This window comes from Microchirus variegatus (genome assembly GCF_963457635.1).
Source record: "Microchirus variegatus genome assembly, chromosome: 3".
Taxonomy (NCBI): domain Eukaryota; kingdom Metazoa; phylum Chordata; class Actinopteri; order Pleuronectiformes; family Soleidae; genus Microchirus; species Microchirus variegatus.
Window position 1 is genome coordinate 1,145,233 of NC_139804.1, and position 144,179 is coordinate 1,289,411.

The following is a 144,179-nucleotide window of genomic DNA, read 5'->3' on the forward strand; positions in this document are numbered from 1 at the left end:
CATTCCATACATCCACCAAGAGACTGACTGCCGTATATTAAGCTTTTCTATTTACCCACCAGTGGACTGATTGCAAAATAATGAGCTTATTTATATATATCCATCAACAGATTGAGTGCCAAATTATGAGCTGTCCTCTATATCCACCAAGAAAGTAACTGCCAAATAATGAGCTGTTATCTATATGATCTCAATGTTGTTATATCTGGCGTCTTCTTCTTCTTCTTCGTCCGTGTCCTTGCTTCTTCTACGATGTTTGGGTCAAAGGTCAGGGACAGGAAGTGTGTGGACCATGTGCAGAGAAGCTAAGCTACAGTTTCAGTGTAAAACAAGCAACAGTAATAAAGCTCCAAAACACACGATGTGAGTGTGTGAAAGAGAAGGTTTTTAGTGCAGATTCAGTGATTAAAGTGTTGACTCGTGTTCTAAATGTGCAGTTTTAGTCGTGCTAACATCACGGCTGTTTCAGGGGAGCTCTTTTGTGATCGCCGGCCTTATCTCGACGAGACGCCCCACAATTAAGCCTCCAGTTGTTTTAGAGTGCTTCTGCATTTACAGCATCACAGTTCACAGCGTGCGTCGGGATTAATCCCAAACAGGTCGCCGCAATTACACCGGAGCCACCGGCTGCTTCTGAAAAGGCGGACGCGGCGGCGACAGACGTGTGGGTGCAGATAACACTGGTGTGAGAACACAGGCGAGGCTGATGTGACTGTGACACTGGTCCGTCTCATTAAAGTGTGAGGCTGACGGAGGCGACGAGAGGCAGAACCACTCAGACGAGAGCTCTGCACAAAGGGACGGACGCTCGTCATCGCTGTGAGATTAACACTGAAGAATTAATGAACGGTCGACCTGCTCTGTTAGCCTGCTGGGAAAAAAGGAAGGTGGTGATTAACGCCTTTCAATGACCTGGTGTTTGCTCTGACCTGTTTTTGTTTTTACAGTTTTTGACTGACTGCCAAATAGAGAGCTATTCCATAAGAGACTGACTGCCTGCCAAATAATGAGCTATTCCATACATCCACCAAGACACCGACTGCCACATGGTGGGCTATCCCATACATCCAACAAGAGACTGACTGCCGCATAGTGAGCTATTCCATACATCCACCAAGAGACCGACTGACTGCCAAATATTGAGCTATTCCATACATCCACCAAGAGACTGACTGCCAAATAGTGAGCTATTCAATACATACACCAAGAGACTGACATACTGCCACATAGTGAGCTATTCCATACATCCACCAAAAGACTGACTGACTGCCAAATAATGAGCTATTCCATACATCCACCAAGAGACTGACTGCCAAATAGTGAGCTATTCAATACATACACCAAGAGACTAACTGCCTTCCAAATAATGAGCTATTCCATACATCCACCAAGAGACTGACTGCCAAATAGTGAGCTATTCAATACATACACCAAGAGACTGACTGCCTGCCAAATAATGAGCTATTCCATACATCTACCAAGAGACTGACTGCCGCATAGTGAGCTATTCCATACATCCACCAAGAGACCGACTGACTGCCAAATATTGAGCTATTCCATACATCCACCAAGAGACTGACTGCCAAATAGTGAGCTATTCAATACATACACCAAGAGACTGACATACTGCCACATAGTGAGCTATTCCATACATCCACCAAAAGACTGACTGACTGCCAAATAATGAGCTATTCCATACATCCACCAAGAGACTGACTGCCAAATAGTGAGCTATTCAATACATACACCAAGAGACTAACTGCCTTCCAAATAATGAGCTATTCCATACATCCACCAAGAGACTGACTGCCAAATAGTGAGCTATTCAATACATACACCAAGAGACTGACTGCCTGCCAAATAATGAGCTATTCCATACATCCACCAAGAGACTGACTGCCGCATAGTGAGCTATTCCATACATTCACCGAGAGACTGACTAACTGCCAAATAATGAGCTATTCCATACATCCAACAAGAGACTGACTGCCAAATAGTGAGCTTTTCAATACATACACCAAGAGACTGACAGACTGCCACATAGTGGGCTATTCAATACATACACAAAGAGAACGACTGCCTGACAAATAATGAGCTATTCCATTCATCCACCAAGAGACTGACTGACTGCCAAATAATGAGCTATTCCATACATCCACCTATGGACTGATTGGCAAATAGTGAGCTTGTCTGTATATCCATCGACAGATTGACTTCCAAGATGCTAGCTAGTAGCTTACAAGAAGCAAGAAAGCTAGCCGTGACACAAGAACACCCTGCCCCCACCCCTCCCGCCTTGACCTTGTAAATTCCAAGTTCTGGCTAAAAATGGAGCGCACCCTGCGTGGCAGACGTTTCTTCACCTCTGTGCAGAAAATGCCAGTCAACGGTGAGAAGTTGCTAACTCTCAATGGCAAACAGGGCAGGCGTCCAGGTGCAGGCGAGGCTGAACTGCTGTCCTCAGCACACCCAAGGCCACGTCGCCCGGGGGGAGGGGGGGGGTGAGGACATTTTTCAGGTAAAGGGAGGACGGAGCTGTCAGATTAAACACAGAGCACCTGGGATTAGTGTCAACAGTCTCCTGGACCGTGTGCCCCACCTCCTCCCTCCTGACTCCTCAGATCCACGGCCTTCCCGTTGACACTGACCTTTAAACTCCAATTAGCCACTTAATCAGAAATTCATTATTTATTTCGGGGGGGGGGGGTAGAGGGAAAAAAAAAAGCCAACAGGGCTGAGGTTGTTTGTCTCTTTCACCTCATTATCATCTGCTAACGACCTGCTCCTGCATCTCATTTCCACAACAAAGTCACAAGAGATGACATTTGCACAAGAATCAGGGGATTATTTTTTTCCCCCTCGTCTTTATTTTAAGGGCAAACGCGGCACAGATGAGGATTTCTTCTTCCACCCGTCGCACGTCGTCTTTACATTCTCGCTTTTAACGCCGGGCGTCTCTTCGTGGGCAGAGATTCCCGCGGATTTAATTGCAGAGACGCGTCTGAGGCGGCGAATTAATAAGCGCGTCGTCGACCGCGTCGAGAGGTGACGCATTCCAACTCCTGAACTCGGAGCCTTCGTTGGCCTAATTCGGTGTGAAATGGTTGACAGGGAAGAGTGAAAATCTCTGCAGAAAAGAACAAGTTTGTGCTCAGAAAGACGAGCACCAGAGTCAGGATTAAGTTCCCTCTGCACACACACATACACACACACACACACACACACACGCTTTGACTTAATCTTCCATTTCCTGTCATTGAATTCCTGTAGTGTTGAGTATTTGACAAAATAAAGCCATAAAAACTGTCAGCAATAAACAGTGAATGCGAGTAATTTAACCTTGGAAATATAATAATACACGATTAATGATTGAAGTTGATGTAGAAATATGTAAAAGCTGCAACCGAACATTTTTTTGTTACTATAAAAACATTTTAGTTAAAACAGAGAGCTGATAGCACACTTTTGCCATTTTTTTACACACAAATTAGAGCAAAAGTACAACGTGAGATCGGAAAGAGAAAGATTTGTGACTCGGCCACAAATTACAATAGAATATGAAATCTGCCAAATAGTGAACCGCTGTCTATATCCACCAAGAAAGTGACTGGCAAATAATGAGCTACTCCATTCATCCACCAACAAGTTGACTGCCAAGTAGTGAGCTATTCCATGCATCCACCAAGAGACTGACTGACTGCCAAATAGAGCGCTTTTCCATAAGAGACTGACTGCCTGCCAAATAGTGAGCTTTTCCATACATCCACCAAGAGACTGACTGACTGACTGCCACATAGTGAGCTATTCCATACATCCACTAAGAGACTGGCTGACTGCCAAATAGGGAGCTTTTCCATACATCCACCAAGAGACTGACAGACTGCCAAATAGTGAGCTATTAAATACATCCACCAAGAGACCGCATGCCACATAGTGAGCTATTCAATATATCCACCAAGAGACTAACTGACTGCCAAATAGTGAGCTATTCCATACATCCACCAAGAGACTGACTGACTGCCAAATAATGAGCTATTCTATGTGTCCACCAACGGATATTTCCTGAAACTGCCGGGTTTACGGGGGAACGTTTTTTTTTAAAACAGTTTTACATTGTTTACATTTCGTGCCATTTCCGTGTGGACGTATATAAAGTATAAAAACTAGAAACATAAATTTTCTCACATCTAAATGTCTTAAAGTGTCGGGATATCACTGCAGAAACTGCCCGAGTAGAATGGATTAAATTGATTCACATTTTTCTTGATTAAATTCAAATAATCTGCAAAGTTTGCTTTAAATCTGCAGACATTTTCACCCTGTAATGATAAATGTAAAATGAGGGAAAACGGGAATATAAGAAAGTTTGTACTCTGAACTCTGAATTTACTCAAACATCAATCTGTGAGAGTGCATTTTACTTCTGTATTTAACAAAAACTTATGACAAACCATTGTTTTAGCTTCGTACTTCTGGCAAAAATAAGAACAATTTCCCTAAATTGAGGCTTATTTCACTTTCTTGGAATATTTTTTTACAGTGTACATTAACCATCGTCAGTTTCCCCATCCTTTTAGTGAAGATTTATGTGTTTATATTTGAAATAACGTCCATAAAATGAAAATGTGTTGGTTTCCACGCCATCTGGACATTTTATGTCCATAAAGATCAGACATTTGGTTAATTTTCTTTTCATAATTGTAAATAAACCTTCATTGTACTCAGATTACGGCTGTAAATGTAGATGCTACGTTTTTGGTAAACACACAGAGAGACAGAGGCCTGAAGCAGGAGGTTTGATACGACCACATGAAATCGTCCGTCACAATAAAGCATCGCAAACTTCCTGCTGCCGTCAAAGGCCCAGATAAAGACACAGAGAGAGAGAAAAAAACAGATTCTCCGCTCAAATCCTCCTCCTCTTAATCCTCAGCCGCCGTCTGATATCGCTGCTCGTCGACGCGTCGGCATTGTTGTACTTTTCAGCCGCGGCTTGTGTTTCTCACACTGTGGACTAAAGAGTGAGTGAGAGGAGAAGATAAATGTGGAGAGAAGCCAGAATATAAACCTCAAACTGATCCACGGTAATCTGTAAAACAAGACAAAAAAAACAGCCTAATCTGGAAACTAGACGTTCCTGTCGGACGCTCGGTGAAGAATTCCTGATGCAGAGAAAGTTAAAACCTGTTTGTCCATACATCCACCAAGATACTGACTGCCAAATAGTGAGCTACTCCATACATCCACCAAGAGACTGACTGCCAAATAGTGAGCTACTCCATACACCCACTAAGAGACTGACTGACTGCCAAATAGTGAGCTACTCCATACATCCACTGAGAGACTGACTGACTGACTGCCAAATAGTGAGCTATTCCATACATCCACCAAGAGACTGACTGACTGACTGCCAAATAGTGAGCTATTCCTTACATCTACTAAGAGACTGACTGACTGCCAAATAGTGAGCTATTCCATACATCCACCGAGAGACTGACTGCCAAATAGTGAGCTATTCCATACATCCACCAAGAGACTGACTGACTGACTGACTGTCAAATAGTGAGCTATTCCATACATCCACCAAGAGACTGACTGACTGCCAGATACTGAGCTATTCCATACATCCACAGAGAGACTGACTGACTGCCAAATAGTGAGCTATTCCTTACTCCACCAAGAGACTGACTGACTGCCAAATAGTGAGCTATTCCATACATACACCGAGAGACTGGCTGACTGCCAAATAGTGAGCTATTCCATACATCCACAGAGAGACTGACTGACTGCCAAATAGTGAGCTATTCCATACATCCACCAAGAGACTGACTGCCAAATGGTGAGCTATTCCATACATCCACCGAGAGACTGACTGATTGCCAAATAGTGGTCTATTCCATACATCCACCAAGAGACTGACTGACTGATTGCCAAATAATGAGTTATTCTATACATCCAGTGAGAGACTGACTGACTGCCAAATATTGACCTATTCCATACTCCACCGAGAGACTAACTGACTGCCAAATAGTGAGCTACTCCATATATCCACCAGAGACTGACTGACTGCCAAATAGTGAGCTATTCCATACATCCACTAAGAGACTGACTGACTGCCAAATAGTGAGCTATTCCATACATCCACCAATAGATTGACTGATTGCCAAATAGTGAGCTATTATATGTGTCCACCAACGGATATTTCCTGAAACAATGCCGCCGTGTTAAAAAAAAAACCCTGTTTGTCCAATAAAACAAAGCGTCAGGGACAAATGACAGAGGACGGACACAGATTATTGAGCAGCTGAGTCACATTTATTCTGCTGCCACTCATGGCACCTCTGGCTCAACATGTTATTTACTCAAAGGGACGTCAGTGAAATCCAAAAACCATTTATTTTGTGGCCACAGCTCCGGACTCTGTTTCCAATAAAAACATCACTTTGTCATTTTGGTGACAAAAGAAAACACTTGGTTTTTTTTAATGATTTTTGGTGATTTTTCTTGTTGCGCTGACACTGGAATGGCAATGATTTTGTGTAAATGATGGTAATCAATAACAAGTCGATAACAATAAAGTAAAATAAAGGTTTAATATGGTAATTAACAATTGTAATTCACAAATACTAACATATTAACACCTTACCTTGGTTATTACAATGGAACTCAACTATGGTGTTACCGTTAAATTATCACCACTTTATTACACTGTTATTACAAAGCTGGAGATTACATATATATATCCAAAAGAGAAAGTATACACTATAATATTAATACTTTCATAAACACAGACTGTAAAACTCATTTAAAAAGCACCATTCTGATGATTTTTTTAGGAATTATCGTTAATAAAAACACATTTTGTGTTCCCACTAGCCACGCAGCAGGCTCCACCCCCCCAATGTAGACTCCGCCCTCACCTTCCTTTGATCTGTATGCGAGCTACCGTGTCAACCATGGTAGAAGTCTTTTTGACATGCATAAAAACGTTTTCACAGAGGTCAGGCGTATGGCGAAATTGCGTTATAGCGCCCCCTAAGGTGAAAACAGAGCTCCACCGAATTGCCTGAAACTTGCCGGGTGGATGTTCTCGACCAAGACGAGCGAAAAAGTCGACCGTAACCATGGCCTCAGCTCAACAGGAAGTCGGCCATTCAGTCCACGATGATAACGTCGAGTTACCGCGCCACCTACTGGCAACAGGAAGTGCAGCTAGTGACACACAGTGAGCGCCGCTCCTCGACACACACACGAGGGTGAGAGGAGGTGTTTACGTTACTGTGTTCTAACATATAGTTATTTGTGATTGACGGACGTCCTGTCAACGACAGAGGAGATGAACGTGTGAATCAGTGTGTGTGTGTGTGTGTGTGTGTGTGTGTGTGTATGTGTGTCCGCCCACACTCAGGTGTTGTGACACATTATGACCGGGGTGTTGATAATATGACGATGATTAGTATTCATGAATGCCAGAGAGCACAAACAGAGCGCGATGTTCCTCCGTCGTTACAAAACCTCCTTTGTTCTCGCCGAGCTCCGACTTCCATTAAGAAAATAACAAAGAAATAAATCAGAGACGCTCGTCGCGTTAAATGAAGTCAATTCAAATGTGCTTCCCAATTATGAGCAAACATTGCCATAATGTGTGTGTGTGTGTGTGTGTGTGTGTTATTCTTGCTGTAATTAGATTATTGCAGATGATGGATTAGCCTCATGTTCAGGTGTAAAGGTGCTGAAGCTCAGAGCTGCTTATCAGTAACTAATCCTCTGATATTGTTGTATTTTCTAACCCTCGACACGTAATAGTTTGGTGATAACAAGTGGAAACGCGCGGCACTTTAATCTCAACTTTATTACGTGGGATTAGGAATTAGGAAATTAGGGAAACAAGCTGCATAATCCGGCGAAAATCGCCATCTGACCAAGATTTAAGGGCCATTTAATTTTTTTTTTTTACAGGAATTATAGCTAAAAACACATTTTGTGTTCCCACTAGCCACGCAGCAGGCTCCGCCCCCCTAGACAAACTCCGCCCTATATCCGAAGAAGTAAAATACGAAACCCAAAAAGGTCCAAAAAACCCAAATACAGTAAAATATAACTACTTTCATGAGCACAAAAAGTACCCAACTACCTTTTAATAATCCAGAATAATAATAATCCAGCCGTTTTTAGGGATTAGACTATTGATTCTACATATCAATAATAGATAATAAGATAATTAAAAACAATTTTTTTACAGGAGAAGATAAATGTTTTTTTTTACAGGCGAAAATACTGCAGATTAATTTTTTTTTTCAATCTTTTTTTTCAAATTTTTGGTCAAATTTTTTTATTTTAAATTTTGGGTCAAATTTTTTTTTTAAATTTTGGATCAAATATTTTTTTTAAATTTTGGGTCAAATTTTTTTTTTTTAATTTTGGGTCCAATTTTAAAAAAAAAAAATTTGGTCAGTTTTTTTTTTAAAATTTTGGGTCAAATTTTTTTTTTTCACATTTTGGATGACAAAGTATAGTATGACGTTTTTGTCAAATTCAAATTTTGGAAAAAAAATTACAACAACAATAAAAAATCGGAAAAGTTTTCCAGCCCTTTTTGCTCTGGGGCTCCACCTGCAGACATTTTATGGTACTGCAACCAGTAGTTCTTTATAGATGTCATTCATGAAGTAGATATTTGTAATTGTGTTGATTTATAAAGTGGAAATACTGGTCCTCACTTTGTCAGCAACCCAGTCCTCAGTATGCAGCAAGTACAAGAATGTGTGTGTGTGTGTGTGTGTGTGTGTGTGTGTTTGCTTATCGCTGCGTTTGCACACGTTTAGCCCGTTTAAGCACAAATTATGTATAAGTTACATTTCGGCCGACGCCGTTTCCACGGCGACAAAAGGTGCTGAGTGATTTCTCGCCACCGCCGGCGACGACGACACTTCACGTCGACACGCCGACACAACATTTACTCGCCGAGGCTGAACTTCGGGGAGACGAGTGATCCATCATGAGGGACGTTATGCTGTCTCTGTTTGTGTTACACACACACACACACACACACACACACACACACACACTTTGACTGTGGGTTTAAACGACGCTCGCCTTGAGAACGTTTGTTTTTTTACCAAACTCTTTTTGTCAGGACGCGTCTTTTTAAAGATGACAAATGATCTCGTGAAGAACGTCGACGTGGATGTTTTCAGGACAACGGCAGCTGTTACTCTGTCAATCTGTCAATCTGTCAATCTGTTAATCCAGTTTCCTGTGAACGTGAAGATGATTTACAGACGTGACGTCAGAGCTCAAAGTCATCGACTCTTCAGGAAAATCTTTACTGACAAAGAAACATAGTTTATTACAGACGTCAGTTCAAACTGAGTAGATTAGACTAGATTAGATTAGACTGGATTAGATTAGATTAGACTGGATTAGATTAGACTGTATTAGATTAGATTAGACTAGATTAGATTAGACTGTATTAGATTAGATTAGACTAGATTAGATTAGACTAGATTAGATTAGATTAGAGTAGTTCAGAGTAGGACTGAGTAGAGTAGATTACAGTAAGTGTAGTATATTAGATTAGATTAGACTAGAGGAGATTAGAGTAGGACAGAATAGAGTAGATTAGAGTAGGTTGAGTATATTAGATTAGATTAGATTGTAGTAGAGTAGATAACATTATAGTAGAATGGATTAGAGTAGAGGAGATTAGAGTAGGACAGAGTAGAGTAGATTAGAGTAGGGTGGAGTATAGTATATCGTAATACTAGAGGAGATTGGATTAGGACGGAGTAGAGTAGATTAGATTACAATAGAGTAGAGTAGAATAGAGTAAATTATACGGGATTAGAGTACAGTATATTAGATTAGATTATCTTGGATTAGTGTAGATTAGACTAGAGGAGATTAGAGTAGGATGGAGTAGATTAGATTAGATTACAGTAGAGTAGAGTAAATTATACAGGATTAGATTACAGTGTATTGGATTAGATTAGCTTGGATTAGATTAGTGTAGATTAGACTAGAGGGGATTATAGTAGGACGGAGTAGATTAGATTATATTAGAGTAGAGTAGAATAGAGTAAATTATACAGGATGAGAGTACAGTATATTAGATAAAATTAGATTATCTTGGATTAGATTAGTGTATATCAGACTAGAGGAGATTAGATTAGGATGGAGTAGAGTAGATTAGATTACAGTCCAGTAGAGTAGAATAGAGTAAATTACAGGATTGGAGTAGATTATAATGGATTAGACTATATGTCACACAAAACAGATTAGAATCAATAGTAAAATAAGATAGAATTAAGAATATAATAATATATATTTATACTATATATATATATTATATATACTATATATTATATATATATATATATATATATATATATATAGCTCCCTGCCTTGTGTTCACTGGCTCCATTGAAAACAAAATATGTAAAAATATGTACTGTAAAATATGAGCTCTTTCGAGGAAAAAGGCTAAAAAAACGACCACATTGTCTTGTTTTTGTGTGTCAAATTCTGTGATAATTGGATCATTTCTATTGAGTTGGTCTTTTATATATACTGTATATATACGAACATATATGTGAATAAACATGGCGTCGTTGACCTTTTTTTAATTCGTCACGTGAATGATTATGTTTCCACTCCAGGTTTAAGAGAAACCAGCGTGGTGTTGAGTGTAGGTCACAGGTCACAGGTCAAAGGTCAAAGGTCACAGTTCACAGGTCACAGGTCACACTCACTCACTCTTTAACCTCGTAGAAGCTGGTTTGTTGTTGTGTAAATGTGTTGTTTTTAAAAGTGCACTGGGACTTTTACACAGCGCTGTGTGCGTCATGTGATCACATCTGGTTTCACTCACGCTTGTATTCAAATTCACACGGAAACACAATGATGTCTGACTGTAAGAATGTGTGTGTGTGTGTGTGTGTGTGTGTGTGTGTGTGTGTGTGTGTGTGTGTGTGTGTGAGGCAGCTCCACAGACCATAATAACCCTAACATGAGCTTTTGTGACGTAACGTGTAAAGTGAATTAAACACAGAGACTCAGGTGTGAAGCAAACACACGAACGTGTTGATGAGCGAACGCTGAAACGATGTGAGTCACTGTGTTTGTTCTGAGAAAACACACAACATGATATATAACATGTAAACATTAGCGGACGGTGGTTTGGATCAGCAACTGTAGGGGGCAGCAGTGAGCATCTTGGGTCACTTATTGGAACGAAGAAATTCAAGCACTTTCCAGGACCAATTCCCTTTAAATTCAAGGACATAAGACGGGAGGACAACTTAACGTAACCTGTGATTGTCCTGGAGATCTCGGTCAAAGTCGGTCTTTGTCGTCTGTCTTTGGTGAGACAGAGATGTTGGACGTCACGTCGTCATTTTCTCTTGTCTCTTGTCTGAACTTTACTCGCTCATTGTTCTGCACGGAATCTCACGTCAACGGCAGAGACAGAGAAAGACAGTGGACAGTGTCCACGACACATGCTAGTAATGATGTCTCCACGTCTGTCCTGCGTCGGCCTCTGCGTCTACGTACGTCAAGCAACGCAGAGCGTGAAACAGTAGGTGGCGCCGCGACAAACGAGCAAGATATTTAGCTAAATAGCAACTGTTTTCAAGCACTTTCCAGGACCAATTCAAGGACATAAGATGGGAGGACAACTTGTAGGAGTGTGGTTCTGCATCTGGACAAGTGATTGTCTTTGGGATCTTGGTCAAAGTCGGTCTTTGTCTTTTGTTTTTGGTGAGACGGAGATCTTGATTCGTCATTTTTCTTCTCCCTTGTCTTAACTTTACTCGCTCATTGCTCTGCACGGAATCTCACGTCAACGACAGAGACGGTGGACAGTGTCCACAACTCGTCTACGTACACGAAGTAACGTACACTCTTGGAAATGAGGCTTCCAAAAGGGTTCTTCTACAAGAGCTGAGGTTCTACCTGGAACCATTTGCTTCTGGTGGTTCTTGGTAACACTAATGGTTCCAGTAAGAACCATTTTGATCCAGAGAACCCTTTAAAAACCCTTTTCTGAATAAAAGGTTTTAAAAGGGTTCTTCTTCTACCAGGGCTGAGGTTCTACCTGGAACCATTTGCTTCTGATGGTTCTTGGTAACACTAATGGTTCCAGTAAGAACCATTTTGATCCAGAGAACCCTTTAAAACCCCTTTCCTGAATAAAGGTTTTTAAAAGGGTTCTTGGTGGAACCCTCCAAAAGGGTTCTCCTATGAGGACAAGCCCAAGAACCTTATATGGTTCTATTTAGCACTTTTATTTCTAAGAGTGCAGGGCATGAAACAGCAGGGAGACATTTACCTAAATATCAATTTCACTTCTTTACTGCACAAAATTCAAGCACTTTCAATGACCCATGTCTATCTAGGACGATTTTCAAAAACTTTCAAGGATTTCAAGGACCCGTGAGAACCAAATACGCTCTCTATGGGCGTGTTTGCTTCACTACGGTACATATTTCTTTTGTTTTCCCTTGAGGAACAGAACCAAAAATAGCCACCCATTCTTTGGCACCCAGAGTATAATAACACAGTCGGGGGCGGAGCTAGACCGGCTCCACCCACAACAGTCAGCTGATTGGGCGACAAAAAAAAAAGCAATGGTAGTAAATATCCCATGTACGTCCCACATTGTTGTCTGTTGTCTTCTTCTTCTTCTTCTTTTTTTGGAGTTGACAGACTGGACGCAGCTTCGGCGTTATTCTGCCCCCTACAGTCTGAAGACGTATCTGCATTTAAGGGGTGTTCCATTTCTAAGTGACAAAATAACCCTCAACACTTGGTTTTGAGGCCAGTTAAGATTAAGGGTTAAGATAGGAATTGGAATTGGCCCTTGATCTACCGGAAGCCACGGTCGCCCAGCGGAAGAGCCACTGTGCACGTAGCCTGTGGAAACGCAAGCCTGATCCAGGACTGAACCATTCCAAACCGAGCCGTACCACGATGGAAAAACACACGTGCTCACTCGGGACGGATGGCACAGCGCGGCGCGGCGCTCTGTAAAAGTGAAGGACCGAGGAATCATTCGCGCAAACGAGAGGATGAATTACTGCGTTTACTGTGTTTCTCATCAGTGCTCGTCCTCTCGCCGCCGCTGTTGTCAGACAGTCACGTCGAGGAAAGAAAGTTATTTTCTTGTGATAAAGACTCTGAGCGTCGACGGCGACGACGATCCTGATCCTGAAGCCCCGAGGAGAATCGACCTGTGAACTGTGGTTTGATCCGTCACCGAGAGACCGACTGACACACAGCAGATAATAATACAGAGAGCGATCGCCCTGTGACCCCCGAGCAACTCATAAACTGCACTGCGCCATCAGCTGTATTGTGTGTGTGTGTGTGTGTGTGTGTGTGTGTGTGTGTGTGTGTGTGTGTGTGTGTGTGTGTGTGTGTGTGTGTGTGTGTGTGTGTGTGTGTGTGTGCTCTTGTACTTGCGGCATACTGAGGACCAGTGAGGGTTTTTAACCAACAAAGTGAGGTCATTTTTACAGAGTGAGGACATTTTGGCCGTTCCTCACTTTGTTTTCATTGAAATCACTTCCTTAGGTTGCTGTAACATGCTATACTCAATTTGTCAAAAAAAAAAAATCAAAATTTGGACCAAAAAATTTGGGTAAAATTTTGGACCAAATTTTTTTTGTCAAATTTTGGACCAATTTTTTTTTTCAAATTTTGGACCGATTTTTTTTTTCAAATTTTGGGTCAAAATTTCCCTCTCTCTTTTTTTTTATTTCTCAAATTTTGGATGACATAGTATAGTAGGACGTTTCTGTCAAATTTTGGACCAAAAATATTTGGTCAATTTTTTTTTTCATTTTGGTCGACAAAATTTTGACCAAAATTTTAAAAAAAAAATCGAAACAGTTTTCCAGCCCTTTTTGCTCTGGGGCTCCACCTGCAGACATTTTATGGTACTGCAACCAGTAGTTCTATATAGATGTCATTCATGAAGTAGATATTTGTAATTGTGTTGATTTATAAAGTGGAAATGCTGGTCCTCAGTATGCAGCAAGTACAAGAATGTGTGTGTGTGTGTGTGTGTGTGTGTGTGTGTGTGTGTGTGTGTGTGTGTGTGTGTGTGTGTGTGTGTGTGTGTGTGCACTGACTCCCATTCATTTAACCACAGCCTCATCACTAACCCTCGACCATAACCAGTCGATGGCAAAGAACTCACATTTTTAGTCCTAAATGTAACTATATGTAACTGTTCTGCCTCATTAGGACCAGGTTTTGGTCCCCGCGAGGACTACTAACGAGGTCACACATACAAGAGCTTTTATGTGTGTGTGTGTGTGTGTGTGTTTCAGGTCTTCCACATGTTGTGGGGACCTAAACCTGTTTACACAGTCACAGAATGGGGACAAAATTAGCGTTTAAAAGTGGTTGGGATTAGGATTCGGATTAGGCCAGTATAGTAGTTATGGTTAGAATTAGTGTGTGTGTGTGTGTGTGTTCTGGTATGTGTTCTCTCATTAGGACACGTTTTCCTGTCATATAAACACTGACCTTGTCAGGACCAGTAGCTCTGATGGAGACCAAAACCTGGTCCTAATGAGGCAGGACCTCATTAGTGAGCAGTTTAGTGGTTATTGGTTAAAGTTTGGGTTGGTCATTAACTGGTTATGGTTAAGGGTTAGTCGCCAGTGTGTGTGTGTGTGTGTGTGTGTGTGTGTGTGTGTGTGTGTGTGTGTGTGTGTGTGTGTGTGTGTGTGTGTGTGTGTGTGTGTGTGTGTGTGTGTGGAGACTAAGGCTTCCGTGCAAACCAATCCCCCAAATTCTCTGTGTAACATCTGCGGTGCATTATTTATAAATGACCTGTGTCTTTGCGCAGAAATGGAACGCAGCCATGCACACTCTGCACGGAGAGGCTGCGCGCACGCACGCACACACACACACACACACACACACACACACACACGTGTCACATTACGCAGCATTAATTCAGCCATGGACAAACAAATAATCAGCAAACATGTTGTTGTTGTTGTTGTTGTTGTTGTTGTTGTTGTGGTGCACTCACCTCCTCTGAACATCCTCCTCCTCCTCTGTCCTCTGACAATCATCCAGATTATATTCCAGAAAAGTCCGAGTCGCGCGCGCGCTCCTCTCTCTCGTGAACTTGAATGTCACTTCCTGTCACTCCTCGTGGATTCTTCCACAATAATAATAATAATAATCTCCTCCTCGGACCGGACAGCAGTCACAACAACAATAATCAGAAGAAGAAGAAGAAGAAGAAGAAGAAGAATAAATCCGCGGTTACTCCACACGCGCACAGGTCCCGAGGCTCGCGCTCGTGCTCAGCTGTGTCTGCTGCAAACACACTCACACACACTCGCACACACACTCACACACACATACACACGGAGAGGCTGCAAAAACATCACATGTGAGGAGGAGGGGGGAGAAGAAGAAGAAGCGCAGAGATTTTAAATCCAAGTCTCCAAATCTCGCTCTCCTGCGTCCACGTCCACAATCTCACGCGCTCCCAATCTCTAATTAACACAAGTTATTCCGCCTCTGATGTGGGATTATGACCGAGTCCTCATCAAATCCTCCTCAGCGTTCACTTTGATGATGCTCCTCTCTCCTCTCTCCTCTCTCCTCTCTCCTCTCTCCTCTCTTTCTTTCCTCCTCTCCACTCGTGACTGTTGAATCCTCTGCTTCTCCTCACAGAGCGTGGACGTGGATCAGAGCTCCAGCAGAGAGAAAGTGTGTTTCAGAGGTTCTGATTCTTCACCGGGCAGAACCTGGTCCTGGTCCTGGTCCTGCTCCATCCTTCATCCTCATCCACATCCTCATCCACTGCCTCTACTGATACTGATGCTGCTGCTGCTGCTGCTGCTGCCTCTGTCTGCGCCTGCAGTCTCTCTCTCTCACTCTCGCTCTCTCTCTCTCTCTCTCTCTCACACACACACACACACACACACACACACACACACATTCTTGTACTCGCTGCATACTGAGGACTGGGTTGCTGACAAAGTGAGGACCAGCATTTCCACTTTATAAATCAACACAATTACAAATATCTACTTCATGAATGACAAAGAACTACTGGTTGCAGTACCATAACATGTTTTTTTGGTCCAAAATTTGACATAAACGTCATAATATACTATATGATAATGATAATGCACAGTGTCGTCCTAAATTTGAAAAAAAATTGGACCCAAAATTTGACAAAAAAAGTCATACTATACTGTCATCCAAAAATTGAAAAAAATAATAAAAAAAAACATTTTGAAAAAAAATGTTGGTCCAAAATTTGACCCAAAAAGAAACATTTTTTAGAAAATATTTTTTGAATAAAATTATTGAAAAAAAAAAGTGAATTTTTTTTTTGAAAAAAACATTTGAAAATTTTGTTTGAAAAAAAACATTTAAAAAAAAATTTTGGTCCAAAATTTGAGAAAAAGTCATACTATACTATGTCGTCCAAAATGTTTTGTTTTTTTTGGACAAATTGAGTATATCATGTTATAGCAACCTAAGGAAGTGATTTCAATGAAAACAAAGTGAGGACCGGCCAAAATGTCCTCACTCCGTAAATTGACCTCACTTTGTTGGTTTAAAACCCTCACTGGTCCTCAGTATGCAGCAAGTACAAGAACACACTCTCTCACACACACAGGTTTGCGCAGCTATTCCTCTCAGGTTTCTGCATTCATTTAAACAGACTTAATGTAGCCTAGCTTAACTCTCTATAACCTTAACCCTAGATCTATATAACCTTAACACCACTGCCGGGTGAAAACAAAGCAAATAAATGTATGTGATTTTAATGAAACCAAGTTTTTATCTTCATATTTTTTTATTTTTTTTTAGAAACTTTTTCTTCCCAAATTCCTAATTTTCCAGTAATTTTGGAGCTTTTTTATATTTGTCCCCTCATGATGCTTTTCTTTCATTTTGTTAGACACGACACAGTTTTAAGATAAAAGAACACTACTCACATTTGTCATGTATTGTCATGTTTTTATCGGGTATTATTTATTATCTCGGGTAAAAATCACCCGGCGTTAGTGATGGTGTTTTGAATTTGAGCGATTAGTGTTATAGGGTTAACCAGTTAATAACTAAGCCAAACTTTAACCAATAACCACAATTTATAGTCATAAACTGAACCAGTTTTTTTAGAAACTAGGACCAGGTTCCATTAGGACTATAGTGGTCCTGACAAGGTCAGAGTTTATGACAGGAAAACATGTCCTGATGGGGTAAGAAATACAAGAAGCTGTGTGTGTGTGTGTGTGTTTGTGCAGCTATTCTTCTCAGGACTCTGCGTTGACTTCCATTCATTTAAACAGACTAAATGAAGCCTTAACTCTTTATAACCTTAACCATAACTAGTTAATAACTAACCCAAACTTTAACCAGTTTCTTTGAGAGAAAAAATGTCATAAACAGGTAACAAATACAAGAACCTGCATGTGTGTGTGTTTGTGTGTGTGTGTGTGTGTTTGTGCCGCTGTTCTTCTCAGGACTTCCATGCATTTAAACAGACTGCACTAACCTTAACCATAACCAGTTAATAATGACTAACACTAGTCCTAATAACCTATCACCAAAATGTTAGTCCTAAACTTAACCAGTTCATCATAAATGAGGTTCTGCCTCATTAGGACCAGGTTTTGGTCTCCATGAGGACTCTACTGGTCCTGACAAGGTCAGTGTTTATGACAGAGAAAATGTCCTAAAGAGGTAACACGTACAAGAACAAACACACGCATTCTTGTCCAGAATGTTGTTTTATTGAATTGAATTGAATTGAATTTAATGTTATTTAATTTAATTTAATTTAATTTAATTTAATTTAATTGTTTTTTGTTTTTATTTTATTTTATTTTATTTTATTTTATTTTATTTTATTTTATTTTATTTTATTTTATTTTATTTTATTTTATTTTATTTTATTTTATTTTATTTTATTTTATTTTATTTTATTTTATTTTATTTTATTTTATTTTATTTTAACGATGATTTCCGTTCCCCGCTGCTCCACATCGTTGCCTCGGTGATTGACTTGTCTCCGCTGCGCTCGTCCCTCGATTGCTTCCTCCTTTCCGGTTCCTCACGTGTTCATGTTGTGAAGAAGAAAAGATGGCGGCTGCTGTCAGTGAAGTCCAGGCCGTGGTCGCTGTTAAAAAAGCTTCAGGTAAGAAAAACTGACGCAGAATGAAATGTTTGAATTAATCCGGAGGAAAAACGTGACGTTTGTGTTTAAAATGACGTCATTGACGAGGTAAAGTTGACCGTTGACGCGGTTTTATTCAAACACGAATCGCTCGCTGTGTGTGTTTGTTGTTCACTGTGTAGATTTACCGCAGTTATTATCGTTAAATTGACTTAAACGTGAGTTTATTTCAAACATTAATGTGTTTAAACGGTAGATTCTGGAGCCTCGTTGTTAATTTCATTCATTCACAGTGTTTTCGACACATTCATTTGAAAAACCGTCCGTTAAATGTCTGTTTAAAGGCTGATATTTTAATTTAATCAGTGTCTTTATTAGCAACAGAACATGTGTTTGTTTCAAATGTGATTGTTTTGTATTGTATTTGTATTAATCTGTTACTGAATTGATTGCCAACTTTGTTAAATCAGGTGGAGTGTTTTTATACTTTAAACAAGCCCTCTGATGTTATAATTTATATATATATATATATATATATACATATATATTATATGTTATATTTAGTTCATGTCCTATCATATTCATGTTTTCCCTAAATCTCACAGTCCTGCAGAATGTGTGTGTATGAGAGCTGCAATGATTCATCAATTATTCATTTATTTAAGTTGAGTTGAGAAAATATTCACATTTAAGAAGCTGAAAAATCACAAATAATAGTTTAAATTATGATTGTTTAGCCATCAGATGAATCCATTCCCTGTATCCACTCTGCTTTCTTTGTCTGTTTTATTGTTATTGAAAAACTGCACAGTTTCAAACAGTTATTATTATTGTAGTACCTTTCTATTTGCTATTTTGTTTGTGCGTTGAGGTACTTTTTAAAATTTAAGTACACACCTGACATCGAGGAAACTACATACTGTAGTTTAGTCTCAGCATGAACCACGACAACAGCTTTTTCCTCAGTATTTAACCACATTTTGTGGAAAAAAACAACTTATTTTGATTGTCCAAACACCGAAAACAGACATGTCAATAAATTGATGCGACATAAAGACGTGTGAGGAAATGCACATGAAGTCCTCGCTGTCAGGAAGCAGAGTGGAAGTTTTACAAATCCAATCCAACTTTATTTATAAAGCACTTTAAAGAACAACAACAGCTGAAACAGAGTGCTGTACATCACAGTTAAATAAATAAAACATACAAAAGTGTGACCGAATAGACCTAGCAAACAATAAAACAATAAAATACTGTAGAAAAAAAAAAATATATATATATATTTATAAAACACAAATGGGTTTTAAGATGTGGACAGTGAAGGGGCGTGTCTAACAGTGAGGGGGCGTGTCAAACATGCTGTGGAAGAGCATGTGGAAGAAAAAGCTCTGCCCCCTCTGAGCTTCCAAATGCTGCCTGAACCTGAGCCTGAACCTAAGTCTTGACTCTGAGCCTGAGCCTAAGCCTGAACCTGAACCTGAGATCAGGTGTTGCTGTGTTGAGCTCCATCTCCTCCAGCAGCAGAATGTCCCTCGTGGAGAATTAATTTTAGAAGATGCTACTAGGACACATTTGTCCAATTCCCATCCTCTCCTGCCTCATTACTCGTGGCCTATCACTGCAGAGCTGAGGGACACGTTTGGAGACTTTGGCTGAAGGAAAAAGAAAAACTTCTCTGACCAATGTTACCTTCTTCTTCTGCTCAGAGCTTTTCCAAACTTTAGAACATTTCTGAAGTTTCTTATTGAGCATCATTTGGTGCAGTGTTGCCTCTGAAGACGGGTCCTGATACAAAATTCAAATATTTCTTTCTCTCTTGTTCACAGATTGTTGTGCATGTTGAATGTCCGGCTGCAACTAAGGATTCTTCTTCTTCTATCTGTCGATTATACTCTACATTAATGGATGAAATGTCAGAAAATGTTGTAAAATATAGATCCCTGTTTCCCAAATCTCAAACATGACGATGCTCTCGAGTGTCTTGTGTTTAATTTGTTAAACGGAGCAAAAAAAAAAACAGGCAATATTAACATTTAAAATCTGAAAACGGTCACAATTAATTTAGTAATCAATTACTGATTGCAGCTCTAATTTAAACCTGCTTTAAGGTGCTGGAAAAGCATGAAAACTGACCTTGAAAGTGCTTGAATTTGACATTTGAACTTCATGAAAAGCGATTTAAACGATGAAAATTAGCTCGTCCAACTGATCTGGAGCTTTTATTGTGGAATAAAAATCAAGATTTTTGATGAAATGAACCGATCAGACGGCTGAGTTCCATTTAGCTTCCTTTGTTTTCACTCACAAATGTTGCTTTTGCTGCTGCATGAACCTTTAAATAAGGATGAAAACGCCTGTATCTGTAGGATGTAAATGTGTTGTAGATTTGACTTTGACTCTGACTCGTCACTGTCTTGTCTCCAGGACCGCGAGGACCTCGACGAGTGGCCAATCAGATTCCTGATGAAATCCTGCAGGACCCGGAGTTACAGGAGGCGATCAAAGCTCTGCCGGCCAATTACAACTTTGAGATTCACAAGACGGTTTGGAGAGTGAGACAAGCTAACGCTAAGAGAGGTGAGCGCTAAATTATGTTTTAATAAACGCAGAGTTTAACACATTATGTCAGGGTAATCTTGAGAAACGTCGACAAATGTTTCCCAAACTCAAATGTCTTGTTATGTCCACAAACCAAAATGATTCAGTTTGAATGATTTCTTTATTTCATGGCAAAGAAACAAGAAAATATTCACATTTAAGAAGCTGAAAAATCACACAAACTGGTTTTAACTATAAAAAAACAATGATTAAGTCATTGATTAATCGCAGCAGCCCAATATGTGTGTTTCTATCTATCTATCTATCTATCTATCTATCTATCTATCTATCTATCTATCTATCTATCTATCTATCTATCTATCTATCTATCTATCTATCTATCTATCTATCTATCTATCTATCTATCTATATACAGTCTTTTACGAAGTACCTTAAAGTGATACTTGAGTATGTGTCCAGTATGTGACCAGAAAAATGCCTTTGGTAGAAGTTGAAGTCACTTTTTTATAAGATTTCTTAAAGTTTATGATATTTACTGTACTGTACTTAAGAATCACTTAAGTCTTTTTCTGATATAAAATGGACTTAAGTTTAAGTTAAGTAAAAGCATAACTTCTTCTTCTTGGTTCTTCTTTGGTTATGTCAAGAACTGCTCATTATTTTGCAAGAGGTCCCTTGGTGGATGTTGAGCACAGCTCATTATTTAGCAGGTGGTGTCTTGGTGGATGTCTAGAACAGCTCATTATTTAGCAGGCAGCGTCTTGGTGGATGTCTAGAATAGCTCATTATTTGGCATGCAGTGTGTTCGATCTCAAGAACAGCCTATTATTTGGCAGTCAGCCTGTTGGTGGATACTATTCTATGTATAGCTAGAACAGAACAGGTCACTGTTTGGCAGTCAGTATATACATATATACATGTATACATATATATTTATATAGTTATTTATTTATGTATATATTTATTTATATTAACTTGTGTGTGTGTGTGTATTTGTATGTACATGTCTATGCAGAGAGAGAGAGAGAGAGAGAGACTTTGTTATATAGCAATACAGATATATTGATATACAGATATATTGATATACATATTGATATACAGATATATTGATATACAGATATATTGCGATACAGATATATTGATATACAGATATATTGATATACATATTGATATTGATATACAGATATATTGTTATATATATTGATATACAGATATATTGATATACAGATATATTGATATACAGATATATTGATATACATATTTATATACAGATATATTGCGATACAGATATATTGATATACAGATATATTGATATACAGATATATTATTATATATATTGATATACAGATATATTGATATACAGATATATTATTATATATATTGTTATACAGATATATTGATATACAGATATATTGATATACAGATATATTGTTATTGAATCATGGCCCGGTCGTTTCCTGCCTCAGGGGGGAAACATGCAGACGTCGTAGTGAGAGCGTTGACTCATTTTTTTGGGATGTTCCTGCAGTGACTGTGTGGTTTTACTGCAGCCTGCTGCCTCTCGCTGTTTGTTGTGACATTTATTTACTTATTTATTTTATTCCAGGGCTCATCCTCTCTCTCTCTGTGTGAGAGTATAACTCACCTTATTACCCATGTCTCCCTCTGTTTCCCTTTGTGTCCATCTGTGCCTTTGTCAGCCCTTGAACCCCCGTTGAGTGTCATCGACTGTGCTTTTTATTTATTTCTTTAAAGACACGCAGAGGAATTTCATTTCACACACACACACACACACATGCCACCCGCGGCCTGTTTCCGCTGAGTTTATAAATAGTAACAAAAGCCGTGTTGTATTTGCCTAATTTTCACATTTGAATCTAATTGTGTTGTTTTGATATTATCTGCGGCGTCGCGTGTCGGCTCTTTACAAGATCAGCTCGGCTCCTCAGACTCTCAAACTGCTATCGGCAAATCAGTCTGGATTAGTGTTGCACATTTGGTTTCGGGAAAAAGTCAAGTGAGCAAAAATGTAATTAGGTGATAATAACTCGCTGGCTTCAGTCTATTGTGCTGCTCATAGAGGAGCAATAACAGTGAGTGAGTGACGCGTCTGTGACTGGATCTCTGGTTTCAGGGCGAGCTGAAGGTTCTTCAGGTGAATCATACAAAGAAAGTATGATTTCATGTGTTAGATATGAATGACGACCTTTAAAGCTGTTCTCTTTAAAGAGAAACTATGGAAGGGTAGAACTGCCACAGGGGAGAAACAAATATGTGAGCTGTTCCTCGTTATAACGAGGTGGTTTTCTTGTTTCTTTTACCCCGGGTTTTTACCCGAAAGTCAGCTTTATGGATTGATCGTTATGGGATGTCCACCTGAGGGATGCAGGGATGAGTTGACGACCCTGCGCACACGGAAACAAAAATGTAAACAAACTTTTTCTTTGTAGATTTGAACAAAGTTGTCTGCGAACACCGCAATCGTTTCAGGAAATGACTTCATCCACATGTGGGAGTATGAAATGGCTCACTATTTGGCAGTCGGGCCGTTTGGGATGGATATATAGACTAGCTCATTATGTGGCAGTCGGTCTGATGCTGGATATATAGTATAATTCATAATTTGACAGTTGGTCTGAAGCTGGACTTAAAGAACAGCTCACTATTTTGCAGTCAGTGTGTTGGTGGATACATAGACTAGCTCATTATGTTGCAGTCGGTCTGATGTTGGATATATGGTATAATTCATTATTTGGCAGTTGGTCTGAAGCTGGACTTAAAGAACAGCTCACTGTTTTGCAGTCAGTCTGTTGGTGGATACATGGAGTTGCTCATTATGTGGCAGTCGGTCTGATGCTGGATTTAAAGAACAGCTCCCTATTTGGCAGTCAATATCTTGGTGGATGTGTGGAATTGTTTATTAGTTTGCAATCAGTTTCTTGGTGAATTTATAGAACAGCTCATTATTTGGAAGTGTGTTTGTTTGTAAATGTTTGGAACAGCACATTATTTGGCAGTCATGCTATTCACGGATATAGATGACAGCTCATTATTTGGTAGTCAGTTTGTTGGTGCAAATATAGAATAGCTCATTGTTTGGCAGTCAGTCTGTTGGTTGATATAAAGAATAGCTCATTATTTGGCAGTCTATTGGGGATATGTACAATAGCTCACTATTTGGCAGGCGGTCTGTTGGTGGATTTATAATACAGCTCAGTATTTGGCAGTCACTGTGTTGGCAGATATAGAGAACAACATGATTTGGCACTCAGTGTGTTGGTCGATACATAGAACGGCTCACTATTTGGTAGTCTGTCTGTTGATGGATGTTTAGAATGACAAAAAAATACAATAATAAAAAAGTGAGTATAATTATCTCCAATGTTCTGCCTCGCTATGAAACACTGGACCTTTAAGATTATTAAATCTCTGTTCTGCAAACACGTGTGCGTGTCCAGGCTGTAGATACCACTGACTGTGATCCACTTGAACTTTCCACTGGCATCCAGCTATTTTTCACTATTGTCATGTTTTCAGTTTCAAAGGAACACAGTGTTCAGACAGAGGAGAAAAGGCCATCGTAGACTGCTGCTTACCTGAGAGTTTTTTGGTAATCTGGACTGAAATAAACCTGTATTTCTGTCATTTTGGGGGCGACGCACACAAAAAAAAAAACATTGAGAGGAAAGGAATTTGAATTAATTGAAGAAAATACAAGTCCATGGTTGTTTTGTCAGTCTAGACATGAGCTCAAGGTGGTCGGGCCATCTGTGGTTTAGTTGGATGTGCAGTTCACGTCGGCACTGAGCAATCATCAATGCAGAGTTAACTCTCCAGGATTCTGTGATTGTAACTGCTCTATCATTACAGCTTTTCCTCTCAGGAAAGTCATGTAAGCATGAAGGGGAAAAAAAGAAACTGAAAGAATTGAGTGCTCATTGTGTTTCATATTGTTTTGAGTCTCAAGGAAACAAAGAAACTGTCAACTCTGTGAAGCCTCTGATTGTCTGTAGGACTTGGGAAAGAGAAAGACTCCCCGGGGGTCCTAGTTCATAGAATAGCTCATTTTTAGCAGTCAGTCTGTTGGTGGATATAGAGAACAGCTCATTATTTGGCAGTCAGTCTGTTTGTGGACATATCAAACAGCTTGCTATGTGGCAGGCAGTCTGTTTGGTTATGTTTAGAACTGCTCATTATTTTGCAAGAGGTCTTTCGGTGGACGTCGAGTAGCTCATTATTTTGCAGGCAGTGTGTTTGATGTCCACAACAGCTCATTATTTGGCAGTCAGTCTGTTGGTGGATGAGTGTAACGGCTCACTATTTGGCAGTCAGTTTGTTGGTGGATACATAGAATAGGTCACTGTTTGACAGTCAGTTCGTTTGGTTATGTTTACTACAGCTCATTATTTAGCAGGCAGTGTCTTGGTGGATGTCGAGAATAGCTCGTTATTTGTCAGTCAGTGCTCAGAGTCCTCAATTTAAAAAAAACATTCCAATTATTCCTTAAGATGTTTCAAATATTTTCAACGGATCCTTGTTCAGGGCGATGCTGACTATTATTGTAGAAATTTATAATTGTTAAGTCATTCCGAGATAGTTTTTGTTTTTGAAAAAAAAGTCAGCTCACTATCAAAGTACATCAGGCCAAATGGCTAATTTCCTGAATTTCATAAATTCATTAAAATTATTCCTTAAGAGATTTGCGAATATTTTCAACGGATCCTTGTTCAGGGCGATGTCGACTATTATGATGGTAAATTCCAAGTCATTCCGAGATAGTTTTTGTTTTTTTGAAGAAAGTCAGCTCACTGTCAAAGTGCATCAGGCCAGATGGCTCTATCAAAATGTAGTTCAAACACCGTTAAAAACCCTTCGAATGGAGGCCGTCCTGATAAATGGTGGCCGATTTTTATTTTCAAATGGATAATGTACTTTTTTAAGTAAGTTCTGAAGCACTTGTGTGCCAAATATGGTGCTTGTATCACCATGTGAAAGATCGTTTCAACAATCTGCCCCACTATAGATTGCAGGCCCAATAAAGACTACAACACAAATGCTACAACTTGTATTGTATAAAGTGTTTCTCAGGATTAGAGTGCAGTGTTTTCCAGAGCGAATATCGACTCTGTGATTGTAACTACTGTGTCATTGCAGCTTTTCCGCTCAGAAAAGTCACTACAGTGTGGAAAGGGGAACAAAAAGAGAAAGAAACTTAAATGAAATAATTTAATGCTCCATGCGTTTTGTATTGTTTTGAGGCTGAAGGAAACAAGGAAAAGTGTCAACTCTGCAAAGCTTGTGATTGTGTGTCGTTTAGTTGTGAGCAGACCTTGGCAAAGAGAACGACTCCCCGGGTGTTTCACAATCCCCCGAGCGAGACACTTTCATGGATTCAAGGTCCGCCAAGACTCGAGGCCACGCTGCGTTTTGTGTCTTTGACTTCATCTTTTATGCCTTTTCTAATTTTTCATGGTTTTTTTTCCTCCCTCAAGTGTGATTGTGTGATTCTTTCAATGCTGGAAATAATTGTTGTGTAACACTCTGAAGGCTACAGTAGATATTATTATGTAGGATTGACAGGGAAGGAAAATACACCTTTATTGTCTTTATGTTGTAGCAGAGCTGGCCAGTAAATGGATATTATGTCTATATATGGTGATATTTTGGATATCATCAACTGTTGGTGACCTTTCTTGGTTTAAAAGGCCGTTTGATTGATAATCATCATATTTATAATGTTGAACAAATGTGTGATATTGCTCGGGCTTGACAACATGGGAAAAATATCATAAAACAGGATATAAATCAAATCAGTACGTCTGTAAGGCTGAGTGATAGGTCTTTGGTCTATATTTTGAGTCTCTGTCCTGTTATAGGACACATGTGGATATATAGCTGCACACAGTGACAATACACTGTAAATACACTAAAATAAATAATGAAATACTTAATTTATGATCTCAACAAATATTATTATTATTATTACCTTTCATTTCAGATCATACCTGCATTATTTATTGTGTTACAGTCGACGACATTGACTATAAATATGGTAAAATTTAGCTGGAACACAAATAGACTTAAAATGAGAGATTATTGTTATTAAGTGACTTTTTTTAAAATACAATTTTCTCGATTTATTTATTAGTCGACTAATTTTTAATCAATATATTTAATACGATTGCCAGATAGTTAGTGTACATATGTATATGTGTATATGTATATATGTGTATATATGTATGTATATATATGTGTGTATGTATGTATGTATATATATGTGTGTATATATGTATGTATGTATGTATGTATATATATATATGTGTGTATATATGTATGTATGTATGTATATATGTATATATGTGTATATATATGTGTGTGTGTATATATGTGTATATATGTGTGTGTATATATGTATATATATGTGTGTATATATATATATATGTATATATATGTGTATATATATATATGTATGTATATATATGTGTATATATATATATATATATATTCACACGTTTAATCAGCTAAGGAAACACACATACACACGCACACACACACGCGCACACACACATACATGCGCACACACACATACACGCGCACACACACATACGCACACACACACACACACGCACATACGCACACACACACACACACACACACACACACACGCACACGCGCGCACACACACACACACACACACATCTACAGCCTGACTCTAACCTGGCTCTTGAATATTCCGTGTAATCCCTGGGCTTGAACAGTCAGTCTGCCGTTCACTGATAAATTGCCGGCGCCTGCAGTTCCTTGGTTTACATCCTGTTTTTCCGATCGTTAACATAATCCCACCTGTTGCTCTCTTGTTTACTCGTACAGCTGTTGTACGACAGCGTCATTAACGTGACGCGCTCCCCAAACGCTTTTTTGTTTTTGCAAATTGACATATGGTGTCGACGTGCCATCGGTGTTTTCACCCGAAGTGACACCACACCACAAAACGCTGCCAGGAAATGTGTGTTTTTTTTATTTGTTCCTTCAGATTTGATCCACGTGGGTTTGGGAAGTCGTGAAAACAAACCAAAAACATGGAATTAGAATGATTTCAAATCCGATTCAAGCAACATTTGCAGATGATTTGAAGTCAGATTTAAATCAGATTGGTGTCTGACAAATCTGATTAAATCACTTATTGAATTGGACAAATCCAGTTTATGAACTCTTTAGGTCTGAAATTATTAATTGATATATCATCGGTTGCTGAATGAATTGTCGACTATTTTGATAATTGATTCATTGGTGTTTTTATATATAATTATAACAAGTTTCTGTGATTTTTCAGCTTCTTAAATGTGAATGTTTCTGGTTTCTTTACTCCATAAACAAGTGAATCATTCAAACTGAATCATTTGAGAAACATCATTTAGAGTTTGTGACAAACACCGGATTTTCTGGATCAAACAATTGACCATTTAATTTAATGAATTATCTACTCATTTGATATTTGATTAATTGGTTTCAGTTGTTTTTTAACTAATTAGAACCAGTTTCTGTGATTTTACAGTGTCTTAAATGTGAATATTTTTTGGTTTTCTCCATAAAACAAAAGATATTATTCAAAGTGAATCGTTTGAGTTTGTCGACAAAATAATTGTTTGTTGTTTTGGTGAAAAACCAATTGACAATCAACATTTTTCAACATCTTCTGACATTTTATGCACCAAACTTGTATTTAATTGAAAAATCAGAAGATAAATTTGACAAAGCCTTTCAAAAAATGTGTTGTAAATAAAGTATTGTGGGAATTACTGGGAATGAACTGGACATTTCCACGGCTGGGAACTTAAATATAGTTGGTAAATAATATATTCTTGCATCATGTTCTTCAACTGTTCCAAAACCATGGAAACACAAAACACTTTCGGCATCTTCCTCAAAGTGGAGTCTCGCTGGACGACATTTTTTACCAGGAATTTGCCCAAATTTGAGAAATATTGCTTTTATTTTGCAAAAAACTTTGTGGAAACACAATTACTGTCTAAGAGGAAATCAAGTTGGGCTACGATTAGTTGACGATTAGTAATTCATTACGTCGACTAAAAAAATTTGCAGACGATATAATTTCACTGTCGACGCGTTGTGTTGTTGTTGTTGTAAATCACACAGATGCCACCTCATGCTCATCTGTAACTGCAATGTAAACAAACGCACACTCGAGCTATCCAGAACTAGCTACAGGAAGTGCTGGGGGGGCAGTGTTGCTCGCTGTTTACATCCAGCAAGGAAGCAGAGAAGAAGAACGCACGAATAATGGCGGAAACAGACGAAGAGTTTTTTAAAACTTCGACCCAAAGTTTCCAAAGTTTGGGAACATTTCACTGAAATTAAACCAGCGAAACACCTTAAATGCTCGTTACATGGTAGCACTACGCCAATGCATAAAACACCTTAAACGCCGACACCGCGGAGCCGCTCAATCATCACGTACCGCAGAGAAGTGAGTTCACAAATGACGTAGATATTTTGAAATCACATCCTCATTTTATTCATTAACCATCAGCCTATGATGCAAGTACATGATACGTTTGTGTCGTACTCCTATCAGTCGGAAAATCATGGAAGAAGCTAGCTTAGCTTTGCGTTAATGCGCACTTTACGGCAGTAATTGGTAAACCTTTCACTCATCAACTGTGTGATTTGGAGCATGTTAATTCGATATATGAGCTGTTGTTTCAGGTGTTTAACTGTGATAAATGTCGTGTTATTAAAGCACACGTGTGAGTCCGCTGTATGTAGGTTAAACACAAGTCCATAATAGGTGCTAACGAAGACAATCGCGATCAGTCGACAAATCGAAATGATCATTAGTTGCAGCCCTAGAATCGGGCAACGCCACGGGCGTTTTTTTCTCATTTTTCCGAGGTTACCGCGATCGCTGTCGTTCCTAAAGTCAAAGACGGATTCGTGTGCAAATGAGAGCTGGATTCAAACGTCCAGTCTCACCTGACAAAGCTCTTTGCTGCTGTCAGTCGTGGCCCAGGTTTACTCTGAAACCTTTCTCTGTTAATAAACCTGCCCTTTTCCAACATAATGACCTGTCTCTCAGTGTCCGCACGAGCGCCCGGTGATCCTGTAACCTTTCATCAGTAAGTAGACTTCTGACTCCTCCCACTCCTCCTCCTCCTCCTCCTCCTCTTCTTCTTCACACTGCTTCATTTATCTCTCTCCATTTCCTCTGAGGAAAAACCTCCCGGCCTTTTGTCTTTTCTCCGTTCCACCTGCGATTGTTGCCGTCAGTGACGCAGTTTGAGTCTTGAGATTATCTTCAAACTTAGAGCTCAAACTGAAATACTATACATTTACGCGTGAAAGTCGTTTGTTGAAAAAAAACGTGGGAAATTGGAAGTGGGAGGGGCTAAAAACAGACTAAAAAAAACTTCTATCGGCTCATCTGGTGTCGGGTTTAACGTACACGAACGAAACTTGGTAAACGTGTTTATTAGGTTGGGACGGTCAAAAAAGTCAACGATGACCTACGCTCTAAACCCAAAAGGAAGTCGGCCATCTTGGATTGAACGCCAATTCGGAGGCGATTTGGCACTAATGGTATTTGAATGAACTTGTCCTAGTTACTTTTCATGGGAATTAACAGGAATGAATAGGAATATAGTGGAATCTTTTCAAAATTGAAGGATGGGGAACTTAAATATAGTTGATAAATAATATATTGTCACATAATCTTGTAAGGAATAATTACCTTTTTTTGTATCATGTAAGCAATTTCCCAGAATGTTCATATATATGTTTATATGCTTAAATGTCCAGTTAAATCTAATTATTTTCCCATAAATTTCCATAATTCCATGGAAAGTTTCCTATTTGCGATGTATACAAAATTCCCCAACTGAAGTTCCCATGGAAAGTTTGTGAAAATGTTACATCGTACAGTAAAAACATACATATGAATATATACACACGTATATATTTATATATGGACATATTTACAAGTAGTTTTGTTGTATATTTTCGTTGGAAAAAACATATCAGTCGTCCATTTGAAAAGTGCGAAGATTGTTTCACATTAGTTTGTTCGAGGTGGGAACGTTCAAATCACACTCACTCATTCATTCATTCATTGTTTATTTTTAATTATTAAATTAAATCTAATTGCATCCGAAAAGCTAATTTGCATCTGTTGTCCCTGAGTTGGAAGACAAGACAACTAAATATATAAATACATGCTGTGTAAATATAACTCAACATCAACAAAAGCAGTAAAAAAACCAAAAAAAAAACCTGAATAAATTAACTCGGTTTAAAACAAAACAACAAACAAAAGTTAACGTTGACCTACTTTGACGCAGGGATTTACTGAAGGTTTAAATGTAGAAACAGAGGAATGGTTAGAAAAAAAAATGTGTTTATGGAGAGAATTGTGTTGTTTTTTTTATTGTATCAATCAAAAACAAATCTCTTTTTTGATGATTTGAAATGTTTTTTGTTTGTTTTTAAAATCCGTTCGTTTGATTGCATCATAAAAGACACACAATTCTCTCCATGTTTTTAAGTGAACACAAATCACACACCGTTTGTTAACAATCATGAGGTCCTCGAATGAGCGGAAATATGCAGACCCCCTAGAGGCACTTCAGAGGACTGCATTATTATCTTTGAGCGAGAAAGCCATTTATTTATGACGATTTTCTCTTTTCATGATGATCCTGATACAGAACATTCATGATTATCGACATATTTTCAGTCATTTTTTTGATCATAACGAATAATTCTCCATCCCTTAACGTGATTACAAATGTTTTAAATCAGGTTATTGATATCTGTCATTGTTGTTTTTCAATAATTTAGTAATTAGTAAAAGTATAATGTTCATGTCGTGTTAGCATTTGGATAATTGACTTTATATAGCACAGTAATTTAAGAGTGTCGGTCCAGAACAGAAGAAACAGCAGGTCCAGATATAACGAGTTTGTAATGGAATCAATTAGAATAATGTCAGTATAGATCCACAGCTAACAGCAGCATCATGGACATTTGTATATTGATGAAAATGTGTCATGGACTCATTTTACATCAATGTTCCCTGAGAGAAAAGGTTAAATATTAGTTTAAAGGTGCAGTGTGTAACATTTAGCTCTGTTTATGAACAGAAATTCCCTATAATATCCATAAATATGTTTGTTTCGGTGTCATATTTTTGTGTAGTCGACCTCCCGGAGACACCTGTTCTGTAGCAGCATGAGCTCGTTTTGAAGAGGAAGCTTATTACCTAAGAGCTAAGAACGGCTCCGCCCACATGAGCTTCAGACAAACGTAAAGAACAACAACACAACAACTTCATCTACAGACGACCACGGCAACTTGACAAACCTACGGCGATTACATTTTCTCTGGTCGATGAAGGCCACGGACGTTTCACAACGCTGTTTGGGAACATTCTGTTTGTCGGACTCTGCCGTCTCGCCACTAGATGTCGCTAATTCTTACACACTGGTCCTTGAAAGTTTGTGAATGAGACATGGGGTCGTTGAAAGTGCTTGAATTTTGTGCCGTAAAGAAGCGACGTTGATATTGAGGTCAATGTCGCCCTCGTTTGTTTACGCCTCGCCTACTGTTTCACGCCCTGCGTTGCTTGATGCACTTAGTATGTCATACTCTCTCCGATGTTGACGTGAGATTCAGTGCAGCACAATGAGCGAGTAAAGTTAAGACGAGAGCAAACGACGACATGATGTCTGGGAAATTCAAAGAGCTCCGTCTCACAAAAGACAAAGACTGACTTGGATCCCAAATACAATCACGTGTCCAGAGCGTTGCTGCAAACCAATAAAAGTGGACGCCGTCGTGGACGAAGACGAACTCTTAAAAGTTGTCCTTCCATCTTAAGCTGTGTCAGCACATTCTGTCCTTGATTTTGAGGGAATCGGTCCTGGAAAGTCCTTGAAAAGTCCTTGAATTTGATGTCAACCAAGTTGTGGGAAACCCTGCTTCCTATTTGAAGTCACAAATATCTTAAACGTGATTGTATACATTGTAATGTATACTTATTCAAATAACGCATTATTTAAAAAAAAGGTTTGGTGAAGCAGTGCTACAGCGCCACATACAGGCCTGGCATATGAACTTGCAGCATTTGGAGTCAATCATGTGGATGAAGATGTTTTGTGAAACAGTGTTTACGGAAAACTGTTTTTTCAAAGTGACAAATTCACTGAAAATTCTGAAAATAGAATGATAACATTCCATATATTTAATCAAACCCAGATATTGGAAGTAGAAAAACTCCAAATGAAACATGGACTCGCATAAATTGATGAGGGTTTTAAACCTAAAAAATTCCCTCACATTTTCATTTTTAGTTAATTTATTTCAACCCCCTGCATGTATTCATACTGAGCTCACACCTCTTTACGCCGACACCTCCACAGAAAATGTGATTTCAATTCTTTTTTCCTCATCACAGCCGGCATTTGAAAACACCTGCACCGCTATTTTCATCTTCTTTTTTTATTTTTTTAAACAGTTGTAGAATCTTTAATGCATTGCTGATCGCTGCCTTTATATCAGCGGCAAACCCGGCAGAATATCTGGCCGCGCTTTACATCTACACTCGTATTTTGCATGATTTTCTTGGGAAAAATGAGGGTGGCACAAAAAGGAAAGAGCGCTCGTTCACAGGGAGCAGAGCAGGTTTAGTTGAGGTGACGGGGAATCAGTGCTTCCAGCCTCTTCTGCCTGGATGATTAAAAAACGTGCCTCTCTCTACATGAAGAATGAGCCTGAAAACAGCCACAATCCACTTAGTCCTCCCCCACTCTCTACTTTAACTGTGTATGTACATATATGTGTATATGAGTCTGTATATATGTATATATCTATGTATATATGTAAATATCAATGTGTGTATATATATACATATACATATGTTTGTCTATATGTATATAGATATATACATATGTATGTATATATGTATATAGATATATACATATGTATGTATATAGATGTATGTATGTATATATCTATGTATATAGATGTATGTATATATGTATACATATGTATATATGTATATATATATATATAAACATGTATGTATGTATGTATGTGTATATATATATAAACATATACATATGTATGTATATATATAAACATATGTATGTATGTATGTATGTATATATGTATATATATATGTATGTATGTATATATGTATGTATGTATATATGTATGTATGTATGTATGTATGTATGTATGTATGTATATATGTATATATGTATGTATGTATGTATATATGTATATATATCTACATATGTATGTATGTATATATGTATATATATCTACATATGTATGTATGTATGTATATATGTATATATATATATATACATATGTATGTATGTATGTATGTATATATGTGTATATATATATACATATGTATGTATGTATGTATGTATATATGTGTATATATATATACATATGTATGTATGTATGTATGTATATATGTGTATATATATATACATATGTATGTATGTATGTATGTATGTATATATGTATATATATATATATACATATGTATGTATATATATATATATATACATATGTATGTATGTATATATGTATATATGTATATATACATACATACATACATACATACATACATACATACATATATATATATATATATACATATATACATACATACATATGTGATGCCCGCCCCCTAATGGTTAGCCCAAGATTTCAGCTAGCCATCGTAGGATAACGTCACTCCTAGTTACTTCCAATTTTTGATGTAAACGGAACGTACCATTTTGCCCAGTCCAGACGTTGGCACGTTTAGTAAAAAAAACAAAAAACATTTGCGGTTTGTAAGATAATTGTTAAATTGAAGTCCATGGAATTGTATTTTAAAAACATCAAAAATGGGGCAAAAATAAAAGAAAACATCTTCTCTGTCATGAAATAAAGTTTTTCTTTTTTTTTAGTTTTATTTTGAAATTCTCCACAGAGCATGCCTGTGTGATGTAGCAGAGCAGTGTGTTCCAGAGTTTCTCTGCCGGGTTTTGTGGTGGCTGCTGTTAAAGGAAAAGCCCGGCATCAGCAGACCTGAGTGTTCTCGCTGCCTGGCGAGATATTAAAAGATCTGAGCTGTAAGAAGGTGCTACATTATGAGGAGCCTTTTTTTATGTGAATAAAAGACGCTTGAAATCAATTCTAAAAGAAACGGGAAGCCAATGTGTGAGGGAAGCCATAACGGCTACATCAGTTTGTTCATTATTTAACTCGGGCTTTGAGAGATAACTCCTGCAGAAAGTGGTGTTTTTATGTCTTTGAGTGGCTGAGAGTTTTAAACTGTGACTCACAGAGCGAGCGGAGAGCATACTGAGGGAGAGTTTAATGGCTGTGTATATGCCTGAGCTGCAGAGATAGACCTGTGGTGATTGGTTTGGACTAAATTTCCAACAAACCTGTCACTGGCTAAAATAAACCAACAGTACTGCAGTGGCAGATGGGAAATTGCCCCTGAACTGTCACTATTCCCTGTCAGTGTGAACTACTGTGAACCAGTTGCAGTTGCTATGAATAGTTCTGCTGTCCAGAATGTATGAAATGACATGTTGCATCATGTTTTCATCTCTCTCTGTCTCTTTGTCTCCTCTCAACAGTGGCTCTGCAGCTTCCAGAGGGCCTGCAAATGTTCGCCTGTGTCATCGCTGACATCATTGAGAGGTAAGAGGTTCACACAGAGAGCGGCGAGCTGTGGACGCCGAGCTGTGGACGCCGAGCGTCACTCACTCAAAGCGTTCAAAGCTTCTGAAACGATAAGCAGTAGGGATGTGAATCTTTGGGTGACTCACGATTCAATTCCGATTCTTAGGCTCACGATTTGATTCAAAGGGTGAATTCCAATTCCTTGCTTAACCCTCAATCTCAAAAATGTTCTCCCTCTAGTCCAAGTTCTGTCCCGATTCTCAGAAAAATTAAGTTGAGGCCAAGTTTAAGGGCTGTATCGCCCTCAATATTGAGATTTTCCGAGACCACCCTTGGGAGCAAGGGCTACCCAGAATGCATTGCGTGTTTTCACATAACAAAGATGTAGCGTCGAAAGCAGCGAAGCGAGTACGCTACAAATGAAGTATTTTCTTTGTTAATAGTTTAATTTCTATGTTAACGCTTTAACTCATGTTGAACTTTGAGGAAGTTTTTGCTCCGAACGAGGACAGAAGAGTTGCGTAGTCGTAGTTACGTAGATCGTACGTCCTAACGATGCACGTGAAAGACGTCCTGTGCTTTGCCGTGTGTTTGTCGCGTTCGGCGACGCAGACGTTGTTGACGAAACTCAACGGGAAACGCAAAATCAGCAGTTGCCATGGTTTCTGTTGGTTGGCAGCAGCTTCGTGTTAGTGGGAGGAGCTAACGTGCTGTCGTGCTACAATAGCTAGCTTCGGCATGCCTGCAGGACTTCAAACTGGGGGGGTGTGGTTAAATCCTCGATTCCACCTTTTGATTTTGAAGATTTACCATCGAGATGGTGCCTCCCCGTGCTCCTCAGGATCTTTGGTGATCTGCTCAAACGTCCTCCCGTCCCCCGACTGTGTCAGAACGCTGACTCACAACCGTCTAACGCCACCATCTCGACTTGTTATGACAGCAGTCAAAGTGGCCGTTGGGTGACACAAACATTGCAGTTTGTGAGCTGAGAATGAGAATTTTAACTCTTATTTTACTTGTATCGTTGACGTCGGCGCGGCCTCTTTTCCAATCGAGCGCGTTGCCTTCATCTGGAAAGACGCATCGTGTTCACCCTGTGACTTGATAAAAGTACACTCATCAAATAATGTACCTTTATCTTCCACGGCCACTTGATATTCTTTAGGCGAGCAAAGGTTTTGTGTTAATTCCTCGTCGGGGGATTCGACAGAAAACGAGACTCAATTAGGCTGAATTTAAGAGAGAGGAGATATCGCAACTTCCACTGTTCACAGTTTGAGAGGGGGAGAGATATTATTCATGTTAATTACATCTTGTTTCAGTCGGCTTATGCCCTGCTGCACACCAGCACTCCATCACGCAGACACCAGCAGAAAAAAATCCTGCAGCAGGAGTTGCTGCAAGATTAAAGACTTAATAGTTTGTCTTTTATAGTTCTCTGTGCTTTAGCCTCCACTTTGCAAGGTAAAATCTGCGCCGGGTAAATAGAGACTGTTTTTCACGGCCGAGAACGAGAAAGAGACGCCGCATCTCCCCCCGCTCGTCGTCTCCGTGGCCTCATCTCACCTTCTCTTGATCCTGGTTTTCCCCGGAGAGAGTTTTTCCTCCCATTAAAGGTTGAGCAGTCGATGCTAAACGAGTCACAGGAACGACAGGAGATGAGATGAGATGTGAGCGCTGCCACAAACCCTTCAAACCCCACGCTTATTTGACATCGTGGACTGGATTCGCATCGCAGTCGGACGCCAACAGTCCACATCGGATTTATTTACAGGGCCTTGAAATCCTTAAAAGTTTGTCAAGGCCCTGGAAAGTTTTTGTGCTCAGCGCTTGAATTTTAATAGGTAAATGTCTTCCTCGTTTGTTTTACGACGCCACCTACCGATTCACGCTCTGCGTAGCTTGATCTACGTAGACGAGACCTAACGCAGGACAAACGCGGAGACAATAATAGCTAGCTGTCTCTTGCTGTTGTAGAACAATGGGCGAGTAAAGTTAAGCAAGAGAGCAAAAACTACGACGTGATGTCTGGGAAATGAAAGCTCCAAGATATGGCTTCTGTTAGCATCCTGTCGTCGGCGACGGAATTCGTCATGTGTACAAATACAAAAATTTTTTTTTTCTCCCATGTTTTCCTCCGTCTTTACTTCCACACTCTGTAACTCTATCACTCCATGACTCTGTCGCTCTGTTTCCTGTCACCTGGACTTTGATCGTTATCATCACAGAGATGACGGAGCGATGTTTGGATGATGGAGTCTGGACTCTTATCGTTTCTGCTGTTATCTGTGTGTGAGTTACTGCTGTGTGTGTGTGTGTGTGTGTGTGTGTGTGTGTGTGTGTCACATTTAAATGTTAGAATAGCTGCCGTCCGTCACAGACTCTGCAGAACTCATCTCCTCTAATAAGAGCAATTAGTGGAAGCAGCTTTTTTCTTCCTCCGTTCTTTATTTCTTTATCATCCGTCTGTGTTTCTTTATAAAACCTCTTTAAAATCATCCTCTCAGTTTCTGCAGCACAGACGAGGGTTTTTCTTTTTTCCTCTAAGAGAAGTAAATCGCTTTCTGGATGAGAGATGAAAACATCTTGAAGAAACTGATGAGGGAATTGATTTAATTTTTTTTAATTATGCACAGATTTGTTAAACCTTGGCTTCTGCTCTGATAACCACCATAAATTATGAATATCTGACTTCAGATGCTCTAAAATGATTGGAAATGTTGGTGAAGCTTGTAAATTACAGGTAGAAATCAAATAATGATGTTTTTATGGTGTTTTGTTTTGCACAATTAGGTTTTTTTTCCTTTTCCATTTGATGAAATATTCTCAAAATTGCTGATTTCAAACACAACATTGTTGTTGTTGCACTATACGTACAGTAGTGAGGCAAACACCTTTACAATATTAAATAGCGAGAAGAGAAACTGCTTTGAACCAGACTCAAACATGTGCAGCATCTGCCTGGACAGGTTGTGGTGAAACATTTTTTTTAATGTTTAGATTTTCCTGGTTATTCCTGCAATTTATCGACAAAAATAATATCTAAGACATGTAATCTTGTTGCTACGGATGCAGTGAAGGCAGATAAGGAAGGAACCAATGTTGGCAGATGTCCCATTTGTGAGAAACAAAATAATGGAAACTGAAAAATGCGAAATTTGAAGGTCCCATATTATGCAAACTCAACTTTTTAATCATTTAAATCCTTATATTTGGTACTCTGGAGGTCCTATCAGTTGGCAAAGTGTGTGTCCACGAAAAGTTCTATTGTTGTCTCCACAGTGCAGCACAGAGTTCTACACAAACTTCCAACTTCCAACACTCAACAGGCTCCTGTCCATCATAGACAATCCACACCATCCACTACACAGCACCATACACAAACAGAGGAGCAGCTTCAGTGACAGACTGCTGTCAATGTCCTGCTCCACAGATAGACTGAGGAGATCATTCCTCACCCCATGCAATCAGACTCTTCAATCTACATCATACATGACACATACAGGCACGCACACATGTACATGTTCATCTCATTCTTTTTAACGTCTTTATATTTTTTATATCTTTTTTCTTTTTAAACATATGTTTCAGTTTATATTTAGACTGTACATATAATTGCATGCCTCTTATGTTTCTATCTTGCAACATATTCTGGAGCTGCTGAACTGTGAATTTCTCTGTGAGATGAATAAAGTATCTATCTATCTATCTATCTATCTATCTATCTATCTATCTATCTATCTATCCATCTATCCATCTATCCATCTATCCATCTATCCATCTATCCATCTATCCATCTATCTATCTATCTATCCATCTATCCATCTATCCATCTATCCATCTATCCATCTATCCATCTATCTATCTATCTATCTATCTATCTATCTATCTATCTAGATCGCTATCTATCTATCTATCTATCTATCTATCTATCTATCTATCTATCTATCTATCTATCTATCTATCTATCTATCTATCTATCTATCTATCTATCTATCTATCTATCTATCTATCTATCTATCTATCTATCTAGATCGCTATCTATCTATCTATCTATCTATCTATCTATCTATCTATCTATCTATCTATCTATCTATCTATCTATCTATCTATCTATCTATCTATCTATCTAGATCGCTATCTATCTATCTATCTATCTATCTATCTATCTATCTATCTATCTATCTATCTATCTATCTATCTATCTATCTATCTATCTATCTATCTATCTATCTATCTATCTATCTATCTAGATCGCTATCTATCTATCTATCTATCTATCTATCTAGATCGCTATCTATCTATCTATCTATCTATCTATCTATCTATCTATCTATCTATCTATCTATCTATCTATCTATCTGTCTATCTGTCTATCTATCTATCTATCTATCTATCTAGATCGCTATCTATCTATCTATCTATCTATCTATCTATCTATCTATCTATCTATCTATCTATCTATCTATCTATCTATCTATCTATCTATCTATCTATCTATCTATCTATCTATCTATCTATCCAGTGGAAACATGTTGTATATGACGGCAATGTGCCTGTTAGAGCCTGCAAATGATCACTTTAACAAATGCTAACTGCTGTTAGCTTCCAGTAGCCTCTGTGGCTGATGTCATATCCTGTCCCTTGAGTTTTGTTTTACTTTTTTTTAAGGTGGATCTTTAAGGTGGACCTAAAGAGATACTACTAAAGCAAGCATTCTAAACAGGGCTGTTTTGTTAGGGTGATTGAACTGCTGACCAAAGCATGTCACAGACATGTTCATTAGGACACCAGGGTCCTTTAATGCTATTATTTTTTTTAAAAATGCAAATAATTTAATTGATTTACGATCGGTTGCACAGAAATATTTGCAAGTTCGAGGCTCAATGATGGAATATTTTCTCGGCAAAACATTCTGACCTCTGAATAAAAGAAAAAGAAAGAACTTTCAGTCAAATTAGGACTTAACATTCCGCCTTTAACAGTTCAATTCTGCGATTCCGTCCACGTTTCTTCTGTCATGTTTAATCCGGACAAGCCACCGTCTCAGCCACCGTCTCACCAGAAACAGCATGAAACTCTTTACTCTGAGACCTGAGACAGAAACAGATTTATCTCCCAAACAGGAAAAAGAAATGACTCATAAGTCAGGGATCACATGTAAAACTTACCTCGTGATAAAGGAGAGTCGCTGGGAAATATGTAAACCAGAATGTGCAGCACGTTATTATCGTCTGCAGCAGTCGCACCCAGAATACCTAATTAGTCCCCGAGGGAAACTGGTTGAGTTTTTATTTCACCATCAAGAATCAAAATATCACACAGGTTATAGAAAAACAAGGACAAAACACTTTAAAAACAATATATCAATTATTAATGTGCAATACAGCCCGGACAAGAAATATTACCCTAATAATAAATATCACCTTTTTCACTCCTTGTTTTGAATAATAGATAGAATGTGGGAGGTGCTGTGTGTTCAGAGAAGCAGCTTAAATGAATTAAAACATAATTTTTTATAATCAATTCATCTATTGATTATTGTTCTCGATGAAACGATTAATTGTTTGGTCCAGAAAATGTTGACTAGGGTTTGCCAAACCCTGGAAATTAGGATTATTTTTGTTATATGGAGCAAAGAAACCAGAAAATATTCACATTTAAGAAGCTGAAAAAACACTCAAACTGATTCATTGATCTTTAAAATAGTTAGCCCTAAAAATGTAGCTGCACAGTTGTGTGTAGTTACTAAAAAAACTGTTAAAATATGGATTATTAATTGATTTTAAACCTTAGTTAGATGATTAATTGTAAGTTTTAGTGGTTTTTACTTAATTAAACCGAGCTAATCGATCCTTCAGCTTCTTAAATGTGAATATTTTTTCTGTTTCTTTGCTCCGTATATATTTAAAGTTTTGGTTTGTGGACAAAACGAGACACTTGAATGCAGCTCTAATATAAAATAGGAACAGTGAAGGAATTATCGCGCATGAAATACCATCGTACCAAGTGTAATTATAGCTCAAGAGATGGTTTGGTGTCCGTTGACTCACAGAAATGAAAACAATGACTCAGCGCAGGAGTGAAGATCTATCAAATGGGCACAACCGTTCCATTGTGGCTCCAGCGTGGTACGACTGTAATGTTGTGACAGAGTGAACGACGGCGACCTTTGTGCAGCAGGCATCGCTCCATCCTTGCGTCACGGAGCGTATGTTGAGGTCCCCTCTGCTGCCGCCGCCGTCGTCATCGCGACCGCCGTCCGTCGTCACCGTGGAGACGAGGCTGAGGTCCGTGTCAAAAATGGGGATGAACGCGCTAAGCCGTCCTCAGAGTAAGAAGCTTCCGTGAGACGCGCGGCCAAAGTCTTAATGAGGGAAAGCTGCTCTGATTTAGAGTTAATTCACCGCGGTCACTCCCTCCCTTCGTATACGCGCACTTCACAGATCACGCTTAATGCAGCGCCTGTCGCTGCCTCCGTGTCCGCGTCCTTTTGTTTCCCGTCCCATTCTCACCATCGACCAGCGGAATAGACGGAATCCTGCAGCACTCTCCTTTTTACACATTTGCAATATTCAACATTGGTTTGTCCTGAAACTGACCTCCAAATCCTGCTCCACACTTTTCAGATCTGACCACAGACACAACCAACTTTGTTAGCGATGATTTTCAGTGTTTTAATCCTGAGAAAGCACAGACTGGACCAGTCCAGACCAGGACCACACGTTTGGCCTTTAACCACTTCTTCCCTGGCCCTCTTTTTGTCGAGTCCCTGCTCGAAAATGACATGCCCAAACTAAATAGAGTAAATCTCTGCAGTTACAAGCTCTATGTGGATTATCTTGGTATCAAAATAAAGATAACACTTGTGAGATTCCACCAGAGGTATAAGTTTCACTGTAGATGCCACTGTGTCAGAGTAAATGTACATGGAACACAGCATAACTGAAGGATTTTTTTCTCTCGCCTAAAAAAAATATTGCATTTTAAAGCAAATATCACCTTTAAAATATGCAGTAGGAGCTTAAAAACACATGGAGGTCATGTAACAACATGTGGACATGAGCTGTGCAAAGTCTGATGCTGCTGAAGTGAAGCAGAGTGAAATTACAGAGGTTTTAGTAAAGAGATGTCTGGGCGTTCTCTCTGTTGGCTCAGTTTGGCACCGTCTGTGCCATTTGAGATTTCTTAGGTACCAAATTATTAAAAACCCATTTAATTTTATTTACATGTCACTACAGATCTAAAAAGAACTTGTTTTGGAAAAAAAGAAAAAAAGTATGATAACTCGCTGTAAATGGATGCTTCCTGTGCGGTGCGTAATAACAACTCTGTGACTCTGCAGCGTCTTCAGTTAGCGCCATAGCTCTGGCTTACCTTGGTCAATTTGGGTGATTGACAGCTCGTTTTAAACCTCTAAACTGGTAGAATCTGACCCCGGTCTCCAAATGCGTGTGAATCACTTCATTATCCAGTCAAAAGGACATAAATGCATATGACGCATTCGTACGGACATTCGCCCTTCTCTAATCAGAACGATTTAATGTCGCTCTGTAATGATCAATCAGACCGGGGTTTGTTCCCAAAGCATGCTGGGAAGTGTAGTTCTTCATTAGAAGTGGTTTTGTTCCTGTGGTCTTTCACCGCCATGATTTTCATGTTGTTGAGGAAGTTTCAGGTGAAGGTCACTCACTGAGGATGGATTTTTGTTTGTTCAGGATCAGCAGCCAAACGTCTTCATCTGCTTCACCAGGTTTGAGGATCTGAGATGAGTTAAGATCCTCTTAAAGCAGAACTATAAAGCCATTTATACCCTAATTTAACAGTTTCAGGGTCAGTGTGAAGGTCAAATGGCTTCATTGTCATTTCATTCCTTCACCTACAAGTAAATGTTAAAAGACACGACACAATATGGTTTGAATGCATCTTCTTTTCTGGAGTATTGAAGTTTAAAGGAGTAACTTTAACTCTTGTCTAACGCATTTCATGAACTCACCAACTCACTTCTTCTCTTTCATTTAAGCATTTTTATTTATCTTTTGAATGGCGTCACCTTTGTTCCCCAAAACTTTACACTCTAGTTACAAATTCTGCAAAGTTTTGTTATTTTCTTAACTCCGTTCCAGTTCTAACTAAACTAAATATTTTATTTTACGCTTTTCCAAAATTGACATTGTCCCCGAAATGGTAAAAAAAAAAAAAAAAAAAGCTTCTCAACTCTTTTCACAAGTAAACAAAAGGCACAAAAAAAAGAGAAAGTTTCCACATTAAAGGAAGGAATGGTGACTTGTGTATTCAGGCAATGATGCGTGTGCTGTCACTGTACCATATGTTTTATTATCTTTGATGGCGTGCCAGCTGTCTCGCTCCCGCTTTGAAAGACACTTTTCTAAACTTCCGTCAGTGTTTACCGCTGCTGCTGCTGCTGCTGCTGATGTTTCTGCTGCTGTTTCTGCTGATGCTGAGCGTGTGTTTCAGGCTGTCGCCATATTTCTAATCCTGCAGCATTTAATCTGGCACCAGCACTGCTCACTGTGTGGAGATGTTGGCCCAGAACCTAATCCTAAAGTCTTGTTCTGTGCTGTTTGCGGAGGACGAACAGAACGTGAGGCCAAACGAGCTTCTGTTATTGAGGTGAAGAATAAGAAGAAGAAGAAGAAGAAGAAAAAAAAAAGAAAACAATAGTGATAAATGGAGCGTTTGTTTCCTGCGACTGAACCGCACTCATTCATCACCAGAGACCATGTACATAATTTACTGTGTTGTTGTATTGTTTGTCAGGCAGTATTGATACTGAATAGATGATCCTAAAGTGAATTAATGAAGTGGCGTTTAATCATGAAACGCAGCTCCATAACACTTGAAGAAGAACGGAACTCTGTGTGCGACTAATACATCAAATAAGGCCTGGAGAAATACTTTGGTTTTTTAGTGTCTTTGTATCAACAGGGTTACTTCAGGTCCTTGAGATCATTGAATAGACATCGGTCATTGTTGAAAGTCCTTGGGTTTTGTGCAAGTTGATATTTAGGTATTTAGGTGTTTGTTACAACGCCACCTACTGTTTCATGTTGCGTACGGCGCTTGACGTACGTAGACGAGGCCTACAGTGGACAAGACGAGATAAGATGGTCCTTTATTTGTCCCACAGTGGGGACATTTACAAACGTGGACTCGTGCAGAACAATGCGCGAGTAAAGTTCACGACGACGTGATCTTGGTAATTTTCATTTACCAAAGACAAAAGACGAAGACTGACTTTGACCACGATACCAAGGACAATAAAAGTGGACGCCATCATGGACAAAGACGAGCTCTTACGAGTTGTGTCGGCACATTCTGTCCTTGAATTTTAAGGGAATTGGTCCTGGAATGTCCTTGAAAAGTCCTTGAATTTGGTGTCAACCAAGGTGTGTGAGCCCTGTTTCTAGTTTCAGAAAATATGGTGCTCTGACGAAAGAATTGGAGGTCGACCGATTCGATATCGTTCAGTTTTACTGGACAAGAGATGAGGTACATACTGTATTCATACGACATCATTTCGGTATATTATTTAACTTAAATAACATCTAAAAATATGCAATTATCTTTAGACTTTAGCAGAATTTGAATAAACTATCCATTAAAATGACTTTGACCAAGATACCAAGGACGCCATCATGGACGAAGACGAGCTCTTACAAGTTGTGTCGGCACATTCTGTCCTTGAATTTAAAGGGAATTGGTCCTGGAAAGTCCTTGAAAGGTCCTTGAATTTGGTGTCAACCAAGGTGTGTGAGCCCTTTAAGTTTTACTGAGCCATGTGTGTGTTTTAAAATCTACTGGACAAGAGATGAGGTATATACTGTATTCATACGACATCGCCTCAAATATTTAGATAAAAAGATTAATAGGAATAATATTTAGAGAATAATCTCCAGTGGTCATTTATTGTTATAGCACATTTCTTCCCTTAAAAAGATTAATAAGTGCTAAGTAATAAGTCACTAAAACATGTTTTTTCCCCATCCAGAAGTCTATATTTGAGCTTTTATATGATGTTGTAGTAATAATAAGTATAGAAATGCACTGCAGTGAAGACACAAAAAGACCTTGACCTTTGACCTTGTTTTTTTTGTTCATAGAAAACTTTATGGAAATTAATCGAGCAGTAATTTTGAAAAACGTCGATCCATCTCAAGTGTCCTGTTTTATCTTCTTAGAACTGGTTTTAATTATTAATAAGAAAACACGTACTCGTTGCAGTCCTGACCAAACATTAGTGTTTCTGATTTCTGAAGACCAGCGACGAGTATAAAATACAATACCAGGCGTAAAAATAGTGAATTAAATAAAGAATTGAGGATAGCAGGACAGAGGAAAGTAGATCTTGGTAAATTAAAATGCATGAGTAAGCCTTTCTCAAAGCCTTGTAGTCACAGAAATATTAATAATAATGTTTGCTGGAGTTGGCAGTTTTCCCTAAACCCATTCACCATTTTACCGATTCCTTTAGTTCCACGTTGGGCTGCAGAATAAGCATCAGCTAAAATATCCCAGTTTTCCAGATGACAGAATAATGAGACCCACTTTCCTCATTATGATAGTAAGAGCAAGGAAAGGAGCGGAAGCTGAGCTTATCCAAAAATGGCCTTATAAATAAAGATAGACCAGTGACTAATCCTGCACGTCGACAGAGAGACGGACGAGCAGTAACCGAAAAGTGATGAGTCACCAATCACAAATGTACAATTAAAAAAATAAATAAATAAATGCCGTGTCTAACATGCAAAATCTCAAACTGAGTCACTGCGAGGAATCGTAAAATATGGCCCAAAAAAAACAAATTTAAATGAGCAGCGAACCAATTTGAGGCATAAGTCGTGATTTTGTTTATTAGTAAACATGTCGGTATATGATTTCACTTAAATAACATCTAATTCAAATTCTGCTAGAAACTAAAGATAATTATATAGTTAGTTTCTAGCAGAATTTGAATATACTATCCATTAAAATGTTTATAAAATAAACAGCCTTACAATGAGCCTTTTATGTCTATTTATGACCAATGTTTAACAAACTTTTTTTAATATGGGGACCCACTTTTTAAAAATGACACACTATCGTGACCTAAATCACAACATGAATCCAAACATCCATAAGACGTTGAGTAACTAATTAAATTTTATGGATGTAATTTAAAACCTAAACACCTAAATTGCTGTTTTTCCTACAGTCGCCCGAAAGGACAGACAAACAGCCAGAGTGAGTTTCACTTCAAAATTGCAAAAAAACAACAACAACGATGTGAACCTACAAAGTAGAAAGAAAGGACTGTTTTAAAAGAATGTTTCCATCCTTTCTGGCTTGTGAAGGCCACCGTAGTTCCCTGACCCTTTTAGGAAGTCTGATTTTAGTCAAAGACTAAGACAATAATTTAGTTTTCTCCATGTCATGGTGACACGTTAGTCCGACTAAAGTCAAGTTAGTCTTAGTCAGACTAAGGTAATAATTATGTTTTCTTAATGTCATGTTAACCCCGTCAGTCCGTTAGTCCGACTAAAGTCAAGCTACTAACGTACTTGGTACCGTGTATCGTGTATTTTAGTCAAAGACTAAGACAATAATTCCGTTTTCTTCATGTCATTTTAACACGTTAGTCTGACTAAAGTCGGGCTAGTCTTAGTCAGACTAAAATAATAATTCAGTTTTCTTAATGTCATTTGAACTCGTCAGTCCGTTAGTCTGACTAAAGTCGAGCTAGTCTTAGTCAGACTAACGTACCTGGTACCATGTGTCGCGTATCGTGAACCATGTGATCATGTATCTCATATTGCAGCCCATGTATTGCGGACCATGCATCACGTATCATGGACCATGTATCGCGTATCGTGGACCGTGTATCGTGGACCATGCATCACATATCGTGGACCATGTATTGCGTATCGTGGACCATGTATTGCATATCGTGGACCATGTATCGCGTATCGCGGACCATGTATCGTGGACCATGAGCCATGTATCGTGGACCATGTATCGCGACAACGTGTCCTATTGTCTGTCTTAGTCAGACTACCACCTTAGTCTGATTAAACTGTGCAGTTTGACCGTTACATGTCCCAGAATCTTTCAGCCTAAAAACTGAGCAAAGACAAAAGTAGAGGTCATTCTCAAATAGAGGTCAACGGATGAACGACCGCTTGGTCTCTGATCTTTTCGTAAAGACTTCCATCCAAGATGAAATATCCTTGTTAGATGTTACAGGAAGACGGATCTGAACGGCAAAACAATGAAAAGAGACATTAGATCTGTTCAAAGATGGATCCCAAAGGCAGCATGTGAAGGTAAAGAGGGTTGAGGACCTCGTCTCATATTTAACTGCTGCTTCATTGATGCAGGTTTTTCAACACTGTGGAAAGGCAGGGATAAAAATAATAAAAAAGTTAAAAGTCTGCAGGAAATGTGTGGACCAGCGCGAGCACGGCTTTCAGGAGAAGAGTGGACCTCAGTCAGATCACATCAGGTGCCTCTGAAAACCTTCTCCTGCTGGAGCTGCTGCGATCCAACAGAAAACCTGTGATGGATGACGCGCTCGCAGTGATCGCGCTGACAACGCGACCTGTTCGCCGTCTCTCTACATCATGTACTGTTGTAGGGAACTGTCAACACGGGGAGCAGCCATGTCAACTGCAGTGTGTTGGTAAATTAAGGTGCACACACACACACACACACACACACACACACACACACACACACAGCCCCCAGACAGCTCCAGGTCCTTGGCTGCGGTTCGTCTCCATCCATCAGGACAGATTTCTGTATATTCTGCATGGCAGCTCAAATCATTTCTTTGGGAGCTGCGGCCTCGTCCCGCAAGCCCTCGCGGTGGTAAATGTCAACTCCACCATTAGGAAGGATCCTGCGAGGAGGAGCCGCCGCCGCCGCCGACGCCTTCTCGTCACCGTCGGTCTTCGCGTCGCCCACAGCGCAGCTGAGCTGGAGCAACAGATACGGCCGTGAGAGGGTGAATGAATGAATGTCGGCTTCTTACAGTCGCTCGATCAGTCAGTGTGTGTTTACGCGCATGTTCAAAGAAGAGCTGCAACTAACCGTTATTTTCCTAATCGATTAATCTGTCGATTATTTTCTCGATTAACGTTGATCGGTGTTTGTCAAACCTGGAAATGACGATGTACTCAAACGCGTTTGTTTTTGTCTGCAAACCAAAATGATTCAGTTTTAATGATTTCTTTGTTTATGTGGAGCAAAGAAACAAAGAAAATATTCACATTTAAGAAGCTAAAACGATCGGAAATCTTGTTTTAATCATGAAAAAAAGCTCCAAACCGATTAATTTAGTCTCAATAAATAATCTATTGTTTCCGCTCTAGTTAAAAGTCAGATTTTTGTCTTACCAAAACAAAAATGTGGTTTTATTAGTCTGCGGTCACACCAGGCCTTCTTTATCCAACCATGGTACATTTGCGTGGAAAGTCCGGTTTGTTTGTGGAGGTGTGAATTCAGTTTTAATGATATATTCTTTTTATATGGAGCAAAGAAACCATATATATCTATAAAGAACATGCATATACCCATGATACCTGTCTCTGGTGAAGAGACAAGAGACTGGTGTTAAAGTATTAAAGAACAGAGCTCATGACAGTCATTACAGCAGGTAGAGACTGGTCACCTCTGACACTCACAGAGTGTGAAGTGAATCAGCCACACCTCTGTCCCTGAACGCGTCACAGACGCAGAGCTGGGAGAAAAACCACTGAGGTAGAGTTCATGTCGTCAGTCGGTCGTCTTTCCATCGTCTCATCTCAACGATTGAGTCTGAAGGAGACTCGCTGGAAAACGACCTGAATCCAATGTGCATGGATGTATGATGAGGGGAAATTTGATGAAGAGGTAGTTTACAGCGGGATAACGGTGGAGAAAATTCACATTCAAAACATAGACTTTATGACCTTTGACCTTTGTTCTCTATGTTGTGAGTCAATAGAGAAATCCTGCTCTTTTTACTTTTCACGTTAACGTTTTTGTTTTCTTCACTGAGACAGATGTATCGATCGAGTCATGTATCGATATACGATTGTCTTGCAATGTATTGATTATGACAGAATCGTTGTATCGTGATATTATTGGTATCGTGGACCACGTGTCGTGTATCGTGAACCACGTATTGTGTACCACATATCGCATATTGCAGACCACGTATTGCGTATTGCGGACCATGCATCACGGACCGCGTATCGCGTATCGTGGACCACGTATGACGTATCGTAGACCACGTATTGCGTATTGTGGACCATGTGTCCTGTATCGCGTATTGTGTATCACGGACCATGTATCGCGTACCGTGGACCACGTATCGCATACCATGGACCAAGTATCCCGTGTCGTGGACCGTGTATCGCGAACCATAGATTGCTTATCGAGGACCGTGTATTGGGTATCGACGACCGTGTATTGTGTATCGAGGACCTTGTATTGCGTATCGGGGACAGTGTTTTGCGTATAGAGGACCGTGTATTGCGTATCGAGGACCGTGTTTTGCGTATCGAGGACGGTGTTTTGCGTATCGAGGACGGTGTATTGTGTATCGAGGACCGTGAATTGCGTATCGAGGACCGTGAATTGCGTATCGAGGACCGTGTATTGCGTATCGAGGACAGTGTATTGCGTATCGAGGACGGTGTATTGCGTATCGAGGACGGTGTATTGCGTATCGAGGACCGTGCATTGCGTATCGAGGACCGTGCTTTGCGTATCGAGGACCGTGTATTGCGTATCGAGGACCGTGTTTTGCGTATCGAGGACCGTGTATTGCGTATCGAGGACCGTGTATTGCGTATCGAGGACGGTGTATTGCGTATCGAGGACGGTGTATTGCGTATCGAGGACGGTGTATTGCGTATCGAGGACCGTGCATTGCGTATCGAGGACCGTGCATTGCGTATCGAGGACCGTGTTTTGCGTATCGAGGACCGTGCATTGCGTATCGAGGACCGTGTTTTGCGTATCGAGGACCGTGCATTGCGTATCGAGGACCGTGTATTGCGTATCGAGGACGGTGTATTGCGTATCGAGGACGGTGCATTGCGTATCGAGGACCGTGCATTGCGTATCGAGGACCGTGTTTTGCGTATCGAGGACCGTGTATTGCGTATCGAGGACCGTGTTTTGCGTATCGAGGACGGTGTATTGCGTATCGAGGACTGTGCATTGTGTATCGCGGACCCTGTATCGCGCATCGCAGACCACGTATCCAGTATCGTGGACCACTTATCGCAAACCATACATCACGGACCGTGTATCGCGTACCGTGGACCACGAATCCAGTATCGTGGACCACTTATCGCAAACCACATATCACGGACCGTGTATCACATACCGTGGACCACATATTGCTGACCACGTATCACGCATTGTGGACCATGTATTGCGTCAAAATGTCAAAATAGATGTTTTCTTTTTTTTTAAGCCTGAAACATTTTAATATAAATTATATAAAATCACATCTCCAGCCCTGGCAACAGAAATATGATTAGCTACAGGGCAACAGAGCAGAAGGGGATTGGGCTTGTCATCGGAGGGGTGCCGGTTGGAATCCCTGCCAGCTTTTATTGGGCTGTACACTCTAAATTGACCGCAGCCGTGGGGAAGGAACCGCTTCCTGTGGTCCTGTTAGTGCAGCTCCCATCAGGACACGTGGAAGGGTTGTGTCGCTCACCGAGGGAATCTGGTGTAAAAATCTCTGCCAAATCAATCATTCAGGTTAACCACTGTGACAGCCACTTCTGGAGCGGGAGAAGCCGAAAGGAAAAGGAGAAAAAAACGTAGCAGGCACAAGTCAAGTGAAGGATAATAACAGTAACAGTAAATATCTACTGAAACTTTCGCTATATTTGCTCAAAAACGCCACACGGCAGTAAAATCAGATTCCGCCCCGTAACCATGTGAATTTACAGGTCTGTGTGATTTATTTCCCCGACGTCGCCTCCGTTCCTCAGACCCTGCGAGGGTTTAAGTGTGTCCTTTGACTTACAAATGAAATGTGAGCGTAGTAATGAGCACGAGGGTGAAGGCGGCCGTCGCCGTTTCCTCGGGTGGAAAAGACCAAACTGTGGTTTTATCTCAGACTGGATGCTTTATTTATGAATTAATGATACAAACACAATTCCCTCTCCGCAGCAGTGTGTAGAGGAGATAAGAAAAGGTTAGCGTCTTTCTTCCTCCCTGTTTCTCAGACTGCTCGTCTCTGGGTTTTATTTCTGCCGTTCCGTGTTCTTGTAATTGCGCTCACAAAGAAGAACATGTGTTATTATACATTCCGGAAATAATGTATGGGGAGAATAATACGTATGCTGCAGAAAAAATGTCGTCCTGCAGTCATTCCACCGGCGTTATTACGGCGCCGAGGCTGTTGAGAGACTCCAGTTGCACACGGTTGCACATTCGGTGAAATGAAAGAGGATGAAAAACGGTGGAAAAACTCAAGGAAGGTGTCGTTTAAAATTCAGCTTCATAGGCAGAGCGACAACTTTGTGAAATCTCGCGTCTAAGAAAGAAGGAAACGCTTCGAAAGACGTTCGGTCCTGATCGTGAAATCTAAGGAACGTTTTCTGATGATGGCGAATTATTTTGAATGTGAACAATTGTATTTTATATATTTGAGGCCAAGACCTCAGAATGACAGGATAATAACATGGAACTAATGATTTTTAATAAATACAGTTAGAGTTATATATCTAAAAAAAAAACTCATAATATGCATGTACGTTGTCCATATATGACATATATATGAAAAAGACATATCCCTCAGAGGTATAACAGCCTGGGAAAAATTGGCTTCTTGTAAATGTACATGGAAAACAGCATAACTGAAGGATTCTTTTCTCTCGCCTAAAAAAATATTGCATTTTAAAGCAAATATCACCTTTAAAATATGCAGTAGGAGCTTAAAAACACATGGAGGTCGTGTAACAACATGTGGACATGAGCTGTGCAAAGTCTGATGCTGCTGAAGTGAAGCAGAGTGAAATTGCAGAGGTTCTAGTAAAGAGATGTCTGGGCGTTCTCACTTTTGGAACAGCTTGGCACCATCTGTGCCATTTGAGATTTCTTAGGTACCAAATTATTAAAAACCCATTTAATTTTATTTATATGTAACTACAGATCTAAAAAGAACTTGTTTTTAAAAAAAAAAAAAAAAAGTATGATAACTGTCTGTAACTGTGTGGTGCGTAATAACAACTCTGTGACTCTGCAGCGTCTTCAGTTACTCAGCGCCATAGCTCTGGCTTACCTTGGTCAATTAGGGTGATTGACAGCTCGTTATAAACCTCTAAACCAATAGAATCAGACCCCGGTCTCCAAATGCGTGTGAATCACTTCATTAGCGAGTCAAAAGGACATAAATGCATATGACGCATTTGTGCGGACATTCGCCTTTCTCTAATCAGAACGATCTAATGTCTCTCTGTAATGATCAATCAGACCGGGATTTGTTCCCAAAGCATGCTGGGAATTGTAGTTCTTCATTAGAAGTGGGTTTGTTCCTGTGGAAATAACTTGTTTTGATAAACAGCAAAGGTAAGACAACATTTCTGCTTGTATTTCTTGAAAGTCAGTTGTTGTTTTGCTCTTATTTTGGGGCTGGATCTGTGAATCTTGGTCGTAGAGTGATAAAAATGGTACCGCTGGAATCTGTAGATTCTCCGCTGTCCAGCCGACATGTGTTTTTTTTGTTTACATAATCACGCTGACGCTCCGGTGCCGCTTCTCAATGAGTGCGCTGTGACGGGTTTTTTCCGCTCCTGCTGTTTAATCCATCAGTGTTTTAACTGAACTGTTTTTCGTGAACATAAGAATGGTTTATATGATCTTTTAGCTGAGTTTCTGACCTTTCTGTTGGTATGCAGCATGTCTGTGAAGAAGAGGTTAAGTAAACCGGTAGCCCAAAACCACGCTTGTAGCGTGAGGTAAAGAGTAAAAACAACTTCCTCAGAACTCTCTGGAACAACGGTGTTTAGCCACGCTTAGCATCAGATCATAGCAAAAATCGGTCATTGATAAGCAGTATCAGACTCGATATCATCCCTCATCGCTTATATAACAATGATGCTGTCAAGGGAAAAGAGAGGGAACATGAACAGAGTGTCTTTATTGTTAAGAGGACAAATCAAGGACAACTCCATCTCAAAGACTCACTTACGCTTAAGACGCTTGAATGAGACGGGATTCTGAGAAATTAAGATGTAGCGACAGAAAGCAGCTCACAGTCGAACGATGACAGAGGAGAATAAAAGGAGAGCGAAGGAGTCGCAGAGCTTTGAGAAAATGAAGAGAGTGGGTGAAATAACTTCAGGGAGTGGAGTGACGGATGATGGAGTGAAGCCTTCGGGCTGAAGGAAAGAGGGATTAGATGGATGTGACTTCATCAGCGGCAACAACAACACGGAAAAAAGAGGAGGTTTTTATGAGCGTTATTTTTCTGAGTTGACTTTTATGTCATGTGGATTGTGGCTTAAGGGACCACGTTGTGCTCTTTGATGAATCGTTCTCTCGTCTAAATGAGTGGATGCAGCAGTTAAATTACATCCAGCAGACTGTGTGTGTGAGAGGAAGTTTTTATAAAACACCAAAACACGACCTGGCCCTGAAAAGACTGGATTTAACCCGGCTTAAAAGATCAGATTCTTTCATACGGCGATTGATACGTTTCAGGTGGAAACGACTTTATTTAACCCAAGCTTCACTAAGACTCGAGGCCTTTGGAGATCTGATCTTACCAAACATGATTCAAAAACCACATATGGATGTGGTTTTGAATGTGATCCTGATCAGATTTTTACAGATCTGTTTCAGTCTGATCGTCGTCTGCGTCAAACAACAACACTGACGTAGATCCAAAGAGAGTAAACTGGAGAGGACAATTTATTTATGACCCTGATGTGAAGAGACGTTCATTGTTCTGACGACGGTTGGATTGAAGCCTTTTTTCAGTCCATTTGTCCTGGATTTGATGGTCCTGGACTGATCCTGCCTGACGATAGTCGCTCAAATGGTGAATAACCAGGGTGGAGTGAGTCCTTTTAGGATAGTGTTGGCTCTCCTGAGGCAGGAGGACAACCATGGAGGTTATATCCAGGGTTAGGGTTAGGATTAGAGATTAGGAGGTTAAAACTCTATTGCACAGGCCTACTGATTCGGCGTTTGGTGATGGTGGTTCAGTCCAGGTCAGGGCCCGATCCCCAGGCAGAGCTCTGGGCAAGAAGAGTGGACCCACTATACAGTTAAAGTTATAAATACATCCAATATATGTTTTTTGGAGATCTGGAGTTGAAGATGGGTTGCCGGCAGGTGGGTGGGAGGGTAAGTGTTGTGGGAAAAATGAAGGGTAAGTGAAATAATGCTAAATTAAAATCTGGGCGAAGGACTGTGGAATTGATGGGATGGATACTGGGATGGATGGATGGCTGGTGTTGGCTCTCCTGAGGCAGGAGGACAACCGTGGAGGTTCTATCCAGGGTTATGGTTGGAATTGGGGTTAGAGATTAGGAGGTTAAAACTCTGTTGCACAGACCTACTGATCCAGCGTTTGGTGATGGTGGTTTAGTCCAGGTCTGTCAGGTCAGGGTTCGATCCCCAGGCAGAGCTCTGGGCAGGAAGAGGGGACCCACTATACAGTTAAAGTTCTAAATTAATAAATCTCTCTAAGTCCGAAGCCGTGGTTTATCGACCGGAAAAAGGTGGCTTGCTCCCTCCGGGTCAGTGGAGAGATCCTGCCTCAGGTGGAGGAGTTTAAGTATCTCGGGGTCTTGTTCACGAGTGAGGGAAGGATGGAGCGTGAGATTGGCGGGCGGATCGGGGGCATTACCGGTAGATTGACCGGTCAATCTACGTTCCTACCCTCACCTATGGTCATGAACTTTCAGTTATGACCGAAAGAACGAGATCCCGGATACAAGCGGCTGAAATGAGTTTTCTCCACAGGGTGGCGGAGCGCTCCCTTAGAGATAGGGTGAGGAGCTCTGTCACCCGGGAGGAGCTCAGAGTAGAGCCGCTGCCCCTCCACATCGAGAGGAGCCAGCTGAGGTGGCTCGGGCATCTGTATCGGATGCCCCCTGGACGCCTCCTACCGGGAGCAGACCCAGAGGAAGACCCAGGACACGCTGGAGTGACCACGTCGCTCGGGTGGCCTGGGAACGCCTTGGGGTCCCCCCGGAAGAGCTGGAGGAAGTGTCCTGCGAGAGGGGAGGTCTGGGCGTCCCTTATCAGACTGCTGCCCCCGCGACCCGGATAAGTGGTGGAAGATGGATGGATGTATGGATGGATGGTGTTGGCTCTCCTGAGGCAGGAGGACAACTGTGGAAGTTCTATCCAGTCTTAGACTTATGACCTTCTCAGCCATTTTGGTGACCCTCTGGAGCTCAGAGGCAGTCGGTGAGGACGCTAGAAGGACACAAGCGGTCTCTGGTTGATGTTCTTTCTTCTGAAGGTTCTCAGGAAGTGGAGTCTTTTAGTTTCTCCTCAGGTTTTAAAGTAGGACTCTTGGATTACTCTGGCAACAGGTTTTGTGCCTTTGTTACTCCACGGAAATTCTTTTAACCTTAACTTTTTTATGCATTCTGCTGGTTTTAATGAACCGAGATCTTGTGAAGTCGACTTTGTGACGCAAATCTGAGAAAGCGCTCTTCAAAAATAACTTTATCGTCGTCATTATTGGTGATTATATAAATGTGCGTTGAGCAGGTTTTGGCTGACGTTTTGATCTTTTTTGTCCGACCTCTGTTCGTCATCTGTGGATCTCTGTCTTGTGATGAAGCTGCGGGCTTTTTCCCCCCCGTAATGACCCGTCGTGGTTTTAGGCTTTTGAAAAAGTGCCACGACAAACGGATGAGGGTGCAGTCACAGAAATAGCCGTAATGATCTTGTTTTTCTGGGATTTTAAAGGATTATCTAATGGCATTACTGCAAACATCTGTCTGGGGCGTCGTCCCTCACGTCTCCTCTCCGTTTACTGGTTCCTGGCAGATGTTCACTTCCTGACGGAGTCGTACTTCACCGCGGGGGGTTTTTTGTGTGTGTGTGTGTGTGCGATCGCGGCGGCGTCTTGTGTTTGTGTCACAATGACGATAAAAGAAAAGAAATGGGAGAGGAAGAAACACTGAGTGGAAGATATAGGAAGGATGATTGCGGCGTTGAGCCTCGCGCCAAATGTATTTTCGTAGGCGAGTGCTTTGTCGGGATGTTTTTCTACGAGCAGAAAGCAGATCACGGATATCAGATTTGTTGCCGTTACAAAACCAGCAGCTGATAATTCATCCGTCTTATTTGTATTCTACTCTCATCATCATCGTCGTCCTCCTCCCTCCTCTGTTGGGAGGCTCAGTTTTGCTCTTTTCTTCTTGGTTATAAATATTTTTCTTAATTCCTTATTTTGTGACAGCGAAAAAAACTCCCGCGAGGTCCAGATTGACAAAATGTCCTCGGGCTGAGATCCAGAACTTCATCGAGTCCAACTCGATGTAGTAAACGCATCGTTTCAGTCAGGAAAAACAGTGGCTGAGGACGCGTGATAAACACTGGAGTAAATAAAAAGCCTTCACTCGTGGAGTAAAGTGTTCACCGTTGTTCGGTTGCGTCTAAAAATAGGAGTCAGTGACTCACCGGAGTCACAGTTATCATCATAACTCCTCCTCAAAACCCTCGGTGAGTTCGATCAACAGTTTAAACGCTCACTGGTGACTAAACTGCACCTGCTCCTACACGGCTTTGTCCTGAAAATGTGAAGTAAACAAACACATTCTCATGATTTAAAGTGAATCCTAAAGATGAAGGACAGACGGACAGACTCCTGCTGACTGTAGCTCTGTGTTTGTGGACAGTTTCTCTTTAAACTCACAGCAACATGGTGCAAATGTCGCTTCTCTATGAGTTTGTTAAACCAGTGGTTTGACAGCAGAGAGTTTACGTTAATATTCTGTATAAACACTGGTGATGGAGTCGTGATCGCAGACTTTCGTCCAAACTCAGACCAATGTTGGTGCTTTTCTATGATGCAGTTCAGTCACGTTGTTTTCAATGACTTCATAGCTCCTCCTCAATGTGGGCGGAGTCATCATAGCACTGCTGCATTAAAAGGTTTTGGAATTATGAGTAGATTTTGGAAGTTTAAGTGGATTATGGAATTATAAGTAGTTTTTGGAAGTTTAAGTAGATTTTGGAAATATAAGTATATTCTGGAACTTTTAGAAATTTGAGTAGTTTTTGGAAGTTTAAGTAGATTTTGGAACTTTGAGTAGATTTTGGATTTATAAGTGGATTTAGAAACTTTAAGTTGATTTTGGCACTTTAAGTAGTTTTTGGATTTATAAGTGGATTTATGAACTAAGTAGATTTTGGATTTATAAGTAGAGTTTGGAAGTTTAAGTAGTTTTTGGAAGTTTATGTAGATGTTGGAACTTTAAGTTGATTTTGGAACTTTAAGTAGATTTTAGAACAATAAGTAGATTTTGAAACTATAGGTAGTTTTTGGCACTTTAAGTAGTTTTTGGATTTATAAGTGGATTTATGAACCGAGTAGAGTTTGGAAGTTTATGTAGAGTTTGGAAGTTTAAGTAGTTTTTGGAAGTTTATGTAGATGATGGAAGTTTAAGTTGATTTTGGAAGTTTAAGTAGATTTTGAAACTAGGAGTTGACTTGGGAACTTTAAGTAGATTTTAGAACAATAAGTAGATTTTGAAACTATAAGTAATTTTTGGCACTTTAAGTAGTTTTTGGAACTTTAAGTAGTTTTTGGATTTATAAGTCGATTTTGGAACAATAAGTAGATTTTGAAACTATAAGTAGTTTTTGGCACTTTAAATAGTTTTTGGATTTATAAGTAGTATTTTGAAGTATTTTTCCAGTTGGACATTGCTGTATTTGATGTCGTGCTCATGACTCTTCACTGAAGACACACTCAACCAATCAGTGACCTTCAATCTGATGATGTCACATTTTAGTATCTGCTCAGCAGGAAGTAAAACAAGGTTCTATCAGTGATGGAGAAGCAAAATAACGCGAACCTAACATTGGTGTCATAAAATAACTTATCTTTAAGCACACTGGTTTAGTTTTATATTTATTTTCTTCCTTTTTCCCAATTTGGGTTTAGATTAAAATTGACTAAACTTCTTAAAAAAAAAAAAAATCTTGTTCATTTACTTAAGAACAGCCCTCGCCCTGTGTTCCTCCTCGTTTATTTTATTATCTCTGATGTATCGCCGCGTTGCCTCACTTTTTCTTCCACTCATTAAAACGGCCTTGATTTACTGTAACCTATTTCCGTCCGGTTATCACGTTACCTCCGCTGCCCCCCGGTGAGCGCCGTCGTAACGGCGGTGAAAATAACGACGGTTCACTTCCGCCGAGCTCCGTCCTCCCCCGGGAGAGTCGTCTTTTTCCTGGACCGGTTCAGTTCTGCCCAGCTGCCAAACGCCGCTCGCTGCTTTGTGCCAAGAATGTGGGTGGAAATGAGCGAGCGTTCCACTGGGATGTCGTGTTTAAATGACCACTGTGGAGACGTTTGATCTGGAAACACATGCACCTGAGCCAGAGCCAGAGCCAGAGTCCATCAAACACAGCCCTATAATTAATAATAACAGGACGCAGAGATGTGGTGTTTCTGTTCACCTCATGTACGGCAGCAAGTAGTTGTTGTTTTTGTCGTTATTTTAAATGTTTCCAATCAATCAATTGTTTTCTGGATGAATGGATGAGTTGTTGTTGTTGTGAAAATTGTTGACGAGTGTTTTTCTCAAACCTCGACATGATGAAGTTTTCAAATGTCTTTTTGTGATTTTCCTTTTTTTATTTAGAACAAAGAATTCAGAAAAAAAAAATCATAATTAAGAAGCTGGAAAATAAGAAAACTTCAAACATTCAAACTCAAAAAGTTAATTACTTTCAGTGGATTTATTTATTTATTTAGGCAACATCAAACCTGACCGTTTAACTATATATATATATATATATATATATATATATATATATATATATATATATTTTTTTTTTTTTTTTTCACATTTTTACAAATGCATAATAATCAACAATATTTTACATGTTACATGATGATGTTGAACAGTAAACAAAATTATTATTCATGTCGTTATTTTGAAGTTTGGGAAAAACATTTTTATTTTCCAACATATTCTGACAGTTGATGAACCAAACAAGGAAATGATTCATCGAGAATATAATCGCGAGTTAACTTGAAGCTCAATATAGAGTGTTTTTTTGTTTGTTTTTATGAGAGGGTACGTTTTTGTCCTTAAGGTGAAGAACGTAACTATTATTTTAAACACAGTGTCATTGATGCGTCGTCGGAACACAAGTAGACATTTTAATATAGCATTAACACAGGCAACTTATCAAGTAGATTTTATTTATATACATATGTGTATACATATATATGTATATGCATATATGTACATGTGTATCTATCCATCTATATATATATATATATATATATATATATATATATATATATATATATATATGTATGTGTATATATATGTGTATGTGTATATATGTGTATGTGTAAGTGTGTGTATATATATGTGTATGTGTATATGTATATATGTATATATATATGTGTATGTATATATATGTGTGTGTGTGTATATTTATATATATATATGTATATATATATGTATATATGTATATGTATATATATATATATATATATGTATATATGTATATGTATATATGTATATGTATATATATATATATATATATATATATATATATATATGTATATATATATATATATACATACACATATATACATATATATATATATGTGTATGTATATATATATATATATATAAGGATAGTTATAGGAGACATTTTAAAACTGAATTAAAATGTTCCATTATTTTAGAAACTTGCACAGACTTTGTCTGAGTTTTAATCAGACGTGGTGGATGAATGTATTTTTATATACAAGGACGAGACTTGGCTCAACACACACACACACACACACACACACACACACACACACACACGCACACACTCTCTGATGTCTGCTTTGTGTTGCTGGTGTCTGTGCTCTGTCTCCATTGTTATGATTCCTCTGCCTCATTTTCTGATACAAAGTCATTGGCAGGTTCACATTAACTGTGGAGGCTGGTTTCAGATTCAGGTGAATCAGCCTTTTTCTTTTTCTTCTTAACTCTGCGGAGCAGTGGACGTCAGCGTCTGAACCGTGCGTCCGTTACGTCTTTGATTTCAGATAGTTTGAGTTTGTGCTGCAGTGAGAATAAGGACCTGTGAAACCTGTGTGGAAAACAAACAGGTGGCGTTAGCAGCAGACAGTCGTCGTGAGGCCTTTTCATTCGTTCCTTCAGCTGCGCTCAGACTGTGCTGCAGAGCTCCAGACGCTACGTGACTCCCTTTGTTTACTGCACTGTTGGTTGGAAAAGCTCCTGAAACACAAATGAATGGGAGCAGACAGAGCTGGTTCTGAAACTGTGAGAGTTCACTGTCGCTTATCAGAGAACCTGACACACTCAGCATGTCTGATGAAGGAGATTTTATTTATTTAAGTACATTCTGGAACTTAAAGTACATTTTGGAATTATAAGTGGATTTTGGAACCTTCAGTAATTTTTTTAAATGTGAGTAGTTTTTGGAAGTTTAAGTAGATTTTGGAACTTTGTGTAGTTTTTGGAACTTTAAGTAGTTTTTGGAATTATAAAAGGATTTTGGAAATTTAAGTAGATTTTGGAATCATAAGTGGATTTAGAAACTTTAAGTTGATTTTGGCACTTCAAGTAATTTTTGTATTTATAAGTGGATTTATGAACCAAGTAGATTTTGTATTTATAAGTAGATTTTGGAATTTAATTAGATTTTGGAATTATAAGTACATTCTGGAATTATAAGTAGATTTTGGAAATTTAAGTGGATTTTGGTATTGTACGTGTATTTTGGAATTAAAAGTAGATTTTGGAATTAATAGCTTTTAGAACTATAAATAGATTTTGGAACTATAAATAGATTTTGGAATTTAAGTTGTTTTTTGAACTATACATAGATTTTGGAATTATATGTTATTTTTGGAATTATAAGTCGATTTTGGTACTTGAAGTAGATTTTGGAACCTTTAGTAGTTGTTGGATTTATAAGTAGATTTCGGAACTAAGTGGATTTTGGAATTATACGTAGATTTTCGAATTATGAGTTGTTTTTGGAACTATTAGTTCCAAGGGTGCCAAATTAGGGTTAGGGTGCCAAATAATGGAACTATTCCTAATGAAAACGCAAAAAAAAATTTACCAAATACTTTAAAAAATACTTTACCAAACCAAATCTTTGCTGACCGTCGACTGACACATGGACGATGTCTGTAGATGTGAACAGCATCACTTCCTGCGTCACTTCCTGCCAAAATGGCGTCACCTTAGTTGGACGACGTCAGTTATAAGAACTGCTGTTATACTCTGCAAACACGATGTTTTAAAAATGAGGGTGGTAACTCTAAATCATGTCATGCAAGTTGAACCGTTTCTATTTAAGTAGTTTGTTCTCCCTTCTGCCTTGCCCTTGAGCCAGGCACTTAACCCCATTTCTAACCTACAGCGGAGATGGACTGTTAGACATTAATATAAAAGCATTAGAGGAAGTGAGGTCAAACAGAGTGGCCACTTAAGTGCTTTTTGTCCAAATAACAAACTGTATCTGCTCAGCCCTTCAGTATTTATATGTCTGACGTGACTCATTGTTTGTGTTGAATCACGCTGTCGAGAATCAGAGCTGGTGTTTCTGTGGAAATAAGTCTAAATTTACAGTTTAATCAAATTATCATGTTTTGTGGCAATTTTAGAGCTTTGAAAATAGATTTGTATGGTTTGAAGGTGTTTGGTGTTTTTTTATATCAGCACAATCTTGGGTTATTTACATCAATCAATGATTTAAGCTATCGTTAATATATTTAAATAGTGGATATCTTTTTAAACATGGCTTCTAAAGTTCATGTGCAAGTCCTAATTATGTGCTCAAAATGTCGACTGCCATCACTTAAGAGCTTATTAAGAATCCAGCAGAGGGTGAATGTGAGGTTTCCTACTATATCGTATGTAAGGCAAGGCTAGTAAATACATTTAAAAAAAAAACACAATCAATTAAAAAATCAAATATATAAATTAAACCAATTCAAAACAATTTAAAATCAAGCAGAAATGAATAAAACATTGCAATATTTAAAATCATTATTTTAAAATGATTAAAATCATTAAAAAGCATTTTTAAAATGAAAATTATTAAAATAAAATTATTTTAAAATAAATAAAACTATTAAAATCATTAAAAAGGAAAGATAAAGTTGTTCAAATGTAAGCGAGCTCATAAATATCTGTATATTCCAGTGTATGCTCTTTTTCTGCTGTTGGAGCTTCCTCCTGTTGTCAGTGATTTCCTCTTCAGGTTGGGTTAATTCCATCATATTTAACTCTAACAACAGCAGCTGTCAATAAAATAATAATGATGACAGTCGTTGATAAAGTAAACCGTCATACAGACGGTAAATAAAACCTGCTTTACGCTCTACGCTAACATAGCTGCGGCGTATGGAAGCGTCACCTGTTCTGCTCTCCATACAAACAAACATGTCCGACTCATGAATATTAACGACGCCCGCGTCAAAGTCAAACGTGGCTTTGTGCAGGATACGTGAAACGCAACTGTTGGAGCCGCGCGACTATATTTATCATCCTGAAATATATTAATGTGAGGCGCTGTTGCTTGAAGCGCGCTGAACACATACGGCAGCAAAACATCTGCTGTTAGCAGAAATCCCTCCTCCCCCTGACACACACACACACACACACACACACACACAAATTTGCATGGAAAACAAAACAGTATAAAGTAAACTGTAGCATCCTCTCTAACCTCGCTGCTGTCTGGAAATATTCACGTTAAAAAGCAGCATACGTTGTTTTTTTTTCACGCCGCTTTTGCAGGTTGAGCTCATTACCTTCAACGACCTGCATCGCAACGTTTATTTTTAGCAGATTGCACAGAAAAACCGAGGCACAAAGTTATTCTAAAACTTTATTTCTAAATAAAATAAAATAATAATATTGTGACGCTCTGCCGTAACTGTGTTTATAACTACGCGACAAACAAAGTAGCAACACAAAGTGCTGATAAATTAGCTTAGCTAAAAACTAAAATGTGTATCTGTTTTCATGAAAGGAGAATAAAAAGACACCTTTTATTTAATTGAACACTTAAGTGAACAGGTATAAGGAGATTAAAACTGTCTCGTCTTATTCTCTCTACGACGTCTCTTATCGAGCGTAAGATCGCAGACAAACGGTCAAACGGGTAAAAGAGCGAGTTTGTAATTATTGAAAAACAAGCGCAAACACAACCATGAATAATCATCTCTGCCTCAGACACAATACAATTACATTAGTCAATGTTTCCCTTTGGTGCAAGAAACACACGCGCACACACACACACACACGCACGCACGCACGCACGCACGCACGCACGCACACACACACACACACACACACACACACAGAGCAGAAAGTGTTTGATGAAGACAGTTGAATATTTAAATATTCCACAGTGATGAAGTCAGAGCTTCAGCCTCGTCTGATGAACTGCTGACACTTGTCACTCATCTGTGTTTTAAAGAATTCTGACTTTAGTCTCATAATTCTGACTTTATTCTTTATTCTGACTTAAAACTCAGAATTCTGACGTTATTCTTGCAATTCTGACTTAAAACTCAGAATTCTGATTTTATTCTCAAAATTCTGACTCTATTCTCACAATTCTCAGTTTGAACTCAGAATTCTGACTTAAATCTCAGAATCCTGAATTTATTTTCAGAATTCTGACTTTATTCGCACAATTCTCAGTTTAAATCAGAATTCTGAGTTTAATCTCAGAATCCTGTCTTAAAACCAGGATTCTGACTTTATTTTCAGAATTCTGACTTTAAACTCAGAATTCTGACGTTATTCTTGCAATTCTGACTTTAAACTCAGAATTCTGATTTTATTCTCAAAATTCTGACTCTATTCTCACAATTCTCAGTTTGAACTCAGAATTCTGACTTTAATCTCAGAATCCTGATTTTATTTTCAGAATTCTGACTTTATTCTCAGAATTCTCAGTTTAAATCAGAATTCTCACTTTAATCTCAGAATCCTGAATTTATTTTCATAATTCTGACTTTATTCGCACAATTCTCAGTTTAAATCAGAACTCTGAGTTTAATCTCAGAATCCTGTCTTAAAACCAGGATTCTGACTTTATTCTCAGAATTCTGACTTTAAACTCAGAATTATGACCTTTTCTCAGTCCTGTGTGGCTCTAATCCTCTTCCATACCTGTTCTGTTTTGGCATCAGAAGAAATTTCTCTCCGCAAAAAAATACGAGGGGCAGATTTTAGGTGTGAGTCAAAAATATTCTTCTTCTGTTGTGGCATTTTCTGTCAAATAAAAAGAGAGCGAGGAGGAGGAGGAGGAGGTTGTCCCAGAGGACGGAGGAGCTGAAAGATTAAACTGTTTTCATGCAAACACTGATGCTGATGCTGCTGCCACACAACCAGTGAAACCAAACACATTGGCCACTTAACCTGCTGAGAAACAGCAGTACACACACACACACACACACACACACACACACACACATACACACACACACACGTCGTGTTCATAACACAGATTCGGATCAGTCGTCTGTTTCTCACACATATCGAGCTGTATATGTTAAGCAGCTCATTAAGCAGAGCTGTTAGTGAGTTCAGGGGCTTCACTGACATCGTAATTAGATCTTAATGACATTTTTTTCGGCGGCCGACGCGAAAGACGCCGAGCGTCGTCCTGCAAATGAGGCTAAAAAAACCAGCTGCTGAAATAACGGCGACGAGAACTGAGGCCATAAATGGAAATGATGTGACACTGAGGACATTTCTGTCTCATTCTGCATGGACTCAGTCGTCGTCAGATACTGTGTGTGTGTGTGTGATATTATTCCAGTCTGGATTCTCCATGCCTTGGTTTCCCTCTCTCTCTCTCCCAGTGGTACACAGTGGGCACAGATATACGATGATGATGATGATGATGATGATGATGATGATGATGATGCTGAGCTCAGTAATTACTCGTGCGTTAGCATAGCACGTCTCCTCCTGTCTCTTAATCAGATTCTTAGCATTTATTACCATGAGATTCCCGTGTTCTCTTCTTTCTCACTCTGGAAATGACTGTGTGTGTGTGTGTGAAGAGTGTGTTAAAGTGTGTGTGTGTGTGTGTGTGCGCGTGTGTGTTGTGGGCTGACTGTGTATTTTTCTCTCTCCTCTCTCCTCTTCTCTCTCCCTCCTCTCGCTCTCCTCTCTCCTCTCTCTCCTCTTCTCTCACCTCTCTCTCTTCTCTCACCTCTCTCTCTTCTCTCTCTCCTCTCTCCTCTTCTCTCTCTCTCCTCTTCTCTCTCCTCTCTCCCCTCTCTTCTCTCTCTCCTCTTCTCTCTTCTCTCTCTCCTCTTCTCTCTCTCCTCTTCTCTCTCCTCTTCTCTCACCTCTCTCTCTTCTCTCACCTCTCTCTCTTCTCTCTCTCCTCTCTCCCTCCTCTCTCTCTCCTCTTCTCTCTCTCCTCTCTCTCCTCTCCCTCCTTCCTCTCTCTCCCTCCTCTCTCCTCCTCTCTCTCCTCTTCTCTCTCTCCTCTTCTCTCACCTCTCTCCTCTTCTCTCTCCTCTCCTCTCTCCCTCCTCTCTCTCTCCTCTCTCCTCTTCTCTCTCCTCTCTCCCTCCTCTCTCTCTCCTCTCCTCCTCTCGCCCTCCTCTCTCTCTCCTCTCTCTCATCTTCTCTCTCCCTCCTCGCTCTCTCCTCTCCTCTTCTCTCTCCTCTCTCTCTCCTCTCTCCCTCCTCTCTCTCCTCTCCTCCTCTCGCCCTCCTCTCTCTCTCCTCTCTCTCATCTTCTCTCTCCTCTTCTCTCTCTCCTCTCTCCTCTTCTCTCTCCTCTCTCTCCTCTCTCTCTTCTCTCTCTCCTCTCTCCCTCCTCTCTCTCTCCTCTTCTCTCTCTCCTCTCTCCCTCCTCTCTCTCCTCTCTCCTCTCTCTCCTCTCCCTCCTTCCTCTCTCTCCCTCCTCTCTCCTCCTCTCTCTCCTCTTCTCTCTCTCCTCTTCTCTCACCTCTCTCCTCTTCTCTCTCCTCTCCTCTCTCCCTCCTCTCTCTCTCCTCTTCTCTCTCCTCTCTCTCCTCTCTCCCTCCTCTCTCTCTCCTCTCCTCCTCTCGCCCTCCTCTCTCTTCCTCTCCTCTTCTCTCTCCTCTCTCTCTCCTCTCTCCCTCCTCTCTCTCTCCTCTCCCTCTCTCGCCCTCCTCTCTCTCTCCTCTCTCTCATCTTCTCTCTCCTCTTCTCTCTCTCTCCTCTCCTCCTCTCGCCCTCCTCTCTCTCTCCTCTCTCTCATCTTCTCTCTCCTCTCCTCTTCTCTCTCTCCTCTTCTCTCTCCTCTCTCTCTTCTTCTCTTCAATCCTCGTCGTACAGGTGGATTTCAGGAGTGAGGATTGAAGCGTTTTCCTCCTCGGTCGCTGCAGAAATCATCTGTTTTCAGATGATGGAAAGAAGAGCCATCGTGGTAGAAAATAAATGAAGAAAAACATAGTTTTTAAACACTTTAATGAACTTGTTTTAATTTACATTTTCATTTGTGGATATCTGATCCAGTGTTTTAGTGTCAGAGGTCGATACAGAGCGTCGTATCAGCTCATCCTCACTTCTCAAATGTCTTTGTTTTTGTCCACAAACACAAAAGGATTCAGTTTGAATGATTTCATTGTTTTTATGGAGCAAAGAAACAAAGCAAACTTCTTGTTTTTGTTTTCATGCGTGAGTAAACAGATGTAGAGTCACCACCGTGAACATCCATCCATCATCTACCTCTTTATCTTCACTGTTGTAAAAACTCATCACTCTATCGTTGTTGGAAGTCAAAATCAACACAAAGTGTCTTTTTTTTCTTCCAGAATAAAAGCCCCCTGGTGTTGAAACCCTATCGTATTTTTACTTAACGGCGTCGACGACGCTCTCGTTGATTGTGTTTACAGCACAGAGTCATTGTTTCCAGTGGAGACATTTAACCATCACAACGACTCTGAAGCTGTTAAATTAGGGTAAAAATCCTGCAGAGAGAGTTGTGCTTTAATACGACGACGACTGCTACGACACATGGAGCTTGAGCTTTAACCAGAGGACAATGATGAGTCCACAGAGAGAAAAGCAGAGATTAGATCAGAGAAAAACAGGGAGGAAAAGACTCAATGGAAATGTTCACAGAGTGAGGATTGAATGGATGTGGAGGAAAGACTGTTCAGCAGGAGAGAAGAGAGACTGTGGAGGATGGAGATTCTTCTCCTCTCTTCTCTATCTGTTTATCACACACCTCTTCTCCCTCTTTCCTCACTTCTCTCGCTCTTCTCTACTCTTCACTCTATCTTCTCTCTCTCTTTCCCCACTTCTCTCTCTCACACACCTCCTCTCTCTCTCCTCTCCTATTTCTTCTTTCTCCTTGCTCTCTGTTTATCACACACATCTCCTCTCTCTTTCCTCTCTCCTCTACTCACATCTCTCTCCTCCCTCTCTCTGTTCATCACACACCTCTTCTCTCTCTCTTTTCTCTCACTTTGTTCATCGCACACCTCTTCTCTCTCCCCCCTCTCTCTCTCTCACTCTGTTTACCACACACCAATTCGCTCTCCTCTATTTCCTCTCTTCACTCTGTTTATCACACACATCTCCTCTCTCTTTCCTCTCTTCTCTACTCACATCTCTCTCCTCCCTCTCTCTGTTCATCACACACCTCTTCTCTCTCTCTTTTCTCTCACTTTGTTCATCGCACACCTCTTCTCTCTCCCCCCTCTCTCTCTCTCACTCTGTTTACCACACACCAATTCGCTCTCCTCTATTTCCTCTCTTCACTCTGTTTATCACACACATCTTCTCTCTCTTTCCTCTCTTATCTCTCTCTTCTCTACTCACATCTCTCTCCTCTCTCTCACTCTGTTTATCACACACATCTTCTCTCTCTTTCCTCTCTTCTCTCTCTCTTCTCTACTCACATCTCTCTCCTCTCTCACTCTGTTCATCACACAAATCTTCTCTCTCTCTTCTCTCTCCTCTCTCTCAGGGTATCCACGGGGTCTTAAAAGGTCTTAAATCCAACAATTTGAATTTAAGGCCTTAAAATGTCTTAAATTCTCCTAAAATCTAATAAAAGGTCTTGTATACAATTTTGAAAGGTCTATTAACGTTACTTTGATTTAAAACGTGCATAAACTTCAGTCTCGCTTTGAAATGTTTCTATTTTTGATAATGCGATAACACAACTACGACGCGGAACTAAAGTAGGTCACCTGTGCTGCCCGGTGACAATTTATCCAGCACCACTAGCTAGTGGGCTGTGCGCGCGCCGCGGTGTGTTACAGCTTAGCATAGCAGCGGAGAAAACTTAACGAAATCCCACAGCTAAGTTGAATTGCTTGCATTAGATGGGTAAGTGCAAGTTCAGCCATTTGTGGCTCTAAATTTTCCTTCATGTCTTTTGTACTTTTTTGCCAAATGGGTCTTTAATTGTATTCAATAAGGTCTTAAAAAAGTCTTATAAAGTCTTAAATTTGACTTGTTGAAACCTGCAGAGACCCTGCTCTCTTCTCCCTCTCTCTGTCCATCACACACCTCTTCTCTCCCTCCTCTCTCTTCTTTCTCTCTGTTCATCACACACTCTTCTCTCTCTCTTCTCTCTCACTCTGTTCATCGCACACCTCTTCTCTCCCTCCTCTCTCTTCTTTCTCTCTGTTCATCACACACTCTTCTCTCTCTCTTCTTTCTCTCTGTTCATCACACACTCTTCTCTCTCTCTTCTCTCTCACTCTGTTCATCGCACACCTCTTCTCTCCCTCCTCTCTCTTCCCTCTCTCACTCTGTTCATCACACACCTCTTCTCTCTCCCCCCTCTCTCTTTCTCACTCTGTTCCTCACACACTCTTCTCTCTCTCTTCTCTCTTCACTCTGTTTATCACACACATCTTCTCTCTCTCCTCTCCTCTCTTCTTCTCTCTCTCTGTTTATCACACACCTCTTCTCCCCCTTCCTCTTCTTTCCTCTCTATCTATCACACCCCTCTTCTCTCTCTCTGTGTTTTTCACGCACCTCCTCTTTCCTCGTTATTTCCTCTCTTCTCTCACTCTGTTTACCACACACCAATTCTCTCTCCTCTATTTCCTCTCTTCACTCTGTTCATCACACACCTCTTCTCTCTCTCCCTCCATCTCATCTCATCTCCATGCTGCTCCTTCTGTGGAGGCTGCATCTGTCAGAGAACTCCCACACAAATACCTGGCAACCTCCACCTCCTTCTCCCCCCCCCACTCCTCACCATCAACCACCTGTCTCCCTCTCTCCTCTCCCTCTCTCCTCTTCCTCCCTCTCTCCTCTCCTACAACACCACCGCCTCACACTTATGTTCTTGTCTCTTGCCCTCAGCCTTGATTTGATTTTATTTAGCTTTTATAGCTTTACTTAGCATTTTATTTGCCCATAAAGAGTGATAAGAGAAAGAAGGAGCTGCTCCTCTCTCTGCGGTGCCATCAGCGATTCATTCTAACAGATTTGACTCTGCAGATGTCGCTGGAAATTGGAAGTTTTCCTCTTTTAAACAGGCCATGAATATATATACATAGTTTTTTTTCCCTTTCCTTCCTGTTGCTGCCACAAAGTGGAACATTAGGTCCACACGGTGTCTGCTTCACCCTCACAGATGTGACTTCAAAAACTACAACCAGTCTGAATAAATGTTCTCTGAATCCAGGTCAGCAGGCAAACACTGATTCATTTGTATAACGTCGGCAACTAACTCTTATTTTCACCATCGATTAATCTGTCAATTACTATTTAATCAGTCAGAATACAATATACAAAAATATACCAACTTAATAATAATCATCATCATCAACATCAGGCAAATGGATCATTTCCTGATTTTCAAAAATTCATGAAAATTATTCCTTTAAAGGTTTGCAAATATTTTCGACGCATCCTTGTTCAGGGCGATGCCGACTATTATGATGGTAAATTTCAAGTCATTCCGAGATACTTTTAGTTTTTTTGAAAAAATTCAGCTCACTGTCAAAGTGCATCAGGGCAAATGGATCATTTTCTGATTTTCAAAAATTCATTAAAATTTTTCCTAAAGAGATTTATGAATAGTTTCAATTGATCCTTGTTCAGGGCGATGCCGACTATTATGATGGTGAATTTCAAGTCATTCTGAGATACTTTTTGTTTTTTTGAAGAAAGTCAGCTCACTGTCAAAGTGCATCAGGGAAAATGGATCATTTCCTGAATTTCAAAAATTCTTTTAAATTATTCCTTTAAAGATTTGCGAATATTTTCAACGGATCCTTATTCAGGGTGATGCCGACTATTATGATGGTAAATTTCAAGTCATTCCAAGATACTTTTTGTTTTTTAAAAAGAAAGTCAGCTCACTGTCAAAGTGCATCAGGGCAAATGGATCATTTTCTGATTTTCAAAAATTCATTAAAATTTTTCCTAAAGAGATTTATGAATAGTTTCAATTGATCCTTGTTCAGGGCGATGCCGACTATTATGATGGTGAATTTCAAGTCAATGATCCTTTTTAATTGAAAATCCACAGTTTATGCCGACGATGAAAGAAACACTTAGATTAATCATGAAAAAGTCCTTCTTTACGTCCCGTCTTTCCTCTCTGTGGTCAAACCTCACCGATGACCCTGTGCTCCTCGTGTGGTCAGGGTTTTTACTGCCAGACTTCATTTGATGCACTCTGTGTCTGTCTGTCTGTCTGTGTGTCTGTGTGTGTGTGTGTTTGTGTGTGCGTTTGTGTGTGTGAGTCATTGACTGACGATGAATGCACTCAGGTTTTTCATGGCGTCCTCGCTCTCTGTCAGAGGGATTGATCGCGTTGCTCTCACTCATGATCACGGCGTACGTTATGTACATCGATAACCGTGGTAACAAACTGCAGCACATGTATATATGTGTATCTGTGTGTGTCTGTACTGATTAGCGTGTGCATTTGTTCCAGGTTCACGGAGGCAGATACGATCGTGTTGGGCGACGTGACGTACGGCGCCTGCTGCGTGGACGACTTCACAGCCAGAGCTCTGGGAGCTGACTTCATGGTTCACTATGGACACAGCTGTCTCAGTGAGTCCACTTTGGTCACTATTATCATCTAAATGTTTAAAAGAAAACAAACTGTTTATTTAAAGATCTCTCTGTTGGCTTTTATTACCGCGATATTTCACTGGAAACCAAGGACAGCAACGCAAAATGTAAACCACGTTTTCTGCTGGAGCTGTTTTTGTCCTCCACCACCAGGGGGTGCCAACATGACATGTTTTGTTTGGTTTGACACATCGTTGCATGTTGTACGGCTATTGTCCAGCCCACTTCTTCTTCTTCTTCTTCCACTTGTACTTTCAAGAAACCAAAATGTTTCCATCCGCTTTCTACCTCTTTATCGTCCACATGATGGTCACCAGGGGGCGCTGTGCTCATCTCAGCTGGGGTCACATCGTGAACGGGTCATGAGTCCATCACAGGGACGTATATAGAGACAAAAAACTATCCACTCTCACATAGGGATGGGGCCGATCCGATCCAGTATCGGTATCGGGTATCGTTTTTTGTTTTCTTCTGTGAAGACAGACGTCGTCGTATCGTGATATTATCGCGTATCGTGGACCGCGAGAAACCCTGGGATTCAGTCTGTCACGTACAACATTCAGTTTTCAACCTGAAGCGTTATTTTTCAGATTATGGCTATTCCATATTTGTGTTATAATCCAGAATCGAGATGCATGAGGAGATTATTTCCCCCACCTCTAGTTGAAGGGCGGCCGGATAGCGACCCAGGTGTCTGCCGTACTTATCAACTAAAGGCAAAGATGCATTTAAGATGTGCTTAAACGTTAAACATTAAGATAATCTGTCAGTGTTTGGTCCAAAGTGTTTCCTTAAACCTGGAAATGATGACGTTCCCTAAATAAACGACTGGATTAAGAATCAGGAAACTCACGATCCAAACCTCTAAATGGCACGTCTCTTAGCACAGACCATAATAAAACTGTGTTGTGTTCATCGAAGCAGAATAAGAGCGAAGCAATAATTCAGTAACAGCCCATAATATCTTATAATAAAAGAGCTGTGCACTGTTCAGACTCTCTCTGGGAAACGTCCCGTTATTACTATTAAATGTTTCGTCCCAGATTTTGTGGCAAAGTTTCTCTCTCTGTGTTTAATGAGTGTTTGTTGTTTTTGAGTTTTCAAAACCACGTCTTACTCTGGAGCCAAATTTACACTTTAATATCTGACATTTTATCACAGTTATTATCTTCATTTATCACAGTTTTCTGCTGTTTTGTTTAAAATCGCCTCAGTGGGTAATCCATGGTTAATCCAGAGTCCACTTCAGACCTGACACCAACATCTGATCAGGTCCAGATTTCAGGTCTGAACACAATCCCAGTCTGTCCTGAACGAGGACTCAGGTCCATCATCACAAAAACTACATTTGAAGGTGGATTAAGAAGAAATCTGTGACAGAACCAGACTCAAAGATCTGCCTAGACAGGTTGGGGTGAAAGGAAAAACGAGGGAGATAGACTGACACACAATCTGTAGACAGACGCACAATCTGAAGACAGACACACAGTCAGTAGACAGACACACAATCAGGAGATAGACGCACAATCTGAAGACAGACGCACAATCTGAAGACAGACGCACAATCTGAAGACGCACAATCAGAAGACAGACGCACAATCTGAAGACGCACAATCTGAAGACGCACAATCAGAAGACAGATGCACAATCGGAAGCCAGACACACAATCGGAAGACAGACGCACAATCTGAAGACAGATGCACAATCAGAATACAGACACACAATCTGAAAAACGCACAATCTTAAAAACCGTAATTTGAAGACGGACGCACAATCAGAAGACGGACGCACAATCTGAAGACAGACACACAGTCAGAAGACAGACACACAATCAGTAGACAGACACACAATCTATAGACAGACACGCAATCTATAGACAGACACACAATCTATAGACAGACACACAATCATACGTGGACAAACGGACCGTTGCAGTTATCGATCAACAGGAACATGTGTTTGTGTGTAGCTAGTTAGCTTTGGGCGGTTCAGCTCCAGCGTGGACGCTGTATCCGTGCAGACCTTTGGAGCCTGAACATCACATTTACCCCCGGAGATCAATGGGCAACATGCATTAGAGGCGTCCTTTGAAAAGCTCGAGTAGTTCCAGAGGACGCTCGCCCTCGCTGTCTGTCTGCAGCACAACATGAGAGGAAATGCTAAATCAATAGTTCTGATATTTCACTGCCACAACAAACTCACCTCTCCTAAATACCAGGAACCAGCCACTGCATTTTAATTCACCGCCCAAAAAAAGACCTGTGAGTTTGTTTTCTCTCAGTGTGTGTGTGTGTGTTCTTGTACTTGCGGCATACTGAGGACCAGTGAGGGTATTTAACCAACAAAGTGAGGACATTTTTACAAAGTGAGGACATTTTGGCCGGTCCTCACTTTGAAATCACTTCCTGAGGTTGTAAATGTGCTTTACTCTGTTATTAACAAACGTCCTCAATTTGGTACAAAAACCTGTTTTCCAGCCCTGGTGTTTCACACACGTTTTGCTCTGGGGCTCCACCTGCAGACATTTTATGGTACTGCACCCAGTGGTTCTTTATAGATGTCATTCATGAAGTAGATATTTGTAACTGTGTTGATTTATAAAGTGGAAATGCTGGTCCTCAGTGTGCAGCAAGTACAAGAGTGTCTGTCTGTGTGTGTGTGTGCGTGTTCTTGTACTTGCAGCATACTGAGGACCAGTGAGGGTTTTTAACCAACAGAGTGAGGTCATTTTTACAAAGTGAGGACATTTTGGCCGGTCCTCACTTTGTTTTCATCGAAAACCACTTCCTTAGGTTGTAAACATGCTATACTCTGTTTTTAACGTAGTGTTTCATACACTTTTCGCTCTGGGGCTCCACCTGCAGACATGTTATGGTACTGCAACCCAGTAGTTCTTTATAGATGTCATACATGAAGTAGATATTTGTAATTGTGTCGATTTATGAAGTGGAATAGCTGGTCCTCACTTTGTCAGCAAGTACAAGTGTGTGTGTGTGTGTGTGTGTGTGCGTGTTCACCACTTCATGTTACACACAGACGCGTGAACAGAGATAAAGATTTTAATTGACGGTGAAACAGATTCACTCAGATCTGTAGGAAAAGATCATCAGTGTTTTTGTGTGTTTTCCTGACCTTCCTCACTCCTTCATCACGAGGAGTGAGGACGTGATCTGAAGTGCGTCCCTCGGTGTCAGACACCTGCAGGAGATTAAAGGCGCTGCGCTCGCTCACTGGCCGACTCTGTCCCTGTGAAGTATCACCTTCTGAATATCAGTCGCGGTCCTTTGTTGTCGTGAAGGCAACAACGGTGTCGTCATTAAAACACTGCCTCTGTGTTTTTTTTTAAAAACATATTTACGTATGAACCGACTTCGTTATGCCGGAGTTTAAACGTTAACGCTGTCACAGAGAGTCTGATTTGTTGAGTTTGTTTACCCTTTAGTTTATTGTGGTTATTTGTGGGGAAAAAAGAATAATAAAGAATAAAATCTGGCGACGCCTCACACTCAGATAATGATGATGATAATCCAGAGCAGCTGGTGCAGTTTTAAATATGACTGGAGCGTCTTCTGCATCACAAGCACGTCCAGATCCAGACTATTTTGGTGACATGACTCATTTAAGAAGCAAAAACAAACACAAAAGTAGTCGACTTTATGGAGAATAAGGCGAGTTTGTAAAGACGAGGTTATTTCACTGCTGTTTTTTATAGTTTTTACTCGCGATAAACTGTGATTTTTCAGCTTAAATGTTGAATATTTTCTGGTTTCTTTGCTCCATAAAAACAAAGAAATAATAACATTTGACAACATCATAATTTCCAGCTTTTTAGAAACACTGATCCACATTTTTCAACACATTTACGAGGTTCCTTGAATGCTATGAACCCCTGAAATCAAGAAATCATTCAAACGGATAGAGTTTGTGTTTGTGGACAAAAAGAAGATGTTTGAGAACGTCATCATTTACAGTATTTGTTGAACTAAATGACTTATCAATCAATCAATGGAGAAAATGGTCTACAGAAACTTATAAAGACACATTTCTGTTCATGAAAGGATGAGGAAAGTTATTAAATAGAAAATAAAGGGTTTTTTGTACTATTTCGAAGAGAATTTTTGACATTTTGAAGCGTCGACACCAGTTAAATGAAAGAAAATCATCATGTTATTGATTGTTTCCTGATCAGTGAAGGACAGTTTCACATCTTTGCTCTAAAATTAATCACAGCCTCCGATTTTGATAATTAATCAATGAGTTTTTTAACAATTAAAACCAGTTTCCGTGATTTTTCAGCTTCCTAAATGTTGAATATTTTCTGGTTTCTTTGCGCCATAAAACAAAGAAATCAATCATCATTTCCACTGATTAGAAACACTGATCAACATTTTTCAACACATTTACGAGGTTCCTTGAATGCTATGAACCGCTGCATTATTTCCATCCTCTGAACTTAAGAATATTGTCATTTCCTCACAGTATTTTTGCTCTCTCTCTGCTTTAGTGTGTGATTGTGTTTAAATGGTCAGTAATGAGCAGCAGAGCTGAGTGACCGCTGCTGCTGTAACTCACAGGTGAATTAAACCTGTTGACAGTGAAAGTGAGTCCCGTCCATCTCGTCCACTCATTCTCTAATTGCGCCGCCTAAATGCTCTCAGGCTATAGCAGCGCTGACGCCGATCGATGTCACTCTTCTTTGGCTTCTTTTTCAACATCATCGCCGTCGTTGTTGTGGAGCGGCTGTAAACGAGCAATAAGACGGAAGCTGTCGTTCATGGTCTGGATCTTTACTCTGCTCCTGCAGACCTCTGTTTACCCTCATGATATATTTAACTCGTCGCTTTCTCCACTCAACTCATGTCTCCAGGCTAAAGCTCGCCTTTAACAACACGTCTCCATCTCCGTTCCCCCACTATCTCTGCTCTGTGATGGGAGGCCATTCATCATCTGTGTTAACGGCTAACTGACACACACACACACACACACATTCTTGTACTTGCTGCATACTGAGGACTGGGTTGCTGACAAAGTGAGGACCAGCATTTCCACTTTATAAATCAACACAAATACAAATATATACATCTATAAAGAACTACTGGTTGCAGTACCATAAAATGTCTGCAGGTGGAGCCCCAGAGCAAAAAGGGCTGGAAAACGTTTTCGATTTTTTTTTTTTGTATTTTTTTTGTTCCAAAATTTGACAAAAACGTCATACTATACTGTCGTCCAAAATTTGAAAAAATCTTTGACAAAAAAATGTTTCTTCCAAAATGTGACAACAACGTCATACTATACTGTCAACCAAAAGTAGAAAAAAAAAAAAAAAAAAAAAAAGTGGGTCCAAAATTTGACAAAAAAAGTCATACTATACTGTCGTCCCAAATTTTATTTTATTTTTTAGACAAATTGAGTATAGCATGTTATAGCAACCTAAGGAAGTGATTTCAATGAAAACAAAGTGAGGACCGGCCAAAATGTCCTCACTCTGTAAAAATGACCTCACTTTGTTGGTTAAAAACCCTCACTTGTCCTCAGTATGCTGCAAGTACAAGTACAAGCACACACACACGCAGTATCCTGTTACTTTTCCCAGTATTTACCCCGTACATTATTGAATCACCTTCCTCCATCCTGAGATTGGATTCCAGTGTTTTCCGGCCTACGTTTGATAGGAATCTCTTTGTTTCCTCACATTCCCGTGGCCCTGTTTCTATCCCATCTGACACCTTATATATGACACATACACACACGTGTGTGTTTCTCTGCTTCTCTTTGGCTGTTTATCTCCTGTTCTGTCTCTCTGCTCATGCTTTGTTTATTTATGGAGCTTTTCCACATTTTTTTTATCCTCTTCTCCATCACTGATAGAACCTGACAGTTCCTGCTCTGACGACGTTGAGCTGAGCTGATACTAAACTGTGACGTCATCAGACTGAAGGCCACCGATTGGTCAGAGAGCGTCGTCACTGAAGAGTCATGAGCGCGAGACGCAAGAATCAAAGCCAACAATGTCCAACTGTAGATTGAAGTTATAAAGGCTTAAAAATCACACTTATAATTGTGAAATCTACTTATAACTCCAAAATCTACTTATTATTCCAAAATCTATTTATAACTCCAAAATCTACTTATTATTCCAAAATCTATTTATAGTTCCAAAATCTGCTTATAATTTTAAAATCTACTTATAATTCCAAAATCTACTTATAGTTCCAAAATCACTTATAATTCCAAAATCTACTTACAATTCCAAAAACTACTTATAGTTACAAAATCTACTTATAGTTTCAAAATCACTTATAATTCCAACATTTTCTTAAAGTTACAAAATATACTTATAATTCCAAAATCACTTATAATTCCAAAATCACTTATAATTCCAAAATCTACTTACAATTCCAAAATCTACTTATAGTTACAAAATCTACTTATAGTTTCAAAATCACTTATAATTCCAACATTTTCTTAAAGTTACAAAATATACTTATAATTCCAAAATCACTTATAATTCCAAAATCACTTATAATTCCAAAATCTACTTATAATTCCAAAATCTACTTATAGTTACAAAATATACTTATAATTCCAAAATCACTTATAATTCCAAAATCACTTATAATTCCAAAATCTACTTAAAGTTCCAAAATCACTTATAATTCCAAAATCTGCTTAAAGTTCCAAGTTACCTCGAGTTGTTCAGATGTCCTCAACTATTTAGACACTTTAATAGATTGTTCAGCTTCTTAAATGTTAAATATTTTCCGGTTTCTTTGCTCCATAAAACTACGTTTTAATGCGTAGCTTAATGAGTAAAGCGTATAGTGGACTGAACCATGATGAAGTTCTGGACCTGGACAGGAAAAGTTCTTTTGGGATTTGAATTGACTGCCATCAAGTGAGCTGCACCTTCTCCTCCTCGTATAGATAACGTTTCCCCTTTGAAGAGCGTTTGCTTAATGATAACATTAACTGTCCCCTCGCTCCCGGGCTGCAAATTAAATGTAATAGAAGAGGAAGAATAATTATGATGATCGGCCCAGACCATAATTTGTCTTCCTTAATCCACAACCTTTCCCCTCGTCTACCTCGGAGCGTCTCTGAGCTCAGCCCAGGTTTCTGCTAAATGGCCTGTGAAATTAATGGTATTAATAGTAATCGCAGCAGTCTAAATAAGTCGGGCGTTAGCATCACTTTCTGTTTTTGCTGAACACTGGAGTGGAAAAGACTTCATCTCCACCACACACTCTGTGACGCACGCTCTCTACGTATCATCGCGTCCTGAATGAATCCATGAACATGGTCAACTTTATACAGAATAAGACAGGTTTATAAAGACATTTTACAGCTTAAATGTTGACTATTTTCTGGTTTCTTTACACCATAAAAACAAAGAAATCATAAAAACAAAAACTAGACATTTGAGAACATCATCATTTCCAGTTTTTAGAAACACTGATCAACACATTTACGAGGTTCCTTGAATGCTATGAATCCCTGAATTCAAGAAATCCTTCAAAACTGATAGATTTTGTGTTTGTGGACAAAAAGAAGACGTTTGAGAACCTCATCATTTCTAGCATTTTTTTTAACTAAATGACGAATCAATCAATGGAGAAAATGATGAACAGAAACTTAGAAAGATAAATGTCTTCTCCTGAAAGGATAAGGGAACGTTTTTAAGTTTTATTTTTTACTATTTGTAAGAGAATTTTAGACTTTAGAAGTGTCAACACCAGTTAAATGAAAGAAAAACAATATGTTATTGATCGGTGAAGGACAGTTTCACATTTTTGCTCTAAAATGAATCACAGCCTCCTATTTTGATAATTAATCAGTCTAAGTTTGAGTTTTTTAACGATCAAAACCAGTTTCTGTGATTTTTCAGCTTCTTGAATATTGTTCGTTGAATATTTTATGGTTTCTTTGCTCCATAAAAACAAAGAAATCAATCATCATTTCCACTGGTTAGAAACACTGGTCAAAGTTTTTCAACATATTTACGAGGTTCCTTGAATGCTATGAACTCCTGAAATCAAGAAATCATTCAAACTGATTTTGTGGACAAAACCAAGACGAGAACTTCATAATTTCCAGGTTTGATCAACATTTTATGAACTCAATGATTAATCCACCAATGCAGAATTTTCCAGCTTCTTAAATGTTGAATATTTTCTGTTTTCTTTGCTCCATAAATCAATAATTTCTAGTTTTTTAGAAACACTGGTCAACATTTTTCAACACATTTACGATGTTCCTTGAATGCTATGAACCCCTGAAATCAAGAAATCTTTCCATTTTTTTCGATTTTGTGGATAAAAACAAACAATTCGTCAAACAATGACGAATAAATCAATGGAGAAAACGGTGGACAGAACATTCTAAAGACGTCACCACACACTCCTGAGACTTATGTTCTCTACATATCACGTCCTGTATGAATCCATGAATAGTGCACCTGACACAACAGAGTGAATTATTCATGTGTCTTTGCCTTTTTTGTCCTCCCTCAGTCCCCATAGACTCCACGGCGGGGATTAAGATGCTCTACGTGTTTGTGGACATCCAGCTGGACAACGCTCACTTCCTGGACACGGTCAGGTTCAACTTTAAACCGGGACAGAGTCTGGCCCTGGTCAGCACCATTCAGTTTGTGGCAGCTCTGCAGGTGAGTCAATATTCTAATATTCTAATATTCTAATATTTTAATACTCAGACTGCAAGCAAGCTGCTTTTTTTATCATTATATATATATTTTCAGCAGTTTTTGCTCCAAAAAACATAAATAAATCAATAAAACTGATAATTTTTTTGAAATTGGATAAAAGACATTTAAGAAACATCATCATTCCTCGGTTTTGGGAAATATGAACCAGGTTTGATTTGAATTTCTTGTTTTAATTCACACAGATGCTGATACATGCATTCATTTTAGTTAAAGGCGCCATATGTAAGAATGTGGCCAAAAACGGTTACTACATTCAAATTCAAAATACAGAGGTCTTTTAGGTTTGGTTTTCTGACGTAACTGGCAACCCGTGGTTGCTCGGCAGCTGAGACTCTACTGACTGCAATGATTGGTTGACGGCGGTAGGTGGCGCCACATGACGGTAAAAACATGATTTCAAAGCATAAACATAATTTGCAGTCTGCAAAATATATTTTTTAATGCAAATATTTTGTCTGTACTGTTGTTGTTGGTGAGTTCAGTTTGTTATATGAACATCATTGCCGTCTACCAATCATTGCAGTCAGTAGAGTCTCAGCTGCCGAGCAACCACGGGTTGCCAGTTACGTCAGAAAACTAAACCTAAAAGACCTCGGTGTTTTGAATTTGAATGTAGTAACTGTTTTTGGCCACATTCTTACATATGGCACCTTGAAGTAAAAGTGCTGAAGTACTTGTTTTTAAAAGTACTTGAGTATCAAGAGTACAAGAGTACATGTTCTAAATATTGCATTACTACTGCCACAGTGCTTACTAAGTCTCTGTGACATATTAGGAGGATTTTATGGCCAGTTGTTTTAGATTTATTACATAATGCACCTTTAAAAACTCATTTTATTGGTCAGTTGAGAAAATGATTGTCAAATGATTTGATTATCAATATAATCATTAGTTGCCGTTAGCCGTATATTAAACTCCAGTGCAAGAGGTTGTTATCGCGTTGAGCTAACGAGTTGCATTCAAGGCACCTAGTAATTTTTTAATCACTTCTGAAAACACTCCTTCAGTCCGCTCCCTAAATACTTGCTGCTGCCACCTTGTGGGTAATAGGTGCGCCGCAAATTAGGTGGTTATTGGACTAGAAAGGTTTGTTTTTATAACTACAAGAATCCCCGGTTACCTCACATAATGTGACGTCTTTCTAAGTGAAGTGAACAAAGCTAAGCTAGGTATTTATTCACATACACAGAGATAGGTCAAATGTCATAAAGTCAATGAGATAAAGGACGCAGCAAACGACAACATTGACGACGGCAAAACACAACGTACTGCAGCTTTAGCTCCGTGTATTTTATTCATTTTTTTTAGTTTTTTTTTTATTACAATGACCTGTATTCAGTTTCCCGGCTTCATTGAACATGAGCTGACACTGACACGCTGCACTAAAGCTCAGTTCAAGAGTGTGTTTTTTAAAGAAGCCGGCGATCGCAAGCTATTTTGGATCTAAAAGGTGGAAACGACCTCGGGATTCATGTGGGTTCAGCGTCGTGCAGATCATACTCTGCTATGTTCTTTACATAACACACACACACACACACACACACACACACACATGTTGTGTAGCATGTTGTGCTACTTCCTGTCTCCTTGAACCAGCAGCACTCGAGTGTGGACTCCTGCTAATGTAACCACTGTTTATTTTTAAAACCACGCTCTGCTCTTGCGGGTCATGTTTAATGTTGTGGTGTTTGAGTGCAGCCGTGCGTGTGTGTGTGTGTGTGTGTGTGTGTGTGTGTGTGTGTGTGTGTGTGTGTGTGTGTGTGTGTGTGTGTGTGTGCGCGCGCGCGCGCGCGCGCGTGTGTGTGTGTGTGTGTGTGTGTGTGTGTGTGTGTGTGTGTGTGTGTGTGTGTGTGTGTGTGTGTGTGTGTGTGTGTGTGTGATGGGCGGATGCAGCAGAAAGTTCATCTGTATTCCCCTTCGCTGTCGTTCTTAAATTAGCTTTAAATGGTTCCATTTATCCTCCTCCACCTCCGAGCAGAGCGTCTCATTTTTATTTTTAAATTTATGCCGTAATTGTTCCGTCCTCACTTTGATGAAATGGATGTAGGTGTTGTTTTTCGAGGGCTTGGATTTTTTCCGACGATTTCGGAGGAGAAATGTATTTTCTCCTAAAGTTGGCCTGAGTTCGCTCTCATTTATCTCCTCCTCGTTTAGAGTTGGTGTGAAAAACAAACGCCTGCTGTGGGATTAAATCTGTGGATACTTCAGGATCAAACTCAAGTCTTTACACATTTAACGTCCTCCATTTTGTTTTGATTTTAGTTTTCAAACACAGAAAAAACAAGGGTAAACATGGTAACATTTAGTTGATTGATTTTGATAATTGATTAATCCGTTTGAGAGTGTTTTTAAAAGGTCAGAAACTCAGCTAAAAGCTCATATAAACTATTCTTATTTTCACGAAATACAGTTAAAGATGATAGCATTAGCTAGCTTACATCAAGTAGTTACCTATCTTAGATAGATAGCAACTTACATAATGTAGTTAGCGAGTTTAGATAGCTAGTTAGTTAGCTAGATTAAATAGTTATCTTACATATTGTAGTTAACTGGTTTAGATAGTTTACATAGTTAGCTTGAATAATGTAGTTAACTTTCTGAGATAGCTAACAGGAAAGATTATATGATTAGCTAGCTAACAAAGTAGTTAGCTATCTTAGATATATGGCAACTTACATAATGTAGTTAGTGAGTTTAGATAGCTAGTTAGTTAGCTAGATTACATAGTTATCTTACATAATGTAGTTAACTGGTTTAGATAGTTTACATAGTTAGCTTGAATAATGTAGTTAACTTTCTGAGATAGCTGACTAGAAAGATTATATAATTAGCTAGCTTACATCAAGTATTTAGCTATCATAGATAGATAGCAACTTACATAATGTAGTTAGTGAGTTTAGATAGCTAGTTAGTTAGTTAGCTAGATTACATAGTTATCTTACATAATGTAGTTAACTTTCCAAGATGGCTAAAAGATGATATCATTAGCTAGCTTTCATCAAGTAGTCAGCTAGCTTAGATAGATAGCAACTTACATAATGCAGTTAACAAGTTTAGATAGATAGCTAGTTAGTTAGCTAGATTACATGGTTATCTTACATAATTTAGTTAACTGGTTTAGATAGTTTACATAGTTAGCTTGAATAATGTAGTTAACTTTCCGAGATAGCTAACTAGAAAGATGATATCATTAGCTAGCTTACATCAAGTAGTCAGCTAGCTTAGATAGATAGCAACTTACATAATGTAGTTAGCAAGTTTAGATAGATAGTTAGATAGATTACATAGTTATCTTACATAATTTAGTTAACTGGTTTAGATAGTTTACATAGTTAGCTTGAATAATGTAGTTAACTTTCTGAGATAGCTATGTAATTAGCTAGCTTACATCAAGTATTTAGCTATCTTAGATAGATGGCAACTTACATAATCTAGTTAGTGAGTTTAGATAGCTAGTTAGTTAGCTAGATTACATAGTTTGCTTGAATAATGTAGTTAACTTTCTGAGATAGCTGACTAGAAAGATTATATAATTAGCTAGCTTACACACAAGTAGTTAGCTAGGTAGCTGGAACACAACAACATTTATTGCACAAAGTTTAACGTGTAATTAATTCAGTTCTTTATTTTTTAAGGTGAAAATAAATTCAGGATTATGTGATTTTTGCAAAGTGTTTTTTGATGGATCCTCACTAAAGTCTACATGAGAGTTGAGCTGAATAAAAGCAGTGAATCTCTAACAATCTTTCCTCCTCTTCCTCCTCTTCCTCCTCCTCCTCCTCCTCCTCTTCCTCCTCCTCCTCCTCGCTGCAGGCCGTGAGCTCAGTCCTGAAGTCAGAGTACGACATCCTGGTGCCACAGTGTCGACCTCTGTCACCTGGAGAAGTTCTGGGCTGCACCTCCCCTCGATTGGACGGCCATGTCAACGCCATAATGTAAGACACTCTCTTCTCCTGCTGAGTTTCATCCTCGTCTCCTTCTGTCATTTTCTTTTCCTTTTCCTTTTCCTTTTCTTTCTTCGTGTCTTTGTGACTTTAGCAGCAGAGAAATCCAGGTTTCCAAAGACAGAGCAGCCTTGACTCATGCAGGAGCTTCCCACTCCCACTGTTAGCTGCAATAATTAGCCCGGCTGTTAGCGAGGCCCACCCATGTGACACGAGGGAGAATCAGTGTGACATCACACCAGGCTAACCTGACACGTGTAGCTAGCTGTGACAACCGTGTGTGCGTGTGTGTGTGTGTGTGTAACAGCCAGATGCTGATCCAGAATGACGAGAGTAAAAATACCTTCACACTGAGCCAATGGTTGACGTATAAAGTCAGACAGACGCAGCCACAGTCGGTTTCCTCAGAGCGACGCGGAAACAACCAAACTCCCCACAGTTATTCATGTTTTCAAGAAAAAGTTTGTTGTTTTTGTTTTTGTCTGTGGCACGACATCGTGACATGTGATCGACTCTGCTCCGTGCAATTCTAATAATCTATATACAGTATTTAGATATAGATAATATATGGTGATTTTAGATATCGTCATATCATCATAAACACATAGATAGCATCATTAGCTAGCTTAGATATTTAAAAAGATAGATATAGAACTACCTTACATTATTAGCAGGTTTGCAGTATTAGCTAGCTACCGAGATAATTGGCTATCTTACATCAAGTAGTTAGCGATCTTAGCTAACTAATTATCTTAGATCGCTATTTAGGGATCTTACATAATGTACGTAAGTGCAGTTAATTGGCTTAGCTAGCTACATTACGTAGTAAGCTTGAATACTGCACTTTCTGAGATAGATAACATAATTAGCTATCTTTGGTGGGTGGAGGATAGATAGATAGATAGATAGATAGATAGATAGATAGATAGATAGATAGATAGATAGATAGATAGATAGATAGATAGATAGATTCCTAGCTAGCAATAGATAGATATAAAATAGATAGATGCTAACTAGCTGCCTAGCTAGCTAGATGGATAGAAAGATGCTAGTTTGCTAGCCTCCTAGCTAGCAATAGATAGATATAAAATAGATAGATGCTAACTAGCTACCTGGCTAGCGATAGATAGATAGATAGATAGATAGATAGATAGATAGATAGATAGATAGATAGATAGATAGATAGATAGATAGATAGATAGATTTTCCTGGTTTTAAAGGCTTTTATAATCAGTATATTTAATACATTAAAGAAATGTGTCGACGTACACTTATTTACTTACTTATTTATTTATATATATATATATATATATATATGTGTATATATATATTTCTATATGTATGTGTGTATATATATGTATGTATATACACATAGATGGATGTAGATATAGCTAGAGATATAAAAAAAGATATGTGGAATGGACAAAATTAGATTTTAATCCTTTTAATTATTTGTGTTAAAGCGGAATTTGACCATATTTAGTCAATGTCTTTGTTTGTAACACACGTACAGTACATATCCTTTATTTAAAGACCTATAGCAGGTTTTATCTGAAATGAAAGGTAATAATAAGTGTATCAATAACAGTGGACGCCGAGGACAAAGACAAGCTCTTACATCTTAAGCTGTTTCAGCACATTTTGTCCTTGAATTTAAGGAAATTTGGTCCTGGAAAGTCCTTGAAAAGGACAATTTTCTATTATTTTACAAAAACAACAAAAGAAAATCCATGTTTGGACTGTCGGCATTTGTTTTTAGTTCTAGGAACAAAAAGTTATTTTATTCTACTTCATTTACATTTCCGTTTAAAAAAAACCTAACAAGTGAAGCTGCAGCAGAGAAGCAGGACAAACAAACACCTGAGTCTCCACCTGTCACGTTCGTCTGCAGTCGAGCGACTCTTATACTTCACCAAAGTCGTTCCTCCTCCTCAATGTAATTATATCAGCTGCTTTAACCCCAGTGTGTCTGATGTGCACATCTTATTTAGTCTTATGTGATTAAAAACCTCGCGGTGCATGACATTAAAAAACCCGGCTACGCAACGACGACCTCCGGCGACGTCTTCTGCGCGAGACGCTGAAACCCTGAAACCCTGTGGGAGACGAGAGCGTCGCGTCTGCTCGTGTGAGGGAAGTAATGGAGTTAGTGTTCACAACAAGTCCTCATTTAATTCAACTCCATTTAAAGTGTTTGATGAAGGTGGAGTGAATCGATTAGTCTGACACACACACACACACACACATTTACACCGTAATGAATTGATCACCGCACACAACAACACAGTCATCGCAGACGTTCGGGATTTCTTGTATTTCAATTACAGCACCATAAATGCATAATTAAAGATATAATACGCAACATTTTCTGTGTTTAAAAAATGACGAGTGATGTTGTATTTGTTTTGAGTGCACTGTTGTCGGACACTCTTTAAATCCCCAGAAATCCATATTTCCGCTGAAGATAATGGAGCGTTTCCGTAGCCGTCGTCGTTTAATGAGCACTTTTTACAAAACCGCTGCTGTTTTATGTCGGAGGGTGTTTTTATGGGACGGAGTTGCCGCAAATAACCAAACTTTGAACAGTTTTTAATGTCAAATAAAAGGCCACGACTCTTTGAGTGTGACGATCCGCTGCTCCTGCTGGTATTTCACAATAAAAGACCTCCTCTTCTTGGAAAAGTGAATTTTGAAGGCGATGCAGGATGTGTTATTTGCGACACAAAGAACTTTAAGGAGCAATTTAAGAAGAATATATGATATATATGAATATGGGTCAATGACAAATAAAGCTTCTAAAAAGGTATTTTTTAAAAGTATTTTCAAAATGGATGTAATGCATATATTTGAGTCCAGAACATTTGTCATATATTGAATAACTATTTGAACTGTTTTAACTAATTTTTTAACAGTATCTTTAACTTCACAACAAAAAAAAATGTCAGGTGGCACAACCAACTATTTATAGAAAAATATATACATTCCTAATATTTATTTTAAAGTTAATTATTTGGCAACTATACCTTAAGGTGTCTACACTAGATAAACATTATTATTTTTTAAAGTGAAATTATTAAAGTATATGTTCATAATGTATTATATAATACATGACAATAATTTTTGTGGTGAAGTTTTCAATCGAAAAACTCTGAGGATAAGAATCACCATTTCCTGTTTCCACGTTTCATGTCCTTTTCCAAAACGAGGCTTTTATTGTGAAATATTTAGAGCGCCGTCTGATAACGTGTCGTCGAGAAGAATGCGTGCGTTGTTTTTCCTTGAAGTGAGAGGTGGAAATTGAAAAGAAAAAAGCTGGAGGAAAAGTTTGAATCCACCTCCTCTGTTCTTTCTCTCCGTGTAAAGATGTAACTGTGAAAGACGGGGGCTGTTACATAAGTCAAAGTCTTACAGCATCTATGGTTATTGTTGTTGTTATATAGAGGCAGCTTTACAGCACACTAGAATATGGACAGACTATAGATGGACAGACTCGACTTCTTAAAGCGACAGAGGACGACTAAAGTGAAGCAGACGCTCTCATCACGTTCATTTCACCCAGTGTTAATCTTTATGTTAAAGGATTATTAATACGTCCGCCTTCTGTGTTACATTTGTGGAACTCTGGCAAGTAAAGACAGGCTTTAAAATCATATTTTATCACTTATACGAGTAGTTTTCGTAGAGGAATAAACTGAAAGTTTATACGTTACAGAACGTTACATTTATTAATGTTCCTTCTGCTCTACATCTATGGTCGTATTGTTGTTAAACTGGTGTCACTGAACTACAGATAAAAGTGTAGAAAGGGGCATATATATATATATATGTGTATATGTACATATTTATGTATATATGTGTATATATATTTATACATATATATGAATATGTTTTTCCCTACACCCAACTGTAGAGGTATGTCCTCATGTTACATATAGTATATGTGTGTGTATGTATGTATGTGTATCTTTATATATGTGTGTGTATGTATGTATGTATATATATATGTATATATGCATGTGTATGTATATATATATATATATATATATATATATATATGCATTTGTATGTATATATATATGTATATATGCATGTGTATGTATATATATGTGTATATACGTAAGTATGTATTATGTATATATGTGTATCTATATATATATGCATGTATGTATATATGTTTGTATGTATATGTGTATATATGTATACATGTGTGTATATATTTATACATATATGTTATTCCCTACACCCAACTGTAGAGGTATGTCCTCATGTTGCATATAGTAGAGATTTCCTTTATTGTTGACGATAAACAGACATAAACAAAATATGACCTGTAGAGGGCGCCAGCTTCGGAGTCAAGGAGGTAGCAGCTGCAGTAGCCAACTGTTTTAGTCATTGGTCACATCAGGAGATCTATATTGAACTCTGTGGTGGACGAGACACAATCCTGAGACCTGGTCTAAGTCCAGACTGACGCTCTAGACACAAACGACGTGCGATGTTCATCTCAAACGGACGTCGGGCCGATCTCTTGAGTTTTAGAGGAGACCGTAAGTCAAACCACACACAGCCCGAGTCGCTCTAAACACTGACCAATTAGTGGCTTTTTAATTCCATGTTGTGTCTCAGTGGGCCAACGGAGATCGAGGCAGTAATGAGTCGGAGTTGTGACCCGAGGCCTCTCCTCTGACAGCATGATTCTCCTCAGCTCCTCGCTCTCCACCGGCTTCATTTCACAGCGTTTCTGCTTCGGCTTGTTTTTCTGCCTGTCTTGTGTACTCGTGCTCTGGTGGATCCACGGAACCAGACCCAGGGTTAATTGGAAGGGCTTAGATTCTCTGTTAACAGCGTGTTTAAATCATTGAGGTCATATTGTGTATATATATATATATATATATATATATATATATACAGTATATATATATATATACCTGTTTGGCAGAGATGAGCGAGTCCTCTACCTCAGCCTCAGGCATCTCTCTCTCTTTCCTTCTTTTATTTCTTTTGCCTTTAAACAAAGCTTTAAATGCAATTCATATTTTCCTCTCTACTCTTTTTCTTACTTCTTTTCATTTCTTTACCCTGAACTTTGAATTAATCTGTCTAGATGAAACCACCTGCAGGGGGCTGTTGAGCACTTTTGACGAGCGCAATCCTGTGAAAAAACTTCTCATGTATAAGTCGCCGCAACGAATCTACATTGTGTTTTGAATGATTTCACCCAATTAAATTGTTTTCCTGTTGCCACTAGAGGGCGCTCTGTTTAAAAATGGATATTTCCACATCAACGTCTTCAAGGCGGGACTGTTATCAAACATAGCAAGTTTGGTGCAGATTGGACCTTCCACAGCAGAGTTATACCAATTATTTCACCGATTTCAGCGCAAAATTTGTCGCCCCCTAGTGCCTACACGGTGTGACATTAAGTGAAGCTTTTCATAACTTTGAATCCTTATCCTGTCCACAGTGACATAACCAAATTTGAAGTTGATACGGCAAAAACATCAGTGGGAGGAGTTTATTCAAATACCACTTGTGCAAAATCAACCAAAATATGTTTGTTCCAAAATGGCCGCCTTCCTGTTGGGTTTGGGTCATTGGTCCCATTGACTTTTTTGTTGGTACTGACTTCATACATGTGTGTACCAATTTTGGTGCATGTATGTGAAACTTGCCCCGCCCATCCATTTGTTGCCCCGCCCATTCAGAGGTTTTTGTGCAAACCACTTTAATGAATGTTCTTTTTTCTGTGATTCAGTGAATATTTGTTGTCACTTATAATTCTTCTTACTTTATTTTCCCCCAGTTATCTTGGAGATGGAAGATTCCACCTGGAGTCGATCATGATCGCAAACCCAGAGATTCCTGCCTACAGGTATTATCAGCCACTATTTGTCCTCATGTTTTGAATTTACCCTGTAATTTATGTGCCGACATTATCAAATATCAACTTTAAAATGTGAGAATAACTGTTTCCACAGATATGATCCGTACAGTAAGATTTTCAGCAGAGAGTTCTACGACCACGAGGCCATGCGCGCTCTGAGGCTCCAGGCCGTCGACGAGGCTCGCTCTGCCCAGAGATGGGGTCTGATTCTGGGCACGCTGGGTCGACAGGGCAGCCCCAAAATCCTGGAGGTGAGAGTTGGTAAAACTATTGTGTTTGATAAATTAATTAAAACATATTTTTTATCCTTTAATATAATTTAAATCTTAACTCTATGATTGTTGCCTGTTCACAGTGTCATTTTGTCTTATTTTCACTTTCAAACTGAGTGTTTTTGGCTTTTCTGAGCGAACTGGAAGACTTCCTCCACCTTTTATAGCTGCTTTATAAGAACGGAGAGAACATAATGTCAGTAATTCCACACGTCTTTATCAACAAAGGATAGAGATTTTTTCACTGGAGTACAGAATGGAGGAGATTTCCCTGGACTGGGATTATATTTCTCATCCTGTTGTGTTTTTTACACCAATTCTTTCTTCTGATCTTTGCTAAATCAGAGCAAGACTGAGCAATATGGGAAATAATCATTATATATATCATATATTGTCTTATATCGTTATAAATCACAATATTAAATAAGGAACTCTTTAATTCATTAATTATCGTTTACTGTAAACAGCTTAAACAACGTCAACATGTTTTTTAGGTTTTTGTGATTTTTCAGCTTTTTAAAGGTGAATATTTTCTGGTTTCTTTGCTCCATAAAAACAAAGAAATCATTAAATCTGAATCATTTTATGAACCAAATGATTACTCGAATAATCAATGATGAAAAATTTTAATCAAATCAATATTTCTGTAAGGCTGTGATTTATGGTTTATAAATGTGTGTATGTGGATATTAAGCTGCACACAGCCCTCTTTTTTAAAGAGAACATTATGTAAAAAATCCCTTTAATCTCACAATCTCAGTCAAAATAATTGTGAATTAGATGTTGATTCAGAATCGTTCTGACCTGATTATTCAGTCATGGTCACAGAAGGTCAAAGGTCACAGAGGTGTTGGTCATAAAATAGCTTCATACATTTAGAAGTGGACCAAAAAAATTGATTTTAATTTGGATGACGCCTGAATTCAGATTATCCAATGTGTGAGTGTGTGTCCCCTCGTGTGATCTCTTGCGCCCCCTAGAGGCCAGGTTAGGAACTATAGGTATTACTTCATGTTGCTTACAAGTTTCAAGGTTTTTATTTGCCATTTGTGCTTAAACAGACAGTCGAGGCACATTGGAAATATTGTGCGGGTTCTACGAGTCAGTCACAAAATGGAACACACATCTATATATATAAATAAATATAGAGCTCAAATCTATAAATGTAAAAGGAGATGTAGGAAATGTAAAAAAACAAATAAAAATATACAAATATACAGCACCTTTATATATATGTGTATATACATATACATCTACACATACATACACATATACATATACATATATATATATACATGTACACATACACACACATATATATATATATATATACATACATATACATATACACATACACATACATATATATATACATATATATATATTTACATACATATACATATACATCCATACATATACATACACATATATATATATACATATACATATACATACATATACATATAATATACACACACATGTATAGGAGAGAGAGAATTGCAGTATTGCTCTGGCAGGTATTGGACACCGATATAATCTGATATAATCTGATATAATCTGGCTCGATGCAGAACAAACCGGTTTAAAATGTCATTTATTGCTGCAGTCATCACAGTCCTTCATGGATCTTTTCTGTTGTTGTATGTATTTATTTATTTATTTATTTATTTGTTTGTTGTCTTATGATTCAAGACGCCTTGAACCTTTAAAGTCGCCACATTTCTGCACAAATGTTTCTGTTGTGATTTAGTTCACGGTCGTTTCTTTAAAAAAGGTGAATCCTCTCTCACTGAACAGCTGAGACTGTTTGTCCTTCACTGAGTGAATGAGTGAATCTCCTTCAGTGACGGGGTGAAGTGAAGAGGATGAAGCAGACACATCCACTGCCCTTCTTTGGGCGTCTAATCCCCACACACTTCCCTGAGGAAGCCTCGGGTCAGAACAGGACTGGACAGAGATCCAGAAAAAGGCCCCGGAATATTCTGCAGGGATTACAGGTTTTTTCAGCTCAGCCTGAGAATGAAGTCAGAAAGAGCCGGAGGAGAGAGTGGATTTATCTGCTTCTTCCCTTAAGTTTGTCTTCTCACAGTGTGGACGTGGTTCAGGAGCAGGAAGTACATGAGGATCTGAGAGGGTTCACATAAAAACCTCCGTCTCTTTGCTCCAACAGAAACTTCACAGTGACCCCAGATTAGGAGATTATCTGTATATGCCCTGTTTGTTCTGCTGGAGGATGTGATCTGTAACTTTGAACGCAGGAGTTTGAGGAGAGAGTGCGTTTGATGGTTTGATTCCAGATCCGTTCATTGATCCTGTTTTTTTTTTCCTCCTCTCAGCACCTGGAGACAAAGCTTCAGTCTCTGGGAAAAGACTTCACCAGAGTTCTTCTGTCCGAGATCTTCCCAAACAAACTGGACCTGATGTCAGACGTGGACGCGTGAGTCTTTTTCACCACAATGTTATTATAATGTTATTATACACTCACACTTTATACTGTACACAGAGCTGACACAAGTCTGTGGGTCATACTGTATAATCATTTTATACAAAACTATATATATATATATATAGAGTATTCTTAGAGTATATATAACTCTAAGAACCTGCTCGTCACAGTTCACTCATCTGAGACGATAAAGACGCAGAGAAGACGTCTTTTTCAAATACATACTGTTCTTTGTGTACTTTAAGGATAAGGTCAGAATATAATAAAGAAGACGGAATCAAATAAACCGGCTCTTCTTTCAAAGAGCGTTCATAGCCTTCAGGCTCAATATTCTGGGCTTTTATTTTGATTTGAAATCATGAAATAATTTATGGTTTGAACCTGAAATCAAAGAAACAGACAGACTTATAAAAACGTAGATATTTGGCTAGTTAATAGCAAGCTAAGATAGATAGATGGCTAGTTTATAGCACGCTTAAATTGGTAGTTGCTAGTTAATTGCAGTCTTAGATTGGTAGTTTGCTAGTTAGCTTAGATTGGTAGTTTGCTACTTAATGCTAAACGTGGATAGATATGTGGCTAGTAAATAGCAATTTTAGATGTGTAGTTGGCTAGTAAATAGCAAGCTAAGATAGATATTTAGCTAATTAATAGCACGATTTGCTAGATATTTGGCTCATTAATAGCAAGCTTAGATAGATAGTTGGCTAGTTAATAGCAAGCTAAGATAGATAGTTGGTTAGCTAATAGCAAGCTTAGATTGGTAGTTGGTTAGCTAATAGCAAGCTAAGATAGATAGTTGGTTAGTTAATAGCAAGCTAAGATAGATAGTTGGTTAGCTAATAGCAAGCTTAGATTGGTAGTTGGTTAGCTAATAGCATGCTAAGATAGATAGTTGGTGAGCTAATTACAAGCTAAGATAAGTATTTGACTAGTTAATAATATCAGACAAATCAAAGACAGTAGCAGTTGAGGCAGTTATGTTGCTGCTGCTGCTGTTGTTGTCGTCGTTGTTGTTGTTGTTGTTGTGGTGCAGAAACTGAGTTTATTTTTAAATCCTAAACTCAGTACAAGGATCGTCAGAGAAATGTCAAGTTTTCAGACTTCACTGTTTCACGTTCTCTCTGATAATAACATGACCTCTGACCTGAGGAGCGCGCACACACACACACACACACACACACACACACACACACACACACACACACACACACACACACACACACACACACACACACACACACACACACACACACACACACACACACACACACACACACACAGCCTCTCACTGTGCAGAGGCAGGAGTGGGTGAGTGAGGGACCAAAGGTCTGTGAGAGAAGAAAAGTGAGGTAGAGGAGGAGGTTGTTTTGTGTTGTGTTGTGTTGTGTTGTGTTGTGTTGTGTTGTGTTGTGTTGTGTTGTGTTTGAACACAGTCATCGTGATATTCTTTCTTTTTTGGCTCAGCTCTTCAGAGCAGATGTACGGTGATGTAACTCAGACACGATTCACCAGGTCACAACAATCACAACAAACCCTCAGCAGAGAATAAATCATCTGTTTTATATTAATAACATCTAAATGATTGAAGTCAAATATTAAGTCTGACCTAATGTTAGAAACAACATCATCTACATTCTAATGTAACTTTCACTTTCCATATCTGGTTGTTATTTACCTCTTTAAGAATGACTGAGAAATGACGCTGGTGAATCTGGTCTGTGATTGGACTCCTGAGGTTCTACCGTAATGACCGGTATATGAGCGCATAGCTCTACTTCTCAGTTTATAGTTCCAAAATCTACTTATAATCCCTAATCCCGTTGATTGATCAATGAGCGCAACGTCCGACACAAGAAGTCAATAAAGTCAACAATGTCCATCTGTAGATTAAAGAGAAAGACTTACTTATAGTTCTAAATTCTATTTATAATTTCAAAATCTATTTCTATTTTCAAAATCTAGTTATAGCTCCAAAACCTACTTAATATTCCAAATTCTACGTATAATTTCAAAATGTATGTTTAATTCCAAATTTGATATAGTTTCAAATTCTACTTATAATTCCAAATTCTACGTATAGTTTCAAAATGTACTTATAATTCCAAATTCCACTTATAATTCCAAAATCTACTTATAATTCCAAATTCTACGTATAGTTTCAAAATGTATGTTTAATTCCTAATTTTACTTCTAATTCCAAAATCTATTTATAGTTTCAAAATCTAGTTATAATTCCAAATTTGATATAGTTTCAAATTCTACTTATAATTCCAAATTCTACGTATAGTTTCAAAATGTATGTATAATTCCAAATTCAACTTATAATTCCAAAATCTACTTATAATTCCAAAAAATACATTAATTTGCAAAATCTATTTATAGTTCCAAAATGTATTTATAATTCCAAATTCTACTTATAATTCCAAAATCTATTTATAATCTCTAATCCCACTGATTGGTCAGAGAGTGTCGTCACTGAGTCATGAACACGACGTCAAAGTCAACAACCTCCAACTGTAGATTAAAGCGAAAAAGACTCAAAAATGTTCATCTCCAACATTTAGCAAAGCAAATGTCTCTAATGTCTCACATTTATAACATGTCTTCAGATCTTAGTGACCTTTAGTGAACATGAGGCTGGAGCAGATCACAGAGATTAGATTATGAAGGCATTTAACAGCAAATATAAGAATTTAAGACCATTTTAAAATCGATCCAGTGTCGAAGAGGGAAAACACAATCTGTGTCACGATCTCGAGCCTCGAGCTCGACTTTAAAAACCAGCAGAGTTTAAATAAATAAGAGATAAAAGACAGAAGAGAGGACGAGGACGAGGACAGTGGTAAAGGACACATTAGTGTTCAGATAATGTACAGAGACGACTGCCATTAGACACACACACACACACACACACACACACACAGAGCCGCAGCATTAGCATATGCTCTTAAGTGTGTAATTAGAAAGTCCCCGAGCAAGTTTCACACTGTTGTACAGAACACACACACACACACACACACACACACACACACACACACACACACACACACACACACACACACACACACTTATCTGGAGTAGACCTCAAATGCCACCCGCTACATTTACAGCCTTTTATCTTTGTGTTTAAATTTTAATGTCCGACTCATTGAAATCACATCGTCCGTTTTAATTCAATTATTCCTGCCGTTAAAGGGGCACTCCCACCTTTTTCACTCCCACCTTTTTCACTCCCACCTTTTTCACTCCCACCTTTTTCACTCCCACCTTTTTCACTCCCACCTTTTTCACTCCCACCTTCTTCACTCCCACCTTTGTGTGCATTTTTAGATCCTAAAACATAAGTTAGTGGAGCCTCTCTTTGTTATTTGGTATTTTGCGTGGTGACATTGTGATATAAATATTGTGACAACAACGTATCGTGATTTAAATATTGTGGTAATATCGTATCCTGATTTAAATATCGTGATAATATCGTATCGTGATTTCAATATTGTAATATCATATCGTGATTTAAATATCCTGATATCGTATCGTGATTTAAATATCTTGATATCCTATCATGATTTGAATATTGTGATAATATCATATTGTGATTTAAATATCGTGATAATATCCTATCGTGATTTAAATATCTTGATATCCTATTGTGATTTGAATATTGTGATAATATCATATCGTGATTTAAATATCGTGATGATATCGTAACGTGATTTCAATATTGTAATATCATATCGTGATTTAAATATCCTGATATCGTATCGTGATTTCAATATTGTAATATCATATCGTGATTTAAGTATCCTGATATCGTATCATGGTATAAATATTGTGATTATGTCGTACCGTGATTTTAATATCGTGATAATATCATACCGTGATTTAAATATCGTGATATCATAATGTTATTCAAATATTGTGATAATATCGTATTGTTATTTAAATATTGTGATAATATTGTACTGTGGTTTTCATATTGTGATAATGTATTGTGATTTAAATATTGTGATTATATCGTAACGTCATTTGAATATTGTGATAATATCGTATTGTTATTTAAATATTGTGATAATATCGTATTGGGATTTAAATATTGTGATAATGTATCGTGATTTAAATATCCTGATATCGTATCGTGATTTAAATATCGTGATAATATTGTATCGTGATTTCAATATTGTAATATCATATCGTGATTTAAATACCCTGATATCGTATCGTGATTCAAATATTGTGATAATATCGTATTGTTATTTAAATATTGTGATAATATCGTACTGTGATTTTAATATTGCGGTAATATCGTACTGTTGTTATATCGTATTGTGATAATATCTTGTTGTGATTTAAATACTGTGATAATATCGTATCTTCATTTTAATATTCCGATAATATCTTATTGTGATTTAAATACGGACAGATTAATAATCTGCAGATTGAAGTTCAATGTGGATTTTAAAGACATTTAATTTAAAAAACATTTAAGACGAATATTGGAAACTAAATAACGAGGTAATGAACTGTAAATATAAGTGGAAGAAAAACAATCTGCCCGATGTTGGTTCTTGATGCTGATAATGGCTGACATTCAGTCGTGGCACACAAAGGTCAAAGGTCATACATGTCTCCTCACACACTGTACATGTACACACACACACACACATGTAATTAGTTTAGTGTTTGCGGCGTAATGAAACAAAGCTGATGGACTTAAAGGTCACGTCTCACTGTGACTGTGTCAGTGCTCATGAATCTGAGAATGAGAATATTCACTGTTCAGAAGCAAATTGAGGTTAAAGATACGAGACGCTCATTTATCAAGTGTTACTGAAAGAAAATTGTTTTCTTAATCAATTAATCTGTCGAATACGTTCTTGATTCAACGCTGTTCGGTCCAAAAAATGTTGAAAAATAATAATTTACTCATCGTTTAGTTCAAGCAGAAAGTTTATTTTTTTTTCTTTGTTTCTTACATTTTCATCTTCATCACAATCTGATAAACTCTTATTGACATTTACCTGTGTGTGTGTGTGTGTGTGTGTGTTTGTGTGTGTGTGTGTGTGTGTGTGTGTTTGTGTGTGTGTGTGTGTGTGTGTGTGTGTCGCCTCTGGGGCTTTTATTTTGGTTTCTTTTTGTGTGTTTTTTTTCTCGATGCACTGAACTTCAATTTGTTTTTTGTCAATATTTTTCTGATGGAGCTCCATCATTAACAATGTAGTGACGGAGGGAGGAGGAGGAGGAGGAAGGGAAGGGGAGGAAGAGCTGGGCCCAGCATTGATCTGTGAAAGATAACCTCATCGCCTCGACCACTGCTCTCCTCTGTCTACGCTTTTTTGTTTTTTTCTTCTTCTCATTGTTAATTTTTTCCCTCCAGCTGTTTACTCCCTCCTCCCTCTCTCCTCCTCTCTCCTCCCTCCTCCTCCCTCTCTCCTCCTCCCTCTCTCCTCTCTCCTCCTCCCTCTCTCCTCTCTCCTCCTCCCTCCTCCTCTCTGCTGAATCTTCCAGAGTAAACACTTTTCTCTCTGACAATCTTCCTCTGGCTCGTGCCTCGTTATCCCTCCTCCTCCTCCTCCTCCTCCTCTGTTTTCATCATCACTCCTCTATCTCTCTCTATCTGTGTCCTCTCCTCCTTCACCTCCTCCTCCTCCTCCTCCTCAGCAGCACCTCCCTGTCTTGACAGTTATGTAGGCCTCCTCCGTAGAGACCTGGCTGCTGCAGCTTCTTTATTCACACACTCACCTATTCCTCTGCCTCTTTTTCTACCACTGCATTCCTTCTCTATTCATTTCTTTTTTTTACCACCCTGTTTTTCTGTTAATGCCTCCTCCTCCTCGTCCTCCTCCTCCTCCAAGTGTCCTCCCTCCTTCCCTCCCTCCTTCCTTCCTTCCTTCCTTCCCTCCTTCCTTCTCCTCAGACTTCCTCTGCATTCACACAGCGTCGCTCGGTTTGCAAATCAGGACAAATCACAGATGGAGGAGATCAGGTTGAGAGGGAAACGCCCCGACTCTCTCCTCCTCTTTCCTCTCCTCTCTTACTCTCCTCTTTCCTCACCTCTCTTACTCTCCTCTTTCCTCCCTTCCTCTTCTCTCCTCTCTTCTCCTCTCTTCCTCTCCTCCTCTCCTCTTTTCTCTCCTCTTTCCTCTCCTCTCCTCTCCTCTTCTCCCCTCCTCTCTCATCCTCTCCTCCTCTCCTCTCTTACTTTCCTCTCCTCTCTTCCTCTCCTCCTCTCCTCCTCTCCTCTCTTCCTCTCCTCTTTCCTCACCTCTCATCCTCTCCTCCTCTCCTCTCTTACTTTCCTCTCCTCTCATCCTCTCCTCTCCTCTTTCCTCACCTCTCCTCCTCTCCTCTCCTCTCTTCCTCTCCTCTTTCCTCACCTCTCCTCTCTTCCTCTCCTCTCCTCTCTCATCCTCTCCTCTCTTACTTTCCTCTCCTCTCATCCTCTCCTCCTCTCCTCTCTTCCTCTCCTCTCTTCCTCACCTCTCCTCCTCTCCTCTCCTCACCTCTCTTCCTCTCCTCTCTCCTCTTTCCTCACCTCTCTTCCTCTCCTCTCTCCTCTTTCCTCACCTCTCTTCCTCTCCTCTCCTCTCATCTCCTCTCCTCTTTCCTCACCTCTCCTCTCTTCCTCTCCTCCTCTCCTCTCCTCTCCTCCTCTCCTCGTTTGTGTTGTATTTAAAGTCAACAATAGAGTCAACAGTTGTATGAACATCTACTGTATCTGTAGTTTGTCCATCATGAGCTTCTGTACAAACACTTTCTCCTGATGTTAACTCAACACACTTTTTAATCCCACATTTTCACTTTTTTCTGTTAAATCTGCTTAAATAAAGCTGTTAAAATCAAATCAAACACAAATCACTGCAGTAAACAGTTATTGAACAAACACTAACGGTGGTCGTTTTTCTGCTGAGTCATGGTTCTCTCAGACAGAAACACAGCAGATTATGTTCCATTTAACTCCATATAACAAGCAAACTTCAGAGCCTTAATCTGACCTTTGACCCTGAGATTTAATCTGGTTTTCTCAAACTCTTAACACAGATTAAAACCCAGATTAAAACCCAGATTTTCTGTATCTCGTCGTCACAGGTGGGTCCAGATCGCTTGTCCCCGCCTCTCCATCGACTGGGGCTCCGCCTTCTCCAAACCTCTGCTGTCTCCGTATGAGGTGAACACACACACACACACACACACACACACACACACACACACACACACACACACACACACACAACATTAATGATTTCTTTGTTTTTTTTTTATGGAGCAAAGAAAAGAGAAAATATTCTTTCATTATTTAAGAAGCTGACAAATCAAAGAGAGCTTATTTTAAAGGTACAGTACGTCAAGTTATGACATTTTAAGATAAACTAAGGTAAAATAATCCTTTATTAATCCCTCGGTAGGTTCATTTACATCATCACAGCAGCAAAGACACTAAAGATCATACATAATAAACACGAATATAAAACATTCAAATAGATAAATAATACATTTTAGACCAGTACTGCAGAATATATACACTTCATATTTACAACAACATACATACAACTGCACCAGTGGCCGAGCAGCTCCCCCTGCTGGTCACATGAGCGTATAGCTCTGCTCTGTCCAACATCAGCACATAATGATCCATTTCAAAAGTCTTTGTTTTTCTGCTGCTGCTGAAATAAATCAAGACAAATATAGCTTCTGTATTTAGCTTCTGTGATGGTTTTGGCAGTTTTTTATGTTGTTATATAATCTGGGTTTTCCCTCATAGATGTGAATCTTTTCTGTGAGAGGAAATGTAATCTGGAATGTTATTGTGCTGCTGCTGCTGCTTTCACAGCCAGATTATTTAGAAATCATGATTTCTTTTTTACCTCAGGAGAGAAAGTGATGATGATGATGATTGTGTTGATGTTGTTGTTGACTGAGGTCAAAACAAACGCTGCGTTTAAAAGACGCCGCTGTTCCAATGAGGAAACCGCTAATCTGTGTTTCTTTTAATCTGTGTGTGTGTGTGTTTTATTCATCTCAGTGATGCTGTGGCATTAAGAATGAAGATGAAGAGGAAGGGGAGGGGGGAGTGAGAGGAGAGGGGAGGGGCTGAGGTGGTGGTGGTGGGGGGGGGGCAGCAGCATCAGCAGCAGCAGCAGCAGCATTTATTTCAGTGCGTCTCATGTTATATTTATAGTCAATAAGACACACTCTGCTCTGCTGTCAGAGCAGGGATTAGCAGCTGAAGCTAGAGAGAGAGAGAGAGAGGGATGAGAGGAGGAGGAGCAAGGTCAGAGGAGACGAGGTCAGAGGAGACGAGGAGGACTGAAAAAAGGGAGGATATGGAAGAGCATTAGGGTCACATGTGGATGTTTGTGTGGAAACAGAAGAAAAAGGAGGAAAAAATATAATAAAAATAGTGAGATTAAAGAAAGAATTTTGAGATTAAAGAAAGAATTTTGAGATTAAGGTCAAATAGTGAGATTAAAGTAAGAATTTTGAGATTAAAGTAAGAATTTTGAGATTAAAGTAAAAATTTTGAGATTAAAGTCAAATAGTGAGATTAAAGTAAGAATTTTGAGATTAAAGTAAGAATTTTGAGATTAAAGAAAGAATTTTTGAGATTAAAGTAAGAATTGTGAGATTAAAGTCAAATAGTGAGATTAAAGTAAGAATTGTGAGATTAAAGTCAAATAGTGAGATTAAAGTAAGAATTTTGAGATTAAAGTAAGAATTTTGAGATTAAAGTCAAATAGTGAGATAAAAGTAAGAATTGTGAGATTAAAATAAGAATTGCGAGATTAAAGTCAAGAATTTTGAAATTAACCTCAGCATTTTTTAGATAAAAATCAATTAGATTAAAGTCAGCATTTATAATAATGTTGATATTAAAGTAAGAATTTTGAGATTAAATTCAAATAGTGAGATTAAGAATTTTTGAGATTAAAGAATTTTGAGATTAAAGTCAAATAGTGAGATTAAAGTCAAATAGTGAGATTAAAGTAAGAATTGTGAGATTAAAGTCAAGAATTTTGAAATTAACCTCAGCATTTTTTAGATAAAAATCAATTAGATTAAAGTCAGCATTTTTAAGAATGTTGAGATTACAGTAAGAATTTTGAGATTTAAGTCGGCTATTTTTAGATCAGTCATCTTTTTGAGATCAAAGTCATAATTTTGAGATTATAGTCAAGAATTTGGAGATTAAAGTCTGAAATTTGAGAGAGAAAAGCAGTTTGAGATTAAAGGTCATGATTCTGTGCAGCATAAATTCCAAAGCAGAACAGACTACACAAAATCTCAAACTCAATCTCCCGCTCATACCAGATTACAGCGGTGGAGTCGTGAGATTTGAGAAGTGGAAACGAGAGGAAATGAAGATTTGATGAATCGATATCAAACAAATAAAAATGGATCTGAATCAAATGAAAAGAGATTATTTTTTTAACCCAGCTGTGTTCACTCTCTCTCTCTCTCTCTCTCTCTCTCTCTCTCTCTCTCTCCCCCTCTCTCTCTCTCTCTCTCTCTCTCTCTCTCTCTCTCTCTCTCTCAGATTATTCAGATTACGCCGGCGCTCGCTCGTGTTTGTTTGTGTCGTTGCTAAATAAAATAAACACATCGTGGTCTCATCATCATCATCACTCTGTGGGTTTAAAACATAAATAAATACATGAGCAGTGATAATCCAGGAGATTAAAACATCAGGGATTAGAGTTTCAACCTTGATCATGAAATATAGACTTTTTTTATTTTCATTAATATTAAAGAGTTTTTCAGCAAGAATTTACACATTCATGTTTCCAGCAGCGTTTAAGTTCGACCTTTTCATGATTTGTGATCAAAACAAAAACACTGTGCTCACAGATTACTAATTTAATCTGCAGCTACTTTGATGATGGTTTTCTGTGATTCTTCAGCTTCTTAAATGTGAATATTTTCTCTTTTCTTTGCTCCATAAAACAAAAGAAATCATTCAAACTGAATTTGGTTTTTGAACAAAAACAAACAACAAACAGATTAAATGAACCGTTAAACTGATTCAGTCGAGTCGTAATCTAACGAGCTTAAAAAAGAAAAAGTGTCATGAAACTCTTCATTTACTCTGAGGAATAAAAATAATAATAATCATATAAATAAAGTTTATTGACCACAAAAGTGGAAACATTTGCCTTTGGCTTCAAATAAAGAAGTTAAAAGAAGAAATTTATTTAAATGAAATGAGATTAAAGTCGAGCAAAGTCAGAGTCAGAGCATTTTCATCTGAGATTAACATGCAGTGAGAGATTAAGTCACTCCAATTATTGTTATTATTTAGTTTTTTATAAACAGTACAACAGTTTTTTCCCGATTGTCCACCAGAGGGCGATCACGTACCACTGGTGTTACACGAACCACAGTTTGAGAACCATGGTCTGCATTTATATATTCATTTAGAAAAGAACCAACGTTATTTTTGATCAAATGTACAAACTTTAACCCACAATATTTCTGTAACTTTGCCTTATTTTTCCACATTAGAATTCTGAGATTAAAGTCAGAATTTTTGAGATTAAATTCAGAATTTATAGATTATTGTACTAATTTTAAGATTAAAGTTAGCATTTTTCAGATTAAAGTAAAAAATTTGAGATTCAAGTCCCAATAATGAGATTAGAGTCAGCATTTGTTAGATTAAAGTCAGAATAATGAGATTAAAGTCAGAATTTTGAGAGAAAAAAACGAGAGCTCTGAGATTAAAGTCAGATTAATGAAATTAAACTCAAATCTTAACTCAAGAGTTCAAGATTAAACATTTTGAGATTAAAGTTAGCATTTTTCAGATTAAAGTAAACAATGTGAGATTCAAGTTCGAATAATGAGATTAAAGTCAGCATGTGTTAGATTAAAGGCAGAACTTTGAGCTGTAAATCAGCATTTTTGAGATTAAATAAATTATTTTGAGATTAAAGTCAGAATTTTGAGAGGAAAAAAAACGAGAGCTCTGAGATTAAAGTCAGAATAATGAAATTAAACTCAAATCTTAACTCAAGCGTTCAAGATTAAACATTTTGAGATTAAAGTCAGAATAATGAGATTAAAGGCAGAATTTTGAGATGTAAATCAGCATTTTTTTAGATTAAATAAATTATTCTGAGATTAAAGTCAGAATATTTTATAGATTAAAGTCAGAATTTTTGAGTATATTAAAGTAATCATTTTTAGATTCATGTAATCGTTTTAAGATAAAGTAAAAAAATGTGAGATTCAAGTCCCAATAATGAGATTAAAGTTAGCATTTGTTAGATTAAAGTCAGAATAATGAGATTAAAGGCAGAATGTTGAGCTGTAAATCAGCATTTTGGAGATTAAATAAATTATTTTGAGATTAAAGTCAGAATAATGAAATTAAACTCAAATCTTAACTCAAGCGTTCAAGATTAAACATTTTGAGATTAAAGTCAGAATTTTCATATTAATCTCAGCATTTTTGAGATTAAAGTAATCATTTTGAGATTAAAGTCAGAATAATGAAATTAAACTCAAATCTTAATTTTAAGAGTTCAAGATTAAGCGGTTTGAGATTAAAGGTCGAAATCCTGTGCAGCATAAATTGTAAAGCAGAACGGAAAACACAAATTGTGTAATCTCAAACTCAGTCTCCCGCTCCTACGAGATTACAGCGGTGAGATTAGAGCAATGCAAACAGGAAATGACAAATATGAAAGAATAAGAAAAATCTGAATATAGTAATATTAATGTTTGTAGATTAAACAGCGGCCCTTGCTCCACTCACGTTACCACCGTTAATCCAGACTCCGACGCCTGGTTCTTTTGTGTTGTGACGTGATGACTCATGATTGTCTCTCTCTCTCTCTCTGTGTCTCAGGCTGCTGTTGCTCTACAGGAAGTCGACTGGAAGGAAAATTACCCGATGGACTTTTACTCTAACCAGAGTCTGGGAGCGTGGACGCCCAACCATCCTGACAACAGACCTGCAAGAGCTGCTGCTGCTCACAGACCTGCACAGGTGAGCAACACTGGATTATTCACAGAGGGAAAACAAGAGTAAAACATCTACTGCAGCTATAAAATATACTGTAAGTTTTATTATATACAGTAAAACAATAAAATAAAAATACTAGCAGTAATAAAATAGTTTAAAAGAAAACAAAACAACTCCATCCAGGGTTAGGAATTGATAATCCCTAGTTTGACGGTCGGTCTTTGTCTTTGTAAACAAACACTCGTGTGGTAATGATTTATTAAATATAGAGTGTGTGACTCCACTACACTAGGGGGCGCTATGCCTCTGTAGTTACAGCTGGTTGGTTTAGCGCTTTATGAAACCACTTTGATATTTGGTCCTTAAATACAGCAGGGTTCCCACAGGTCCTTGAAAGTTTGTGAATTAAAAAAAGAAGAAAATTCAAGGTCCTTGAAAGTTTGGGAATTAAAAAAAAATATAAAATTCAAGGTCCTTGAAAGTTTGGGAATTAAAAAAAAAAAAATTCAAGGTCCTTGAAAGTTTGTGAATAAAAAAAGAAGAAAATTCAAGGTCCTTGAACGTTTGGGAATTTAAAAAAAAGAAAATTCAATGTCCTTGAAAGTTTGTGAATTTAAAAAAATACAATTCAAGGTCTTTGAAAGTTTGGGAATTTAAAAAAAAGAAAAATTCAAGGTCCTTGAAAGTTTGTGAATTTAAAAAAAAGAAAAATTCAAGGTCCTTGAAAGTTTGGGAATTTAAAGAAAATACAATTCAAGGTCTTTGAAAGTTTTTGAAAATCACCCTACATAAACATGGGTCATTGAAAGTGCTTGAATTTTGTGCAAGAGACAAATGAAGTTGATATTTAGATGAATGTCTTGTTTGGTACGACGCCACCTACTGTTTCATGTCGGCCGACGCAGGACAAACCTGGAGAAACATCGTTACTAGCAGGTGTTGTGGACACTGTCCACTGTCTCTCTGTCTCTCTCACTGTTGACGTGAGATTCCGTGCAGAACAATGAGCAAGTAAAGTTAAGACAAGAGAGAGAAAATGACGATGTGACGTCTGGGAAATGAAAATTCCAACATGTCTGTCTCAACAAAGACAAAAGACAAAGACGGACCATCACTTGGATGATGAATAAATGGACGAAGACAAGCTCTTACAAGTTGTCCTCCCGTCTTAAGCTGTGTCAGCACTTTCAGTCCTTGAATTTTGAGGAAATTGTTCCTGGAAAGTCCTTGAATTTGTTGTCAACCAATGTGTGGGAACCCTGAATACAACAATTTCTGTTTATTTTCTGTGGCAGAATTTGGCAAAATGACCTATCGTTTTGGATTTTCAGCATAATTTTGTTTCCACCAACTGACTGACTGCCAAATAGTGAGCTGTTCTAAACATCCACCAACAGAATGACTGCCAAATAATGAGCTGCTATAAAGGTCCAGCCTACAGACTGACTGCCAAATAGTGAGCTGTTCTAAACGTCCACCAACAGAATGACTGCCAAATAATGAGCTGCTATAAACGTCCAGCCTACAGACTGACTGCCAAATAGTGAGCTGTTCTAAACATCCACCAACAGAATGACTGCCAAATAATGAGCTGCTATAAACGTCCAGCCTACAGACTGACTGCCAAATAGTGAGCTGTTCTAAACATCCACCAACAGAATGACTGCCAAATAATGAGCTGCTATAAACGTCCACCAATAGACTGACTGCCAAATATCGATGAAAACATGTTTAAACATCACGTGACTCATGAGGGATTTAAAAAGAAAAAAAAAAAAAAAAATAGTCTTAATTTCATCATTAAAAATGTGATTTTTATTCACAGGAAAAATAAAGACCATAATAACAAAGTAGTTATAATGTGTGTGATAATAACCACAGCTGAGAGGGAAACAGTCAAACTCCTCTGTGTGTGAAGTCGCTTTATCTTTGTATGAACCCACACTGACACCTAGTGGCAGAGTGACAGCAGGACGTGGCACCAGTTTAATTTTATTCTTCATTTAAACTCAATCAGTCATGATTTAAACTGCACTTTTTCTTACATTTAACTAAATGAACCATTCACTAGTTTCATAATCTTCTTAAATGTGAATATTTTCTGCTATTTTATGAACCAAACAGCAAAATAATGAAGAAGCACCAGAGTTTGATGGTAAATATTGATTATTTATAGACATAGTTTGATTAAAATAAAGAAATTAAATTAGAATTACAAGTAAACTCTTCCAAATAAATAGGTTAAAGTAAAAATCTGATGAACAAATCACTATAAATGAGTCATTTAATCTGACCTTCACTCTAAATGTGCATCATAATAAGAGAAAAAAGCATAAATCCAGACAGATCTTGTGTTAATTTCTTCTTTTTTTGTGACTTCCCTGTACAAAAGGCAGATTTGATGTGTGTGAGGCAGGTTACTGTCACTCATCCAAGTGTTAACGCTTGTCCTAACGCCTGCAGAAGCACGGCTCGCCGCCAGCTGCTCCCCCTGCTGCTGATAAGAGCCAGTGCGCCCCGTGTGGCTGCCAGGGGGAATGACACGCGCTCGTACCGCACACTCACACGACCATGTGCGAGTGACCGGTGCTTCACGACGGCCAAACCCAGCACAGGAGAGCGGGGGTGGACGTACGTTTTTTTTATTCCCGCTTTGTGGAAAATCTGCAAAAACGGAGAGACGTTGTTTTGTGTTAAGCTGTTTTAAGGCTTAAGAAGAAGGACGAGACGCACGAGAGCACAAACACGGACGTTTTTTTCGCTCGAAATCGCTTCCGTAAAGCGCTTTATTTCGTGTTCGGTCCCAGACTCTCTGTGACAAACATGTCACCGTCTCTGTTTCCCAAATAAAACCAGAAAAAACCCCTCTGATCTCTGCTTTTTCCTCACTGTGTGAATGTTTTTCTCTTCGTAAAACCACGAGCCTGGTTCTTTTATTTCTTTCCAGTCACGACTGCTCTCCATCCTCATCATTTATTGATGCAGGAGTCTGTCAATAAACAAACAGAGATTGACAGCGTTGACCTCTGCTGACCCTGAAAACCTCGGCAGGTTCCACACACACAGTCTCTTGTGGGCGTGACCTTCACTCCTGTTGTATTCTCTCGTTTCCAGGCTTCACTTTATAGTCGGATCCTTCTTCTTCTTCTTCTTCTTCTTCTTCTACTTCCCACCGATGCGTCTCCGTGGTAACAGAGAGCATCGTGTTGCTGTGGTGCGGCGTCGTCCCGTCGCCTCACGACCACCGGCTGCTGTTTGCTGCTGCGGTAAAAATCACACATATTCAGGTGATTCACGTCTTTATTGAACTCTCATTTGAGGCAGAGGTCAAACTCGAAATGCCAAATTATGAGTTGCTCTAAACATTCATGACTGAAAAACCGTCAAATAGTGAGCTGTTCTAGAAATCCAGCAACAAACCGACTGCCAAATAATGAGCTATTCTATACATCCACCAAGAGATGGACTGCCAGATAATGAGCTGTTCAAAACATTCACAAACAAACCAACCGCCAAATAATTAGCTATTCTATACATCCACCAAAGGATGGACTGCCAAATAATGAGCTGTTCAAAACATTCACCAACAAACCAACCGCCAAATAATTAGCTATTCTATACATCCACCAAACGATGCACTGCCAAATAATGAGCTGTTCAAAACATTCACCAACAAACCAACCGCCAAATAATTAGCTATTCTATACATCCACCAAAGGATGGACTGCCAAATAATGAGCTGTTCATGACATTCACAAACAAACCAACCGCCAAATAGTGAGCTGTTCTATAAATCCAGCAACAAACCGACTGCCAAATAATGAGCTATTCTATACATCCACCAAGAGATGGACCGTCAAATATACATATATGTACATGCACATACATGTGTGTATATATATATACACATATACACACATACATATAGCTAGCTAATGCTAGTTAGCTAGCTAGCATAAATGGATGCTTGTCAGCTAATTAGTATAGATGGTTGGATGCTGATGTTAGCGTGTTGGATGATGCTTGTGATTTTATTCAACATCTCCACCTTTGGATTGCCTGCCAAATAATGAGCTGTCCTATATATCCACCAAGTGATTGACTGCCAAATAGTGAGCTAAGCTGCAGTACATAACTTAATTGTTGATTATGTTGTTATTCTGCATGTTTGTTCTCCGTGTGCCGGCACAATGTAACTGTCTGACCTGACTGAGGGAGCGTTTGTGTGTATACAGCAGCAGAGCAGGGGCGGGTGGAGACAGGGAACATTTATTAATTCTATTAAACTGTTGAAAGAGCAGACAAATCTGGATCTTTACGTGGATGTTTCTTTGTGTTTTCAGTCTGACGAGTCGAACAATATAAACTGCGTCGCTGTGGTAATTCAACAATGATAATAATGTCCACATTCTACTGTGTGTGTGTGTGTGTGTGTGTGTGTGTGTGTGTGTGAGAGAAGGTTGTGAGAAGGTTGAATAAGAGTCTTTAGTGGGAAAAAGAAAAACTAAGTGGTGTAAAGAGATGACTAATTCTGCGTGGGAGGTTAGTCTGTCCCTGATGATAAGGACAGTGAGGACACAGTGAGTGAGGACACAGTTAGGACACAGAGAGTGAGGACACAGTGTGTGAGGTCTTAATATGTTATTATGAGGGTTGATTAACTGCCAAATAGTGAGCTATTCTATATATTCACCAGACTGACTGCCAAATAATGAGCTGTTCTCCTCATCCACCTATGGACTGACTGCCAAATAATGAGCTATTATATAACTCCACCTATAGACTCACTGCCAAATAATGAGCTATTCTATATAACCACCTATGGACTGACTGCCAAATAATGAGCTATTCTATATATCCACCATGAGACTGACTGCCAAATACTGAGCCGTTCTAAACATCAACAGACTGAGTGCCAAATAATGAGCAGTGTTCTATATCCACCAATGACCTGACTGCCAATTTATAATTTGTTTTAAGCATATAAATAAAGCAAATAAGCTGTCTGCCAAATAGTGAACTATTCTATAAAGCTATATATATATAGCTATATAAATCCAGCCAAGTAATAACATCCACCAAGAGACTGCCTGCAAAATAACGAGCCTTTCTAAACAAATCCAAAGACTAGTGACCAAATAGTGAGCCGATTCTGTGATTCTAAGCATTCGCAAACAAACCGATTGCCAAATAATGAGCTATTTCCCTCCATCCGCCAAGACACCGACTGCCAAATAATGAGCTGTTCTGTATAGCCACCAACAGACACCAAGTGAGAAGCTCATTTTCACAGACATCCATTCTGACTGAGCTCTTTTTTGCAATCAGCGGAGTCGCCCCCTGGTGGCGGACTGCTACTACTTTTCTCATTGCTTTACTTTTCAAATTCGGTAAATTTTGTCCTGATAAACAGTCTTAGTTTCTATCTAGTTTCTGTTCTAAATCCATCCGTCTTCCCTCAGGACAGAGTCTCCGTTTGTGCAAACAACACAATCACTTTGCACTAATGCACTGTTTCTGTGCACATGATTGACAGTTTCTCACAGACCATAATGTGAGGTTGTTTTTCAGTCTGCTCTGGTTGTTTTTGTCGTCCTTGTTTATCGCAGGTTTTTAATCATCATTTCTATCGATTTTTGTTCCGCAAAATGCAAAAGAAACTTCTTTCCCACGAGAAACAGAATCAGCTCTGAACACAGTTACGTCAGTGTTTTCAGTGTTTTCAGTGTTTGACGATCACTTTTTCTTCCTGCTCGTATCGATTATTTCTATATTTAATGAGATTTAAAAGCATTGATTTTGTCTCACGTCCACTCGGAGGTTTCCGTAAGTTTGCAGCTGTTAAAATGTTGAGTAAAATCAGTGAAGAAACACGAGCCTTTGAATCAGAAGCATCTGAATAAGCAGATAAATAACAGCTGTTTTCAGCCGCTGCTCCACTTCGTGACCTCGGGAACTCATTAAAGTTGTTCTTAAAGTTGTTGTTCTCAAACTCGTGACATATACACATATATATGTGTATAAATATATATGTGTATGTACATATATATACATATATATATATATATATATGTGTGTATCGTCAGTGCCGCTCGTGTCGTCGAGTTCATCAAACAGAGAAAAGCTTTTCTCGGCCTCTGAATGAATCATCCTTGATATTAATCTAATATTTGGCAAAATCCAAGACAACATTGAATATTCATGGATGTATTAATAGTTAATTCGCTGAGTCACTGACAGTGTTATACATTTACACAGTTATTTAGTGATTTTGTTACCTCAGGTTCAACAAATAATATATTATTTTGACATAAAACAAAATATTTCTGTGTTTTTCTGCTGAACTTTTTGTTGACACTGTGATAAACTGTATGTATATATATATATATATATATATATATATATATATATATTCATATATATGACAGTTAAGGAATCCTGTTGAAGTCCAGGGTCACTGCCTTCATGTTGATATAATTATAATTAGATATATATGTACATGTACTTCTACAGTTACATTCTAATACTTCTTATTTTCTGTGTAGTTGTGTATTTGTTTCAGTTTTTACACTTTGAGTAGTTTATATATTATTCTAATACTTTATTCCTTCTCGTAACAGCTGTTTGTATATTTCTTTGAATGTTTTAATTTTTATATTATTATGTATATTTGCATTTTATCTCTGTAACAAACACATCTGTCAGTCAAGCTGAGCTCGCTAGCTAGCATCTATCTATTTAAGCTAAGTAGCATCTGTTTGTCTCACTGTAACTCGCTAACTAGGATCAATCTATTTAAGCTAACTAGCATCTGTTTGTCTTACTGCAACTCACTAAGCTCGCTAACTAGCATCTATCTATTTAAGCTAACTAGCATCTGTTTGTCTTACTGTAACTGGCTAAGCTCACTTACTAACATGTATCTATTTAAGCTAACTTGCATCTCTCTATCTAAGCTAGCTCACAACATCTATATATTTAAGCTAACTAGCATCTGTTTGTCTTACTGAAACTAGCATGTATCTATTTAAGATAACTTGCATCTCTCGATCTAAGCTTGCTCACAAGATCTATCTATTTCAGCTAACTAGCATCTGTTTGTCTTACTGTAACTAGCTAAGCTCGCTATCTAGCATGTATCTATTTAAGCTAAATTGCATCTCTCTATCTAAGCTTGCTCACAAGATCTATCTATTTAAGCTAACTAGCATCTGTTTGTCTTACTGTAACTGGCTAAGCTCACTTACTAACATGTATCTATTTAAGCTAACTTGCATCTCTCTATCTAAGCTACCTCATAACATCTATCTATTTAAGCTAACTATCATCTGTTTGTCTCACTGTAACTAGCCAAGCCAGCTTACTAGCATGTATCTTTTTAAGCTAACTTGTATCTCTCTATCTAAGCTACCTCATAACATCTATCTATTTAAGCTAACTATCATCTGTTTGTCTCACTGTAACTAGCTAAGCCAGCTTACTAGCATGTATCTTTTTAAGCTAACTTGTATCTCTCTATCTAAGCTAGCTCACAAAATCTATCTATTTAAGCTAGCTAACATCTGTTTGTCTTTCTGTAACTAGCTAAGCTCGCTTACGAGCATGTATCTATTTAAGCTAACTTGCATCTCTATCTAAGCTCACTCACAAGATCTATCTATTTAAGCTAACTAGCATTTGTTTGTCTTATTGTAACTAGCTAAGCTAGCTAACTAGCATGTATCTATTTAAGATAACTTGCATCTATCTGTCTAAGCTTGCTCACAACATCTATATATTTAAGCTTATTAGCATCTGTTTATCTTATTGTGACTAGCTAAGCTCGCTAACTAGCATGTATCTATTTAAGCTAACTGGCATCTCTCTATCTAAGCTAGCTCACAACATCTATATATTTAAGCTAATTAGCATCTGTTTATCTTACTGTGACCAGCTAAGCTCCCTAACTAGCATGGATCTATGTAAGCTAACTTGCATCTCTCTATCTAAGCTCGCTCACAACATCTATATATTTACGCTAGCTAGCATCTATTTCACTATCTATCTTTAGTTCTATCTGTTTATCTTTCTAAACTAGCTAAGCTAGCTAAAAGCATCTCTCCGTCTGTCTCATATTTGTTTTTGTTTTTTTAATTTAAATAATAAGTTAAAGTTTAAAAATGTCTGTGTTTAAAACTAAACTTGAGCTGTTTTTAATCATTTTATCACTTTTACTCTTGTTTCTAAGAATGATCAAATCTCTCATGTGTTCATGTGATTAATCATGTTTACGTTCACGTTCATACAGATTATAATAATCTCTGCTTCAGAACTCAATAACATACGAATAAATAATGATTAAATTATAATAATAATAATCGTAATAATTAGTCTTTGTCCTCAGGTTCATTTAGAGAAACATAATCCCATAAATCACACACAGGAGATCATGATGTCACTCTTTAATTCATGTTTATTTAAACTTTACAACAAAATGTCTTTAAATAAACAAAACAACAAAATCACAGAGAAAAAATTACTAAACATCGTCTTTAATCTAACTCTTCAATCTGCTTTTCTTTGTTAAATGTTCATCAATGAAGTTTTTACTTTTAATTTTTGTGATGTGATAAAGTTGTATTACTAACCTTTTATATAATGACATGAATAAATAATATAAATATAATTTAGAAATTAAAAAAATGTAAATAAATACATTATTTCTTTGGTTAAAAGTTCACTTTTGCAATTGTTTCCTTTTAAAAATGTTCAAACTGAGAGAAAAACAGTAGATTTCACTTGAGTTTGGTGAAAATAAACAGCAAATATCTCAGCCTCAATAATGAAGTCAACACACTCCAGGGGGCGCTCTGGTGTCACAGGATGTGTTTGTTCATAAGAATCAAAGAAATAAAGAAGAAAAAGTACAGATTTGTCATTTGCCAATCCATAATCTTAATCTCATTTATTCCCCGTTAACATCATTTTAAAGTAAAACTAATGTTAAAGTTTAAAAACATCATATTTTTGTGTGTGTGTGTGTGTGTGTGTATTATGGGATGTTGTTATTTTGCCCCCTAGCGACCATGGCTGTAGACTGTTACCAGTCAGTGCAGTTGCTACAGTAACAATCTAATGCCACGGTCACCATGGAGACAACAGGGCAGCTGCTGATTGGCTGTGGTTTGAGGACGAGGATGATGATGATGAAGGTGCAGCAGCAGCTTCAGTGTGTGTGTGTGTCTGTGTCAGAGTGTGTGTGTGTCTCTGAGTGTGTGTGTGTCAGAGTGTGTGTGTGTGTCTCTGAGTGTGTGTGTGTCAGTCATCAGTAGCCATGACTGTAGACTGTTACTGGACGGACACAGACTTGTTAACAGTAAGCAGTCTAGAGCCAAGGTGTTGATGAACTGACTGTTGACGACCAGCAGGGGCAGCAGAGAGTCACGTCAGTCTGTAGAGAAACAAACAAACATCATTTATCGCTGAAATATTATATCATTATATCAGTATTTAATCTTCTGTTTCACTTCCTTTCCTCTCTTCCTTCTCTTCCTCACTTCCTTCTCTTCCTCGTTTCCTTTCCTAACTTTCTTCTCATCCTCACTTCTTTCCTCACTTCCTTTCCTCTCTTCCTCACTTCTTTCCTCCCTTCTTTCTCTTCCTCACTTCCTTTCCTCAGTTCATTCTCTTCCTCACTTCCTTCCCTTCCTCACTTCCTTTCCTCACTTCCTTCTCTTCCTCACTTCCTTTCCTCACTTCATTCTCTTCCTCGCTTCCTTTCCTCACTTCCTTCTCTTCTTCACTTCCTTTCCTCACGTCCTTCTCTTCCTACACTTCCTTTCCTCACTTCATTCTCTTCCTCCTCTTCCTCCCTTCTTTCCTCGCTTCCTTCTCTTCCTCACTTCCTTTCCTCTCTTCCTCACTTCTTTCCTCTCTTCCTCACTTCTTTCCTCCCTTCTTTCTCTTCCTCACTTCCTTTCCTCAGTTCATTCTCTTCCTCACTTCCTTCCCTTCCTCACTTCCTTTCCTCACTTCCTTCTCTTCCTCACTTCCTTTCCTCACTTCATTCTCTTCCTCGCTTCCTTTCCTCACTTCCTTCTCTTCTTCACTTCCTTTCCTCACGTCCTTCTCTTCCTACACTTCCTTTCCTCACTTCATTCTCTTCCTCCTCTTCGTCACTTTCTTTCCTAATTTCCTTCTCTTCTTCACTTCCTTTCCTCACTTCCTTCTCTTCCTCACCTCCTTTCCTCTGTCTCTGTCCATGGTGCTGAAAACCTCTGAAGACTGAGGTCTGATCCTCACCGAACCAGAACTCTTTCTGTGATGCGTTCAGGGTCAGAAATACTGTAGGAATTTATGTCAGAATCTCTGAGAAACACTGAAGTGTGTTTGGTTTTTGACGACTCACTCAAAAAACCCAACAAAAATCACTTTATAAGACAAAGAGCATTAAAAAAACACTGAGATTAAAAGAAATAAAGAGAAAATCTCATCAAACTTCGGTTCAAATCAGATTTGAGCTGAAGAATCATATCATATAAGAAAAAACCTGACATTTTTCTGTGAAATCCTGACAAACAGCAGATTTTCAGTCTGAAAACACAGACCTGAGGCTGCGACGCGTTCATGCTCCACTTGTTTTTGTCGGGATTATTGATTTTCATGCAGATTATCTATGAGTCACAGAGACGCTGACGTTTGTCTGGTGTTTTTATATCAGCCGCCTCCTGATGATCCTTCTGATTCTTTAGCACATTTTTATTTGACTACTGATAAAGAAGCAAAAACACACACTTATATCTGTTAAAACGGTCCAGGATTAAAGTCTTCAGGGATTATGATCAATCCCAGCCACTTTTCTTCAGATTAGACCTGAATGGAGTTCTATTATTATATTATTATAGGAGCCGATGAGGTGAATACACATAATAATAATATTATCATAATAGGATTTTATAAATATATGCACATCTTTAATATCCAAACCATGAATTGGGATTATACATATGTTGTTAAATTCAGGATTAAGATGAAGTAAAAGCAGCAGAGAACAGAGGAAATAGATTATTAGTATATTTTAGTAAGTAGACAAACGAACAAACAGAGAAAGTTTGAGCGACTTAAGAATCAAAGTTCACCGGTTTTTCTTCATCATATTTTCAGTTTCAATCATCGACAAAAATGATTTCACGATAATCACACGGCGTCAAAACTTCTGCAAGAATATAAACTTCTTCACTTTATAGACTTTGACCACAGGGGGCAGCAGTGATTTCAGTGTAAATAATAACTCACTCAAAAAATCACTGCTTTAGCTTCATGTCGCATTCACAAAAAACAACTTAAGACAAAAAAAATAGCTGTAAATGAGTCGTAAAAACATTCATTTTCTATATTTAACTTTAAAGTTAATTTATAATCTAATCAAGATTATATAAAGTTTAAATTAAATATTGTCGATAACAGACCACTGAGAGTCTGTCTCTGTCCATGGTGCTGAAAACCTCTGAAGCCTGAGGTCTGATCCTCACAGAACCAGAACTTTCTCTGGACCTTCTTTTTTTTATTTTTTTTTATTTCACTCTTAAAAAGTTCCCCATAAACTCTAAACACTGTAGTACACATGTCAGGCCTGTATGTGGCGCTGTGATGCTGCTGCAGAAGATAAACTCTGGGATTACGACGTCAGAGTTATTTTATTTGTAAAGTGTTGTAACTTTGTTTAAATCATTTAATTCAGGCTCCACTGATGACATTCAGCACCATGGACAGAGACAGACACACACACAAACAGCTTCAATGATCAAAGTGAAAACAAAAACAAATCAACTTTATGTACATTTACGGTTAATTATTATACTTTCACATAATTTTTACTGAATTATTTTATTGTAAATTACCGTAAAAAATTTTTTTCCATCGTCCTAAAGTTGTATTTAATATTTAGTTGATTTTATAACCCTTATTTAAATAAATATATTTTTTTGACTGCAGTTCAGAAAGTGAAAATACGATCAAATGAATTTCTTTAAGAAAAGTTTTCTAAATGAAAAGAGAAGACGGAGAAAAGGTCAAATAACAACAGGATCAAATGTTTACAAACTGTTGAAACAATCGACCTGAATTTAAACGAAAAAAACAAATAAAAAGTATTAATACAAATCATTATTAGTACAGGATGTTATTTTGTAACACACTGTGTGACTTTAGTTGTAAATTCTGAGAAAAATCTACAGCTTTTTTAGTTTAAACACTGAGTTTTTGTTGCTGACGTTCAGCACCACGGACAGCGACTCAGCTTCAGCACCACGGACAGAGACACTGAGTCAAACTGAAACTAAAAACACTAGTGAGTTTACATTCACAGCAATTCACTTTGTGTTTATTTACAGCTAATTATTTTACTATTATACTATAATATACTATTATTATATTTTAATAATAATTTTAATAATAACTGTTCACATGCCATTTATTACAATTTTATAATAAATACATATATATATATAAATATTACTGTAATGATTCCTCTGTATCTTCCACAGTGATTTACAGTAAATTACAGTAACGCTGTAGATACAGTTGTTAATAACCGTTCAGTTTTATGTCACATGACTGTGATTCTGCAGTAAATACAGTATTTTACTGTAAATATCACGGCCGTAGTCATTTCATATAATAAAATATAAAAACACACAAATAAAAAAATATAGTATTATAATAAAATTGATGACAGAATTAAAGCCTGTGAAGTGAAAATAAAATGATTTACTGCGAAATTCACAGTTAAATTCAGTGAAATCCTGACGATGAATGAATGAAATTAATTTTTTTAACGTAACACATTCTTCATCATCATCATCATCATCATCATTGTGCTCACACGCATTTCTTTTTCTCTCTTGTCACCAGACTGACTGACATAAAATTAAGTAAATAAAACATTAAAGCAAAATTAAATACTTTAAAAGTACTGTAAAAAACTGTACTATACTGCATATACTCTATCTATGATAGTTATTGTACTCTGTGTGTGTGTGTGTAAAAAAGACTCTATACATTTACTATATATACATATGAGATGTTATAGTCTGTGTGTGAGTGTGTACATATCTAATAAAATGATACTGTGCATACAAACAGTATCTATATCTACACAGTATATATGTATTTATATATTTATATATGCACATACATAATAGATGTTATACTGCACACACACACACACACACACACACACACACACACACACACACACACACACACACACACACACACAGTGCGTCCTGTGTCTTTAAACCCCACTGAGCTGTGATTGGACGAGAGTCTGCATGTGCGCAGGAGTGACGCAGGAGTGACGTCATCACTGACGACACGCACACACACACACACACACACACACACACACACACACACACACACACACACACACACACACACAGATGTGGATCAGTGACTGTGATCCACATTTAGACTCTGACCGTGTTATTGATTTAATGATTTATTTATTTAAAAATACACGGATTAAACCTTTAAATCAGAGAAAGAGGAGGATGATGATAGAGAGAGAGAATAAAAGAGAAGAAGAAGCTGAGGTCGTGATTGTGTTTGTCTGCAGTCTGGTTAACATTCACTCAGCGTCTCCCCCCCCCCCCACACACACCACACACACACTCTCAAAGTGACTCACACTGCAGTAACTTCAGCTCCATCTCTGCAAACACACACACACACACACACACACACACACACACACAGTCACGCAGCATCCATTTCAACTCCAGCTCCTCTCTTTTCACCACGTATGTGTGTGTATATATGTACATATACATCATATACTGTATATATATCATATATATGTGTATATATATGATCTATACACACACACACACACAGTTTCTGCTTTGACAAAGGAGAATTCTTTCAAAATAAAATACCTCCGCCGTGACCAAAAACACATTTTAAACAGTCAATAATGACCCGGAGTTCCTTCAAAATAAAACAAAGACGCGTCAGAATAAAATTGAAGGAAAACTTACCTGTGATTTTCCTGATTTAACGTCAAACTAAAACACTTTTATCCTCAAACGTCGACGACGTCGTCGCCTTTTCTCTTGTTTTTAATGAACGAAGAATCTTCTCCTTTTTTCCTTCTCCATAAAAAGACTTTATCTCTCCTCCTTCCTCCTCCTCTTTCTTCTTCCTCCTGCTGCTGAAACCCTGCTCCTCTTCTGCTGCTTCTTATACACACTCTGTTATAGTAGTAGTGATGAGGAGGAGGAGGAGGAGGAGGAGGAGGAGGAGGAGGAGACACTCATTCATTCACAACACCGTCACCGACATCACTGGAGCCATGTACGTGGACTCTGACGTCACCGAGGAAATTTAGTCAACAGGACGACGTTAAAGGTTCCCGCTCAGGGAGGGAGGAGGAGGAGGAGGAGGAGGAGGAGGAGGAAGAGGAGGAGGAGGAGGAGGAGGAGGAGGAGGAGGAGGAGGAGGAGGAAGTGAGGGGGAGGAAGTGTGAGCGGAACAATCACAACAACAGTGATTCAAACCTCTGGACACACATTGATTTATCGGTCAGCAGAGGTTTTAAAGGGTCCTCTGCTGCCCCGTGTGGTCACCGTGTGTCGCTGAGGTCAATCTGAACGGAGCCGAATTTTACAAAATAAGACATTTGACGTGAGTGATGGAGGCAGCAGTGGATCAACGGCTCCTGTGACCTGTGATCTGTGCTGTGATGTTAAAATCACCGGCTTTCTCAACGGGCTTTGGTGTGGGAGAGTGAGTGGTTTACAAAGTGACGCAAAGTTCAAACTATGATAATCTACGATGTCTTGTTCACGTCTTTATCTTTAACTGTTAGACAGACTTTAACATCAGGAAAATGAAGTTTGTAAAACCACTCACTCTCCCACACCAAAGCCCATACAGAAAACCAGTGATTTTAGCTCACAGGGACGCAGGAGCTGCTGGTCCTCTGCTGCCTTCGGTGGTCACTTTGTGTCATTAAAGTAATAGTGAGCGACTTTGGTGTGTGAGAGTGGGTGACTTTGGTGTGGGAGAGTGAGTGACTTTGGTGTGGGAGAGTGAGTGACTTTGGTGTGAGAGAGTGAGTGACTTTGGTGTGAGAGAGTGAGTGACTTTGGTGTGGGAGAGTGAGTGACTTTGGTGTGGGAGAGTGAGTGACTGGTGTGAGAGAGTGAGTGACGTTGGTGTGGGAGAGTGAGTGACTTTGGTGTGGGAGAGTGAGTGACTTTGGTGTGGGAGAGTGAGTGACTTTGGTGTGAGAGAGTGAGTGACTTTGGTGTGAGAGAGTGAGTGACTTTGGTGCGGGAGAGTGAGTGACTTTGGTGCGGGAGAGTGACTTTGGTGTGAGAGAGTGAGTGACTTTGGTGTGGGAGAGTGAGTGTGACTTTGGTGTGGGAGAGTGAGTGACTTTGGTGTGAGAGAGTGAGTGAGTTTGGTGTGGGAGAGTGAGTGACTTTGGTGTGGGAGAGTGAGTGACTTTGGTGTGAGAGAGTGAGTGACTTTGGTGTGAGAGAGTGAGTGACTTTGGTACGGGAGAGTGAGTGACTTTGGTGTGAGAGAGTGACTTTGGTGTGAGAGAGTGAGTGACTTTGGTGTGGGAGAGTGAGTGTGACTTTGGTGTGGGAGAGTGAGTGACTTTGGTGTGAGAGAGTGAGTGAGTTTGGTGTGGGAGAGTGAGTGACTTTGGTGTGGGAGAGTGAGTGACTTTGGTGTGAGGGAGTGAGTGGTTTATAAACGTCAGTGTCGTTTTTATATATTGTTATATACATATAAAAGTTTATCGTTCGTTCTATAGTTTGTTCGTTATATCGTTCGTTCGGTCCATATAATATAAATCCAGTGGAGTTTCTGCCTCTTCACTGCACTCATTCTCTTCTTCTTCTTCTTGTCTTTTCTTGTGTTAAATAAATCAGCGACAGTGTCCTTTAAAGCTCGATCATCTTCACAGATGTTTAAACGTCATTCAAACGTGGTCGTGATGATTAAATGACGGCTGATGATGCAGAGTGTGTTCGTCTTCTCCTCCTCAGGTTCAGCCTTCTTCTTTTCTCTGATTCTCTGATTCTCTGAATCCACATTAGATTCTTTTTTATTCCGTGACAGAATCAAACCTCTGCAGCAGCAGCAGAGATGATGATGATTCACTTGTTTAAGCGTAAGCAGTGGAATCACAGAGAGGAAGCAGGTAAATAAATGATCGACGACGACGCTGACACATGACGAGCAGATGCTCATGTTCAACTGTTTCCACGTCGTCAACGTTTCTTTGTGTTTGACCAAATAATACGAATAATAAGCAAAAATACAGTGAATCCTGAGGTCGTTGGTGACTTTAAACAGAGCATTTTTATGCTTAAAAAGAAGCTGGAAGCTAGAAAGACCTTTTTCCCTCAGGACATTGAAGTTTTTAAACCTCTTTTTGTCCCCGCACCAAAGTCACTCACTCTCTCACACCAAAGTCACTCACTCTCTCACACCAAAGTCACTCACTCTCCCACACCAAAGTCACTCACTCTCCCACACCAAAGTCGCTCACTCTCACACACCAAAATCGCTCACTCTCACACACCAAAGTCACTCACTCTCTCACACCAAAGTCACTCACTCTCTCACACCAAAGTCACTCACTCTCCCACACCAAAGTCACTCACTCTCCCACACCAAAGTCACTCACTCTCTCACACCAAAGTCACTCACTCTCCCACACCAAAGTCGCTCACTCTCACACACCAAAGTCACTCACTCTCTCACACCAAAGTCACTCACTCTCCCACACCAAAGTCACTCACTCTCCGACACCAAAGTCCATAGAGTAAACCAGTGATTTTAACATCACAGCACACAGGAGTTCACAGGAGTTGTTGATCCACTGCTGCCTCGTGTGGTCACTCTGTGTCACTGCTGCCTCCATCACTAACTTACAATGACTGATTTTAGTGAATTCAGCTTTTAAAATATTTACTTTAGACTTAACTCAGTGACACAAAGTGACCACACGAGGCAGCAGAGGACCAGCAGCTCCTGTGTCCCTGTGAGCTAAAATCACTATTTTTTTCTATGGACTTTGGTGTGGATGAGTGAGTGACTTTGGTGTGAGAGAGTGACTTTGGTGTGGGAGAGTGAGTGACTTTGGTGTGAGGAGAGTGAGTGACTCTGGTGTGGGAGAGTGAGTGACTTTGGTGTGAGAGAGTGAGTGACTCTGGTGTGGGAGAGTGAGTGACTTTGGTGTGAGAGAGTGACTCTGGTGTGGGAGAGTGAGTGACTTTGGTGTGAGAGTGAGTGACTCTGGTGTGGGAGAGTGAGTGACTCTGGTGTGAGAGAGTGAGTGACATTGGTGTGGGAGAGTGAGTGACTTTGGTGTGGGAGAGTGAGTGACTTTGGTGTGGGAGAGTGAGTGACTTTGGTGTGGGAGAGTGAGTGACTTTGGTGTGAGAGAGTGACTTTGGTGTGGGAGAGTGAGTGACTTTGGTGTGAGAGAGTGACTTTGGTGTGGGAGAGTGAGTGACTTTGGTGTGAGGAGAGTGAGGGACTTTGGTGTGAGGAGAGTGAGGGACTTTGGTGTGAGAGAGTGAGTGACTCTGGTGTGGGAGAGTGAGTGACTTTGGTGTGAGAGAGTGACTCTGGTGTGGGAGAGTGAGTGACTTTGGTGTGAGAGTGAGTGACTGGTGTGGGAGAGTGAGTGACTTTGGTGTGGGAGAGTGAGTGACTTTGGTGTGAGGAGAGTGAGTGACTTTGGTGCGAGAGAGTGAGTGACTTTGGTGCGGGAGAGTGAGTGACTTTGGTGCGGGAGAGTGAGTGACTTTGGTGCGGGAGAGTGAGTGACTTTGGTGCGGGAGAGTGAGTGACTTTGGTGCGAGAGAGTGAGTGACTTTGGTGTGGGGAGAGTGAGTGGTTTACAAACTTCAGTAAAAGATAAAGACGTGAACGTGTTCTTAAGACATTGTATATTTAAACTGATGTAGATATCATTTGATATATTTCTGTTAAGGGGCTGAAAACTGAAGTTTGTAAACCACTCACTCTCCCACACCAAAGTCACTCACTCTCACACACCAAAGTCACTCACTCTCCCACACCAAAGTCCATAGAGTAAACCAGTGATTTTAACATCACAGGAGTTGTTGAACCTTATTTTGTCAAATTCAGCTTTCAAAATATGATGTGATTTCAACATTCCTCAGTGACACAAAGTGACCACACGAGGCAGCAGAGGACCAGCAGCTCCTGTGTCCCTGTGAGCTAAAATCACTGGTTTTCTCTATGGACTTCGGTGTGGGAGAGTGAGTGGTTTCCAACAAGTTTGTCAGTCTTAATCTGACCATTTTATTGGGTGAGTCCATTCACTAACTGATAAAATCACAATTCAAAACCACTAAAGTGTGATTTTAAAGCCTCCAAATAACAGGAAATGATGAATAATTTTAGTTTTATAACAAAACAAAAAAACCCTCTCTCTTTAACACAGAGAGTTTTGAATCTGTTGACGTGGTGAGATGAACGTTGAGGCAGCGTTCCAACTCTTTCTTCATCCTGTTCCAAATCCTCAGCTCTGCCAAAAAACAACAACAACAACAACAAAGAAATGATCCAACGTTTTAACATCGTCATATCACACGTAATCTGAGAGGAAACCTGAGGGATTATTCACAGGGTTCTGTGTTTCTGAAGAAGAGACAGAATAAACTGTTGAAACAGTTCAAAGTGGGCGGAGTCATCGTAGCACGGCTGACGTAACTGTGATGTCGTTGTTTAACACAAACTACAGTGACTTATAAAACTGTTGTTTTGGTTGAATGTGAATCATTAAACAGATTTGTTGACAGAACGGTTCAGTTCTTCAGATTCTGAACTGAAATACAACTGAACGATCGATGTCTATCTGTCGATCATTCGTTTGTTTATTCATTCGTTTTGTAGCTCGTTCTGTCATTCGTTCGTTCGTTCTATCTATCGTTTGGTCAATCTATCGATCATTGATTCGTTCAATCGTTCATTCTATCCTTCGCTCTGTCGTTCATTCTATCGTTCGTTCTATCATTTGTTCGGTTTCGTTCATTCGTTCGTTCTATCTTTGTACTGCCTATCGTTCATGTCTTCTATCGTTCGTTCAAACTATCGTTCATTCGTTCTATCGTTTGTTTGTTCAATTGTTCGTTCTATCGTTTGTTCAATCGTTTGTTCTATCATTCATTCCATAGTTTGTTCTATCATTTGTTCGCTTTATCGTTCGTTCTATCGTTCGTTCGTTCTATAATTTGTTCTGTTTCGTTCATTCATTCGTTCTATCGTTTGTACTGTCTATCGTTCATGTCTTCTATCGTTTGTTCAATCTATCGTTCATTCGTTTGTTTGTTCAATCGTTCGTTCTATCGTTCGTTCAATCGTTCATTCTATTGTTCGTTCGTTCAATCGTTCGTTCTATTGTTCGTTCCATCGTGCGTTCTATCGTTCGCTCAATCGTTCATTCTATCGTTCGTTCAATCGTTCGTTCTATCGTTTGTTCTAGTATTTGTTCTATAGTTGGTTCATTCTATCTATCTATCGTTCGTTTGTTCGTTCGTTCGTATATTCTATCGTGTGTTCATTATACTTATCGTTCTATCATTTGTTTATTCAATCGTTTGTTTGTTCAATCTTTCGTTCCTTTGTTGTATCGTAAGTTCTATAGTTTGTTCTGTCTATCATTTGTTCGCTTTATCGCTTGTATTATCATTCGTTCATTCGTTCTATCATTTGTTCTATCGTTCGTTCATTCGTTCTATCATTTGTTCTATCGTTCGTTATATCATCAATTGTTCGTTCTATAGTTTGTTCGTTATATCGTTCGTGCTATAGTTTGTTGGTTCTATCGTTCATTCTATAGTTTGCTCGTTATATAGTTTGTTCGTTATATCATTCTTTCTATAGTTTGTTGGTTCTATCGTTCGTTCGGTCCATCTTTCATCCATCGTCGTCTTCTCTTTTTTCGACTCTTGGTAAAACAACAAATCTAATGTTGTTCTGTGGCTGCTGCTAAAAATTATGTAAATATAATGTAGTTTGTCAGTTTGTATTATATAAATAAATACTGTATATACTGTGTATATATATATATATATACATATATATATATATATATATATATATATATATATATATATATATATATATATATATATATATATATGTATATATCATGAGGCTAAAGACGATATAAATGTGTTTTAAATCACCCTCTCACCTCCTCCTCCTTCTCTGTGGTCGTCTTTAAAGACACCATACGCTGCTTCTCGCTCTCATCAACTCCTGCTTAATATTTCATCTCTAATCAAAGATGGAGTCGATCACGACGTCTCGTTCACAAACAGCAGCTGCATCAGCCATGAATTAATGATGAGACACGAACATGAGTACGTCACAGAGAAGAAGAAGAAGAAGAAGATGAAGAAGAAGAACTCGTCTTCTCTCTTTTCACCTCCAGCTTCTTTTATTTTCTCTCTGATTCACCAGTTTTTTCATCTGCTGTTTTTCCTCAAACACTAAAAACAAACCAAATATTCTTTCACTGATTTAAATCTTTCTGTTTTAAGAGAAAGAAAAAGCTTCTGTTTTCAGGCTGTAATCTGCTTTAAAACTACACTGTAAAAAACAGCCTGAGAAATCTAACATTAGTATATTAATTAGTATTAATATTAGAATAGTCAAATATTCTTCTATAGATTTACATTTTATTGTTTAAAGAGAAAAAAATAGGAAAGCTCATTTTATTTGACTAGAATTCTTAAAACTAGCTTGAAAATCTCAACAATTCTAAATGTGATGTTCATTAAAATGAGGAAAAACAAGATAAAATTTTAATTTTAATTATATTAATAATTTTAAAACAGCCCGACTACAAAGAGTAGTGATTTAAGTATTTCTTATTTTAAGAGAAATTCATTAAAAACTTTCTATCAAACTTTTAAAAATAAATCTATCTACTTTCAGACTTTAATGTTGTTTAAAACAAGAATAAAAGTGGCGAAGATTCACATTTTAAAGTATTTTCTGAAACGTTTGTATAATAAGAGCTTTTATTAGAAGAACTGAAGAGTTTTACATCCGTTCGTTCGTTCTATCGTTTGTTCGTCCTACGTTCCGAAGTCTCGTCCCGAAGTCTCGTCCTCAAGTCTCGTCCCGAAGTCTCATCTCAAAGTCTTTTCCTGAAGATTTGTACTGAAGTCTTGTCCCGAAGTCTCGTCCCGAAGTCTCGTCCCGAAGTCTCGTCCTGAAGTCTCATCTCGAAGTCTTTTCCTGAAGATTTGTACTGAAGTCTCGTCCCGAAGTCTCGACCTGAAGTCTCGTCCCAAAGTCTCGTCCCGAAGTCTCGTCCCGAAGTCTCGTCCCGAAGTCTCGTCCCGAAGTCTCGTCCCGAAGTCTTGTCTCTTTAAGATTTGTCCAGAAAGCTCTTGTTAAAGTCTCGTCCTGAAGACTTGTCCCAAAGTCTCGTCTCGAAGTCTCGTTTTCAAGTCTCGTCCCGGAGTCTCAACTGAAGTCTCATCCTCAAATTGTCCTGAAGTCTCGTCCTGAAGTCTCACGTCAACGTCGCTTATAATTATCAACATTTTCCTTTTATTCAGTTTACGATAAAGTAAAAGTCGTTTTCTGACGTTAATTCTCTTTTAAATTTGGTTTTTATCTTTGTGAGTTTTTCATATTTTCACTTAAAACAAGAACAAGAACACGTCTGTTTATTCATCACAACATCAGCTCTGCTCATGAATGTTTCATCACACACACTCACACACTCACACACTCACACACACACACACACACACACACACACACATTGATTAAACTGCAGACGTGACTTCAGGTGTCGGGCAACGTTAAAAAAGAGAGAGGTTTATATTCTGACGTTAAAGTGACTCATGTGTACGATGTTTTTCTGCCGACGTGACTCACATCAGATGTTGTTGTGTGTGTGTGTGTGTGTTTGTTTGTGTGTGTGTGTGTCTGTGTGTGTGTGAGTTTGTGTCACTTGTTCAGACTTTAGTTTGAACCAGATCTGATCTTCCTGACCAGCTGTGATCAGATCTGAGTCATGTGGCGCCACCTACCGCCGTCTACCAATCATTGCGGTCAGTAGAGTCTCTGCTGACGAGCAACCACGGGTTGAACCAGTTACGTCTGAGCTACAAAAAGGCGGAGAAAACCAAACCTAAAAGATCTCGGTATTTTTTATTTTGTGTAGTAACCGTTTTTGGCCACATTCTTACATATGGCGCCTTTAAATGTCTTGTTGTGGGCAGATTGAGGGCCGTCTCTACTGCCCCCTACTGTCAGTCACGGTGCTTTTTCCGTTACTCAGTTATAGTTGGACTCGACTCTGTAAAACAAACGTGTTTAATGATTCACTTTCACCCAAAACAACTGCTTTACACGTCACTGAAGTTAGTGTTTGTGTCGCGGAGAAAACCACGATATCGCGGAAAGTTTCACTGCGATGACTCCGCCCACTTTGAGGAGGAAGAGGAGGAGCTATGAAGTCACGGGAAATTACTTTTCTATGAAACATCTCTACGATCTTCTTTCTTCTTCTTCTTCCTCTGAGACGTCACTGACTGAAGCTCCATACGTACACTCGGGGCCCCCTGCTGGCCGCCGCCGTGTACTGCAACACGCCACGGCTGCTGCGAATGATGTGAAGATGTTTGGATGTTTTCTGTGATTCTGTCGCTCACAGAACATCAACGTGGTGTAAACATCGTGACACCTTCGTCCCAAAGTCTCGTCTCAAAGTCTGGTCCTGAAGATTTGTACTGAAGTCTCGTCCTGAAGTCTCGTCCCGAAGTCTCGTCCCGAAGTCTCGACCTGAAGTCTCGTCCCGAAGTCTGGTCCTGAAGATTTGTACCGAAGTCTCGTCCTGAAGATTTGTACCGAAGTCTTGTCCTGAAGTCTTGTCCCAAAGTCTCGTCTCGAAGTCTCGTCCTCAAGTCTCATCCTCAAGTCTCGTCCCGGTGTCTCATCCTCAAATTGTCGGAGGCGGAGCTATGAAGTCACGGGAAATTACTTTTCTATGAAACATCTCTACGATCTTCTTTCTTCTTCTTCTTCCTCTGAGACGTCACTGACTGAAGCTCCATACGTACACTCGGGGCCCCCTGCTGGCCGCCGCCGTGTACTGCAACACGCCACGGCTGCTGCGAATGACGCGAAGATGTTTGGATGTTTTCCGTGATTCTGTCGCTCACAGAACATCAAGGTGGTGTAAACATCGTGACACCTTCGTCCCAAAGTCTCGTCTCAAAGTCTGGTCCTGAAGATTTGTACTGAAGTCTCGTCCCGAAGTCTCGTCCCGAAGTCTCGTCCCGAAGTCTCGTCCCGAAGTCTCGTCCCGAAGTCTCGACCTGAAGTCTCGTCCCGAATTCTGGTCCTGAAGATTTGTACCGAAGTCTCGTACCGAAGTCTCGTCCTGAAGATTTGTACCGAAGTCTTGTCCTGAAGTCTTGTCCCAAAGTCTCGTCTCGAAGTCTCGTCCTCAAGTCTCGTCCCGGTGTCTCATCCTCAAATTGTCGGAGGCGGAGCTATGAAGTCACGGGAAATTACTTTTCTATGAAACATCTCTACGATCTTCTTTCTTCTTCTTCTTCCTCTGAGACGTCACCGACTGAAGCTCCATACGTACACTCGGGGCCCCCTGCTGGCCGCCGCCGTGTACTGCAACACGCCACGGCTGCTGTGAATGACGCGAAGATGTTTGGATGTTTTCTGTGATTCTGTCGCTCACAGAACATCAACGTGGTGTAAACATCGTGACACCTTCGTCCCAAAGTCTCGTCTCAAAGTCTGGTCCTGAAGATTTGTACTGAAGTCTCGTCCTGAAGTCTCGTCCCGAAGTCTCGTCCCGAAGTCTCGTCCCGAAGTCTCGACCTGAAGTCTCGTCCCGAATTCTGGTCCTGAAGATTTGTACCGAAGTCTCGTACCGAAGTCTCGTCCTGAAGATTTGTACCGAAGTCTTGTCCTGAAGTCTTGTCCCAAAGTCTCGTCTCGAAGTCTCGTCCTCAAGTCTCGTCCCGGTGTCTCATCCTCAAATTGTCGGAGGCGGAGCTATGAAGTCACGGGAAATGACTTTTCTATGAAACATCTCTACGATCTTCTTTCTTCTTCTTCTTCTTCCTCTGAGACGTCACTGACTGAAGCTCCATACGTACACTCGGGGCCCCCTGCTGGCTGCCGCCGTGTACTGCAACACGCCACGGCTGCTGTGAATGACGCGAAGATGTTTGGATGTTTTCCGTGATTCTGTCGCTCACAGAACATCAACGTGGTGTAAACATCGTGACACCTTCATCTCTGCGGTCTGAACACACACACACACACCATCCATCCTCACACACACACACACACACAGCACATGACTCATCCAGATGACTCACCCACCCCACACACACACACACACACACACACACACACACACACACACACACACACACACACACACACACACACACACACACACACACACACACACCTCTGTATTACCTCCCCTGCCTAACCTTGACTGGTTTTGTGAGCGAGAGCTGAGATCTTCAGCTTCTCCTCCTCCATTTCTTCTTCTTCTGCACAGAAAAAACAGAAATATAAGCATTATATGATCATATAATAAACATTATTAGATAATATAATAAACATTATGTGTACATTCATATAAAAACCTCACTTTTTGACATTATGGTCTGAAGAATCAACATTTATTTAACAGTTAAAATGTGTGTTTGACTCATTTTTTAAACCTGGTTCAAATGATATAAAAGTTTATATCAGATGCTGCTTTTATTTCAATATCCTGCAGATTCAGGTTTGTTTAGATCATTGGTTCTCAAAGTGCGGCCCGGGGCCCAATGACGGCCCACAGAAACATTTCTGGCGGCCCCACAGTGAATTACAGTTGGTAGTTTTAATCCAGGAGCATTTAACTAAGCTTGTTAAATGTTTATTGGACATTACTGGATACAGACCAATAAGTGTAAACACAAATACTGGGTATTTACCTGGTTTCTATATGGTGAATTTTAGTGTATTATTGTGTTATAAGCTGGTAATAAGCAGGTAGCTACAGCCCCCAATTACTAGCTATTTACCCAGTAAATATATGGTAACAGAAATGTGTTACTTGGTATTAACCTGTATTTAGAAGGTAAGAACAATGGCCAAAATACTGGGTAATTACCCAGTAAATTATAAAGCGTTATTATATTAACGCTTATATTACTTAACGCTAAACTGGTCATTAAAGTTATTACAAAAGGGATTTATTTCTGTTTTTTTTTCTGTTTTTTCCCTTTGGCGGCTCTCAGTCCAATGTTCCTAAATTGGCCTCAGGTATCAGAACGTTGAGAACCCCTGTTTTAGACCTAATATTTGAGAACAGCAGCATCTGAAATCCAGAGAACTTCAATCCTGCTTCAGCAGAACATTCTTGAAATCACTCAGTTTTACCATCTTACATCAACGTGCAGCATCTGCCTGGACAGGTTGCGGTGAAAGGAAACACTTAAACACTTGTGTTTCACGATCTTAGACACAAACGGAATTAATCCTGATCTGTGAAGATGTGGCTCAGATAATCTCCTCGTTAATCCTCGTCTGATGGTGTGTGATTGTGTGAATTTAATCTTCACTAAAACCTTAAAAACAAAACATATCATATCTAAATCTTGACTTTAAGTTTTGGGAAATTCTGTGAATGTGTTTGAGGGAAACAATCAAAGTCTCTATTACGACTGAAATCACAATATAAATGATGACAAAAACATGATGTAATATTAAAATGACCAGGATTTGGGGAAAATTCAGCAAATTTCACAGATTAAGGTCTTTTTTTCATCTTCTCCTCATTTTAATAATATTAATATTATACATTCATAATAAATGTGGTGTGGACTGAGAAGTGTAATGCTGCCCCCTAGAGTTTGAAGTTCTCAATCACAGTTCTTCATCAACTGCAGCTCAAAATTCCCCTCGTTCATTTCTCCTCATCCTTAATCTGTCTGGATTATTATTCCTCACTTTCTCTTTTCACTAAATCCATAATCTGGATCAGATTCAGATGAAACTTAATCTTAAATATTTCAAGGCAAAGAAACCCAAACACTAGGTGTCAGTAGAGAGAGAAGAAGCAGGTTTTAGAGATGTGCAGCATCTGCCTGGACAGGTTGTGGTGAAAGGAAAGACTTAAACACCTGTGCTTTACATTTAAATTGAAGCTAAATCCGTAATCTGGATTAGATCCTCATGAAAGTCTCAGTCTCATGGTCGAGATCTTTCTTTTCATTTCACACTTTTGCAGATTAAAAGTGAGCGGGATTTATTGAGTGTTTTGTGACGTCATCAGTGGAAAATTTCTTACTAAAATTGAATGGGATTATTTTTGTGTGATCACCAAAAATCCAGATTGATCCAGATTAAGCCACGCCCACTCACTTTAGTGAAACTCTCTGTTATCAAACCACTTGTTTTACAAACATGTAGAAAAGTCACATTTCCACATTATGTTAATCTCGGTTTTAACGTCAATCTGCTCTCTGTCTCCCCCTGTGTCTGTCAGTGGTACTGCAGCCTTCTTTTCTACTTCGCAGTTTTAAATCGAGGTAAAAACACATATAAAGACGCATTTAAACAGTTACTCACCGACGTTATGATCACGATGAAAAAGAGAAACTGTTTTCACTCTTTTCTTCACATTTGTCTTTTTTTTTCCTCATGTTTCCAGACATTATTTTCCAAAATAATGATATAAAGAGAAGAAATTTGTCCTTTTCATTTCTTCTTCAGTTCTTCTTCAGTCATCTGTGTCCAATATTCTGAGTTCAACACAAACACACAGATTAGATTCAGGATCTAATCCAATAACAAACAGAAAAAAACTAATTTTTTAACATGAATTTTTGCATCTGTGTGATTTACTTCAATCCACAGTTTTGGTTTTCTTTGGATTGTTTTGTTCTAAACTAAAATTGGATAAAGAAACATGTGAAATGTAATATATGTGTATATATATATGAGGCTGTGTCGAAATAAAACGTAAGAAACGTTAATTTACACGTCTATGAATGTACAAGATAGACAAATTATTGACTGTTAAGAGTCTGAATGTAGAATATCAGTGTTGTTGTGAGTGAAGTCCACCAGCAGGGGTCAGTATTGCTCTGACAGAACGAGATGATTTCACTTCCTCAGCGTTATCTCGTCGTTCCTCTTCAGCTCCGTCGTCTCTTTCTCTTTTGAACGAAGGACGTCGACGTCTTCTTTTCCTTCTCTTTGGTCTCCTTCACACGACCTTCACCATGTTTTCATCGTGTTTTCATGACGCAGAGACTGAAGAAAAAAGAAAACCTCTGTGTTTTCTGCAGAGGAAACACACACATGAAAGTCTGAGCCTCGTGTTTATTTAATAACACACACACACAGAATACACAGCCGCTTTATTAGCTACACCTGTTCACCTTCCTGTTAACTCAAATATAAGATTTCATTTTAAAATCTCATGATTTTCAAACCCACAGAGAAGAAACTCCCTGTTTTCACAGTCGGACTAAATTATAATTCTAGACGTCTTGCGTCAGTGGATTTGACCGCTGATGATCTGATCTGAGCCAAAGTTTTCCAGAAAATGCAATAAAAAATAAATTAAATTAAATTAAAATAAATAAAACTGACAAAATAAAAGCACAGAGACAAAACAAAGATTTTCTCACACAAAACTAAACTGATGACGATGATGTCACATATACTGACTTTCACTGTAATGTAACAATAAAGTTATCTTGAATCACAGTTTAGTCCAGCTAACGTCATAGTCTGACTAAGACGGACAATCAGACATGGACAGTGCAGGAGTAATCAGACTGTGATTCACATAATCCAGTATTCTTAATGTCACGCAAACACATTAGTCCGACTAAAGTCGAGCTAGTCTTAGTCAGACTAAGACAATAATCCAGTTTTCTTAAAGTCACGTAAACACGTTAGTCCGACTAAGATCGAGCTAGTCTTAGTCGGACTACAGTGTTTACATGACATGAAGAAAACTGGATTATTGTCTTAGTCTGACTAAGACTTGCTCAACTTTAGTTGGACTAATTTGTTTATGTGACTTTAAGAAAACTGGATTATTGTCTTAGTCTGACTAAGACTAGCTCGACTTTAGTTGGACTAACGTGTTTACGTGACTTTAAGAAAACTGGATTATTGTCTTAGTCTGACTAAGACTAGCTCGACTTTAGTCGGACTAATGTGTTTGCGTGACATTAAGAATACTGGATTATTGTCTTAGTCTGACTAAGACTTGCTCAACTTTAGTCGGACTAACGTGTTTACGTGACATTAAGAATACTGGATTATTGTCTTAGTCTGACTAAGACTAGCTCAACTTTAGTCGGACTATCGTGTTTGCGTGACATTAAGAATACTGGATTATTGTCTTAGTCTGACTAAGACTAGCTCGACTTTAATCGGACTAACGTGTTTACGTGACTTAAAGAGAACTGGATTATTGGCTTAGTCTGACTAAAATCAGACTTTGAAGCCTTGATGTCATACATCATTTTATTTTTCCCTCCATATTTTTGAAGCGATAATATTATTATTCAGCCTAAGCCCCGCCCCTCTAGATTCCCTGGTCGTGAGTACAGTAGCTTCTTCTGTTCCTCGAGTAATTTTGGTGGGAAATGCGCCGAGGTTTTTCAAAATCCCGGCTACAAAAATGGCTACAGAGATGAACCTCTAGAGGGCGACGGTGTCTTCTTCTGTGGTTTGATTTTGTCGCCCTGTAGCTGCACATTGATGATGTTGACGATCAGTTTTCTGCGTCAAAAACAAAACAAAAAAGCAGATCTGAGTCACTTCAGCGCGCTAATGTGAAGCTAACCTTTATGTTAGCGCGTCAGATGAGCGTCCCCTTGCTTCTTTTGGTGTCCCGTGTACCTAATAAAGTGGCAGCGTTTCACTGTACACGTATACATTGATTCAAGATAAAGTTATCTTGAATCACTCAGTACGTTTACATGAACAGTTTAATCTGGCTAACGTCATAGTCTGACTAAGACTCGTGTCTGTCTACGTGAGGGTCAAAGACCGGGAGGACATTTTGAGTTGGAGTAATCAGACTATGAGTATGTTAGTCCGACTAAAGTCGAGCTAGCCTTAGTCGGACTAACATACTCATAGTCCGATTACTCCAAATGACATGTTTATGTGACATTAAGAAAACTGGATTATTGGCTTAAAAATCAGACTTTTAAGCCAATAATCCAGTGGGAGATGCGCCAAGGTGTACCTAATAAAGTGGCAGTGTTTCACTGTACACGTATAAATTTACAATAAAGTTATCTTGAATCACTCAGTACGTTTACATGAACAGTTTAATCCGGCTAACGTCATAGTCTGACTAAGACTCATGTTTGTCTACGTCAGGGTCAAAGACCGGGGAGGACATTTTGATTTGGAGTAATCTGACTATGAGTCACATGATCCAGGTATGTTAGTCCGACTAAGACTAGCTCGACTTTAGTCGGACTAACGTGTTTAAGTGACATTAAGAAAACTGGATTATTGGCTTAGTCTGAAATGCGCCAAGGTTTTTCAAAATCCCGGCTAAATTCGAAAAGTTCCTGCGGTAGAAAAATGGCTACAGAGATGAACCTCTAGAGGGCGACGGTGTCTTCTTCTGTGGTTTGATTTTGTCGCACTGTAGCTGCACATGGATGATGTTGACGATCAGTTTGAGTCACTTCAGCGCGCTAATGTGACGCTAACCTTTATGTTAGCGCGTCAGACGAGCGTCCCCCCTGCTTCGTCAGGAGTCCCGTGTACCTAATAAAGTGGCAGTGTTTCACTGTACACATATACATTGACAATAAAGTTATCTTGAATCACTCAGTACGTTTACATAAACAGTTTAATCTAGCTAATGTCATAGTCTGACTAAGACTCGTGTCTGTCTACGTCAGGGTAAAAGATTGGGGGAGGACATTTTGGTTTGGAGTAATCGGACTATGAGTATGTTAGTCCGACTAAAATCGAGAATAAACATACTCAAAGTCCGATTACTCCAAATGACATGTTTATGTGACATTAAGAAAACTGGATTATTGGCTTAAAAGTCAGACTTTTAAGCCAATAATCCAGTGGGAGATGCGCCAAGGTTTTTCAAAATCCCGGCTACAAAAAATGGCTACAGAGATGAACCTCTAGAGGGCGACGGTGTCTTCTTCTGTGGTTAGATTTTGTCGCCCTGTAGCTGCACATTGACGATGTTGACGATCGGTTTTCTGCGTCAAAAACAAAACAAGAAAGCAGATCTGAGTCACTTCAGCGCGCTAATGCGACGCTAACCTTTATGTTAGCGCGTCAGACGAGCGTCCCCCCCCCCCCCCCCTGCTGCTGCCTAGTCAGGAGTCCCGTGTACCTAATAAAGCGGCGGCGTGTTGAAACCCCCGGCGCTGTGTGGTCGCACATTCCTGCTGTGACTGTGCGGCTTCAGGCAGAAAAAAAACTGAGCCCTGGGAAGAAAAAGAAGCAGCAGATACGACGGCGGCGGCGATAGCAGATGATTTAGTGTCAGAATGTTGGCTGCAGCGTCGGGTCACCGCACACTCTGGGTGTGTAATCTCTCTCTGGTCAACCTCACACAGGATATGCCAACACAACCCCCCCCTCCCTCCTCACACCCCCCCCCCCTCTTTGTTTGTACTCTGCAATCTGAGTCAGCGGCGGACGAGGATGGTGTTGATTTGCGCCGGTCGTTTTTCACGGGCGGACGCGGGCGCAGCAGCGCGGCAGCGTTTACTGCAGCATGTGGCACTCGACGCTCGGGAAGGACGCCGCCGGAATCCGACGTTTGTCCGCCCTTTTTTTCCCCCCGTGAGATTTGTAGACGAGTGATTACGCGAGGATTATTTGGCCGCAGTCGGGGTACAGAAGGGGGCGGAGCCGACATTTTCTTAATACCAGGATTCTTTCTTCTAAACCAGAGAGTAAATCAAAAGTTTATCTTTATAAGTGGAGCAGATCTGTGCACGTAGATAAGATACAAGGGACATAAAAGCGTCCTTTACACTTATTTCAGTCATATTTAGTGAACTTTTACTTGATTTAATGACTTTCATTGTTGTTCCAGGTTTTATTTTATCTCTTCTTGATGCTTTGTTTATGTTTAAGTTTAAGTTTTAATCGTCATTTTCTTTCTCTTTCTCGACGAAAACTCACCAAACTTCGCGTTCGCATCACGACCTGCGAGTTTTATGGCGATCTGATGAATTTTTGCAGGAATTATGATTTAAAAAAAAACAAATTTTCACATTTTGTGTTCCCACCAGCCATGCAGCAGGCTCCGCCCCCTCACAGACTCCGCCCCCACGGTAGTAGCCAAAAGTATCTCACGTTCCTCTCTGTTCTTTTTAATTTAGTTTTGAAGGCCGATCGCTCCACAACGATCATCTGCAGAGACAGTTATTGCGCCACCTACTGGCGACAGGAAGTACGACATCAATAACAAACATTGTTTTATTTACGTGAATCTTTCATGGTGTGGTCGACTTCATTTGCTGTACTCTGCTGACGTGGTTGAATAATTATCGGTGGCCTATCTTTAGCACCACACAGTGGCCGTTTTGATCCAAGATGGCTGCCACAGATACATTTAGCGATGCTTTCACTTATGTCGTATTTGTTCCACGGTAAATCAGTCGTTCACACAGAACTGTTCCGTGTTTTTACTGTTTGTGAAAAAACTGACCCAAGATATGTTTACGTCTGTAGATTCTGACTTTTAATGAAATTGGGACATATTGTTTCCTGTTTCCTCCTTCTTCTTCTTCTTCTTCTTCTTCTTCATCTTCTTCTTTTTCTTCTATGGTGTCTTAACAGCAGCTTGTATCTCCTCTGCTGGAGTTAGAAAACACCTACGCTCTCCAGTCTTTCTTTCTTCTTTCTTTCTTCACACCCTCTTGTCGTTTTCTCTCGTCTCTTGTCCTCGTCTGTCCTCTGTTTTTTTTTTTTTTCCTCCTCTTGAAGTTCACGAGTTCAGATTTGAGGCAGAAACAGACAGAAAATATGATGAACAGCAGCTGGAATGTTGTGAACGAGACGGATGTTTTGATTCATGGATTATTTAAATCGACTCAAACGCTGTTGTTGTTGTCTTTTTAGGTTTTGGACGAGAACCACAGGAATGAACTTCACTGAGGGTGTTTATATATATTTGTATATTATATATGTACACTATCACTCAAAAGTTTGGGCTCTGTCTGGGCTTTTTCCTTTCATTTTTTTATACACTCTATATGTTGTTATTGTGGTAAAAACGTCTGGTTTTTAATGGAATATGTACATAGGTGTAAATATAGAGGCCCATTTCCAGTGTTCTAATGGTACATTGTGTTTGCTAATGGCGTTAGAAGACTATTGGATGATGAGAAAACCCTTGAAAACCCTTGTGCAATGATGTTAGCACAGCTGAAAACAGTTTTACTGGTTCTTTGACCAAAGGGCAAAATTATTATTTGGAATATTTCTAATCTTGTCAATGTCTTGACTATATTTTTCTATATATATATATTTTCTACAAGTCTGACTTCTAATGAGAAACACAAAAAGGATGTACATGTGGCCCCAAGCTTTTGAACGGTAGTGTGTGTATATATATATATATATATATATATATATATGTATGTATACTGTATATATAGCAGACTCTTTTGCTCACAACAAACATAAAAGATATAAGGAAGAAGAAACATATAATAAATATACAGTAAGTGCAAAAGTGCTCAAAAATCCCTCGTCGTTTGAAGTGATACATAGATTTATGTCTTGTCTCCGCCCGCCCCTGCTCTGCTGCTGTATACACACAAATGCTCCCTCAGTCAGGTCTGATAGTTTTGCCCTGACAGAGTCTGGCAACAGCCAGCCAACTTAAATAACTGTTCCGTCGTTTCCGTTCGCAGACACCGACGAAAGCAAGCGAACGTACTGCAGCTTTAACTCGCTCCGAAGTTCACTCCCGACGCGAGGAGCCGCATTCCTGTGGTTCACGGAGAGTTTCACAGGTGTCATTTTGTGTTTGGGTCACGTTAGAGCGGCTGAACAAGTTTCCGTTCGCGCTTCCGAGATTCTGATTCTGATCAACAGGAAAAATCGCCTTGAAAACCCAAAAAATGTCAACAAAAATCTAATATTGCATTTAGATAAAAGGTTCTGGTCAAATGAAGAACTTCAAGGTCCCCGTGATTCACCGTTCCTCTCAGATTCAACGCAAATTACTGCTATTTCTTATGTTTCTAATGGAAAGTCCAGTGAGTCACATGCATGTGTGTGTGTGTGTGTGTGTGTGTGTGTGTGTGCACATGCACATGCTTCCTGTGGTTTGGCTGCAGCAGTTCCGTGGCCAGAGTCACGTCCTTTCAGCGCGATGCTTGTGGGAATGTGGGGAGTTTGGTGAAGAGCAGCTCGTAAAACACTGAACGCTGGCACCGAGCGACGCTTCCCCTGCAGACGCAGAAGCAGCGAGCGATGAGGAAGCCACACAGGCGGGCGGCTTCTCTCTTTTTCTGTTCTCACACACACACACACAGATAACGCAAGAGGTCGCGACCCCTTGGCTCTTTGACCGCCGTGTGACCAGTTTCACTTCACCTGAACTGAGAAGAGCGAAGTTACTCTGAAAAAAAGAATTCGAGATAAAAAACAAAACACTTCTGCTCTTTGTTAAAGTGACTCTGTCACGTGTCGTTAGTCACGCTGACTGATTATGATTAAAAAAAAGCCACTTTATGCTAACGCTAATGCACGACGCGGGAAAAGACGCGCGTGACGTCATGTTTATGTGACTCCCGATTGTTAAAATTAGTCTCTAAAGTAACGCTAAACTAAAGTAAAAAGTAAAGTAAAAGTAACTCTTTTCCTTCCACTGTAGGCTAACGCTAACGGCGCCAAAAGGAGCTAATGCAGCTAACGGAGCTAACTGGTAAACGGTGCCTGGACTCAAAAACATCATATTTACTATCATTCCCAAAATCTCTTCTGATTGGTTCTCTTCCCAGTTTGCCCCGCCCCCTAATATTTGCGATTTTGTCGCTGAAAAACGGTCATAGACAGATATTTTTCATCGTAGTTGTTGTAGCATGAATAATATTTGGAGTAATCATTAATTTATTGATTATATTTATTAATTAATTGAATCTCAAATGTCTTTGTTTTTGTCCAGAAACTAAAGTGAATCATTTTCATGTTGCGCCACCTACCGGCGGAGAAAACGAGACCTAAAAGATCTCGGTATTTTGAATTTGAGTGTAGTAACCGTTTTTGGCCACATTCTTACATATGGTGCCTTCAAGAATTTTAACGACTCGTTTTCTTGATTTGTTGACAAATTAAAGCACCACCAATGTAAGGTTTACGCTAGCGATGTGCAATAGGTTAACGCACGTTAGCGCATGACGCCGTTTCCATGACGACCGACCCGCGTTACAACGCCGCAAATGAGTCGTTAAAATTCTTGAAGGCACCATATGTAAGAATGTGGCCACAAACGGTTACTGCACTCAAATTCAAAATACCGAGGTCTTTTAGGTCTTGTTTTCCCCGCCATTGTAGCTCAGACGGCGGTAGGTGGCGCCACATGACGCCAAAACATGATTTCACAACATAAACATGATTTCAAAGCAGTCCACAGGTACGCTCGTTACTTGTAGCGCTGCTCTTTTCCTTTACTAAACAGTCCACTGTAGGCGCGCCAACGGCGCTAAAAGGAGCTAATGGAGCTAACTGGTAAACGGTGTTGCGGCACGTAAACATGACGTCATGCGCGTCCAGTCGTCATGGAAACGTGTCATGCGTTAACCTTTTGCACAGCACTTTGAGTTTAAAAATTAGCTTTTGTATCCAGTAGAATTGAGGTTGTGTCGTGGTTTGCGCTCTTACCTTAACTATCAGGCCTGATAGTTTTGCCTGACAGTCTTTTTTTTTTTTGAGTTTTTCACACATGAATGACGCAGCCAGCAAACAAATAATTGTTTTTCGTTTCCATTTCCGTTCACGAACACCGACAAAAACAAGCGAACGTACTGCAGCTTTAACGCCAACGCGCTCTGAAGTTCATTCCCGATGCGAGGAGCCGCATTCCTGTGGTTCACAGAGACTTTCACAGGTGTCATTTAAGAAGACTGGAGTTTACGACCCGGGTTTACGACTCGGTCAGAACGCGGATCTTTCTGCGTGTTCTGAGTGTGAAACGGTTCTCTCTCCAGACCGTGACCACTGTGTCAGCTGGGATTGGCACCAGCAACCCCCCACCACCCTCGCGTGGAGGAAAAAGTGGCAGAAGAGTGATTATGTAAAAAAATATTGGGGCCTGACACAGTCAGTGTGTTACAAGTCTGATTTTAGTCAGACTAAGACAATAATTCAGCTTTAACACACGTTAGTCTGACTAAAACTGGACTAACATTAATCTGACCAGAGGCAATTCTAGAGTCTGTAGGGGCCCTAAGCAAAAAAATTCCCAGGGGGCCCTTCCTTCCGACCAGTAAAAATGCAAAAAACACTAATAACAAAGGCAAAATCAAAACAAAATACTCTTCTTTTTCAAAAAAACAGCACGAGAAACTTTGCAAACAATTTCCTTTTACCTCGACGTCCGTCAAACTGAAGCCAAAATGTTTCCGGTTAACTGATATTTTCCCGTCTTTGTTGCCTTTCTGCCACGTTTTCAATCGCTCGCTCCTCATTATTATTATTATTGATCCACACGCGTCACTCGCTAGCTGCAGCTGCACGTAACACAGGTGCATTCAAGGTGTTTTTGTAGCGTGGGAATTTACGTACACGCCGATTATAACGTTTTTATTATCGTGAGAAGCCGAAATCGAAAATCACGATTAAAATTCTGTTAATCGTCCAGCCCTACTATCTGTGTTTTTATTTTCGATTAGGCAGGGTCGAATGAAAGGGTAAAATTGCTGTACAGTACAATGTAAACACCCTAACCCGGGACAGGTGGTCACTCTAGCGGTAGGTGGCGCCACATGACGCCAAAACATGATTTCAAAACATAAACGTGATTTGCAGTCTGCAAAATATTTGTTTTTTAATGCAAATATTTTGTTGTTGGTGAGTTCAGTTTGTTATGAACATTATTCCTGAGTCTCTGTGACACATTAGGAGGATTTTTTACGATTTATTACATGACGCGACTTTAAAATAAGTCAAAGTGCAGAAGAATCCTGGGACGTTCTCGAACGACCCGTGTGACTCAGACTCAGAGGGAAGTGGAGACGATCGCGCTTGACCTTTTTTGTTCCTGTCGAGGTAGAAGAAGTGAGAGAGGGAGGAAGTTCCTCTGCTGCCCTGTCAGTGCACTCTGTGTGTCTACACACACACACACACACGCACACACACACGCACACACACGCACACACACGCGCACGCGCGGGGCCAAGCGGTAATTAAAAGCAAAAGTAAATGAGCGGTCGTTGGATGTTTTATGCCTCATTACAGTCCGAGGACTCTGCACCGCGACACTAACTCATCGCTGACACGTCTCATTTTCCATGAAGTGAAGAAGCTAAATCCAGATCTGCACTGTGTACCCATCCACACACACACACACACACACACACACACATGCCAAAACTGTGTGTGTGTGTGTGTGTGTGTGTACATGTGTGTGTTTGTGAACGTGTCGGGGCAGAAACCCTAAAGTCACCACTGGCTCCACTGGGCTTCACCGATGTCCCTGAGGTCTCAGCTCCAGCTCCGGAGTCCTGGCCTCGCTCAGCGTCTCCATCTGCTGCTTATGATGCTTATGATGCTGCTGCTGCTTATGATGCTGATGCTATTGCTGCTGCTGCTGCTGCTGCTGCCGTGCCCTCAAACCCTTGGAAAGGTCCTCTTCCTGCCATAAATGTCACAAAGGCTCCTCTCGCAAGATAAATGAAGACGCAGCCGCGAGCCAAACGAGATAATCAAACATCAGCAGCAGCATCATAAGCAGCAGCAGCAGCAGCAGCAGTGTCGTCCTCTCTCTCTCTCTCTCTCTCTCTCTCTGTGGTGTTTGGTTTGTGTCCACCCTCACAGGAAGTCACATGTTGTGTTCAGGGACTCCTAAGACTGTGTGTGTGAACACGTCTGTGTCCTGGTGTCGATAATCTCCAGGTGTTTTTAGGCCAAAATTAAGATTTATGTTTAAAATCGGTTTATTTGGCGACGCTGTGGTTTTCTTTCTTTTTTTTTAATGTTTGTTTGTTTTCCAAAAAAGAATAATTACGTTTCCGAGTGTTTTGTTCTGTTATCATCTGCGTAAGTTTGTCCTGCTGTTAGCGACTTCCTGTCTGCAGTTTTAGACGAATCGGTTTGAATCTGCTCACTGATGACGTCACACAGTCTGATAATGGACAAAACTGTCAAAAATAAGATCATATTTTAAATACGTCAAAACTCATCAGATGTAAATGTAATTATGTGTGTGCGTACAGAACAGTACATTCTACCATGAGATTAAATTTTATCCAGATCTGATCCAGATTACAGATTTGGCGGCAATTTGAAGCAGGCTGCTTTCACCGCAACCCGTCTAGGCAGATGCTGCACATCTTTGAGTCAGATTTTTTTCCCTCTCTAGTGACACCTAGTGTTTTCTTGTTGTGGGAATTGTTTGGGCTCTTGTGTGTATATATATTGGACATTTTTATTGTCAAAATTACAAAAGAAAACACGTATTTGAATCTTCTCATTTCTGCACAGCTATAGAAAGTAAGCTAACGAGATGCATTCAAAGACCCTGGTAAATCAACTTCTTTAAACGCACAAACAGTCCACAAAGTAAATGGTTCGTCTATATCTTTATAGATAAACATTTATCAATATATTTTTTTAAGTATACATTATATCGAACAATCACAGTAACGGATTAATTTGTTTACATTTTCACGTCAGAGTCAGTTTCAAACTCCATTCACGATTCTGCTTATTTCACGTTTCTTCATTTACTGGCGAGAAAACATAGAACTTATGTCTTATTAATATAATTTATTATAAAACAGTAGAAAGAGCTCTTTAATTCTGCATATGTGACTTCAGTTGTGTAAAATCTGACTTTTATATTTGCTGCTCCACATGTTTCCTGTTGAAGATGAACCGTCGAGCGTGGAAACAGAAACCATGTTTTATGTGAACCAGTCGAGTGACATTAAGGACAGGAAGTTCAAATTAACCAGAGAAACTACAAAATAAAAGAGTAAAAGCAGAAACAAAAGAACTGAAACCAGACAGAGAATAAAAAGCACCTGGAGAAAGCAGAGGTCGTGACCTCGGTCTGGTTTATGCCAGAAAACAAGTCCACACACATCTGACACACACACGTTTATTCAGACCTTTATGTTCCTCAGTGATAATAAATGCAAAAGTACATTTCGCTCACATTTAATATCAATGAAATGCAAATGTTTTCCAAACGTTTCTGTTCCAGAAAACAGAGACGAGTGAATGATCGTGATTATGATCTGCTGTCAGTGCCATGAAGGTTAGCCAACACAGCTGCTGCTCATGCTAATGCTGCTGCTCATGCTAATGCTGCTGCTGCTGCTTATGATGCTAATGCTGCTGATGCTAATGCTGCTGCTGTTGCTAATGATGCTTATGATGCTAATGCTGCTGCTGATGCTGCTGATGCTAATGCTGCTGCTGATGCTGCTAATGCTGATGCTAATGCTGCTGCTGATGATGCTGATGCTAATGCTGCTGCCGATGCTAATGCTGCTAATGCTGATGCTGCTGCTGCTAATGCTGCTGATGCTGCTAATGCTGATGATGCTAATACTGGTGCTGATGCTGCTAATGCTGATGCTGCTGATGCTAATGCTGCTGCTGATGCTGCTGCTGATGCTGCTGCTGATGCTAATGCTGCTGCTGCTAATGCTGCTGCTGCTGATGCTAATTCTGCTGCTGCTAATGCTGCTGATGATGCTGCTGCTGCTTATGATGCTGCTGATGCTTATGCTGATGCTAATGCTGCTTCTGCTGATGTTACTGCTGCTAAAGCTGCTTATGATGCTGCTGCTTCTGATGCTGCTGCTGCTACTTCTAATGCCGCTACTGTTGCTTCTGCCGCTGCTTCTAATACTGTTTATGATGCTGCTGATGCTTATGCTGCTTATGCTGCTGATGCTGCTTATGACGATGCTGCTGCTAATGCTGCTGCTTCTTCTGCTTCTTCTTCTT

At 39.2% G+C, this 144,179-nt stretch overlaps 1 protein-coding gene across 1 annotated transcript; it reads left to right on the plus strand.

Annotated features, from left to right (window-relative positions):
* Window positions 1-18,132: 18,132 nt before the first annotated feature.
* dph1 (diphthamide biosynthesis 1) lies at window positions 18,133-107,707 on the plus strand (the record flags this gene model as incomplete). Its single annotated transcript, XM_083886613.1, has 12 exons — window positions 18,133-18,187; window positions 20,591-20,743; window positions 35,389-35,452; window positions 71,549-71,670; window positions 80,202-80,356; window positions 84,230-84,351; window positions 90,164-90,232; window positions 90,339-90,495; window positions 92,853-92,953; window positions 100,052-100,130; window positions 104,811-104,951; window positions 107,391-107,707. The coding sequence occupies 12 exons, from the start codon at window positions 18,133-18,135 to the stop codon at window positions 107,466-107,468; spliced, it is 1,296 nt and encodes a 431-aa protein (XP_083742739.1). The 3' UTR covers window positions 107,469-107,707.
* Window positions 107,708-144,179: the final 36,472 nt, after the last annotated feature.